The 144,179-nt window shown below is 33.9% G+C and overlaps 7 protein-coding genes and 1 pseudogene across 15 annotated transcripts; 5 read left to right on the top strand and 3 right to left on the bottom strand.

Annotated features, from left to right (window-relative positions):
* The first annotated feature begins 2,387 nt into the window (after positions 1 to 2,387).
* On the top strand, positions 2,388 to 6,020 carry LOC147395926 (protein TRANSPORT INHIBITOR RESPONSE 1-like). The gene is made up of 3 exons (XM_086450648.1): positions 2,388 to 3,139; positions 4,179 to 4,671; positions 4,765 to 6,020. The coding sequence occupies exons 1-3, from the start codon at positions 2,685 to 2,687 to the stop codon at positions 5,536 to 5,538; spliced, it is 1,722 nt and encodes a 573-aa protein (XP_086306774.1). The 5' UTR covers positions 2,388 to 2,684; the 3' UTR covers positions 5,539 to 6,020.
* Positions 6,021 to 11,888: 5,868 nt separating this feature from the next.
* On the top strand, positions 11,889 to 29,758 carry LOC147395925 (uncharacterized). 2 transcript variants are annotated; one of them, XM_086449993.1, is made up of 19 exons: positions 11,889 to 12,072; positions 13,471 to 13,580; positions 14,389 to 14,547; positions 20,994 to 21,059; positions 21,139 to 21,228; positions 21,371 to 21,679; positions 21,846 to 21,943; positions 22,546 to 22,581; positions 23,265 to 23,385; positions 23,463 to 23,699; positions 24,748 to 24,843; positions 25,019 to 25,084; positions 25,248 to 25,286; positions 25,392 to 25,526; positions 25,799 to 26,160; positions 26,548 to 26,641; positions 28,159 to 28,347; positions 28,942 to 29,060; positions 29,367 to 29,758. In XM_086449993.1, the coding sequence occupies exons 2-18, from the start codon at positions 13,482 to 13,484 to the stop codon at positions 29,038 to 29,040; spliced, it is 2,295 nt and encodes a 764-aa protein (XP_086306119.1). In that variant the 5' UTR covers positions 11,889 to 12,072; positions 13,471 to 13,481; the 3' UTR covers positions 29,041 to 29,060; positions 29,367 to 29,758. The 2 variants fall into 2 exon arrangements, with proteins under 2 accessions (XP_086306119.1, XP_086306118.1); XM_086449992.1 differs by lacking the exon at positions 11,889 to 12,072 and having other exon boundaries at positions 13,437 to 13,580.
* A 2,035-nt stretch (positions 29,759 to 31,793) lies between these two features.
* Positions 31,794 to 38,091, bottom strand: LOC147395924 (CASP-like protein 1E1 pseudogene; annotated as a pseudogene).
* A 9,113-nt stretch (positions 38,092 to 47,204) lies between these two features.
* LOC147395923 (CASP-like protein 1D1) lies at positions 47,205 to 49,782 on the top strand. Its single transcript, XM_086451964.1, has 3 exons — positions 47,205 to 47,472; positions 48,416 to 48,545; positions 49,326 to 49,782. The coding sequence occupies exons 1-3, from the start codon at positions 47,249 to 47,251 to the stop codon at positions 49,545 to 49,547; spliced, it is 576 nt and encodes a 191-aa protein (XP_086308090.1). The 5' UTR covers positions 47,205 to 47,248; the 3' UTR covers positions 49,548 to 49,782.
* Positions 49,783 to 59,243: 9,461 nt separating this feature from the next.
* LOC147395922 (CASP-like protein 1D1) lies at positions 59,244 to 62,970 on the top strand. The gene is made up of 3 exons (XM_086451558.1): positions 59,244 to 59,547; positions 61,614 to 61,743; positions 62,526 to 62,970. Exons 1-3 carry the CDS (start codon positions 59,318 to 59,320, stop codon positions 62,745 to 62,747), a joined length of 582 nt encoding a protein of 193 aa, XP_086307684.1. The 5' UTR covers positions 59,244 to 59,317; the 3' UTR covers positions 62,748 to 62,970.
* Positions 62,971 to 70,196: 7,226 nt separating this feature from the next.
* Positions 70,197 to 73,601, top strand: BMY3 (beta-amylase 3). The gene is made up of 3 exons (XM_086451369.1): positions 70,197 to 70,649; positions 71,967 to 72,449; positions 72,554 to 73,601. The coding sequence occupies exons 1-3, from the start codon at positions 70,407 to 70,409 to the stop codon at positions 73,448 to 73,450; spliced, it is 1,623 nt and encodes a 540-aa protein (XP_086307495.1). The 5' UTR covers positions 70,197 to 70,406; the 3' UTR covers positions 73,451 to 73,601.
* Positions 73,602 to 75,849: 2,248 nt separating this feature from the next.
* On the bottom strand, positions 75,850 to 81,267 carry LOC147395920 (tubby-like F-box protein 3). Its single transcript, XM_086451370.1, has 6 exons — positions 80,219 to 81,267; positions 78,870 to 78,957; positions 78,161 to 78,290; positions 77,900 to 78,079; positions 76,839 to 77,320; positions 75,850 to 76,220 (listed from the first exon to the last, which is right to left on the bottom strand). Exons 1-5 carry the CDS (start codon positions 80,564 to 80,566, stop codon positions 76,849 to 76,851), a joined length of 1,218 nt encoding a protein of 405 aa, XP_086307496.1. The 5' UTR covers positions 80,567 to 81,267; the 3' UTR covers positions 75,850 to 76,220; positions 76,839 to 76,848.
* An 11,209-nt stretch (positions 81,268 to 92,476) lies between these two features.
* LOC147395919 (uncharacterized) lies at positions 92,477 to 129,382 on the bottom strand. Of its 8 annotated transcripts, none has more exons than XM_086450810.1 (13): positions 129,109 to 129,382; positions 128,705 to 128,818; positions 127,686 to 127,790; positions 109,039 to 109,125; positions 107,965 to 108,011; positions 104,188 to 104,245; positions 99,661 to 99,774; positions 98,450 to 98,557; positions 96,486 to 96,597; positions 96,068 to 96,162; positions 94,340 to 94,560; positions 93,429 to 93,654; positions 92,477 to 92,767 (listed from the first exon to the last, which is right to left on the bottom strand). In XM_086450810.1, the coding sequence occupies exons 3-13, from the start codon at positions 127,765 to 127,767 to the stop codon at positions 92,715 to 92,717; spliced, it is 1,203 nt and encodes a 400-aa protein (XP_086306936.1). In that variant the 5' UTR covers positions 127,768 to 127,790; positions 128,705 to 128,818; positions 129,109 to 129,382; the 3' UTR covers positions 92,477 to 92,714. The 8 variants fall into 8 exon arrangements, with proteins under 8 accessions (XP_086306936.1, XP_086306935.1, XP_086306934.1 ...); XM_086450809.1 differs by having other exon boundaries at positions 98,450 to 98,566; positions 128,713 to 128,818; positions 129,109 to 129,380; XM_086450808.1 differs by having other exon boundaries at positions 98,450 to 98,566; positions 129,109 to 129,378.
* Positions 129,383 to 144,179: the final 14,797 nt, after the last annotated feature.

Here is a 144,179-nt window from a genome sequence, read left to right as displayed (position 1 = left end):
CTCAAAAAGGATTTTTGTTCGAATTTTTTCATTTTAATCTAATTTTTTTACATGGAATCTAGAAGTATGTGGTTTGGATTTCCAATTTGATAATCCATGTGGGCCTAACGACCCTTTGTAAGATTTGAAATTTACAAAGTTAATTATACTCGCTTGATTCATAAAGTAAAGATTTGTTCGATAACAAACTTGATAAAGTAAGGGATTTTTGTAATATGATTGCAACAAATAGGTCTGCTCGATAAATCTCTCTAAAATGAAGAAGATAGGTTTTGATTTACAAATAACTGTAAAATTCATTTGTATGGTTCATTAGATTTCATTAAAAATTACATTATGATTTGACTCGAACATCATAATTTTTTTTGGAGGAACGATACTATGGCTAACAATAGAGACAAAGACTAGAGTTGGATTACTTGTTGAGTATCTCAATGAATGCAAATTATTGAGAAAATCAGTTAGAGAGCCCTTATGTCATGGTCATATGGGATCGACAATGGAGGGATCGTGCAATGTAATACTTTTGGACCAATTAACATAAGGTTTTTGTGTTTGGGTACGCCTACTACCTTGTATAATACTCTGACATTCCAAGTGGCACACACGAATACAAACTATACTAAGATTTCTCGTACTCATACCATAGTGACAAAGTCAGGGTTCAAGAATAATTCGATAAGAGAAAGCTTAAAAAAATGGGCAAAAGTCGATAAAATGGGGAAAACATTAGATAAATTAAAAAGTAATTTTTTTTTTAAGTATAAAAAATGTGTATTTTATGTATTAAATGAAAATTAATACTTAAAAAATGCTAAAAACAAAAATAATCCGTAACTTTTTTTGAAAAAATATGATTCAAATCATGACTAATCGTGATATTTTGAAAAAATTGTGATTTAATCGGGTTTTTCTTAAAAAAAATAAATGATTTTTGTGACGATGACCCACACCAATGAACCTACTTGAATGTGACAATTTGCTTCAATTTCTATTGTGTGGTTAATTTCATGCAGTACTTTAAAATCAAATTGAATAATTTATATGATCATATAACAAAATTTTAGATGATCAATCGACCGTTTCTACGATTAGGGTAGTAATGCCAGGAAGCAAGATGTATTAGGATTGTCAATAGGTCATATTTGATTTATTTCATATATTTACGTACCAAGAGCTATAAATGTTTGGATGGGTATTTATATTAAAGAGGCCGGTCCATAATTGAGATAATTTTCTTGATTTTGTTAGATATCAAGGTATTTTTGCATGGCAAAATGAAAAGAGAAAATCTTTAAAAAAATAAAAATTTGACAATGTTTTTCAAGTTTTATCATTTTAGTTTTGTTCCTAAAGGATACAAAGTTTGATAATTAGGTTATATTATTTTTAGGTGATTATGATTCAAACTAAACCAATAATAAAACTACTTGATTTTGATTCCAAGCAATTATTCCAATAAAGAGAATGGTACTGTAGATGCAAATTCAACTTTTTTTCTTTTTTTTAATCTTTCCTTTTCCAAACAATCTATTTGGGCTGAGACCCATGGCTCAATTGGTTTGACACATTGCAAAGCAACCTGAGGTCCTGGGTTCAAGTCCAACTTCCACATAAATAAATAAAAAAGTGATAATTTATTTTGAAAATTTTTAAACAATCTATTAAATTAAGTAACATTATGGTCATTATTAGAGTTTATATTTTACACCAAATTAAAAAAAATCAAGTTTCCATATGCCATGTCAAGTCGTGACCTATCTCGTCCAAAGGAGAGACATATTGAGTCGATAATTAGATATTCACAATTCAATCTTCTTCAATGATAAAAGAACTTTATCAAGACTTATTGATTTCTGTCCGATTCTTGAGTTAGATTGGATGGTTGGATCTCTGAGGGGTTGGCTCAATGAAAATTTCAAATCCTATAAGAAGTGAGAGTTCGTAGGTTGTGTTCGATATCCAATATGAGAAATAACTTCTCGAGATTATCTACACATTTATTTATCTGATACGTGTGATGTGTGAGCGTTGCACGTGCCAGGACGGGCGGATAGTCACTTACCCTTCTCTTAGGTTTGTTACTTTGTCAAGACGTATTTTACCAATTTAACTCAATAAATTCCCGAAACGATATTCTAAGTTTTCTTACATTTACGGCCTACTTTTCCGTATAAACTCGTATTTTTCGCTACTGCGCTTCGTTGGCTGTTGAGACTTGCGAAAAGATAAGAACACCTGCAGCGTTAATCTAACGGCTCCTATAAAATAAAGCCACGTGTCAAAATCTCAACCGCTATTTGATTATGCTCTTTCTTAACCTAAGTAACTTAACCCTGGTTAATTTAAATCCGAACAAGACATAAAATAAACCTTATCCCCTTTGGCTCTCTCTCTCTCCCTCTCTCTCTCTCTGTTCGATCTTAGGTCGCTAATGGCGTCTCAGATCTCTTGCTCTCTCTTCTGGAAACCCTAAATCCATCTTTCGAACTTCGAAGTTCAAATCTCTACTTCTGTACTATTTGAAGTTCTGAAAAACGAAGTTTGCTTTAATGGCGTATTCGTTTCCAGAAGAACTGTAATGACGGCTCAGATCTCTTGCACTCTCTTGTTGAAACCCTAAATCCATCTTTCGAACTACGGAGTTGTAATCTCTACTTCTGTACTACATTCGAAGCTCTTTAATGGCGTATTCGTTTCCAGAAGAAGTGTTAGAGCACGTTTTCTTGTTCATTCAGTCCGATAAGGACCGAAACTCCATTTCTCTGGTTTGTAAGTCGTGGTACGCGATCGAGAGGTGGTGTCGAAGAAGGATATTTGTTGGGAACTGTTACGCTGTGAGTCCAAGAATTGCGATCAGAAGGTTTCCTGAGATTCGATCTGTGTCGTTGAAGGGGAAACCACATTTTGCAGATTTCAATCTAGTGCCGAAAGGTTGGGGAGGGTTTGTGTGTCCATGGATCGTGGCCATGGCGGAAGCTTATCCATTGTTGGAGGAACTTAGGTTGAAGCGGATGGTTGTGACGGATGAGAGCTTGGAGTTGATCTCGAAGTCGTTTAAGAATTTTAAGGTTTTGGTTCTCTCGTCTTGCGAGGGTTTCACTACTGATGGATTAGCTGCCATTGCTGCTAATTGCAGGTTTTGTTTCTTAGTTCTTTCCTCTCTTTTTTTTTTTTTTGGGGGGGGGGGGGTATGGTTGTTTCTGTTACTAATTTTCGATTTGTGGTGTTGAAACCTTAGTTTTTATGATAATTTGGGCGGAAGATGTGATTTTGTTACTCAATTTTTGGTAGATTGAGCTGAAACCCTAGTTTAGATAGTGATTTGGTAAGTTATTTTATGATTGATTCGTGAAAAGATTTGATTTTGTTCCTATTGCGATTATTTCTTGCATGTAAACTAGGAATCCATGGTTCCGAAGCTCTAGTTGTACTTGTGTTACCTTTTGTTTTTCTGATAGATTTAGTGGAGATTTGGTGTATTGAAGGGTAATGTGGAAAATCTAGTCAGGATCATTTTGTCACCTTTTCTTCGCACCTTTTGTTTTGTTATGACTAATGTGATGTGGGATTCATCTCATATTTTGGATGGATGTTCTTGGAGCAATGTGGGTTCATTCCCAGATTCGGTTCTCTTTTTCTCACTTTTGTATTATTGTAATAATTAGAATGGGTTCTGTTTATTTCTCTATTTTGTGGATTCTTTGATGCTGCACACTTTTGGGTTGTGTTTATTTTACTTTCTGGTAACCTCATTTGTTGGGTTTGAAGGGAAGTTCATATTTATAGCAAAGTTAGAATTATTTATGCTGTTTTATATCTGGGATTTTTATTTTTAGATTATTGAAATTCTGTTTAGTAGAATGGGTTTTGTTTATTTCTTCATTTTTTGGATTCTTTAATGCTGCACATTTTTTATTTTACTTTCTGGTAATTCATTTGTTGGGATTGAAGTAAAGTTCATATTTATAGCAAGTTTTGAATTATTTATGTTGTTTTAAATCTGGTATTTTGATTTTTGGATTATTGAAATTCTGTGTAGACGAGGTAGTGAGAAGCAATCCTCAGGAAAAAAAGAAATGAAAAAGAGAACTTTATTCCAATTTCTTTACTGACTTTGGAGTGAACCTGTTTTCCTTATTTTCTTTAATTCCGGGTAACATCATTTGCTAATGCAGGAATCTAAGAGAGCTAGACTTATCTGAGTGCGAAGTAGATGATCGTCGTGGACATTGGCTCAGCCATTTCCCTGAGTCTTGCACTTCTTTGGTTTCCCTCAACTTTGCTTGCCTTGATGGGGAGGTGAACTTCTCTACCCTAGAGCGCCTAGTCAGTAGGTGTACCAACCTGAGAACACTTCGGCTCAACCACACTGTACCCCTTGAGAAACTTCCCAATCTTCTCTGTCGGGCTCCTCAACTGGTCGATCTTGGTACGGGTGCATTCTCGGCAGATATCCGCCCTGAACTCTACACAAAGCTTGCCGATGCCTTCGCAGGCTGTAAGGACCTCAAGTGCTTGTCTGGATTTGGGGATGTCATCCCCGTTTATCTTCCAGCTGTTTACTCGATCTGCGCTGGGCTCAAATCTTTGAACTTGAACTATGCTGGTATCCAAAGCCCTCATCTCATCAGGCTTGTTAGCCAGTGTCAGAATCTGGAGCAGTTGTGGGTACGTGCCGTTCCATTCTCGCCCACAAAATGGTATTTTCTTTTACTTGTATGTCGTTTTACATTATTCATGGAAAGACATCTCTTTCTACAGGTACTCGATTACATTGAAGACACCGGCCTTCAAGCCGTTGCAGAATCTTGCAAGAACTTGCAAGAACTTCGAGTGTTCCCTTCTGAGCCCTATGACGAGGAACAGAATGTATCACTGTCGGAACAGGGCCTCATCTCTGTTTCTGAGGGCTGTCCTAAGCTCCATTCGGTTCTCTACTTCTGCCGCCAAATGTCCAATGCAGCACTATCTACTGTTGCAAGAAACCGTCCCAACCTGACTCGTTTCCGTCTCTGCATCATCGAGCCCCAGACCCCCGACTACCTAACTCAACAACCACTTGATACAGGCTTTGGTGCCATTGTTGAGCACTGCAAGGACCTTCAACGCCTTTCCCTTTCTGGTCTTCTCACAGATCGTGTGTTTGAGTACATTGGAACTCATGCAAAAAAGCTTGAGATGCTATCGGTAGCCTTTGCCGGGGAGAGTGACTTGGGCTTGCATCTTTTACTATCAGGGTGCAAAAGCCTTAGAAAACTGGAGATCAGAGACTGCCCATTTGGTGATAAAGCCCTTTTGGCCAATGCGGCAAAGCTGGAGACAATGCGATCCCTTTGGATGTCTTCGTGCTCAGTAAGTTTCGGAGCATGTAAGCTGCTAGGTCAGAAGATGGCAAGACTCAACGTTGAGGTTATTGATGAGAGAGGACCTCCGAGTCCAAGGCTAGATGATTGCTATGTTGAGAAGCTCTATGTTTACAGGACAGTAGCTGGACCCAGATTCGACTCACCAGACTTCGTCTGGACAAATGGATGAATACTACTCGAAAGCAGCTGGGGAGGTATGGGTTCTATAATCTTGTCCTTGATTTTAATTATTTAATATCTGCTACTAAGTATAACTTGTCAATGCTTGGAGGGGCGTGGGTGTTGTAGTAAGGATTATTAAGAGGGTGTGTAAGAGATAAGAAGCTCGGATGGGATTTCTTTTATTACTTGGCTCTTCAAGCATAAGAGATGCGAGATATGAACTAGTGGATAATAAACAGATGAGATTCCCATTGATTTAGAATTTGTAGTAAAAAAAGTAAGTTGTTTCAGCATAATCTATTCTGTATTGGATACCAAGCGAACTGTCGCCCAGTACTGCATTTGTATTTGTAACGTAACCTTGTGTCTCTTCACCTTGTTTGAATCTTGTGAACTATTTTTATTTGGTTAGTAGAAATGAGCAGATCTCAGCAAAATTGTCAAGGGTCAGGAAACAGAAATACAGAATCAGGTTTATGTTTCATTCAACTTCTTTTACATATGTTGTTTAATTTTGAGAAACTTCATGTTGGATTCAATGAGTGATGGGTTCTTGCATTCCTGCATCAACATCATCATCATCATCAAAGCCATGGCTGTTATTGAATATTTGGATTTCCAAAACTGCAATGTGTGATGATTTCTCTTTTGTAATCTCATCGAATGGTCAAGATTACAAAATCATCTTAGTGGTGCTTGGGACTTATAATTTAGTTTTGTAAAGAGAGTGAAAAGGTGAGATGGTCATGTTTCAATCACACAGTTTTCTTTTTTGAAGATTAAAAAGAATAATGGTTCACTTTCATCATGTTTATTTTTTTAGGGCCTTGGATGTTGTGTCTTTTGAAAGATTCCTTGAGGACCACAACTTTTATTTTGGATGATTTAGACTTGCCCCCTCCTGGTTTTGCTAAATAGTTGAGATACCCAAAATTTTAAACTGATTGCAGACCCCTTGATGCTAACATAAATGACCTAAGTGCCCTCATCTTCTACTCAAACCCCCCTACCTTTTCTTCCCCAAGATGGTATCAGTCACAAAATTGCTTTGACTTTTTCAAATAAGTTGTAAAATTAAGGGAATGGTGGATTAAAGTGTGCGAATTAATGATTATATTCTTACCCTTTCACACACACAAAAAAAAAAAAAAAAAAAAAAAGGAAAAACCAAGATGGAACTTATGGGGAGGTTGAAGATAATGGGTTTTGTTAAGAAACTTAATCTGTTTTGAGTTTATCGGAATTGAGCCCCCTCACAAATCGTTGTTCAACCTTCAAATCTCAAAAGTAAGATAACGGGTTTCTGGGAAGTAGACAAGATTTCTTGGTCTAAAAGAATCGAGGGTTTGTTGAAGGGCTTGAGCAAGACTACTTTTGGGGAGGAAAATTTTGGGGGCTTTTGGCTTTGATTATACATATAAGGGCAGTTAGGTCATTGTCTTCATTAGTCTTCCATAATGCACTGAGGTCGAGGGGCTATGTCTTCAGTTTGGAAACATGGACATATCTCAAAAATTCACCACAACGTGGGGGTTACGGCTAATTTTTTTATTATTTACTTTTCTGTCTCTCTACAATGATTATGATTTATGAGGACACCAGAAACGAACAGAGACGCCCAGAGACTGAGATAAAGTGGATATATATAGGTAGTAACTGATCAGTTTTCCATCATTTAAAGATGGAAGGCCACGCTTCTCTCAATTATTAGATTCTCTATTATCTTCCATATAGGTCTGTCAAATGGGTCCTACTGGTACCGGATGGTGGTTGATCTAGATCCATTTTGAAAACAGTTGGATTGGGTCTGTCTGGTTTAGGAGTTGAATTGAATTGGGTCCTTATTGGATCTAAATCCAATCCAATCCAATAAAATAAATAAAATTGATTTAATCCCATTTTATTTTTGGCAAAAGAGAGAAACTAAAGTTTCCCTCCCAAATGGATCTCTCTTTCCTTTTATTTTAACTTGAAAATGCTCCTAACCTGAGATCAATATATATGTGGTGGTTGATCTAGATCCATTTTGAAAACAGTTGGATTGGGTCTGTCTGGTTTAGGAGTTGAATTGAATTGGGTCCTTATTGGATCTAAATCCAATCCAATCCAATAAAATAAATAAAATTGATTTAATCCCATTTTATTTTTGGCAAAAGAGAGAAACTAAAGTTTCCCTCCCAAATGGATCTCTCTTTCCTTTTATTTTAACTTGAAAATGCTCCTAACCTGAGATCAATATATATGTGGTGACGGATCATCAGACATGTAAAAACAATGTAATAATATAAAAAATTCAAAATATGGGTTAGAGGTTTTGGATTGATCTGATTTTTTTGTGAGGATGATCTCTATGATATGAAGATCATCCTAGAAAAAAAAAATAATCAGTCCAATCTGAAACTTCTAAACCCCATCAAAAGTGATTTAAAATGTAGACCGTCGATTTTTTATCAATAATTTGTAAACAACTTTTGATGGACTTACAAGTTTTAGATTCAACTAATTTTTTATGAGGATAATCTTCTCATAATAGAGAACATCCTCGCAAAAAAAATTTGGAAGGGTAAATCATTAAAAAAGGTTCAATATTTTTAATATTTATAAAAAATAATTTATTTTTTCAAAAATTATCAAAAATAAATTAAGTTGTTCGGTTTGAGGTCAAATTGGAATCGAACCGACATAGGCCTGTTCCACTAAATAAGAATCACAACCTAACCAAATTCCATTAGAATCAAACCAACCCAAACCGAACTAAAGTCGGATTGATTTGGTTCGGTTATATGAGTTGTCAATATTCTATAAATTATAAGTAACATTTTTTAATGAAAAAATAAACATGAAATTTCATAAAATAAATCACTGATCTATTAATAGAAAGTCATTAGTTTATCCATAAAAGATCATTAAACTATATCCTAACTCCTAAAATAATTCATAATAATAATTTTATATATATATATATATATATATATATATATATATTATTACATAAGGGTTTGGTTTGGTTTTATACGAGCTTGATCCGAGAATCGAATCAAATTTATTGGTTCTCCATTATTGTAACTTGGAACTAAATCACAACTTGTTCCAAACCGAGTCAAATCAAACCACCCCAAAGCTATCGGTTTGGTTCAATTCTCGGTTTGAACTGGACCAAGTTGCACCCCTACTATTGAGTGTTTTAAATGGAGGTTAAATTGTTAGGGATGTTAAAGTAAGTTATTAAAACACTAGACAGTCTAGTGTTTTAATAATTTGGAGGGCATTTTTGATAAAATAATGTATTTTAATGCATTAAGATGCTGGATTATCCAACGAGTTTCTAAAATGCTGGAGTGTTCGGAGACTAAATTGTTTTTGGTAATTTTGAAAAAAATAGATTCCTTTTTGTAAATATTAAAATATTTAATCCTCTTTTAGTAATTTCCCCATTTTGAAATGGAATGGGTTTTGATGGAGATTATTATACACTCTTTGGTGAATTTTTGAGATATCCTTCTTTCTTGCTTCTGTATTCCTTGACCATGGTCTTCTTGGGAGACTAAAAGATAATGACCGAAATGCACTTGTCTTCAAGCTCTAACCCCTATATTTCTACATGATTTGATTTGATTAATTACTGGATTTTCCATATTGTTTTATCTTCTGAATCAATAAGGAGAAGGTGAGTAAAATTCTTATTTTAAATTCCTTCGACAAATAAGTCAACGTTTCAAGAAAAAAATAATCAAATATTGCCAAATAAATCGAGTTGTTTATCTTAAAGATTATAGAAGTTCTAAGGGAAAAAATATACAGGGTTTATGGTAAGAGGTTGAAGGCAAGAGTATTTGGTGATTGGTTTATCCATAGAAGACCATGGTCAAAAGGGTATGCCATAATTTTGAAAATGCAAGGGGGGTATCTCAAATATTCACCAAATCTAGAAGGGTAAGACTCATTCAAGTTGCTAGCTTACCAACCACTTAAGAGAAAAACCCCAAGATATTTTCCTCCACTATCTATCTTCATAGACAATTTGGCCTGTTTGGATTTGTTAAGAAATAGCTTTTCTTGACATATTGGTAATTATATTTGAATTTTTATTCAACTTGATTATTAACTTGGTATTTTAGAGCATCTCCAACCCACGTCTTCAAAAATTTCCATCAAATTGGCATCTTCTTCAAATTTGAAGATGGAGAACCCCTCCTAACAACTTTGAACTCCAACCTGTCCTTTAAATCATTATTCATTCCCTTAAAGTTGTGGAAAAAAAAAAGATAAAATAAAATGAAAGAAATTTAAAAAAGAAGGGGACAAAAATGATATTTAAAACATGTTTCATGAAAAAAGAAGGTTAAAGATGACTTTATGAAAAAAGGGATACAAATTAGGTATTTAGAAAAGGTGAAAGAGAGTCCCTTCAAAATTTCTCTCCCCCTCCATATTTGACGGCGTAAATAGTGTGATATCAAGGGGAATGTCTTAAAAATGAAGACCAGTTGAAGTTAGAAGACCGGTTGGAGATGCTCTTAGAAGTTTGTTGGTGGTGTTGGGATTTAAATAATTAATTAAACAAATAAGGATTTTGTGACTCGAAAAAAAAAAATCATATTAAAGTTCCATCGGATTTTGGACTGAGAGAGGGTTTGAACTGCTGACTTCTCAGAGAAATGGGAAGCATGTTTCTTGTATTTGTCAATCGATGATTTGAATAAGAAAAAGTGCTTTTCAATGCAAAAAAAAAAAAAAAGTTTAAAATTGAATAGATATCATTTGGTGGAGAAGTAAATTAAAATAAATAAATCATGGTATGATTTATTATTGTATTGATAAAGGAATTGTTCATGTGGTCAATATTGAGGGTCTTTAATAGATTAGTGATTTGGGAGCTTGACTAACCCTTACTAATTAAGGTGATTTCAACTCCATTTGAAGAAGCTTGTCCATCATAGGATTGAACCCCACCCCCTACTTCTACTATGGAAACACATATTATTCATAAAAGAGAATCCAAGGGCTCTATCAGTTCTTAAAAGGAATCACTTTAATTGGTTCTATCAAAATCTAGCCCAAGTCTGGACCATTTATTAAGTAAGCACAAGCCATGGACCACATATGTGGTGTTTCGACTATATTCGGGCCAATGCGGGACTAGTGTGCAGTGCCTTTATGTGATGGGATCACTTCACTTTTGAACCCATTCAAGGGCGGAGCCAGGATTTTGCCCATGTGAGCGCAACTAAGAGTATAATTTATTTTTTATTTTTTAAATATTTGTGGGGGTAATAGTAGAGGGTTTTTTTTTACCTATCGCTAATATTTGTTGCAATAGCTCATTAATATACATACTTTGAAAATTCTTGTGGGGGCAAGTGCACCTATTGTAAATCCGCCCCTGAACCCATTGGCTATATCTTCAATACTTGATGGTTCCAGAAATCGAGTGAATAGCGAGTCATTTATATTATTAGGCATGGCCAATCTATTAGACTATTCATGTTTGTTAAGACGACAATACCATTTTTTTTAATGATATTTATACCGAATTAAACCAATGAATTGGAACGAATCAACTGATGGGATCTATATATTTTTTATTTTATACTATGGGACAATTTCAATGGAAATGCCATTGTGCACATCAACTTTTTTCACAAAAAACAAGACATTTTAAGCAATTCCTCTCCCCTTCGATCTTTAAACAAGACGCCAACCAGTTTTTCTGCCTTATTTCACATTAGGCTGCTAACTTCAACCCCAACAAGTTATGAGTAATTAACCTAAAACCCTAAAGTGCTTTGACCAAAGCTTGGTCCATCAAGAAGCACATTAGGTTGTTCAACTTCGACCCAACAAGTTCTAATCCTAAGGAACATAAAATCCTAAAGTCCTTCGGCCCAAGATGGATCCATCGAGAAGAACGTTAGGTAGCCAAACTTCAACCCTTAAGTGCTTCGACTCAACTTCGGTCCATTGGGAAGCACATTATGTTGCTCGACTTCAACTCCAATAGGTTCCGACTCCGAGGAGCACAAAACCCTAAGATGCTTCGGCCCAAACTCGATCCATTGGAGTCCTCGAGCCATCCGATCCATTGCACGTGCTTGGCAGGTGTCAATTCCAAGTGTCTTATAAAAGAAATGCCGGTAAACAAAGGCCGTTGGATTGCGTCACATTTGTCATCAATGAACCAATAAAGTAAACGCCGGTTTAACCATAACTACTACAACTACTAGAAGACCTTAATCGAAGTGGTCACAAGGTTTCACTGCAAAAAGACGAAACTACCCTTGTGGTCACACCACAAAAAGACCAAACTACCTTTCATCGATGTCGCAAAACTAAGTCAAAATGTCTTAAAAAAAATTAAAAAAAATCGAAGCCAACTTTTTCTCCTTCACAAAACACTACAAAGCAGAGGATGTTTTCGGCTCTGTTTTCGGTCTCCTCTTCCGACCAAGCGAAGTCTACAATTTCTCTTTCTGTCTGAGAAAATTAGGGTTTTATGATTTTGGATTTGAAAACCTTAATTTCTTCTGCGTAGTTCGAGCTCGTAAGATTTTATCATGGCAGATTGTCAATTGTTTTTCTTAATGTTTGTTTGATTATATAATTTTCTGTAGTTTCTGTTTGATTTCAACTATGATGATTGAAACCCTAGTTTTTGGAATGTTTGAGTTGACTAGAAAGAGCCTTTAGTATTTGATTCTGATAAACCCTGGTTGTTTTAGATTTTTTTTTTTTTAATAGTTTTGTTTCGTTGATTCTCTCTCTTTATTCAGATTAACCTTTTAATTACTGGAAAAATCTAAACTTTGATTCTCAGTTGATTGAGAATTTGTTATCTAAGTGTTTATAGGAGCATTTCAAACTACAATCTGGTTGTAGATATGATTTTTTGACAAATTTTGCATCCAAGACGACAATCTCTATTTGGTTCAAACCAACACCCTCGATATTAAAATTGCTGACAAGAAGAAATTCTTAATACCTGATGTTATCTCGAGCCTAGTGAGATTGTATTACTCATTTAATCACAAATCAAGTAGTTTTGTAATTAGATGTCGATTACTCATTTAGTTACAAATCTAGTAATTTTGTAATCAAGTCATTGATTACTAAAGAAGGTTAATGTAAATGGCTTAATATAATGATAGATCAATAGGATTTATTTGTCTCCTTATGGGTGACCGTCTTTCTCAATGAAACTATATTAGCGAGCCAAAGCGAATGTAAAAAATGATCGTACCATAATGTGTAACAAGGACACTCCATTTTTTGTTTTTTTATTTTTTTGTTTTTGACTATTTGTTGTGTTAGATACAATTGTCATACTTGTGAAAGACATTCATCGGTCTTCTGCGAGCAAAAAAAGGTTTTGAGTGCACCCTCATTTTTAATTTGTTAAACATGATAATTACATTATTGGATACCTCTATGGAAATATTTTCTTTCACTTTTCTTGTATTTTATTCCTTTGAAAAAAAAAAAAAACTAATGGACATGTGTATAACTAAACATTATATTATAAAGTATTTGTGTCGATGTTATAAGAAAGAAAAGTTGATTGTTTTGGTGCAAGTTTCGAAGGCTCTAAAAAGGGTGAGAGGAAGGCTGAAAAATGTGTTTGGAGGTAGTTAGAGAGAACATTTAGGTCTATTGAATGGAGAAATAGCATAAGGATTCATGTTGCGAAACCCCAATCTTTGGGATAAGGATAAGATGACGACGACGATGATGATATGTATTCTTGTTTCTGCTTTTTGGTAAGGTGTTTTGTTCGATGCCTTATTATAAGTGACTGGGCTGATTTGATAGTGTATCAGCTAAGCCTAATTGGATGTGATACTATCATTTCACAAGTAGAGAACTGCAATATTTACTATACTAGTCAGCCAACTAACTAATTATAACATGACTGTTTGAGAAAATATGAAATTTTCTGTTTCAGGGTTTGCTGTGATGCATCGTGTGGCAAGTGCTGGGAACACATCCAATTCATGTCGTCCTCGCAAGGAAAAGAGGTTAACATATGTGCTTAATGATGCCGATGACTCAAAGGTGTGATGACTTTATTGTTTTTTCTAGTTACTAACCAGACATAGTGAATTGTTAGTTAACCTAGTTGATCGATCTCAAAATCTTGGGGGTGTTAATCGCGAGTCTTTGAGTATGAGTGCCTTGTGTCATTTTTGAGTGTCGTAACCTTTTTTTTTCTTAGTGGACAAGCAACCTAGCTAAGTTATTTTGTTGACTGTTATCCTAGTACAAATGAAAATAGAAATAAAACTAGAAAACGCCATTTCATTGTCTTTCCTCTTTACCACCCGCATAATCTTGTAAAAAGTCATTTTTATCTTTTCTCGACTCATATGGGCCTGCTTGACAAGTTGCAAATATTTCACTAATATTCAGATGTGAGCACCCTCCTACTATATGTATCGGGGCTTTGGATATCATTTGCCTTGGCATCACTCCCTAGGTCTTATCGTGGGTTTATCCTCTTTTGAAATCGTGGAGTCTTCCCTTGCTTTATTCCTTAGTGTTCCTGTTGTTTCATGGGTTGCATAAAAAAAAAAATCATATTTTAAATCTTTGGAGTCTTGTATGTCATTTTCCCATACTTTTATTCTAATGGGTAATGTTATTAACTCTCTTCTTGAAGTGGTATATGCTGAATTTTCTTTGTGTATGAAGTTCTTTCAGGAAACTTTGTACTTCTCTTTTTATACTTAACAAATTTAGTTATCAGAAAAAAATCTCATCCCATTTTCTAAGGTGGTATTGTAATCATGATTTTATTCTGTCAGATTAGTTTCATCTATGCATCAGCTGTTTTAATTTGCTTAGGAATGCTGTCCATTTGCAGCATTGTGCAGGCGTAAATTGCCTGGCTGTATTAAAAACATCAGCACTTGGTAACTGTGACTATCTATTTACTGGAAGTCGAGACGGGACTCTGAAGAGGTGGGCATTGGCTGAAGATGCTGCCACATGGTCTGCCACATTTGAGTCACATGTTGATTGGGTATTTCCCTTTCCATAACTTAAGCTTTTGAATTATTTAAGCTACCATACCCTTGAATATACTAGTTAATAACTGAATTATGACTCTTTGGAATCTAGTAATCTTTCAATATGGGTGGATCTTACCTATCACACACACACACACACATACATATGTGGGCGTTCGAGGGTCATATAAGAAACCAAACATTGTGCCAAACATTTTTCAATATATGGGTTAGAAGTTTCGGAATGGGCTCATTTTACAAGCTGAAGAATTGTGAACCGTCAATTATTTGTAGAAGCATTTGTGTGTGGAAGAATCTTGGACCATCAATTATATATATAAATGTGGATCTTTGGATTTGGGAAAACTACCGATCGAGTTGTTCTAGAAGTATTTTGGTAGTCTACTTTTTAGGTTATCTACAAATGATTTCTCCTCAATGAGCAGATAGAAAATGGAGTTCACCGGCATGGTGCTTTGGCACAAAAAATTATCTATAAAAAGATTTTGCACATGAAGAGGTTTGAATGTCTCTCTCTTTTTTGTAGGGTTAAGTTTCCCGTTTATGGTTGCAGTGTGATATGTAACTGTTGGGATACAAATGTGGTGGGGCAGTGAGATACATTTCAAGATGTGTAAGTTTCTGAGAAAGAGTTGCTCACTGATTTCTCTTATCTTGAATGAAAGATTACATAAAAATATATAAAGGAGTTGGCTGCAATAGGCAAGACCTAAGATTAGGAACTAATCAAACTAACAGAGGAAAGAGTCCTCTACTAATCTAGTAAATAAAATAACTGAGAGATCTGGTAATATATAGCCAGAATCTCCTTATTAAGATATTCTTAAAATATTAGATATAATCCCTAAAAGTCCTAACTAACTTTGACTGAGAATTCCACACTCCCCCTCAAGTTGGGTTGTAAATATTGTACATGCCCATCTTGTGACTCAGTTCTTCAAAGTTAGGTCTTGAAAGCGCTTTAGTAAGTATGTCTGCAGTTGGTGACCTCGTAGGAGTGTAAACCAGCTGCACTACTGCATTCTCAATTTTCTCTGAGATGAAGTGCTGATCTATCTCAATGTGTTTCGTCCTATCATGATGCACAGGGTTCTTTGCAATTCTTATGACAGCTTGATTATCGTAGAACATCTTGATGGACTTCTCAACTGCTACTCCACATTCCTTCACAAATACCAAAAGCTAAGGATCTAAATTCAGCCTCTGCACTGCTTCTTGAGATTACGGATTGCTTTTTACTTCTCCATGTCACGAGATTTCCCCAAACATAATAACAATACCTTGATGTCGATCTCCTATCTAACACATCTTCTGCCCAATCTGCATCTAAGAAGACTTCAACATCTCTCTTGTCATTCTTCTTGTATAATAAACCTCTTCCTGAAGTCATCTTAAGATACCTCAAGATCCTATTCACAGCTTTCATGTGTTCTTCTGTTGGGTTGTACATAAACTGGCTTACAACACTAACAGAGAAGCCAATATCAACTCGAGTGTGTGAGAGGTAGATAAGTCGGCCAACTAGTCTTTGATATCTCCTCCTGTTTACTTGTGCACTTTCCTTTTCAGTTCCTATCTTCTTGGTAGAATCCATTGGAGTGTCTGCAGGTTTACATCCAAGCATATCTGTTTTGTTAAGCAAATCCAGAATATATTTACGTTGGGAGACAATTATACCTTTCTTCGATCGTGCCACCTCCATGTCAAGAAAGTATCTAAGGTTTTCGAGGTCCTTGATTTCAAATTCCTTAGCTAAAAGCATATTCAATTTCAGGAGTTCTTCCTCATAGTCACCTGTTAGGATGATGTCATCAACATATACAATCAACATTGCTATTTTCCTTTTTGGAGAAAATTTCACAAATAATGTATGATCGGCCTGACATTGAGTGTACTCATGTTTAATCATTGAGTTTGCAAACCTGTTAAACCATGCTCGTGGAGATTGTTTGAGTCCGTATAGAGATTTTTTAAGTTTGCACACCTTATTGTTGTTGAAGGAAGTTTCCAGTCCAGGAGGTATCTCCATGTACACTTCTTCATCCAATTCACCATTCAGGAATGCGTACTTGACATCTATTTGATGCAAGGGCCAATCTTGGTTTGCTGCAAGGGAGAGGAAACTCTGATAGTGTTGAGTTTGGCCACTGGAGCAAATGTTTCTTAGTAATCTATTCCATAAGATTGTGTAAAGCCCTTAGCAACAAGACGGGCTTTAAATCTCTCAATACTTCCATCGGCCTTATGCTTGATTGTAAAGATCCACTTACAACCAACTAGTTTCTTCCTAGGGGGAAGTTATGAGATTACCCATGTGCCATTTTTCTCCAAAGTTCCAATTTCTTTTCTGATTGCTTTTCTCCACTCTGGGTTTTTGAGAGCTTCTTGAATAGAGTTAGGGACCTGTACGTTGTTAAGAGCAACAACAAATGCCTGATAGGAAGGTGTCAAGTCGTCATATGAAATAAATTTGCAAATAGAATGATTCGTGTATGTTCTAACACCTTTTCTCAGAGCAATTGGAAAATTTGAATCGTTAATAGTAAGAGCAACAATCTCAAGATCAGCAGTACCTTTACTTGAGTGAATTTCAATTGGTTTTGGATCCGGTTCAAAATTTTGGTGGTATGTGAGAGGTGTTGTGTGCTCTATCTCTCTTGGACTTCTTTTTCTTCCTAACATAGACACGAAGCTCATCATTTGCAATATGTGGTGATGGAAGATGACTCTCGGATTGGTGGACTGGTGACTAAGGTGTCACATTGATTTCAAGATTTGGAAGATGGTTGATTTCTGGATAAGTGATTGAAATAGGTTGTGGTGGCTGTGAGGAGTCCCCGGGTTGAAGAGTATAGTCTGGATTGATTTCAATACCATGAATAGTGTCCCAAAATTGATATTCCCTCATGTTCTGCCCCTGAATATCAGATTTGGGGTAGTAGGATTGATGTTCAAAGAATGTCACATCCATTGAATTATACATCTTTCTAGTTACAGGAGAGTAGCACTTATAACCCTTTTGATTTGGGGAGTATCCGAGAAAGATACATTTGATGGATTTATGGTCTAATTTACTACGATGTTGTTGATGTATGTGAACGAAGACTGAGCACCCGAATATTTTAGGAGGAAGTGAGGAGATGATTTTAGTATGTAGGAAGGAGTTAAGGAGAACTTGACAAGGAGTTTGGAACTTTAGAACTCTGGTGGGCATTCTATTAATAAGGTATGCAGTTGTAAGGACTGCCTCTCCCCAATATTGTTTTGGAACGTGAGTAGAGAACATGAGAGACCATGCTACTTCTAACGAACGTCTGTTTTTTCTCTCTGCAACCCCATTTTGTTGGGGAGTGGTAACACAAGAACTCAAGTGAACTATGCCCTGACTCAAGAGATAGGTACTGAGGATAGATTTGAAGTATTCTCTGGCATTATTAGTTTTTAGGACTTGGATCTTGGTTTGGAATTGAGTTTGTATTATGGAGTTGAAATTTTGAAAAATTTGGCCAACTTCAGATTTTTCTTTCATAAGAAATATCTAGGTCAATCTAGTGTGATCATCAACAAAGGATACAAACCAACGTGTTCCTGTCATATTTTTAATTCTTGAGGGGCCCCACTCATCACTATGAATTATGGAAATTGGATGAGATGGTTTATATGATAGAATATGATAATGGTTCCGTGTATGTTTGGCAAATTGACTAATTTCACAATTGAAAATTTTCGAACTTTTATTGATAAACAAAGAAGGAAATAATTTTTCAAGGTACATGAAATTTGGATGACCAAGGTGATAGTGCCATAACATAATCTCACTATCTTTATTAACACTGGAATTTAAAACTAACCGACTCTTAAAGGACACACAACTTGCATTCTGAGCTTGTCTTCTTGGAAGATAATCGTCTTTGAGAAGAAAGAGTCCAGAACACAACTCAGCATTGTCAATCGTCCTCTCCGAATCCAATTCCTGAAATTCACTCAAATTTGGGAAAAACTTAGTGATGCAGTTAAGATCATGAGTCAATTTACTGATTGAGAGCAAATTGCAGTCCAAATTAGGGACATGGAGAACAAAGTTTAGATTCAGGTCCTTTGTAACCCTGATTGAACTAGTTCCTACAACTTTGGATAGAGATCTGTCAGTTATTCGGACTGTTTGATTCTCATGGCATTGGTTGTATTCGTGAAATATTATTGCATCTCCCGTCATGTGTTTTAATGCTCCAGAGTCACTGATTCACGGTCTTGAATGCCTTTTATTAATTGTGAAGGCATTGGAAAAATTACCTTTCTGTGCTAACATGCTTGTTCCAAGGACAGAAGTGCTTGACTGGGATATTGAACTTTGGTTGAAGAGTTTCTGTAGGACTTCGAGTTGTTCTTTGGTGAAAGGGCTTGTCTCGGTAGGTGCTGGATTTTCATTTGTGGTAGCAACAACATTGGCTCGGCTTTCCCTATCATTTGTTGATTGTGATGGCTTCCAGTCTACAGGTTTGCCATGAATTTTCCAGCAATTTTCTCTGAGATATCCAGGTTTGCGGCAGTGGTCACACCAAGGTCTCCATTTTTTTTGTCGATTGTCATTATTGTTGTTCGGTTGGGTTCCACGGATTACAAGGGCAGATCCTTCGAGTGTGGGAGTTGAATTTTGAAATCCCATCATCACCTTCTTCTTACTTTCCTCACGACGAACTTATGAGAATGCCTCTTTAATACTCAACAGAGGCTTTGTCCCCATTATTTTGCCTCTGACTTTGTCCAGGTTTTTGTTGAGGCCGAGAAGAAATTTGAAGGTCCGTTTTTTCTCCACAATTTTCCTGTATAGGGCTGTGTCTTCCGAGCACTTCCATGTGTGGACTTCGAACATATCTAGATGTTGCCAGTGGCGGGTAAGAATATTAAAATATTGAGTAATCGTGAGATCCCCTTGGCGCAGATCATGCAATATGGCTTCAATTTCGAACAATTCTGAAGTACTTTCAGAACTTGAATATGTCTCTCTTGCAGTGTCCCAGATTTCCTTGGCTGTTCTGTACAGAAGGAAATTCTCTCCTATATCATTGTTCATCGAATTAATCAGCCATGACATTACCATATCATTCTTTGTTTTCCATAGCTTGAATTTATGGCCAGTTTTCTCCGGTACAATGACTTCACCGGTGAGATAATCGTCTTTTCCTTTTCCGCAAATAAACATCATCATGGATTGGGACTATTGGAGGAAATTTTGTCCGTTGAGTTTGTGACTTGTGATGAGAAGAGAAGAGTGTTCTATTCCTCCATGATTGCTTGCAGTAGGTACTGTTTCTGGATTGGAGGTCATTTCGGATGTGGAGCTTTGTCTCTCAGTCGCCATGCCGTATTTGGTCATGTGGGAGAATTAGGTTTTCAGAACCTAGCTCTGATACCATGTAAGTTTATGAGAAAGAGTTGCGTACTGATTTCTCTTATCTTGAATGAAAGATTACATAGAAATATACAGAGGAGTTGGCTGCAATAGGCAAGCCTTAAGATTAGGAATTAATCAAGCTAACAGAGGAAAGAATCCTCCACTAATCTAGGAAATAAAAAAACTGTGAGATCTGGTAACATACAACCATAATCTCCTTATTAAGATATTCCTAAAATATTAGATATAATCCCTAAAAGTCCTAACTAACTTTGATTGAGAATTTCACAAGATGAGTGACTTGACTAAACATGAAATGTCTTACTGGAATGTGTTGATTATCATCACACCAATCAAGTATGGAGCGTCATTCTTGAAGGACAGTATCTCACCCACCCAACCGTATTGGAAATTTTTAACTTTTTTACTTCATAATATTACTATTAGTAAAATCTCCTTACAATAAATATTGCAGGATTTTGTGGAAACTTGTTAATTTCTACCAATATGTCATCTTCTTTACTAATAGCCTTACAATTAACATAGAAGGAAAATACTATACTGCTATTAATTAAAACTTAGCTGTAATTAAAATTAACTATAAACTAACCTAAGTTCTTCATCTTTGGAATTTTGTGGCTTATATTGTTGTCTTGGCATATACATATTGAAGGTTGCCTTTTTTTCTGTGGCTAAAGAAACTCTTTGAAGTATTTTTTGAGGGGTGGGGTTTGGTGGTTTGTGTCTGTGCTGTGTGGGTGAGTGCTGGGTGGGGTAATCCTGTGCAGAATGATTTCTAGATGCTACAATATTTTGAATCTTTGAGATAGCAGTTGTGAAGGTTCTATTTTATATGTTATTCTGTATCTCCATTTAAGATGAATTGATGGTAGCTATACATTTCGTGATGTTGGTCTGTGCTCTCTGTGTGTGAGCCCATTGAAATTCACTTGTAATATCATATTAATTCCTAGGGCTGCATTTTAATACACTGTATGCTTATGTGTTGACTGCTTATAACATAGATCCCTTTGATTGGTGCAGGTTAATGATGCAGTGGTTGCCGGCAATAATACCCTCATTTCGTGCTCTTCAGACAGCACTCTCAAGGTTCATTTATTTTCTGTAAACTATTTATGATTTTCTAATTTATGCTTTATTTAACTGTTTTATTCTGTTGATATACCAGACATGGGATTGCTTGTCTGATGGGATTTGTACCAGAACTCTCCGTCAACACTCTGATTATGTCACTTGTCTTGCTGCAGCTGGAAAAAATGTAATTTCTTACTAAAAAATTTCTTGGTTTTTTTTATGGCTGAGTTTGGTGGGTGAGAGTTTAACTTGTATATTCTTGGAAGAATTGTTTTTGTCCTGGTTGCTTTAAGTCTCTGATCCTTTTATAGTGTCATGCATTTTAGAGCAATTTTATTGCCTCTGGTGGCCTTGGTGGAGAAGTTTTTATTTGGGACCTTGAAGCTGCTCTTGTTCCAGTTTCAAAGTCAGCTGATGCGATGGTGGATGATAGCTCAAATGGTACAATTGGTTCTAGCAACTCTGGGTTGCCTATTACAGGTCTACACTCTATTAGTTCAAGCAGCAGTATTTCTCCGCACACACCACGGCCACACGGATGTAGCACCATTGCTGCCAAAGGTCATAAAGAATCAGTATATGCGTTGGCAATGAATGATAGTAACACTTTACTTGTTTCTGGTGGAACTGAGAAGGTATAATGTGATCCTTACGTTTAGTTTCCTATGTCCAACCTTTCTATATTTGTGTATTATTATATGTATTGGTCAAACTATAATTGTTTTTATATTTAGGTTTGCTTTGCTCGACTATAGCTTTTGGTTAGAAGAGTTGTTAATGGTTTCGAAAATCACTCTGTAGGTTGTTCGTGTTTGGGATCCAAGAACTTGTTCAAAAACTATGAAGCTAAGAGGACATACAGATAACATTAGGGCTTTGCTTCTGGATTCCACTGGCAGGTTGGTTGAATCCTTAAATGTAATATGCAGTTGATTTGATTCACTTGTTGCTTCCTCCATTTTACCTAAACTTTACCATTTTGCTGCTCGATCCTCCACATAACGAGAAAACTTAGCTGCTACTTGATCTACCCTACTTTTGCATTCTATTACCATGCCAGTGGTTTACATTTTTCACTAACATCATTCTGTAATCTAGTTATTAGTGGCATGCCCAAACCTGGCCTGTGTCATATTGCTTGATGTATTGCCATAAACAGCGAGTTTTGACTGGAGAAGTGGTGGCTTCTTAATGTATCTTGGCTTATTGATGTGGAGGGAATCATTTAGAAATACTTCCCTTGTTCATTAATGAGTTAGGATATTTCCATCGTTCTGGTGCTTCTTGGTTGTGCCATAGTATGGTGCTTCATCTTGCTTTTGTGAATTATACCAACATACAATGATATCCCTAGAGTTTTTGAGTCAGTTCGCATCTTGTTGGATTATTGATCTTGGTGATTTTAATTGGACTGCTCATTTGATTTGGTGACATTTCTGAACTATGCATCTCTCAAATGTATTGTAAAAGCTAATTATCACTTCTCATTCTTTTGTTGTAGGTTTTGCTTATCAGGATCCTCTGATTCTATGATCAGGTAATGTTGGCTATTATATTTATCTTATAACCTAAAAAAGGAGAATTATTTGTAATTTATGTGAGCCATATTGTTAGTTACAAATTGTTGTGACTATAGTTAATTAGACATTTGTTACTTCAAGATTACCAGGTTTTTGAAAGTAGGCCTTATGTTTAATCATTCTAGGTGTTACATGAACAAACATTCACTCCTAGTTATATTTGTTTGCAGGTAAAAAAAAATGTTAATGGGAAAAAAGATCAAAATTTTCTGTGGTTAGAAGCATATGGAATATTTGGTCTTTCAACTTTAGTATGATATTTGGTGGTTTTTCCTCTATTTGAACTGAAACTTTAAGATGAGCTGCAGCGGCTAATACCTAACTATGCTGTGTGATTAGCTGGAAAACAATGGATGCATGATTGGTGCCACAAACCACTCTAGATTTTGTGAACTTTGAGATCAAAATTTTGATTTATGGTTGATTTCATTATTTCCTTTTTCTTTTTTGTTTGTTTTCTCTCATTTCTTTCAAGAAGGAATATCTTACTTTCTAGACTACATGTTTTGGTTGGACTTAGGAACGCTATATTGTATCTTACTTCTTGGTATTAGCCATTGAAAATGCAAAAAATGAATGTTATAGAAGAAATTTTTGTCATATTCTTCTTGTGATTGATTTCACTTTCTCACTTCCTTAGACTATGGGATCTCGGTCAGCAGCGATGCGTTCATTCCTATGCTGTACATACAGATTCTGTTTGGGCACTTGCTAGCACTCCAACATTCAGCCATGTTTATAGTGGTGGGAGGGACCTTTCTGTAAGTAACATTCTCGTCAGAACTTAACTACTACCTTTTGTTATTCGACTTACTTAATGCTTTTGTGGTTCTCTCAGTTATACCTTACAGACTTGGCCACTAGAGAGAGCCTTCTACTTTGCACAAAGGAATATCCTATTTTGCAACTTGCACTGCATGATGATAGCATATGGGTTGCAACAACAGATTCTTCTGTGCATAGGTGGCCAGCCGAAGGGCGTGACCCTCAGAAGGTTTTTCAAAAAGGTGGTTCATTCTTGGCGGGCAACTTATCATTCTCTAGAGCAAGGGCTTGCTTAGAAGGATCTGCTCTTGTAAGTCATACTCTGATACTTTTATGCTTTCCTGTTGAAGGAGGCATAGTTCTGATACAGTGGTTCTTTTCATTTCTTGATTTAAGAATGAACTTGAAATTTCCTTTAGACTTCATTCTCCACTGATTGCTAGGTAACATCTGGGACATTTTAATCTCTAGGTATTTGAATACATTTATAATATGATCTAAAATATCAGCCAAAACTTATGGATGTTCTTATTTTTGTAACACATTTTGTGTCACTTGAGTCTTGTTCAGACCTGCAATATATATATATATTTGATAAGTAATAAAACGTAATATATTTATAATCATTTGGTATCTCAATGGAGAAATCCTCTATGTACATCATGTGTTTTTTTTCCCCAGAAATTTTGAGATTTAGAATGCCTTTCCATTTTAATGTTGCGTGGATATCTGATTTAGACCCATGGCTCAGTTGGTTTGACACATTGCAAAGCAACTTGGAGGTCATGGGTTCAAATCCAGCTTAGTCTACAATTTAGCAAAACTTAGGGTGAATTTTTTATTTCCATAACAGCCCAGCCATGTATTTATGTAATGTGTTTGGTTGGTTTTCCATTTACCTTTTGTATTTTACTCTTAATTAATGCAATTGATCTCATCTGTTCTAAACTTAAAAGTAACAATTTAAAAGGTAAAAAAAGAAGAAAGAAACGAATATCTAATACTAGTCTTTGAGTATCTGATGAATTTTTTTCAAGGCAGGTTTATTTGTCAAGCCTTTTGAATTCTTGCTCGAAGGTTAGAAAGTAGAAAACATTTCAAAGTAAGGGGAATAAAATTGAAATGTTTTATGTTTTATATGTTCTTAAATTCTTCTGCTTATTGAAACCATTATTTTGGATTTGCAGTATAATTTTGATACTAGAAATCTTCTGATGAACATCCTGATTATCTGACTCTACATTTGTTTGGGTCTCTACTCAGAAATAGTTCAGTAGTCTTTGCTTTCTTGTTTCTTGTAGGTGTTCATGTAACTTCTTTTATTGTTGTGAGGTATAAACTGTTTATAATTTTCCCAGGTTCCTGCTTACAAAGAACCCTCCTTTACCATCCCTGGAACTCCAGGGATTGTGCAGCATGAAATTCTAAATAATAGAAGGCAGGTTCTGACCAAGGTGATTGATGCTTGCCCTTCCCTTTCCATGTCACAAATATCATTTGTGTCAGTATCAAATTGACAGTCCTGATTCTGAAGTGCTGGTCCTTTTGATGTTCTTGTAATTGCATTAGATGCAAAATTATGCCTTTGTTACAACCAAAATTCTTTATTTATTTATTTTTCTTTTGTAGGATACAACAGACTCAGTGAAGCTATGGGAGATTACCAGGGGCATCGTGGTTGAGGATTATGGCAAGGTTTCATGAGTAAAATTGTTCCCTTTGTTCCATCATTTACTAGTCTGTTAAATTTTGGCTGGTTATGTTATGTGAATATTCTGGAGAGCGAAAACTACTGCCACTATAATATTCAAGTTTCCTGTTATGGGAACGCTGATAACTTGTAATGGATAACTTGCAGGTTTCATTTGAAGAGAAGAAGGAAGAACTGTTTGAGATGGTATAGATGCTAAGTTTTTTAATGTGTGGTGTTGGTATACATATTTCTGTCTTGCAAAGCTTGAGTGATTGTTCCTTTATTCCTTTTTTTTTTTTACATCTCCAGGTTAGTATTCCTGCGTGGTTCACAACAGATACTAGGCTTGGAAGCCTGTCTATCCATTTGGACACCCCACAATGCTTTTCCGCTGAGATGTATTCTGTTGAACTGAACACTCTTGGGGTACCTGATGATCACAAGGTAATCTATTTGGTGATTTGGTTGTTATAGTTTAGCCTATTTTATTCTGGGCCTATTTGCCTATGTTGAACTAGCTGGTCTTAAAAATAATCTTAAAATCACATAGATGAGCTGTAAAATAGTTGCTCTTTAATGAGTGTCTATCGTTATTAGGATGCTCGATATATTGAAATCTATTGGTGTCTTGAAATCATATGCAGGGATGAAATTGTGAAAACATTTATTTATTTTTAGAATAAAAATTTCTCACTAAATTACATTCAATTCTGCAGATCAATTTAGGTGAAGAGACCCTTAAGGGTTTATTGGCTCATTGGTTGGCTAAAAGAAGGCTGAAATCGGGATTGCACATTTCAGCTAATGGTGATGTTCCATCAATGAAGGATACTTCTGTTAGGAATCATGCCCACTCAAGAGTTGAAGTTGATGATAATGCCGAAAACGTCTCTATGGTCCATCCTGCGTTTGAGTTTTCAACAGTTTCCCCACCTTCCATTATTACCGAGGGCTCTCATGGGGGCCCATTGAGGAAGAAAATCACCGACTTAGATGGCACTGAAGATGAGAAGGATATTCCTTGGTGGTGTATGGATTGTCTTTTATATAAAAGATTACCATGCAAGGACAATACAAAGTAATGTTCTGCCCTTAATGCATATATACGTACATATTTACTTTTTTACGTGTTAATATAACTAGTCATCTACATTATGACTATTACAGTTTATAAACCCGTGTGGTCTTAATTGAGAAAAAAATAAATAGGAAACTACATGGTTTATTTTATTTTATTTTTTTCAGTGTTGCTCAGTACTTCAATGTGTATTTATATTATTTTATTTTTTTCATTTTGTTACGAGATAATGTTCTCAGTTCTCATTACAAAAAACAAAGGAAACAAAAAACAGAAAAATAAAGGGACGAATTATGCTTCAACTTCGTACTGGATGCTAAGGGGGTGGTTCAATTCAATTACCTTGTTTGCTGTAGTTGGCTAAGGTGAAATAGTTTTTTCCTGCAGGTGCAGCTTCTCTCTACATCCATGTGAAGGTTCAACTGCCCAAATTCTCACACAAGGGAAACTAAGTGCACCTCGGATATTGCGAATACACAAAGTAAGTAACTAAGTGCCCAAATCAATCAAGTACTTCATCATAATTTCTTGCCTTTTGTTTGTACTGAAATAGTATCCTAGTGAATGACTTACATGGAATTGGTTTCTGGAGGTGAAAGATGCATGTAATTGTGGGATGGTTATTTTACTAAGGTATTGTTCTGGTTGTCTAAAACTAGCCACAGGAAGTTGTTTCACTCTATTAGGTTTGGTATTCTTCTAAATTCCTAACAATTTCCCCTTTTTTTCAAAGAAAAATGTCTTGAAGAATATGTTAATAGCATGCTTCACAGTCTTAGTGTACAAGATTTGGTAAAATAGTATTTAGCTATCCAAAAAGATAAAAATAAAAATAAAAATAAATCATAAACTAGTATAGGCGTTCATCTAGCTTAGAATACTGTAATGAATTAAAAAAAAAAATGCTTCATTTTATTTAACTAAATGACACTCATAGGATCATTATATTTGTTATGCAGATCGGTGTCCCAGCTATTGACAGCTGTACGATGCCTTATCCTCATGAGAATAATATGATGTTTGGTAATTTGTATGTTTGACAATATGCTGATATGGTAGCAAAATGTGTATTGTTAGTTGATGTGATATATATAGGGAAATGTTCAACACTCTAAGCTTTACCCTACACTTTAACAAACGTGTTTTGTCCTACATGGGTTAGAAGTTTTGGAATGGGGTGATTTTTGGTGAGGATGATCTCTATGGTGAGGAGATCATCCTCACCAAAAATCAGCTCATTCCAAAACTTCTAACCCCATCAAAAATGGTTTATAAAAAATGAACGGTCCATGATTTTTCAACTTGTAAACATGGGGCTAAAAATTTCGGAATGGGCTGATTTTTGGTGAAGATGATCTTCTAATCATAGAGATCATCCTCACCAAAAATCAGCCCATTCCAAAACTTCTAACCCATGTAGGACAAAACACGTTTGTTAAAGTGTAGGGTACCCTACACTTTAACAAACGTGTTTTGTCCTACATGGGTTAGAAGTTTTGGAATGGGGTGATTTTTGGTGAGGAGGATCTCTATGGTGAGGAGATCATCCTCACCAAAAATCAGCTCATTCCAAAACTTCTAACCCATGTAGGACAAAACACGTTTGTCAAAGTGTAGGGTAAAGCTTAGGGTGGGGAACGGGACCCATATATATATATATATATATATATATATATATTGGTTATCATGGGTATCTCCACCCTTCGGGTGAGACTAATCCCATGGTCACACGCACCGCCCCCTCGGAAAGTCCTATTAACATATGTATTGTCTACAATTAAATCAATTAAATAATGTAGTTCTACCATGTCATATATCAATAACATGTTGAACCAGTATACTGTATGTTATTTATGACATGGTACATGCGTTAGAGAGAAATTTTTATGCGGAATAGATTTATTTAGGCTTTATCTTACAAAATTTTCTCTTATGTGGGTTTCTTGTTAAAAGAATCTACATATCGAAGAATGACTTTTGATTGATTTGTTTGTGCAGGTTATTAACTATGTCATAGAAAAAATTGTTCTTGACAAACCATTGGATGGTGGTGGTTCCGATGGCATGTTCTCTCCTGGACTTGCAGGACAATCACAACTTTCAACTGCTTTAGGTGATGGCACTTTTCGGTCAGGCTTGAAGCTCCAAAAGCTAAAGCCTTCTTTGGAGATTTTGTGCAATAATCAGGCAAGTGGGTTGCATCTGAAATGATGGAAAATCGATAGTAATTTACAAGTCTCTTCATTAAGTGGTTCTCCAATTGTGAGTTCCAATATCTCGTGTCCAGTCTGCATGTTTCTGGGCTTAGGGACCTGTGAGTAGAACGATGGTTGAATGTTTCTGCTCTGCTGAGACTATCTTGAAAACTCACACATTGAATTTGCCAAACATCAGACACTGTTTCTACCTTATTCATCATACTCTTTCTCCTAATAGATCATGTATATAGCTAGGAAATGATCCCTAGCCTTGTCCATAATAGATAAAAGGCCTTGAAAATGTTCATGTCCTTTACAAACCTCTTTTGAATGTTACTCACCGTCGCACCGTGCTTTCATGTAAGAGGGCATGAGCGCTGACATGAATGTAGATGTTCTATTCAATTGTCTGGTGACCCACTTGCAGTAATCTATCAAGAGCAATCTAAGTGATGGGTCAGTTGCATGCTTTTAAAATGTTTTATTATGGAATACCATGTATATATTTCTCTGCTTTGTATTTTCTTCGTGTTGATGGTCTTCTTTTAACCTGGAGTTCGTGTGGATTTTTTTTTTCTTCCAGGTATTATCCCCTGAAATGAGCTTAGGCACGGTCCGAGCTTATATATGGAAGAAATCTGAGGACTTGGTCCTCAATTACAGAGTGGTTCAGGGCAGATAATTCCTTGGCACAACTTGGAGGTGAGTGCTTCCAGATTTATCTTATTTAACCCTTCATCCTGTCTTGTACGATCTCATTCTATTTGTTTTACGGCAACTGAGATAAACAAAAAACCCAGAGACTTGAATGTCATTATACTTCTAGGTTTTTTTTTTTCCCTCCATTTTGTTTAGGAAAGGCATTATACATGGTAAGATTTCTGAGTTCATTTGTCGATGTCATTGAATTTCACTATTTTTGGTAATCCATCATTCTAATCAATAATTGACTAGAAATATTTCCTAGAGAAACAGACACCAATCAATCTTGTTTCTCACTTGTTGTAGATGCTTGAGATTTGTGGTGATGGAAAGGGTCGTCCTCCGCTAGTGTAAAAACTTCAGAACTATTTATTGGTTCCTTGTAAATCTGGAAAGCCATTCAATCCATGAAAGAAAGTTGTTCTCCCATAAGTTTCCGAGAAATTTCTCAGGGACAATTTGTATGGTATGTGCAGCTTTTAAGTTTTCATTACAGGCTTGCAAGCCCGGGTGTTATTGCTGAGGATAGATGTGTTATAGGACAAGTTTAAAAAAAAAAAAAAAAAAGTTAGGACTTTGAAAGAGAAGCTTAAGGTTCATTTGTAGGAAAAGTTTGGGATGATGATGTCAAAAGCAATGTACATATGAATCTGTCGGAACCTATGCCTATGGAAATGAAGGAATTTCACTTATATTAAGTTGAATGAGTTGACGGTGCATAATTTTTATTTTCTCTCTTCATTTTGTTGCAGCATTTTCACACATTTTATGTTTAATTATAATATAATAGAGGACAGTTTTTGCCTCAAAACCCCTAGTTAATTGGCTGAATTAGCGAAGTACCCAGCATTTTCCAATACATTGAAGGTCTCATCCCTGGGTGTTAGATGTCTGACCCAGATTTTCATGGAAAGTGAGGGACTTCAAGTAGGGTTTACTTGCTATTCTTCCTTAAAAAGAGGTAAGAATCTGATTGAAGGGTCAGGCACCTCTAGAACACAGTTCACAATATGCTTGTGTCAATCCGGGATGTCACATAATCTTGGATGACCAATAGTACGAAACTGAATGAGAGTAGTTTTGTGAATTGGAGATACACAGTGCACGTGGGTTCGTGTGATTGGTCAGTACAGGAATATGTAAAATTCTGGATTGACTTTTTGTGAGCAAAAAATTTCCCTTTATAAGTAAAATGAATAATAAGGTAATGTTATTGCGTGGGTGGGTACCCCCATCAATAAATAAATAAATTGAATTATGAGTCGTGAAGATATGACTCTCTCATGACAGAACCGTAGATCATTTGCCTCGGGATACACAAGAAAAAATATATGATTATGTGTATCTCAAGGTAAATGATCTATGATTTTGTGATGGGGCGTCGTAGGTTGGTAAAAAAAAAAAAAATCTGAAAAAAAGCCTAAACCATGCGGAGCTTTTCTTCAAGTTTAAATTCAGGGAACTCTTAAGGACTTTTCCAGTCATTGATGTGTTTAGAGAAATACTTTCCTTCTGAGCTTGGTAAGATTTTAAGTATCGGTTCTCCCAAATTCAATATCTAAATTCAATGTTGAAAAATACTATTTTTGTCCTCTATTGACCTGTGGCATCGGATCATGTTTTTATGCATTCTAGAAAATGAGCTCAACAACTTTTAGTAGGAATTGAAATCTTACTAAGTTATTAAGGCTAGTAACGAGATGAAATTTTTTTTTTTTTTCATCTCTCTTATCTAGTCCGAGAGTTCATAAATCTCGTCCGAGATATCTTGTTTGTCTAACAAGACAGCATGAAGTTTGTATCACACTGATGTCCGTATCATTCACAAACAAGACCAAGATGACTGAACAAGTCATCTAGGTCGCGGACCATATCTAAAACCATGATAAAAATCGAATTAAAAGAAAATTTTATAAAATGATTAGATGATAGTAAAATCACTTATGCTTTATAAAGTTGAGGGATGGATAATACTCATATCCAAATTTTTTCCTAAGTTTTAGGTAGATAATCATACCTGATTTCTTAATCGATTCTAGGATCACCCAAATTTTTACCATCTTGTCTGAATTTTTTTACTTTAATAACAAAAATTATATAATAAAAAACTAATTCTTTACATATATTTTATATTTAGAATATGAAATTATACTTTTGTTGTCAGGTACACGGGTAATTGGGTAGGATATGATGTATATTCATATCCAATGCTACAAATTTTTTGGGTAAATGGGTAATATTACCCAAATTCTTAATCAGTAGAAAAACTTTGCCCATATCCGACTTATTCGGATCGGATGAGTCGGGTAGATATGTATTATCCGACCCATTGCAGCCCTAGTCTTGGATAGTTATGAAGTATCATTTTAATAAATTGAGTGTGGTAGAAAGATGATTTTGAGATTGAATGAATATAAATATAAATATTAGGAAAGATAAATATGTATTAAAGAATTCAAAGGAGACTTTTTTTTTCAGATTTCATAGATAAATGAGTGGGTTTGTAAATTATCATGGAATGGAGGTGCAAGAGACCTCAAATCTTGAGCAATACAGCCTTCTTTTGGGCTTCTTAATAAAGCCCATCTAGAAAAGAAATTTGATGGGTGCCCATCAAATTACATTCCAGTATGGGAAATCTCAACCGTTAATCACGTGGGCCACACTTAATGAATAAATATCCTTAAATTCCTTATATTAAGAAGGCACTTAATACATACTAAGATACCACAGTTCCACTTTGTGAATTGCATCACATAAAGAAATGAAAAGTCAATGGTCCAAACTATTTATAGAATGATCGATCGATCAGATCATATTGACTTTGATCTCTTGTGGAGGCTAAAAATGGCGAACACGATTAGAAGGATAAATCTCAAAGATCCGATCATTGAAACGATCACAGAAGCTGTATATTGACGACAATAGGTCCCAAACATGTTGCATAGTTTGTGCCATTGGACATGTGAGTTGACTAAGTAAGCAATGGCACCAACATATGTAGCAGCTCCAATGCTGGAGAAAAGCAGGCCCACCATCATCAGATCCAAGATGATGATTGTCAATTTCATGCCCTTCGATCCTCCTCGATTTGTTATCGATACGATAAATAAGAATGATGCGTAAGCGCTTGCTATGGAGTTTGACACTATGAAATACCTAACAAGACAGAAAAAAGAAATACTGTTAGTTGCTATTAGTGGCATCGTAACAAAAACTCCATTTTTTTTTTTTGAAAAAAGACTCTCGTTTAAAACACGTTTGGTAGCTCTAACAATTAACACAATAAAAAACTCAAAATTTTATATATTACAAAAAAACATGTTTTAATGTTTAAACACGACTTTTACCCTTAAACATGTTTTTTTAGTTAAATAAATTAAATTAAAAACCAAAAACCTATATTTTGCAAGTCTATGCTTAATTTCTATAGCCTTATGGCTGTTTGTATTTTGGTTCATTGTTTAATGTAATAATTGGTGATAATGGTTGATTTTATAATTTATTTATTTTTTAATAGTATTATTTTCCTCAAAATTCAAATCAATTGATGGTTATACTTTTTTTTTTTATATATTATTATTATCATAAAATGTATAATTATGTGGCAAAATATTATCGTAGATAGATATTCAATAATATTTTTTTCACTTAAAAATATATATTATAAACTTGTAATAAATGTCATATTTTTTCCCAATTTTTTTTTTCGTTTCTTTTTCATTTTGTTCGTCTTTACCGAAGTTTTCCCCTGCCATTTTAAACTTGTACTCCAACTTGGATTAGTAGTTAGCATGGTTTTTAAACTCTTCTGAGATCGAGATGTATCGTCCGAGTTAACTCGATATCGAAACTGAACAAGACCAACTCACAAAGTCATTTTTTGATCGAGATTTAGGACTCGCATTCATTTTTTTTATTTGTCTCACGAGATTTCTCAAACATATCGGAAAACTCGTCCGAGATGACTCGGTATCAAGCCTGAATGAGACGAGATGCAAAACCGAGTTTTAAAACCATGGTAGTTAGAAGTGTGGGCCCTAGAGAGCTGAATTTGAATAGGGTTACTAGGTTGGGCTGAGACGGGTCAGGCCTACTCAAAATATCAAAAGTGAAGCACCAGAGTGACCCGACCCGGATTAGCACAGCCCTCGGTAGAAGTCAGGACTCAGGAGGGGATATTTAATGTGGTCAAGTTGCTGAAGTTTAGGCATATTGGCAAAACTTCTCCAATTCTTTAAAAAAAAAAAAAAAAGGCTCAATCAACGATCTAATCCTGATTTATTCAAAAAGCTTTGGGAAATACATTTTATATTATATATTTAATATGTACCAAACCCTTTTTCTTATATTACAAATCAAATTCTGGATTCAAAGTCAAAATGGTAATAAAATAAATTGCCATAAGGATTGCTTATAAGCGTATCTCTATAAATTGTAAAAGTATCATAGATAATTCTATGTCATGGCATTTTTGAAAAAAAATAATTCCCCGATGGGTCCATTTTCGTGATGAATATAATACTTTGAACATACATGGAAAATGTTCCATGTAGGATTGGCAATGGGTTGGATAATATCTGCTTATCCGTCTCATTGTACTTGAATTATTCGGATATGAGTACAAATTTTTTATTTGATTAAGAATTCGGATAAATTTATAGGTAATTATTTTTGTCCGAATTTTTTTAGGGTTGAATATGGATATGCATCTTATCCAACCTGAATGTCCGTTTAATAAGATAAATGCATAATAAAATATATGTATAATTAGGGGTGTCAATGGGTACCCATTTACTGGAACCGAAACCGAAAACCTCGATTCCAGTTTCCTTTTTATTGGAACCGATTAGAGTCGGGTCTAATATGAAACCGAACCGATAGGAACCGGAACCATTAGGTTCTATCCAATGGGTGCTTGGAACCGATTTATTTTGTCATTTATTTTTACATTATACATGATTCAAGGTAATCCTATATTTTAAAATTAATATATGATATAAAATTTTTCAAATTTCATATAAACTAAATATTTGAGTTTAAGAAGAGTCATTACTTTTTAAATTTATTACTTGTAAAGGAAATACATTTTAATGTTTGAAAATAAAAATCATTAAATCATTATTTTAGTGGAAAAAATTATTATTAAGTTGATACTTTATAAATAATATGTTATTTTTTTAGAAGAAATTATTTACTATAATGATTTTGAAATAATTTTTCTCATTTGATTATTGAGAACCGGAACCGACGGGTACCCATGATTTTTGATGGTTCCGGTTCCAGTTCCACTTATTTTAAAATCGGAACCGGAACCGATAAAATATAAAGGTTATGGTTCCAAATATCATAAGAATCGAACCGGAGCCGACTCATTGACAACCCTATGTATAACCCAAATTTAAGGTTTTTCCATCATCTTCACAATGAGTTATATATATCCAACTTGGAAAATTTGGTACAAGTCGGATATGAATATCCTTTAAAAAAATTGATAAATAGTTGGATATGAATATCCTGAGCATAAGTCGGTAAAAAATTGGATACGAATAACTAGATATAATGTTGAATAAGGATATGGAAATAGCTTCGTCTGACCAACACTTGACTCATAGCCAGCCCTAGTTGCATGGACTGAAGTATCATGCAGAGCCTGAACTAAAATTAATCAAAAACACTTTCCTGACTAACTTAGTAGAGGGAAAAAAGGCCATATTAAGAGGCTCATCCACCGTCAAAACAAATCGTCATGAATTGTTAAGGTTCTTGATTTGTTTTCCTATTGGACGAGTCTTAGTAAGGCATTTTCTTCCCCTTACTAAGTTAGTCAGGTTAGCCCAATCCATAATTAATTGTTTTGATTAGGTTTGAATTTTTTTTTTCCATAAATGGCTGCGGAGTTCCTATATTTAAAATTGAAATCTAACCATGAAAACAAATCTTTTCCAAACTTTGCTTTTTCTATCGTTTCTAGAATTTTATGCTCTATAACCATATGGTACTTGATTGTCTATTTGAATGCTACATGTATATGCGGTCCATATAGATAGTGTAACACAAGATCTTAATCATGTACATAATTAATTCAACGATCTAAAATTATCCTTGAGATAAGTATTATCAAGATATGCATAACATCCCAACCATTAATTGGATGTTGTGCATATACAGTTGAGATCATTTGTTATTTCTCGAGTCAATGGAGTCTGACCCTAAATGCATATATAAAAATCAAATTTCTCAAAAACATATGTGGTATCTTCACTTCTTGGCTCGTTGAACTCAATGACAAAATTCAACGAATCACAATGTACGAGTTTTCAAATTGGTTGTATGTGATTCATTGTATTACACAAAACTTGTACTAATTGTATTGCAAATTGGTTCACTTTATACGGGTTCTCTACTCTAATTTATTCAAATTATATTTGCCTTTTGGAAAAAAGCACCAGAATGACTATCATAAATGAGTTTCGGTGTTCATATTTTGTATCATTGTACAAGTAGCATTTTGTTCTTTAAACTATAAAGGGTATAATAGTCATTTGACATAAATAATTTCTCTTATCTTCTCTTCTGTTATTAATGCTAACCAAACTGGAAAAACTTGATTCTTTTTCTTCTCTTCTCTTTCAATCCAATCAAGGTGGAGAGAAATTAGGTTTCTCTTCTCTCAATCCAAACATAGCCAGATAACCTTACAGAATCTCAAATATTTGCCAAAACATGGAGGGTATGTTTAAATCACGTAGAGAGAAGAGTCATAATTGTGACCCAAATTCTTGGTAGTTATTTTTTAAAACTAGAAAATTACCTTACCTTTGATTAAATGATAATAAATTGTATATTTAAAAAAGTAAAGACAACTCTAAACTTAGATAAATAATATTTTTACAACTCATTTGCTAATCCACAGCCTCTCCACTGGTCTACATTTATTTGACTTATGCAAGTTGACTCGACTCATTTTGGATGAGTCAAACCGTTGTATGAATACACAATTGAGTATATATATATATATAGAAGTTTTGAAATGGGCTGATTTTTGGTGAGGATGATCTCTACACCGTAGAGATCATCCTCACCAAATATCAGCCCATTCCAAAACCTCTAACCCATGTTTTGAAAAATGTTTTGCCAAAATGTTTGTTGCTGAACATTTCCCTATATATATATATATTCATTCTTATTTTAAGGTGAATTAGTAGATGCTTAATTACAAAATCTTATTTTTTATATAAATAATAAAAATTATTTAATATAAAAATCACAAAATTCAACTAAGATTCAACAAAAGACAAAAAAAAATCTATTATATATTTTACACCAAGCAATATTTGCAGTGTATATATATATATATATAGGGTCACGATCCGTGTACACATATATCCACTCGTGTATCTACAATGTGTTTTGTCTTATGTGGGCTAAAAGTTTCAGATTGAGTTGATTTTTGGCAAGGATGATCTCTATGACGAGGAGATCATCCTCACAAAAAATCAGCTAACTTTAAAACTTTTAACCCAATATTTATGAGTTGAAGAATTGTGGACCGTCCATTTTTTGTAAACCGTTTTTGACGAGGTTAAAAGTTTCGGATTGAACTGATACATATATATAATGTGTTTTGTCCTATGTGAACTAAAAGTTTTGGATTGAGCTTATTTTTGGTGGGGATGATCTCATCATGTGGCATATTTAATCGACTCCCCCTAATGTGACATGTGCTAGGTGCTAGAATCGTAGATCTGTACTTCTTAGGATACACAATTGCTCTTTCTATGAGGATGTGTAGTTGTGTATCCCAAGGAGTACAAATCTATGGTTCTTGCACATGTCACGTCAGGAGAGTCGATTGAGCATGTCATGTGGGGGAGTCATTTTATCATTACTCTTATGTATAAATGGGTAGTGTTTAGAGGCTTTAAATAGAGCCAAACATTTTTTCAATGTATGGGTTAGAAGTCTTGGAATGGGCTGATTTTTTGTGAGGATGATTTCTATGATGAGAAGATTATCCTTACAAAAAATTAGCCCATTTCAAAATTTCTAATCCCATCAAAAGTGATTTACAAAAATCAGATGGTCCACTATTCTTAACTTGTAAACTAGGGTTAGAAATTTTGGAATGAATTGATTCTTGGTGAGGATGGTCTTTTCACTATAGAGATCATCCTCACAAAAAATCAGCCTAATCTGAAACTTCTAACCTCTATTTAAAAAAATGTTTAGCTCTCTTCGATTAGTAAAAGCGAGATAGATAGAAGTCTGACTCTTTTAACTACCATTGAAATAAGATAAAATACTAGGTCATAGGTTGCCAACAGAGCCAAGTTGGTAAAACTTGTGAAATATGGATAATGGCACACGACCCATATTCAGAACCTGTCTTCATGTTGACCACTAGTCCTCGTTTAATTGTCTCGTCAAGATAATAAAAATAAACTCAGCCAATATTTTTTATTTATGGAACGAGTCAATGTGATGAACAATTTACATTGATCATCTTACCAGTAACAATATATCGAATTATATTGATGGAGATTTAGATATTATTAAATTAGTTAAAAATTTTGATAAGATCTAATTAAACTATAATCCGTGGAATCGAGGTTTCGACATTTTTAAAACATTTACTAACACAACCATGAATGTAGAAGAATTTAATTCAATATCGTAAATATTTTGAAAAATCTGATACTTACACGCATAGATATTTGGACTTAGCAGTGGTGACAATACTTAAAGGTGGCATGAAGGGGAAGAAGAGCTGAAGTGGAACGTTATCCGTCTCGTTAATCACCTCCATGACGGTTGCAGCAATCAAAGTAGTGACAATGGCAAGAAAACGAAGGAAGAAATAAGAAATCCTAACAGTTCTACCAATCGCACCATTATTAATCCTCTCATTAGCAAACTCCATTACTAGTAAACACGAGCAATATCGTCAAAACCCTTATATTAAAAGTCTCTCTATACTCTCTCAATACTTCTTAAACTAAGAGAAAAAAGTGATAGAGATGATGATGAAGCAAGAAGAAAAAGAAGAAGAAGAGGCCCCTTATAAAGACAGATCGAGAGAGAACCTGAAAAGGACAGTGTGATGTTTAGGTAAGAGGATTCTTAAGAAGCATTCAAACGAACAAATGATGATGGGACCTATGTTACTTGGTTCATCGGCTCGCTTAGTTCAAATTTGGGTTTGGGGTGGCCACTTTAAAATGAACCCGAGAAATATAATTCGTTAATTCGGTTCATTATGGAAGTGGGTTCGATGGATTTTAAACATCGGCCCTGGGATCAACACTAGACACCATTTACCAACATGGCTAAGTTAGCACCTTCATGTAGAAAAGATCAAATTTGCATTAAGAGGTATAATAAAATTTCTCAAAAAAAAAGAAAAACCTTCACTATTTGATTAGATGAACCAATGAAAAAATTCCATGGACCGGAATAGTTAGGTTTGCAAATTTATTAGTAAATCCTACAAACCATGTCACATACTGGTTTCTTTGGTATTGGTTCATGGTTCAGTTCGGTTCGGTCTAGTAAGAACGAATCCGATAATGGGTACAGGGGTTAGGCCATCATTAATTAATGGGATAATGTGGTTTTGTGGTTGGCATTAATGGGACATTTGGTATTGTGGTTGCATTAATGGGATTATGGTAAATCAAATCAACTCAAAAGCATTTTCCGGAACTCAATTCATACATATATGCATTATAAGTACCAACAAAAATGTAAAAAACCAAAAAGTGATCAGAAGGTGAGGCTATTCTTGATTTCTTGTTAAGGTTTTAGAACTGTAGAAGATTAATTTGTTTATCTCTTCTCACGTAGTTGAGAGAAGCAATTACTTCAAATAATATATTGGTTGGTTCACATCCTTATCCCGTTAATTTCGTACAACGACCAACTTTTGCAATCATATATATCATGAACAAAATGAAAATCAAGTTAACTTTTAGTCATCGAGACAACCAACCCAATCGGCATCTAAAAAGATTAACATCATCGAGATGTTCACCACAATATTATGAGACCTTATTAAATGGAGAGCTAACTCCCTAGTCCCTACCAAGAATTTGATTAAGAGATTTAATTATGGATTGATCATTTCCTTTGACAAGAATATTATCGACGTAGAGATCGATTGTTGAGGGTTCTTTTGATCTCTTGACTCATTATCACTCTTCACACGTCGAAAAGTTGTTTTCATGAGATTCCCCATAGCTTTTGAAAACACTTTTAGACCGTTAAAACTACTTCGTGAACATTAATTCACAAAGCCGACAACATCGTAATCATAACTAAAAAAGTGATATTGACAAAACACTTAAGTTGTACAACATGATCAAACTAATTTATGTTAAATACTAAGTGTGGCTAGACATTGAACATGGTGTTTATCAGTATCTTATTTGCTTTAACTACATTCAAGTAGGAAAGGTAGATAGATATACCATCATTCCCATAAGCTATTCTTAATTATTTTTTTATGATGAAAAATTAAAGTTATATTTAAGTGATTGAATAAATTAAAAAAATATCGACATAATTGATCATTCTACTTGGACAAAATGATAGAGTGTAAATATGAAATCCTACAATCAAGATTTATATATCGGTAGCCAACGTTGGGGAGTCAACAAGTTTGTCCTATGTGGCTTAAAAGTTTCGGATTGAGCTGATTTCTGGTGAGGATGATCTCTATGGTGAGCAGATCATCCTCATAAAAAATCAGCAGAATCTGAAGCTTCTAAGTCCATCAAAAGTGATTTAAAATTTTAAATCGTTGATGTTTCATTAAAAATTTGTAAACCACTTTTCATGGACTTTAGAAATTTCAGATTTGACTGATTTTTTATGAGGATGATCTTCTCACCATAGATATCATCCTCTAAAAAAAATCAGCTCAATCTAAAACTTTTAAGTCACATAGGACAAATACGCTACCCCCATATATATATATACCTATCACACATATCTCAAAAATACTTATCTTGAGAAAAAATCTTAATCATTAGATTTCGTGCATGTATTTTTTTCACGATTGGGATCATGTGTTTTTTTCACGAGTCATTCTTCATGAGTCACTGGATCTTTGATTATTTATATGTATGGGGAATGCTAACGTCCAAGACTTTGTGAGGATGGAGACATTAGTATTCTCTACCACGTGCATTTTTTTCAATAACACCTCTATCCATTTTTCCTTTTAGTTAAAAAGAAATGAAGGCGTTAGTATTTTTTACCACGTACATAATAAATGATTGTTTGCATTGATTGCCAAAATATTTTTTATAAACAACAAAACATTTAAATTTAGAGATTAAACGCCTTTAACATTTATTATTTAAAAGACAAGTATTTATTAGAAAAAAAAACTTTGAAGTAGGCAAGCTTCAAAATTTGGAAGGAACCCTCTTCATTTCACACATGACATTTCTAAGGAGGTGTTTCAAATTTTGGTGAAAATGTAGGGTTGTGAAATAAATTCAAAATGCCACATGTCCTGTAACGAGGAGGGTTCTTTCAAAATTCAAAGTTGGACCCTATTTAATATGTAAATAAGTATTTATTATATAAAAGATCAATATACCTTTATCTTTTTCACTAAAAGATAAAATAGATAGGGATAATATTGAAAAAAAAATGTGACAGAGAATGCTAACGTCCCCATGAGAACTTGATGGAGAATGTTTGTTTTTTATATTATAAATGTTAAGTGCATCTTAATCCTTATATTTAAATACCTTGTTTGTAGTAAATTATGCTTTGCAGTCAATGCTAACAAGCATTTATTATATAAAGAGTCGTGATGAATGCACGTGGTCTTGATACGTAGTTGGGTATGCAATTGACGTGGCAAGGGCACAAAATCATAGATCATTTTCATCGGGATACATATGAAAAAGATGTGCGATTTTGTGCCCTTGCCACATCAGCCGCGTACCAAGACCGTGTGCATTCATCATTATTCTTATGTAAAAGACAAACATACCATTGTCTTTTTCACTATATATAGTGTTCGGTTGCCAAAGTCCTTGCCCAAGTGTTTTGTCCTATATGGTCTGTGGACATGGGATTTTCATCATTTTGAAACATCCCTCCACTTTGGGGTGTTTTGGAGTCGTCACCATTCATTTTCGGAAATGGGTGTGAATGGTCACCCGAATTTGTATTTTTTTGAAAAACATGTCATTTTGACACTTTGATAACTCTCGTGTGGATAGGGTACATGATCCAACCTTTGATTCAAGGTAAGGGGGTCCATTTATGGAGTAGGGAAGGTGTTAGGCACCCTACTCCATCCACCATAAGTGGTAACCTCGGATTTGGTCTTTTAAAATAAAAGAAAAATAAAATAGAGAAGAATCGATATGTGCCCTCAAGCATGAGGGGCTTTGATGTTGATTTAATCCATTGAGGACACTCTTATTGAAAAAGGGGCCCTTGAAGGACTCTAATCATTGTGGTGTGTGCAAAAGTGTAGAGAAAGGGGTGAGTAGAGGAGGAGAGTTGAGGGGGGTGTTCCTTTTGTCAAACCCACTTTGACCTTGAGTTCCTTTGACTTTCCTTGATGAGTCTTCTTTGTGGGTTTCCTTGACTTGTTTGAGAACAAGTTGAGTGTTAAAGGTTGTGAGATGAGTTGAGAGTTGGGTGTTGAGAGTAGAGTAAGAGTAGAGAGTTGAGAGAGTTTTAGTTTTAGGAGGTGTTTTTCATAATTTTTCATTAGGGATTGAGAGTTGAGAATGAGTGGGTATTTATAAAATTTTGAGAGTTATTTTGAAGGGTAAAATTGGGTGAAATGATGAGAAGTGGTAGAATGGTGTGGGGTTTAAGAGAGGGGTATGTGTAAATTAATGGGGTTTGAAGGGTATTTGTGTAAGAAGGTTAAATGGGTGAGTTTTGACCAAAATGGTTTGGATCCTACCCAACCCATTTGAGTGGAGTGTTTGGTGAGGTGAGTTTAAGATGGTGGTTGTGATTAAATGGTATTTGGTTTAAGAAAATAGAGGATTTAAGGGGGTGGTTGTGATTAAATGGTATTAGGTTTAAGAGAATAGAGGATTTAAGGGGGTGGTTGATGATATTTTGGGAGGGTGAGGGAGATGATGACATGTGTCAAAGTGGGTGGAAATGAAGGGTGGAGATGAGTTGATAAGAAAGGATGAGTGTTTGATTTGAGAGAATAGGTGTAGGTTTAGGTTGTAGAGATGAGTTTTGTAGGGAATGATGGGAGTATATTAGGGGGAGGTGTAGGTTATAAGTATTTGATTTGAAAGAATGGATAGGATAGGTTCGGGAGGGTGTAGGTTGTAAGTGTTTGATTTGAAGGAATGTATATGATAGGTTAGGGGGGTGTAGGTTGTAAATGTGGGTAGATGATATTTAGAGAAAAGTAATGGGATAGTTAAGGTGATGGGATAGTTAAGGTGATGGGAGTTGGTGGTTGGATGAGGGAGGTGAGATGAGGTGATGACATGTGTCATATCTTGATGAGGTTGGGTCATTGGTTGTGATGTTGGGCTTGGGTAGAGAATTGGGCTTGGGTAATGGGTAGAATAAGAATGAGTTTAGGTTGAATGGGCTTGGGTTTGGTTAGAATAAGAATGGGTTTGGGCTTGCATTGGGTTGGTATTGAAGAATGTAGGAGGGTGATGAGGTGTTTGGGTCCATGAGCCATGGAGTAGTCTTGGGTCGATTATTGAAAAATAATAACAAAATTCATTAGGTTTTTGTAAGTTTGGGCCTCGGAGTCAATTCCAATTTTTGCGATTTTTGGGGCATTTTGCGTCGAGGGCCCAGTCAAATTTGTGTGTCTACATGGTCTAATTTTTTTGGAATGAGTTGATATTTTGTGAGGATGATCTCTATAATGAAGTGATCATCCTCACAAATAATTTGTCAATTTTGAAATTTCAAACCTTAATTTATACGTGGAAGAATCGGGGAACGTCAATTTTTACTGTTAATTTATAAACCACTTTTGATGGGGTTAGAAGTTTAAGGACGAACTGATTTTTTCGGAGGATGATCTCCCCCTAGAGATCACCCTCACAAAAAACCAGCTTATTAAAAAACTATTAGCTCATATAAGACAAAACTTTGGTTGTTGAACCCGACCCTGTATATATGTGGTTAGAATTGGAGGACAATCTTTATTTGACAATCATTTGTCTTATATAGTTATAAATTTTGAAATTGATTGATTTTTTTAGTAAGATGGTCTCTACAGTGAGGAGATCATCCTCTTAAAAAGTTAGCTCATTTTACAATTTTTAACCCCATAAAAAAAAATTAACAAGTTAAAGAATCATCGTCTATGTTAACTTGTAAACAACTCTTGATGGGGTTACAAGTTTTTTAATGGGCTGAATTTTTGTAAAGACGATGTTCCAAAACTTCTAACTCATATAAGATAAGGGTTGTCAACTGGATTTTCAAATAAAGCTTATCACATGACCCCAACCCTATCTATATGGTCACTCCAGTCAAACACCTTGACTTGTAGAAGTTTATCAACTTGCAATAAAATAAGTTTGGAGACCGCCCAATTTCGAACACACGACTAGAGGGAGCAAACCTTTGTTGTTAGTTTTATCCCCGAGACAACCACCTAAGGGCAACTGGGCGGGGCATTTGAATATTGGGCCATTGATCCCATTATCATTTTTACCCAACGTTTGTTGGTTGAGACCCAAAAAAATTTATGATTAATGATTTCTAAGGGCTTTGTATGATTGCATCGTAAGGGAATATGAATTCCTTACGAAAATTAATTTCATCTTTTGATTCCCTTGAAAAATAAGGAAGAGAATTGTTTTTTATTTTTTTGTTTTTTTGTTTTTTAAAGTTTTAGGGCGTGAGAATAATCATGAGAGAATAGCATTAGGAAGTGAAATAATCATTTGCTAGGCGGAGAACATTTTTCTTCCAAGGTGGAAAATTATATTGGTTGGGAAAATGAATTCGAGGAAAAATGCACAATAATACACCAAAAACATCCCATTTTTCAAGAGAAATCATTTTCCCCTCTTTCCCTTACCAACCAAACAGATCCTAACGTTAAGATTTGAATAATATTTTTCATAGCCTAGATCATGGGTAAATCCGTAAATATGTCATTTTCACTTCCTCCCTCGGTCAAATAAATGATTGTACCAACTACCAACCCCCAAATTTTCAATAATTAATCTCCTCTAAATTTTCTTTATATGGAGCCTAACTTCTTTGAATAATTACCTAAAAACCCAAAATATTAATTCTTTTTTGATTTTGATTTGTTCCTCTATGGGCGCCCCCAGTTAATATAAAAGTATACTCCCAATCAAATCATGTGGCCCCACCAAATACACACGTGGCAGCTACTAAAGACACAAGAGATCAAAACAAGGAGGAGAAATTATTTCCAATAGAAAAGTTGATAAAGTTACAAAAGGATTTGGATCAGAATGACTGGATAAGTAGTCACTTTCAGGGTTGTGTGTGTAAGAACATCTGACTTTTTTTTTTAATTTTTTAATTTTTTTAATTTTGTTTATTTCAAATTGGTGAGGTTTCTTGAAGCCGTTGTGTTTGAATTCAAAAATCATGAGAAGTTAGGTACGCTGTCAATAGATTGGATCAGACCCAAAATTCGATCCATTCTAATCCAATAACTTCGGGGTATGGATTAAGGATTTGGATTCCGATAAGGTTTTGATTGGACAAGAATCTGATTTTCATTTGATCAAAATTTTGGATCAGTTACGTTCTGCTCCAATTATGTGTTTGAAGTATATTATGAGTCATGTAGGATTGACTTTAAAATTTTGTGCACATAATACCATAGATACTTTTCACTTGTATCTCGATGAAGAGATTGGAAAATGCTCAAGTAACATTGAAATTGACATTGCTGAAGTGGATGTGTGTAGAGAACTATAGATGTTTTTCCTCGAGACACAAGTGAGAAGTTTCTATGATTTTTTGCACACCATGTGTGAAATGATGTCAATCTCAATGTTACTTAGAACCACTTGAAAGATTCTTTGATTTCCTACATATATCCCACATTAACAATGTGTGAATTGGAGTGACTTTTAAAGTCACTCCAACATTTTTCATATATAAATAAATATTTATATATATTTTTATGAGCAATGATTTTCTAACTCCCCCATGTGACATACTCAAAATACTCTCTTGATGTGGCACGTGCTAGAATCACAAATATTTACTCCTTAGGATATATAATTGCACATATTAATGGGGATGTGTATCCCAAGGTATAAAATCTATGATTCTAGCATATGCCATGCGTCCGGAGAGCATTTTGAATATGCCACGTGGGGGAGTCAGATTATCACGACTCTATTTTTATCATATCAAATCCCATTAATTTAGGAGGAATTAGGAAATATTGATTTTTTATATTTATTTATGGGATTAGATCTAGAAAAACGCGTCATGTTGATTAGGTACAGATATTAAAATGATACATCCAATTAGTTCCAAATCTAGTAAATTTTCTTATCAATTATGTACCAATCCATTCATTTACAGCCCAACAATATTGTATTAGAATTGGATTGGATCGATATCTAAGACCTTGTTTAGGTTACATAATCCTACTTTCAACCAAATTATTCTAATAAGATCAAATATGTAAGAGTTATGATTCTTACATCGATTGTTTGGTGATAATATTCAAGAAGTGCTTTATGATATATCCAAGAAAGTGTCTAAAATTAAGTTCAGACAACTTCGGCTCTTGATCCTTTTTTGACTTTTGGCTCGTGTTAGAATTCATAAGTGACAAAAGAAATTACTCTAGGCTGAACACAACCTTAGTGATCATTTCGTAAAATAGATCAACAATTGTTAATTAATGATTGTCTCTATTATATTTTTATTTTTTGAAAAAATGACTAATTTGTGTTAAAATGTTAGTTATCAACGAGCATTACTCCTACAGGTCAAAGGGTTTGTTAAGTACTGACAACCATGTATTTTCTTTAGTTGTGTGTTTGAAATTAAGTGGCCTCTTGACTTGCTCTATTGCGCATTGAAAAGTTTTTGTGGGATTATGATGTGGAATCATAGGGACGAACCCATCCTAAACAAGAGTGTGGGGAACCTTGAGATATCAAAAAGAAGAAGATGATAAAGAAGAAAATATCAATGATTTTTTGGTTCCTAGTCGTTGATTAGATGTATCGTGGGATCTACCAATCATGTCAACTACAACATTGTTTTGCATGTAAGGATATCTTTCTCATTTTCTTATAATCAAGTAGTTGTGAGCAATTTTTTGTAGAAAAATCAATCCAAGAACAATAAAGTAAAATGCAAACACACACATAACACATAGATTTTTATGTGGTTCCCTCAAGATTGAGATATGTCCACGAATCATACTGATTCCACTATGAAGAGAGTTTCACAATTACATATTACACATTTTTTTTCCAATAAAAATAGAAATATGTAATCCCAAGAAAAGTCTAACTACGATTTTATCTAGAGTCGTGATAATATAAGTCGCCAGGTGGCATACTCAATTGACTCCTTGATGTGACAACTTCGAGAATCGTAGATTTGTATACCTTGGGATACACGATTGCGCTTCCCCATAAAAAAATGTATCCCGGGTCGATTGAGTATGACACCTGGTGAGTCATATTATTAGAACTCTTTTACCTAATAAACTCCCCCTCTCCCTAACGAGCTTGACCAGTGACTTGCAAATCATACATTTTTAACAAATACTACCATAGTTACAAAATATCAATCTACGCCAATAACACTTCTACTCCATCTCATAAGATAATAGATTCCACCAATCATCCCAAACATGCCTTAGTATCCGAACCAAGTGGCAACCTAGAAAGGATTAGAAAAATGAGATCCATTATAGCACCATATATTTGAAATAAAGTAAATAAATAAATAATAAATTTGATCATATAAAATTAAAATTAAAAATCAAATCAAATCAAAAGTTGGATTCTCTCAAATAATAGAAACGCCAATCGCAATACGCTTCCATTAAAAAGTCATTTTTTTTGGGTAAAATTAGGAAACTTGTCCGCAACTCCACGAAACCTCACACCTTATCTTAATGACTTAATCTCTCTCTCTCTCTCTTTATAACCAAAAGTTGGAAATAATTAAGTTAATTATCGTCTTATGCCATGGCGTCTACCGAAAAGCCAGTAGAAGAATCAGGAAAGAGTACTGAACCGGAAGCAAAAGTATCCGGTGGCACCAACTTGTTCTCCATAGATTTGTTTCTTAGAATCTTATTGTTCGCTTCTACTGTAACTGCCGTTATCGTTATGGTTACTAGCAAGCAGAACAAACCCGTTCCGTTACTGGCTCTTAAAACTGCTAAATTCAGTCACTCACCAGCTCTCATGTAAGCTGTCTTTCCATCTATCTATACTTTGGTTTTATTGGTTGTCGTTTCGAGTTGACTCAGTAACTCGGTATATAATTTCGTTGGAGACGATTTAGAAATTTGGCCGAGTTATGTATTAATTAACACACCATCTTTTACTAACAACACACCAATCCTTTCCAAATTAGAGATATTTCCCAACAACTTATGTCAAAATTCCGGTTCCGGTTCACTGTTCATTTTAATTCCCATGGACATGTTTTTCCAGTGAATTCGTCACTTTATAATCAACGAATTTGCTTAAAAATTACGAACAAAATCGTTAATATGGTAAAATTGCTCGTATTTTATGTCGGAATTTGATGATTATAAAAAAGTGACGAATTCATTGGAAGTGGTGGTTTACGTATAGATTGGTGTGTTAATAGAAGTTCTCTATTTAAAGTTCGACTAGTTGCATATCACCTAGTACCGATTGTATTCCAATCTTCTGAGAAAAAAAAAATAGAGCTTCTACAAACACAGAAAATTATTTGTAGAACAATTTTAATTTCAAAAGGATTGGTGTGTTGTAATTAAAAGGAGGTGTTTCAGTCATTTTTTTGTTAAGGTTTGTATGATATATTGCAAAGAAAATATTTTCAAGAAAAAATGAATTCCTTGATAAAACTTAGGATTCCTTGACAAAACAAAAGTTGATTTCTAGTTTTGGGTAGGAGTACATTAAGAGATGGAAAATATTATTTTCTTAGATACGGGCATAGAAATATTTTCCGACAAAAAGGGAAAAATCACCCTGAATGGAAAATGGTTTTCTCGGGGAAATGTACTATCATGTGTGCCAAAAATTGTATAATGTGCCAAAAATGGTTTTCTCAAGTAGTTTGAAGATTGTATAATTTGTTTTAAGGCCTAATTTACATTTGAAGATCTAATTTTGAATGATAATTTTATGATGTAGATACTTCGTTGCCGCACTTTCAGTCGCAGCTTTATATAGTATTATTTCAATTCTCGCTTCCCTCTACGATATCTGGAAGCCCTGTCGTTCGAATAATAAGCTGTTACTTCATTTTGTATTCATCGACACGGTAAGTGTTTGTTTCTTTAATATCTTTGATAATTTGGAGGTAATAATCCTCATGGTTTTGCTGAAAAAATAATGTATTTTGAGATTTTCAAAGACTAATAAAATGACAAAAATGCCCCCATCATAAACCTCATCTTTGCCTTACTATTCAACCTTTAATTTTCAAATAGATGACATACACTCCTTGACCTCAGTCTTTTTTGAAAAACTAATTGAAAATGACCTAAATACCTTCATTTTCAACTTTTAGCCAAAAATTAAAATAAAATAAATAAACTTAGATTTTTCTCCCCAAAACTCATTATCTTCATCCTCTGTGGTAACATTTCTTTTACAATCGTCAACCTTAAGATTTTATCTTCTTTAACCTTCTAATCCCAAGAACAAGATAAGATTTTGGGAGGAAGTAGAAGATGATGGAATTTTGGACAATTAAAATAAATATTAGGATTTCAACAAGAAGTTGAAGGCGAGATTATATAGATAAAAATAATTACCCAAGATTTTGAATATCTTGAAGAAGGTGGATCTTTAGAAGACAATCACGGGATTTTCGACTAGAAGTTGAAGATGATGGCATTTAGGTCATTTTCATTAGCCTACTTCGGTAGATTGAACTCAAGGTGGGTATGTCAAACATTCATGTCTAAATAACCCACAAATCTTCAACAAAATTCATTTGGATACCTTAAAATCACCATTTTTTTAAATAAATAAATAATAAAAAAAACAAAAGAAGAAAAATATAACATTAAATAAACCAATTTATGATTTGGTGCAGGTGATGTTGGGTATAGTGGCTTCAGCGACGGGTGCGGCTGGTGGAGTGGCTTATATTGGCTTAAAGGGAAACTCCCATGTGGGTTGGACCAAAGTGTGCTTTCTGTATGACAAATACTGTCGATACATTGGAAGTTCGATTGCCATATCTTTGTTTGCTGCCATCCTCCTTGTTGTCCTCGTGATACTCTCCACTTTCACTCTTTATCGTCGGATCCGCTGATCTAAGTTCCTAGAATTATGATTTCTGAATCCAGATGGTTTATTCTTCATCATGTATGTGTGTGTGTGTGTGTGTGTTTGTGTGTGTGAGAGAGAGAGAGAGAGTGTTTGTTTGTGTAAATATTTTTGTTTGTTCTTTGTACTTTGATGTGTAATATTTTATTTATGATTTATGATGTATTTAAATGTAAGCTATCTTTCGTGGGACATTTTAATTTCTTAATGTTTTTTGGACCTGAATGGAAGATAAGGTTAATTTTTTTTTTTCAAATTAGTCCAATCATGATTAGAATGTGATTCAATTTGATTGGATCAAATTATATTCATAGAAATTTAAAATTTTATATGATTTTTTCCCCTAAATTATCTTTTTATTTTTATTATGTATTACTAATTAAGGTTGAAACCATTAAAAGGTATTGAAAATCCAATTCAAAACCTGATTTCAATCGTAAAAAATAATTTGAAAATAATAATCCTTGATAAAATCAATTTGGCTAAAAGGTGTGTAAACACTTTTAAAAGATAATCGTAGTCTCTCATTTGTGCAAGGAAATACGACAATACTATCTCCTGAGTTCAACCTATCTTGACTTGATCATGTTCCTCTACAAGTTTGCACTACTCGATGGGAACTTGTAGTTTACCTGTTTAAGATGCCCAAATAAATGATGAAGAACATAAATCTCACAAAAGAGTGGAGAGAAAACTAAAAGATATGTTAGATACCAAAATCAATAGGATTATGGGGTTTATAGGCTAGTGGAGATGTATTTGAGGCAATAAACATCATCAATTGATACATATATCACAAGTTCTTCCAATTTAAGTGCGTTGTACATGTATTTATTGAACGCATGTCCTAAAATGTCTTCCAACTCTGAGGTTCATCTCATCTAAAATTTATTCATCTAGAATTTATGAATGAACCTTGATCTATTTATGAACCTTGAACCATGCACTTAAGTGTATTAAATTCAATCAAGAACAATGAGCCCCTTTGGTTCATTGCTTCAAACCTTACATCCCTTTTGGAAATCCATTTAAAGTTTTTTTTTAATGTCTATAAATTTTATTATTATATCACTACAAAATTTTAGATTTTTAATAAGAATAAAAAATAATCGCAAATACCAAAAATACCACCGTTGTTATCAATAACAATGGCCAAGGGAAACACCACTATTTATGGTGTAACTAAAAGTAATATGGATCCTTATAGTGGCAGTCAAACACCGTTGCTAATTAATTTCTATTATCGTAGCTATAGATACAATTCGAGGCCTATAGTAATGGTAATAGCCGCTGCTAATAAAAAAATTTATTTTAAAATTATTTGTAATTAAATACCTATTTTTATACAACCTGTTAATTGATAGAATTCGACGATGCTCCATGTAATAGTGTTTTCAACCTTTATACAAATAACAACTGCATGTGTTCTTGTGACAGTTAGGACATACAAGCTTCCCTTTCGTATTTCAACCAGACAAGATGACATAATCTGGGAAATTACTAATGGTTCAAATCAATATCGCATACATAAAAAATATCTCATTCCTCGAGGCATCAAAAATATCTAATCCAGTTTCCCATAAATCTTTTAGTTCTTCTATTATAGGTTTTAAGTACATGTCAATGTCATTTTCAAGCCCAAAAGAACCTAGAATAAATAATGATAACATCATAGAAGACTATTTCATACACATCCAAGGTGGCACGCTATATGAAATTAGAACCATAGACCATGTGTTGTAAGCAATACTTATTGTCCAGAATAGATTGAACCCATTACTCGTCAATCCAAGTCTAATATTACAAGGTTCTAAAACAAAAGATGAGTTAATGCTATTAAAATATTTTCATGTCTTAGAGTTTACAGAATGCCTCAACATCCCATTCTTAATGCTACCATCACCATGCCATCTCATGACAGAGCAGTTTTCGATGATATGAACAACTTTTGTAGTCTTAGTTTAACGGAAAATGATGCAAAATCTTGGCAGGAGTTTTCTTTTTATCACCTAACGAGTCATCTTCCTTCCACGAAACTCCACAGATATCACAAACATCCTTATTGTTAACCTCTTCTAATACAACATACAATTGTTGAGGCATAATTGAATTTTGTTATAGTTGAGCCCTAAATTTGTAATAATTTTCTTAGTTTGGATGAAATTATTGGGCAATGTAGAACTCTCCAGGAATACACCTCTCAACAAATCAAGTAACATGGTAAATGACTATTACTCCACCCAACAAGGCATTTTATGTAAAATAATCTCAGAGGGAATGACAATTTGGTGTGTTTTCTACACCTTAGGTACAATTCCTACTCAACATCCTTTACTAGCTTGAAGAATTTATCGGCATTTGCTTTCTCACCACTCTTTGTTGTCCGTGTTGAAACGTTTATATTAATAGGTATATTGTACATACTAAACAAATCGCGTAATAAATGTCCCATTTCTCTACTCGTCACCTCGAGTCCAATATCCACCGCATGTACATCGAATGATAATTATGTTATGCCTTCTTTACGAAACAACCATCTAGTATAATTTTTATCAAAACCATCACATATCATATGATCATATATTGTTTCTTGATCCTTATAAAGCACGTTGTTGTAGTTGGGACATGGGAATTTCAACATCCCGTTGATAGTTGCTCTACGAGTAATTGCAAACTCAATAAAGCCTTTCAACTCCTTCTATGTATTCCTGACTAAGCCTTGACTTATTAATCTAACTCCTATCCATGAGGTAGATATGGGCAAATACCTAAGAGAAATAGGCTCCAAATGCATTACTTCAATATACATTGACACATCGAAAACTCAAACTATATATCTAAATTAAATAACTCAAGGATCACTATTTACATAGATCTATCATGCACATAAAATGACAAGACTGTATCAAAGGATTGGAGAATTGACTTATCGTATCACATCACACTTATTGAGCAAAATAAACAATAAACAAATAATAGTATTTAAACAGAAAAATTATCTAAGGTAAATAAAAAATTTCAAAATCATGTAGAGCTATGCAACATATTTTCATTTACACGAGTTTACAAATAAAATATCATTGTAAATCCAAATTTCTAAACAAGAACAAAGAATAAATACAAGCACAATGAAAAATAAATAAAAAAGAACATGCATTTATCTATGGAGAACAAATATGGATTAGGTTCTCAAGTATTAAAAATAAAAAATGATAATAATAAATAAAATAAAAAAAGATGATTTTGTTTATTGAAGTGGTTGTTACCAACCAAATGGGAGTGAGATTGAAAGGGCAACAAAAAACCCGAAATCCAATCCAAATTCTAGACCAAAAACCTATAATACGTCATTTAATTGCAGCCAAAGACTCCTTGCCAGAATTTGCCAAGAGTGTGAGTGATCGTTACTACATGATCTATTGGTGTGATGCATGACTTTTGAAGGATTATGTTTGGACAACCTCATTTGGCAAAAAAGTAGTCAATGATAATTAAAAAATCAAGATTTAAGGGCATCACCGAGTCAACTCATCTTTGATAATCAATTCTTTACTATTTTTGCCTTGAATCAAAGCCCATGTACATAGTCCTAAAATCATAATCAAATTTGACCACCACCAGAAAAACTGGAAAATAAAGAAAAAAATCAAATCCCAGTTGCCTAAACCAATGTTCAATTTAGTCCTTTGTTTCTGTACAAGTTCTATTTATTTTTAGAATCATCATTGGTTTATGAGCTTCACAATACCCAAAGCCTTCATTGAATCCCTATTTGCCCTAAAAAGAAACTCCATTTAACTCAAACTGAATTGCTAAGACAAACTTAATTAATCTCCTTATTTGAGTATATAAATCTTCTATGATCAAAGCTCATTTGGCACATAAAGGCCCAATAGAAGTCATAAGTAACAATCGAGCTATGATACACTCAAAACATGAGTATTCCACCTTCACATGTCGATGTTGCATCTTCCTAAAACATGGAGAGTCCATGTTGTTGTGTAAATGTTACTTATGATATGATTGTAGAAGAACAAAAATTACTACTAACAAAAAAAAATGTAGAACTAACAAAAATTAAAAATTAAAATAAATTAAAAAAATAGTTTCAGAGGAGTGAGTCTTCATCCAGAAGTTAAGAGCATTTTAGGAATGCCCTTTTGATATTATCCGACCCGATCAACCCGAATCAATTAGTTCAATCGGATTAAATCCGGATATGATCTTAGCTAGTACGATTTAGATTCAGATCCGAATATGAATTCGGATAAAAATTTTGGATATGAATATGGATACTCATATCCGCCCGTTTTAAGTCACAACAAAGAGGTCTTGAGTTCAAATCCCCCCTTAGGTGTCATCTTTAGGGATTTATCCCAAAACTTACTTGGTGCATGTGAGGGTAAGGGACTCCATGTGCCCAAGGATTTAGTCGGGTGCTCTAAGAGCTTCAGATACGTTTGCTACAACCGGAAAAAAAAAAAAGTTTTGATTGTTGAAGGATTTTTTCATTAATGAAATTATATTGTCCATCTCAAAATCTTATATTAAAAACGAATAATTTAAATAAAAAAATATTTTAAAATATTTTTATTCAATAAAAGTTGGTGGTTCTTTACAAAATTGACACTTGGATAAGACTTTAGCCCTTAATTCAAACTAATTAACAAACCCAAATTTTCTCCCCCTCTCCACATGTATTCCGTTTCTTCAGCAAGGGTTGAAGAAAAGGGTATTTCAATTATTTTTCATGAGAAGGCCATGGTCAACTTAATATATACAATGTATTATAGAATTAGGATTATTAATCGATTGGATCAAACCCTAAATCGCATAAAAAATTTATCTAATTGATTATGAATCAACCATGTCTGGATTCAATGGATCCATGTGAAAAAATGTAAAAAAAATTATATAAATTATATTATATTTAAATATATAAAATATATTTATATTTTTATATAGATTTGAATCCTAATAATGGCATTAGTTAAAAAATACGTTGTGATTATCATTAAATTGGTTCTAGGTTCAATCCAATCCCCTATTAGACCGATCCTAAATTGATCTGATACATTGCAGCCTTAGGAATGGGGATGTTAATGGGTCAGTTTTGGTTCAACTCTTATAAGAATCAAAATCATTAATTTTGTTTTGGTTCTCATCAATTCCGGATCTAAATTTTAAAGCATTGAAATTAGAATTAGAACTGTAAAAAATTTCTCTTTAAACAATTTCTATTAGTTCCTACCAATTTTGATTCTCATTCATTTCGATTCCAAGATATCTAATTCTAATCAATTCTAATAAAAAGGGTTCCAGAACCATCGTATCAAATGTGCTTAGACCCATAATGAGTTGACGAGTTCAAGTCATACTTACCTACAAAACAAAAAAACAAAAAAAAAATCCTATTAATTCAATTCTGATTAATTGGGTATCCACTGATACCCTTATCTCAGAGAGTATAAATTTTTTAAGCAAAGAACATCAATTTGCACAATGCTCTTGTATTGAAGTCATTCATAATTTACAAAAATAGCAATGTTAGGAAAGTTTTCAATACACACGGTATCCAACAATTGACCTATTAGATATTATGTAATAAGAACCTCCAAGTGCCAAACATTTCGTCTTATCTAAATTAGAAGTTTGAAAATAAAATAAATTTTTTTTTTGAAAAATCAATTTATTTCGAAACTTTTAAATCATAATAAGACGAAATATTTAGGCAAAATGTTTGGCCCTTTAGCGGTCCTTATTAGGTAATTTTTGTGTAAAATATATATATATATAAGGTCACGTTCCTACGACCCTTATTACGACTCACATTGCGACACCATTTTGATCTTATATAGGCAAAAAGGTTTGGAATGGGCTGATTTTTTGTGAGGATGATCTCTGTGATGAGGGGATCATCCATGCAAAAAATCATCCCATTCCAAAATTTCTAACCCCATCAAAATTGATATACAAAAATTGGACGGTCTAAAATTTTTCAACTTGTAAACATGGGGCTAGAAGTTTCGTAATGAGCTGATTTTTGGCAAGGATGATCTCCTCACCATAGAGATCATCCTCACAAAAAATCAGCCCATTCCAAACATTTTTGCCCATATAAGACAAAACACGGTGTCGCAATGTGAGTCATAATAAGGGTCGTAGGAACCTGACCCATATATATGTATATATGGATTAGGATCCGTATACACATAAAGCTCCTCATAAAGTTACAACATGTTTTGTCTTATACGGGCAAAATATTTGGAATGGGCTGATTTTTAGTGAGGATGATTTCTATGGTGAGGAGATCATCTTTGCCAAAAATCAGCCCATTATGAAATTTCTAGCCCCATGTTAACAAGTTGAAAAAATTTATACCGTCCAATTTTTGTAAATCACTTTTGATGAGGTTAGAAGTTTTGAAATGGAATGATTTTTTGCAAGGATGATCCCCTCATCACAGAGATCATTCTCACAAAAAATCAACCCATTCCAAACCTTTTTAACCATATAAGACAAAAGTGTTATAGCTTTATAAGTAGCTTTATGTGTCTATGGAACCCAACCATATATATATGGGTCCCGTTCAGCACCCTAAGTTTTACCACACACTTTAACAAATGTGTTTTGTCTTACATGGGTTAGAAGTTTCGGAATGAGCTGATTTTTGGTGAGGATGATCTCTATATATATAGGGAAATGCTCAGCACCCTAAGTTTTACCACACACTTTAACAAACGTTTTTTGTCCTACATGGGTTAGAAGTTTTGAAATGGGCTGATTTTTGGTGATGATGATCTCTATGATTAGAAGATCATCCTCCCCAAAAATCAGCCCATTCTGAAATGTTTAGCCCCATGTTTACACGTTGAAAAATCGTGGACCATCCATTTTTTGTAAACCATTTCTGATGGGGTTAGAAGTTTTGGAATGAGCTGATTTTTGGTGAGGATGATCTCCTCACCATAGAGATCATCCTCACCAAAAACCAGCCCATTCCAAAACTTCTAACCCATGTAGGGCAAAACACGTTTGTTAAAGTGTGTGGTAAAGCTTAGGGTGCTGAACGGGACATTTTTGGTGAGGATGATCTCTATGGTGAGGAGATCATCCTCACCAAAAATCAGCTCATTCCAAAACTTCTAACCCCATCAAAAATGGTTTACAAAAAATGGATGGTCCACAATTTTTCAACTTGTAAACATGGGGTTAAAAATTTCAGAATGGGCTACTTATTGGTGAGGATGATCTTCTAATCATAGAGATCATCCTCACCAAAAATCAGCCCATTCCAAAACTTCTAACTCATGTAGGACAAAACACGTTTGTTAAAGTGTAGGGTAAAGCTTAGGGTGTTGAACATTTCCCATAGATATATATATATATGGGCAGCGTTATTACGACCCCTATTACGACTCACATTGCGACACACCGTTTTGTCTTATATGGGCAAAAATGTTTGGAATAGGCTGATTTTTTGTGAGGATGATCTCTGTGATGAGGGGATCATCCTGGCAAAAAATCATCCCATTCCAAAACTTCTAACCCCATCAAAATTGATTTACAAAAATTGGACGGTCTAGAAGTTTCATAATGAGCTGATTTTTGGCAAAGATGATCTCCTCACCATAGAGATCATCCTCACAAAAAATCAGTCCATTCCAAACATTTTTGCCCATATAAGACAAAACGGTGTGTCGCAATGTGAGTCGTAATAGGGGTATACGGAGCGTGACCCTATATATATATATATATATATATATATTATATATATATATATATAATATATATATATATATATATATATGGGTCCCGTTCAACAACAAACATTTTGGCAAAACATGGATTAGAGGTTTTGGAATGGGCTGATTTTTGGTGAAGATGATCTCCCCGTAGAGATCATTCTCACCAAAAATCACCCTATTCCAAAACTTCTAGCCCCAGTTTATAAGTTGAAAAATCGTGGACCGTCCATTTTTTGTAAATCATTTTTGATGGGGTTAGAAGTTTTGAAATGGGCTGATTTTTGGTGATGATGATCTCCTCATCGTAAAGATCACCCTCACCAAAAATCAGCCCATTCCAAAACCTCTAACCCATGTTTTGAAAAATGTTTTGCCAAAATGTTTGTTGCTGAACATTTCCCTATATATATATATATAAGATTAGGATCCGTATACACATAAAGCTACAACGTGTTTTGTCTTATATGGGCAAAAATGTTTGGAATGGGCTGATTTTTTGCGAGGATGATCTCTATAGTGAGGAGATCATCCTTGGCAAAAATCAGCCTATTACGAAACTTCTAGCCCCATGTTTACAAGTTGAAAAGTTTTGGATCGTCCTATTTTTGTAAATCAGTTTTGATGAGGTTAGAAGTTTTGGAATGTGATGATTTTTTGCATGGATGATCCCCTCACCATAGAGATCATCCTCACAAAAAATCAGCATATTCTAAATCTTTTTAACCATATAAGACAAAAACGTTGTAGCTTTATGTGTCTACAGAACCCCACCCATATATATAGGGAACGGATCAAAGGACATATGCAAAAACAAAGTAACATTAATAAATTTTCAAAATATGGGTTAGAAGTTTGGGATTGAACTGATTTTTTGTGGGGATAATCTCTATGATGGGAAGATCATCCGGAAAAAAAAATTACTCTAATCTGAAACTTCTAACCCCATTAAAAGTGATTTAGAATGTGGACCGTCGATTTTTTGTCAATTTTTATCAATAATTTTTAAATCACTTTTGATGGATTTAGAAGTTTCAGATTGATCTGATTTTTTGTGAGGATGATCTTCTCATCATAGTGACCATCCTCGCAAAAAATCAGCTTAATCCAAAACCTCTAACCCATATTTTGAAAAATCATTGTTTTTACATATGGCCCTTGAACAGCCCCCATATATATATATATATATATATAGAGTTGTGATAATATAACTCACCAGGTGATATACTCAATCGACTCCTTAATGTGACAAGTTCGAGAACTGTAGATTTGTAAGCCTTGGGATACACGGTTACACTTCCCCATAAAAAAGTGTATTTCGAGTCAATTGAGTATAACACCTAGTGAGCCATATTATTAGAATTCTTTTACCTAATACCCTCCCCCCCACTCCCACGCCCCCACTAACGAGCTTGACGCACATGACTTGATGAACAACACCTCCTTAATGATTACTACTTAATGCTCTACAAACCATACATTTTTAACAAATACTAACCTCCAACTAATGTTCGTATAACAACACTTGTTGAATAGTTACAAAATGTCAATCTATGCCAACAACACTTCTACTCCATCTCATAAGATAATAGATTCCACCAATCATCCCAAACATATCAATATCCGAACCAAGTGGCAACCTAGAAAGGACTAGAAGAATGAGGTCCTTTATAACACCATATATTTGAAATAAAATAAATAAATAATAATAAATTTGATAATATAAAATTAAAATTAAAAATTAAATCAAATCAAAAGTTGGATTCTCTCAAATAATAGAAACGCCAATCGCAATACGCTTCCATTACAAAAGTCATTTTTTTTGGTAAAATTTGGAAATTTGTCCGCAACTCCACGAAACCACACACAGTAATGACTTAATCTCTCTCTCACACACCTTATCTTAATGACTTAATCTCTCTCTCACACACCTTATCTCTCTCTCTCTCTCTCTCTCTCTCTCTCTCTTTATAACCAAAAGTTGGAAATAAGTTAATTATCGTCTTGTGCCATGGCGTCTACCGAAAAGCCAGTAGAAGAATCAGGAAAGAGTACTGAACCGGAAGCAAAAGTATCCGGTGGCATCAACTTGTTCTCCATAGATTTGTTTCTTAGAATCTTATTGTTCGCTTCTACTGTAACTGCCGTTATCGTTATGGTTACTGGCAAGCAGACCAAACCCGTTCCGTTACCGTTTCCTGCTCTTAAAACTGCTAAATTCAGTAACTCACCAGCGCTCATGTAAGCTGTCTTTCCATCTATCTATACTTGGTTTTTATTGGTTGTCGTTTCGAGTTGACTCAGTAACTCGGTATATAATTTCGTTGGAGTCGATTTAGAAACTTGGCCGAGTTATGTATTAACACACCACCTTTTACTAACAACACACCAATCCTTTCGAAATTTGAGACATTTCTAGAAACGTGTGCAACTTATGTCAAAATTCCGGTTCCAGTACACTGTTCATTTTAATTCCCAAAACATGTTTTTCCAGTGAATTCGTCATTTTTATAATCAATAAATTTGCTTAAAAATTATGAGCGAGATCGTTAATATGGTAAAATTACTGGTATTTTATGAGGGAATTCGTTGATTATAAAAGTGACGAATTCATTGAAAAAACATGTTTTGAAAATAAAAATGAATAGTGTACCAGGCTCAGAATTTCGTCATATTCAACTTACAAAATGGAGAATCACCCTTCGAAATTAAGTGGTGGTTTACGTATAGATTGGTGTGTTATTAGAAGTTCTCTATTTAAAGTCCGATTGGTTGCAGATCACCTAGTACCAATTGTATTCCAATCTTTGAGAAAAAAAAAATAGAGCTTCTAGAAACACACCAAATTATATGTAGAACCATTTTAATTTCAAAAGGATTGGTGTGTTGTAATTAAAAGTTGGTATGCCAATAGAATCTCTCTAAAAATGCTTATTTTTTAAGTTATGGTCCTATCCCTACTTCTTGCACCCCACGGGATAATTTGTAACAAAGCTGAAGATAAATAGGTTCTGCAAATTTTACACCAAATTTGTCATTAATTAGTAGGAGTTCATGCATATTTTTACCCTACTTGTGGACATCAATATATGATGAATGTTTTAAAGCTTTGGTGCAATGGTTAATTATTTCCTCTCTAAGTTTTATTGAGAGCAGTTATATTACACTAGTAGGAATAAGGTCTTTAACGTCGGTTTATAACTGGCGTTATTGTCTTCTAACGTCAGTTAAACATCTTAAATACAAGGTTATAACGTGATTATAAACCAACGTTATATCTTAGAAATAATTACAATTTTTTATGAACCGTTGTCAAAAGTAAGTTAATAATAATATATATTATAAAATATTAATTATTATATAGTGTCGGTTTTGTAATGGAGTGCAAGTGATTTTTTTTTAGTAATGGAGTGCAATCAATAGTAGGTGATCTGCAATTAATTGGTCGTTATTTTTAAAGAAGTCATGTATGAAATGATGTAGCTTTTTTCAAATGTTACATAATAGAATTTATTACAAAAATTGTCATCTGCAATGTTATTATTGTAATTATTAACAAATAAACGTCAGTTTCGTGGAAATTTTCTTTTTGGATTTTCCCCATCCACCTCTTGCTTTCATATGATTTGATTAATTACTTTATTTTTTTTCTTTATTCTTTCATCATTAAAATCAATGAGAATAAAAGAAATATAGTTATTACCATATAAATTGGAGAGTTTGAAGGTGATGAAATTTTAAGGGAAAATGAAATAGTACTTCCTCGGGGCCACCCATGATGGTGCACCCTCACTTACCCGATGCGTGTGATGTGTAAGCATTGCACGTGCTTGGGGGAGGGACCCATATGCCTTGGCTCTGGCATCTGGCTCTTTCGATCTACTAGTCCGACGTAAGTTTGGACATCATGTCATAAAAAAAATTAAAAAAGAAGAAGAAGTTGAAGATGGAGGTGTTTCAGTCATTTTTTGTTAGGGTTTGTATGATATATTGCAAAGAAAATATTTTCAAAAGAAAATGAATTCCTTGATAAAACTTAGGATTCCTTGACAAAACCAAAGTTGATTTCTAGTTTTGAGTAGGGGTACATCAAGAGATGAAAAATATTATTTTCTTAGATATAGGCATAGAAATATTTTCGACAAAAAGGGAAAAATCACCCTAGATGGAAAATGGTTTTCTCGGGCAAATGTACTATCATGTGTGCCAAAAATGATTTTCTCAAGTAGTTTGAAGATTGTATAATGTGTTTTAATGCCTAATTTACATTTGAAAATCTAATTTTGTATGATAATTTTATGATGTAGATACTTCGTTGCCGCACTTTCAGTCGCAGCTTTATACAGTATTATTTCAATTCTCGCTTCCCTCTACGATATCTGGAAGCCCTGTCGTTCGAATAATAAGCTGTTACTCCATTTTGTATTCATCGACACGGTAAGTGTTTGTTTCTTTAATTTCTTTGATAATTGGGAGGTAATAATTCTCATGGTTTTGCTGAAAAAATAATGTATTTTGAGATTTTCAATGACTAATAAAATGACAAAAATGCCCCCATCATAAACCTCATCTTTGCCTTACTATTCAACCTTTAATTTTCAAATAGCTGACATACACTTCTTGACTTTAGTCTCTTCTAAAAAACAAATTGAAAATGACCTAAATACCTTCATTTTCAACTTTTAGCCAAAAATTAAAATAAAATAAATAAACTTAGATTTTTCTCCCCAAAACTCATTATCTTCATCCTCTGCGGTAAAATTTCTTTTACAATCATCAACCTTAAGATTTTATCTTCTTTAACCTTCTAATCCTAAGAACAAGATAGGATTTTGGGAGGAAGTAGAAGATGATGGAATTTTGGACAAATAAAATAAATATTAGGATTTCAACAAGAGGTTGAAGACGAGATTATATAGATAAAAAATAATTTACCCAAGATTTTGAATATCTTGAAGAAGGTGGATCTTTAGAAGATAATCACGGGATTTTCGACTAGAAGTTGAAGATGATGGCATTTAGGTCATTTTCATTAGCCTACTTCGGTAGATTGAACTCAAGGTGGGTATGTCAAACATTCATGTCTAAATAACCCACAAATCTTCAACAAAATTCATTTGGATACCTTAAAATCACCATTTTTTTAAATAAATAAATAATAAAAAATACAAAAGAAGAAAAATATAACATTAAATAAACCAATTTATGATTTGGTGCAGGTGATGTTGGGTATAGTGGCTTCAGCGACGGGTGCCGCTGGTGGAGTGGCTTATATTGGCTTAAAGGGAAACTCCCATGTGGGTTGGACCAAAGTGTGCTTTCTGTATGACAAATACTGTCGATACATTGGAAGTTCGATTGCCATATCTTTGTTTGCTGCCATCCTCCTTGTTGTCCTCGTGATACTCTCCACTTTCACTCTTTATCGTCGGATCCGCTGATCTAAGTTCCTAGAATTATGATTTCTGAATCCAGATGGTTCTGTCTTCATCATGTATGTGTGTGTGTGTGTGTGTGTGTGTGTGAGAGTGTTTGTTTGTGTAAATATTTTTGTTTGTTCTTTGTACTTTGATGTGTAATATTTTATTTATGATTTATGATGTATTTAAATGTAAGCTATCTTTCGTGGGACATTTTAATATCTTAATGTTTTTTGGACCTGAATGGAGGATAAGGTTAATTTTTTTTTTTCAAATTAGTCCAATCATGATTAGAATGTGATTCAATTTGATTGGATCAAATTATATTCATAGAAATTTAAAATTTTATATGATTTTTTCCCCTAAATTATCTTTTTATTTTTATTATGTATTACTAATTAAGGTTGAAACCATTAAAAGGTATTGAAAATCCAATTCAAAACCTGATTTCAATCGTAAAAAATAATTTGAAAATAATAATCCTTGATAAAATCAATTTGGCTAAGAGGTGCGTAAACATTTCTAAATGATAATCGTAGTCTCTCATTTGTGCAAGGAAATACGACAATACTATCTCCAGAATTCAACCTATCTTGACTTGATCTTGTTCCTCTACAAGTTTACACTACTTGATAGGAACTTGTAGTTTACCTGTTTAAGATGCTCAAATAAATGATGAAGAACATAAATCTCACAAAAGAGTGGAGAGAAAACTAAAAGATATGCTAGATACCAAAATTAATAGGATTATGGAGTTTATAGGCTAGTGGAGATGTATTTGAGTCAATAAACATCATCAATTGATACATATATCACAAGTTCTTTCAATTTAAGTGCATTGTACATGTATTTATTGACCGCATGTCCTAAAATGTCTTCCAACCCTGAGGTTCATCTTATCTAAAATTTATTCATCTAGAATTTATGAATGAATCTTGATCTATTTATGAACCTTGAACCATACACTTAGGTGTATTAAATTCAATCAAGAACAATGAACCCCTTTGGTTCATTGCCTCAAACCTTACATACCCCTTGAAAATTCATTTAAAGTTTTTTTTTAATGTCTATAAATTTAATTATTAGATCACTACAAAATTTTAGGTTTTTAATAGGGATAAAAAATCGTCTCAAATACCAAAAATACCACCATTGTTATCATTAACAACGGCCAAGGGAAACACCACTATTTATGATGTAACTAAAAGTAATATGAATCCTTATAGTGGCAGTCAAACACCATTGCTAATTGATTTCTATTATCGTAGCTATAGATACAATTCGAGGTGTATAGTAATGGTAATAGCCGCCGCTAATAAAAAAAATTTATTTTAAAATTATTTGTAATTAAATACCTATTTTTATACAACATGTCAATTGATAAAAATTGACGATGCTCCATGTAATAGTGTTTTCAACCTTTATACAAATAACAACTGCATGTGTTCTTATGACAGTTAGGACATGCAAGCTTCCCTTTCGTAACCAGACAAGATGACATAACCTGGGAAATCACTAATGGTTCAAATCAATATCGCATGCATAAAAAATATCTCATTCCTCGAGGCATCAAAAATATATAATCCAGTTTCCCATAAACATTTTAGTTCTTTTATTATGGATCTTAAGTACATGTCTATGTCATTTTCAAGCCCAAGAGGACTTGGAATAAATAATGACAACATCATAGAAGACTGCTTCATACACATCCAAGGTGGCAAGCTATACGAAATTAGAATCATAGGCCATGTGTTGTGAGCAATACTCATTGTCCAGAATAGATTGAACCCATTACTCGTCAATCCAAGTCTAATATTACAAGGTTCTAAAACAAAAGATGAGTTAATGCTATTAAAATATTTTCATGTCTTAGAGTTTACAGAATGCCTCAACATCCTATTCTTAATTCTACCATCACCATGCCATCTCATGACAGAGCAGTTTTCGATGACATGAACAACTTTTGTAGTCTTAGTTTAACGGAAAATGATGCAAAATCTTGGCAGGAGTTTTCTTTTTATCACCTAGCGAGTCATCTTCCTTCCATAAAACTCCACAAATATCACAAACAATCTTATTGTTAACTTCATTCTAATACAACATACAATTGTTGAGGCATACTTGAATTTTGTTGTAGTTGAGCCCTAAATCTGTAATAATTTTCTTAGTTTGGGTAAAATTATCGGGCAATGTAGAACTCTTCAGGAAGGGCAATGTAGAATTCTCCAGGAATACACCTCTCAACAAATCAAGTAACATGGTAAATGACTTATTACTCCACCCAACAAGGCATTTTATGTAAAATAATCTCACCAGGAATGACAACTTGGTGTGTTTTCTACACCTTAGGTACAATTCCTACTCAACATCCTTTACTAGCTTGAAGAATTTCTCGGCATTTGCATTCTTACCATTCTTTGTTGTCCATGTTGAAACGTTTATATTACTAGGTATGTTGTACATACTAAACAAATCGTGTAATAAATGTCCCATTTCTCTACTCGTCACCTCGAGTCCAATATCCACCGCATGTACATCGAATGATAATTATGTTATACCTTCTTTACGAGACAACCATCTAGTATAATTTTTATCAAAATCATCACATATTATATGATCGTATATTGTTTCTTGATCCTTATAAAGCACGTTGTTGTAGTTGGGACATAGGAATTTCAACATCCCGTTGATAGTTGCTCTACGTATTCCTGACTAAGCCTTGACTTATTGATCTAACTCCTATCCATGAGGTATATATGGGTAAATACCTAAGGGAAAGAGACTCCAAATGCATTACTTCAATATACATTGACACATCGGAAACTCAAACTATATATCTAAACTAAATAACTCAAGGATCACTATTTACATAGATCTATCATGCATATAAAATGAAAAGACTATATCAAGGGATTGGAGAATTGACTTATCACATCACACTTATTGAGCAAAATAAACAATAAACAAATAATAGTATTTAAACAGAAAAATTATCTAAGGTAAATAAAAAATTTCAAAATCATGTAGAGCTATGCAACATATTTTCATTTACACGAGTTTACAAATAAAATATCATTGTAAATCCAAATTTCTAAACAAGAACAAAGAATAAATACAAGCACAATGAAAAATAAATAAAAAAGAACATGCATTTATCTATGGAGAACAAATATGGATTAGGTTCTCAAGTATTAGAAAACAAAAATGATAATAATAAATAATAAAAAAAAAGATGATTTTATTTATTGAAGTGGTTGTTACCAACCAAATGGGAGTGAGTTTGAAAGGGCAACAAAAAACCCGAAATCAAATCCAAATTCTAGACCAAAAACCTATAATACGTCATTTAATTGCAGCCAAAGACTCCTTGCCAAGAGTGTGAGTGATCGTTACTACATGATCTATTGGTGTGATGCATGACTTTTGAAGGATTATGTTTGGACAACCTCATTTGGCAAAAAAGTAGTCAATGATAATTAAAAAATCAAGATTTAAGGGCATCACCGAGTCAACTCATCTTTGATAATCAATTCTTTATTATTTTTGCCTTGAATCAAAGCCCATGTACATAGTCCTAAAATCATAATTCAAATTTGACCACCACCAGAAAAACTGGAAAATAAAGAAAAAAATCAAATCCCAGTTGCCTAAACCAATGTTCAATTTAGTCCTTTGTTTCTGTACAAGTTCTATTTATTTTTAGAATCATCATTGGTTTATGAGCTTCACAATACCCAAAGCCTTCATTGAATCCCTATTTGCCCTAAAAAGAAACTCCATTTAACTCAAACTGAATGGCTAAGACAAACTTAATTAATCTCCTGATTTGAGTATATAAATCTTCTATGATCAAAGCTCATTTGGCACATAAAGGCCCAATAGAAGTCATAAGTAACAATCGAGCTATGATACACTCAAAACATGAGTATTCCACCTTCACATGTCGATGTTGCATCTTCCTAAAACATGGAGAGTCCATGTTGTTGTGTAAATGTTACTTATGATATGATTGTAGAAGAACAAAAATTACTACTAAAAAAAAAATGTAGAACTAACAAAAATTAAAATTTAAAATAAATTAAAAAAATAGTTTCAGAGGAGTGAGTCTTCATCCAGAAGATAAGAGCATTTTAGGAATGCCCTTTTGATATTATCCGACCCGATCAACCCGAATCAATTAGTTCAATCGGATTGAATCCGGATATGATCTTAGCTAGTACGATTCAGATTCAGATCCGGATATGAATTCGGATAAAAATTTTGGATATGAATATGGATACTCATATCCGCCCGTTTTAAGTCACAACAAAGAGGTCTTGAGTTCAAATCCCCCCTTAGGTGTCATCTTTAGGGATTTATCCCAAAACTTACTTGGTGCATGTGAGGGTAAGGGACTCCATGTGCCTAAGGATTTAGTCGGGTGCTCTAAGAGCTTCAGATACGTTTGCTACAACCGGAAAAAAAAAAAAAAGTTTTGATTATTGAAGGATCTTTTCATTAATGAAATTATATTGTCCATCTCAAAATCTTATATTAAAAATGAATAATTTAAATAAAAAAATATTTTAAAATATTTTTATTCAATAAAAGTTGGTGGTTCTTTAGAAAATTGATACTTGGATAAGACTTTAGCCCTTAATTCAAACTAATTAACAAGCCCAAATTTTCTCCCCCTCTCCACATGTATTCCGTTTCTTCAGCAAGGGTTGAAGAAAAGGGTATTTCAATTATTTTTCATGAGAAGGCCATGGTCAACTTAATGTATACAATGTATTATAGAATTAGGATTATTAATCGATTGGATCAAACCCTAAATCGCATAAAAAATTTATCTAATTGATTATGAATCAACCATGCCTGGATTCAATGGATCCATGTGAAAAAATGTAAAAAAAATTATATAAATTATATTATATTTAAATATATAAAATATATTTATATTTTTATATAGATTTGAATCCTAATAATGGCATTAGTTAAAAAATACGTTGTGATTATCATTAAATTGGTTCTAGGTTCAATCCAATCCCTATTAGACCGATCCTAAATTGATCTGATACATTGCAGCCTTAGGAATGGGGATGTTAATGGGTCAGTTTTGGTTCAACTCTTATAAGAATCAAAATCATTAATTTTGTTTTGGTTCTCATCAATTCCGGATCTAAATTTTAAAGCATTGAAATTAGAATTAGAACTGTAAAAAATTTCTCTTTAAACAATTTCAATTATTGATTTCTATTAGTTCCTACCAATTTTGATTCTCAATCATTTCGATTCCTAGATATCCAAAATCTAATAAATTCTAATATAAAAAAAGATTCTAAAACCATCGTATCTGATGTGCTTAGACCCATAAATGAGTTGACGAGTTCAAGTCATGCTTACCTACAACAACAGAAGGAAAAAAAAAAATTAATTCAATTCGGGTATCCACATTAATGTCAATTTGCACGACCCTCTTGTATTGAAGTCATTCATAATTTATAAAAATAATTATGTTAGGAAAGTTTTCAATACACACGGTATCCAACAATTGACTTATTAGATATTATGTAATAAGAACCTATGAGTGCCAAACATTTCGTCTTATCTAAATTAGAAGTTTGAAAATAAAATGATTTTTTTTTTTTGAAAAATCAATTTATTTCGAAACTTTTAAATCATATAAGACGAAATATGTTAAGCAAAATGTTTGGCCCTTGAGCGGTCGTTGTTAGGTAATTTTTGTGTAAAAAAATAAAATATTCCTCGTGATTGGCACTCTATAAATCAATATGTAAATTGTGTTAAAATCATAATCGTTAATAATTGATTGAGTGATTGTATGACACGTCAAACCTTATCCTGACACGATTTATGTAATAAAAAACACATATAGAGATACCGTTTGTCTCAAACCTGACACCTTAACACGGCAATCAAAAACCAACGAATTTTTGTTGTATTAATCTGACTGGGTAGTGAGTCAGGAAAACTCTATGACAGAGCCATCAACTAATTATTTATTGACACGTGTCATCTATGTTCCTCCACTTGATTGCAACTTTGACTACCCTCCCCAAATTCTCCTCTCTGAATCTTATCCATCATATTTTTATTTTTATTTTTATTTTTTCGTAAAAATGAGAAAATTAAAAATAGGGAAGAACTCAACCTTGTACTTAATTTCCACGTCAGCCTACCTATCACGTTGCTCCACATCCACGAAATATCATTTTAGGAGTTAATAAATTGCTCGAAAAATTATTCCACACCAACTTGTTGTGCTGAAAGTACCTATTTGCCCCTGTATTTATTATTATTATTATTATTATTATTATTATTTCAATTAACAGTTATTAGAATTGAGCGAGTCTAGTGTGACTTCCTAAGACATCATATTTACTATTTCTCAAGATACGAGTGAAAGCATCTATGGTTCTATGCACAACATCTCGTAAATATAGAGTTGAATGTAATATCTTAAAAAGTCACATTAGCATTTTTCATTAGAATATTAGAACTTTCTGGTGACTACTACCATATTCTGTTTGGGATTAAGCAGTAAGAGAAAGATTTAAGATTAGATAGATATTATTGAAAAATGAAGATAAGAAGATAATACAGTTACATGAATATTAATCGAAAGAACCGTGATAATCTAACTACCCCTCGTGGCACATTCTATCGCTCTCCTGACATGACAAGTTCGAGAATTGTGGATCTGGACGCCTCTGGATACAAATCTGCACTTCCCTAATCTAGGTCTTGACTCACCTGGTACCACTAATCAGACGTAAGTTTGGATACCCTCATTAAAAAAATAATAATAATAATGGATTAAAATGTTTATAAATTGCTTATAACTATATTACTTTGTGCTTTTGGAATTAATTTTAATCAAGAAGTTTTGTTCCCAATATAGTAATAATGTTGTGCAACATATCAACATTTATATATATTTGAAGGTTTTAAAATAAAATTAACTATATTGAGATCTAAAAGAATGTGAATGGAGACGGCGAAAGTTAACGTGAAATCACTTTTAGTAATAGAACATCATTAAAATCACTTCTCGTTATAAATTTGACCGAGTTATTTTACTATATATATGTATATTATTTTGTGGAGAAATTATTTTTATTTATTTTAAAATATTTCTGAAATGTTTATTTATAAAATTAACAAACTTTTATTTGACTCATTTGAGTTGATTTGTGAGTTGTCAACTTATTCCGAGTGGAGTTTTAAAACTATTACAAGCCTTACCCAAAGTCCCAAACAGAAGAAAGGATTTTTCTGTAATTTCCAGGATGAAGTCTCCAATAAATAAATTGCTTTTTTTAAATTATTCCGCGCTTTGGCCTTTAGAAATGTGACACGTGTCTATCTTAACTTTCGGCTGAGCTTTTGCCTGTAGGAATGTGATACGTGTCTCTCTAACGCTTTCAGCCTTTATTCTCTCCTATAAAGCCTACGAATCTTCTCTCGTCTCACAAAGCAAAGAAAGCATAGCCATTGTTTCTTCCCCTTGAAACTTTCTGAATTCCAGATTTACCCACTTTTCTACTTCTGTAATTTTAGTTTTCTTTGTTGCAGATTTTCTTTCTTGAATTTTTTGGTGAGATTTCAGATCTCCTTGTTCTTGTAGGTTATTAGATCTAATTTCTAGGGTTTATCTCCTTAGATCTAGTTTCTAAAATGGAGGTTTCAGTGGTGGGATGTTCTCAATCGAAGATCGCTAAGACCGATTTAGCGAATCGGGATCTAGGGTTTTGTAATTCGAACAAGCAGATCTTCTTTAAGAAGAATCGGATCTGTTTTGATCTATCGAGGAGATGGAGAAGTGTTAGGCTTCAAGTCTCTGTGAAGGCGATCCAATCGGAAGTCTCACAATCTGAGAGAATCGCAAGCGAGACAGCGATGAAGATTCGATCCAAACCAGTAAGTTTTCTCTGTTTTTTCATTTCTGTTGATCTCATCTTCTTCTTCGTTAATTTTGACCAGTGGAATACTGTCGTTCAAGCGCACGTTAGCCTTAATAATATTAATTCTTTGTTGATTTAGAAATAGGTCCCCACTTTTTGGTCAATATTTTAGATAAGTCCCTATTTTTCAGATTATGTAATGGGTTCCACTGTCGTTCAAGCGCACGTTAGCCTTAAATTTAATAATATAAATTTTTTGTTGATTTAGACATAGGTCCCCACTTTTTGGTCAATATTTTAGATAAATCCCTATGTTTTCAGACTGACGTAATGGGTTTGTTGACCTTGGTCTCTTATATTGATTAATGAAAAATGACCTAAATAACCTCATCTTCAACCTGTAATCAAAAACCCTTTTTTCAAGGTGTCCAAAAATCAAATCTTGTTCTTGAGTCTTGAGTCTTTGATTTTTCTCCAACTAAGAAATCTTCATCTTTATGAATCAAAAAGATCAAGCTGATTAAATAATCACAACCACCCAATCTATCAATCTGAATCTAATTGAGTTGATCTTTGACCTAAGCATACTAATGATAAATTGATTAAGGGTTTACTTATCAGCTTTAACTTCCAAATTTCTGTGTAGTTTGGTTTCTAATTGTTAAAATTCTCTTTTAGAGTGAAGTTTTTAATTTCAAAACTATGAAATAAGTTTCATGATGAAAGCTAGCACCCAAAGGGGGGTGTTGCACTCATGGTTTTCAATCTGGATTTTTCATCTCATGTGCGAACGACTAGTCATCTCGATCAAGATGCCCGCTTTTTACCTGATCTCTTAACTAGAAACCGTATCGATCACTAACGATAACAAGACGTCGTCACTAAAAATGGAAAAATAATAATAATCTTGAAATTGACTATTTATTTACCCTTTTAATTTAAAAAAATAAGGAAGATCGAAAATGACATGGATTGAAATAATATGAAAATATCTATTAAAAAAAATCAGATTCATGTTGTCGTCTCTTTTGTTGAGGATAGTGTAAATGATGACAATTTTGATGATTATGGTTACCATCAGCATGGTTTAAAACGTCGGTAAGTATTGGTATTGGCCAAGATCAATACAAAACATTGAATGTTTCGGGAATGTATCGGTTTGTATCGACCGATACTATATTGGGCTTTTCATTAACCGAAACATTTAATTGATATGACATTTTAAAGCATGACCATGAGTTTTTATTTTGAAACAAATGGTTTACAATTTCATTTAGTGTTATTCTGGTAATTTTAACCTAAATACAATTGTTTTTCTCCTTCATTTATGTAGAAGGATGGCGTGCAATTGTATGTTGGGCTTCCTCTGGATACAATCTCTAGCTGCAATAAGCTGAACCACGTGAGAGCAATCAAGTCCGGTTTAAAGGCCTTGAAACTCTTAGGTTTGGAAGGCGTTGAGCTTCCAGTCTGGTGGGGGATAGTTGAGAAGGAAACCATGGGAAAGTATGATTGGTCAGGTTACCTTGATCTCGCGAAGATGGTCCAAGATGTGGGTCTCAAGCTTCGCGTCTCACTTTGCTTCCATGCCTCCAAAAAACCATCAATTCCATTACCTCAATGGGTATCCCGAATTGGTGAAGCCCAACCTGATATCTTCTTCGCTGATCGATCTGGAAAGCGTTACAAGGAGTGTCTGTCACTAGGTGTCGATGATCTTCCAGTTCTTGATGGAAAGACTCCAATGCAAGTTTATCAAGAATTCTTGGAGAGCTTCAAGTCCTCGTTCTCCGCTTTCGTGGGTTCCACCATCACAGTAAGCAATCCTAATTCTCCAAAAAATTTCAAAGCAGATGATTGTTTATCTTAGTAATGAGCACTGGATTTATATAAATGGCTCCTCTTATTGAAACTTTTCAGGACATATCAGTAGGTCTTGGACCAGATGGTGAGCTTCGATACCCTTCATATCCGCCATCGAGTAGTAATCAGGTTTCAGGAATCGGGGAACTCCAATGCTATGATAAGCATATGTTGAACCATCTCCAACAACATGCCCAATCAATCGGCAATTCGAACTGGGGCCTCAGTGGTCCGCACGATGGCCCCACTTATTACGATTCACCGTACTCCAACACATTCTTGAAGGAGAATGGAGGCTCATGGGAAACTCCGTATGGCGACTTCTTCCTTTCTTGGTACTCGAACCAACTCACATCCCACGGTGACCGCCTCCTCTCCCTTGCCTCCACCACATTTGGCAACTCCCCTGTCACCGTGTCGGGCAAAGTCCCACTTGTGCACAAATGGTATAAGACAAGATCCCACCCTTCGGAGATGACTGCTGGGTTCTACAACACATATGCTAGAGACGGTTATGATGTCATAGCAGAGACGTTCGCTAGGAATTCTTGCGGGATGGTCTTGTCAGGTATGGACTTATCTGACAAACCCCAACTGCAAGGATCACTCTCTAGTCCTGAGTCACTACTTTCACAGATCACAAAAGCTTGTAGAAAGCATGGGGTACAGGTTTATGGGGAGAACTCATCGGTCTCGGGGAGGCCCGATGGTTTTGAGCAGATTAAGAAGAATCTTTCAGGGGAGAATGTGGTGGTGGATTCGTTTACGTATCAGAGGATGGGAGCGTATTTCTTCTCTCCGGAGCATTTTCCCTCTTTTACTGAGTTTGTCAGGAGTATCAACCAATCTGAATTGCTTTCGGACGACATTGCCGATGGTGGGGAAGAGGGAGACAGGATCTCCTTGTCTACTGTTTCAGAATCAACTAAGAAGGTACAGATGCAAGAAGCTTAATTAGAATATGAATCTCGTTCTTGTATATGATGAAATTATTGAATGGTAGAAATGTATAAGATTATATATATACAGATATCATGGGCTCTTAGGCATGTGAGCCATGTTGTAATGTCGCATATTGAAGGTAGTTGATGTCAATCTATTTTGTGTCAAGTATCCTTATTATGCTGTTCTTCCTTGGTTTGCATTATCGGATTTGGATTTAGGGTGTGTTTTGATTGCACGACAAACTCTAAGGAAAATAGTTTACCGATGAAAACTTCAATTTAACAATGTTTTAGTGCAACACAAATACAAAAAGGGCGGCAAATCTCTTCTCACCTCTTCCCCTGAGAAAAGGATTTACCACATGATACCAAATTTGGATCTCATAAATGATTACGTTTAAACTAGATCTAAGCAAGGTCGTTTTGGTTTTAAAAAAACAAAAAAATTGCAACCACCAGCTCTATGATCATGGTGGTTAATTTTCAAAAGTATAAAATATCCATTCTTTTATTATGTAATCTTTAAAAAATTCTTTAATCATGATTTTAAATCACAAACCAACCTTTTTTGATACATGTACCTTTTCTCATACTATCTTGTAATTTAATTGAGAAAAGAGAAATTATTTCCTTACTTAGGGTTGTTGAGCTTAAATGGATTGTCAAATTGGCAAATCCAACACCATAGCCCTCTAGCTTTTATGTAAAAACTCATATCTGTAAAAAGAAATTCAGAAAAAAAAAAAAAGGGGCTCGATCTAAGGTTTTGAAAATTTGGCAACTATTGAACTTCCACCAAACTTTCAAATTTAAAATTAAAATTTAACAGTGAAAAATAATTTTTTTTAAGTTTTTTTCCTTTTTGGAAAGGTAAGTTCATGGAATTTTATCCTCTACATTCTTGTGACTACCAATTTTTAGATGCCACAAGGTGAGCTCAATGACCCTTGTAAGATTTGAAATCTCACAAAACTAGACTTACTCAAAAAAAAAAAAATAATAATAAAAAACCTATTCGATCCAATTAAAATGAAAGAGTACAAAGAGATTTTCCACATGATTTTTCATAATGTGCTCAAACTGATGAAAAGGATTTACCAGTACATCATTTGCAAGGTAAACATTTACCCAGCAATCAAACGCGCCCAAAGATAAAGAGCATTGAAAAACCTCCTCTTCAAATTTGATCACCTCTGGGGTTGAAGAGTGAAGTCCTTTTGATAGGTCTATTTATCGATCCTATATGACGAAATGGAGTGGGAATTGTAATGTATTTTAGAAATAATAGATTGTAAATGGATTAGTTTGAAAATAAAATAGTTATTTATCGAATTATACCATACCTTTTTTACTTGAAAATTGTTTAAAATAACAAAGATTCAGAGAATTTTACACCCTTTTGATTTGGGTTAGATCAAGACTTTCGATGTTCTTAGTTCCCTAATGTTTTTTCTATTGCAAGTTATTAAATAATTGGAATTTAGGAACCATGTTAGTTAGTTTAGGACTACATGTGCTCACGTCCAACAGTGCATTCGCATTCCCCTCACAAGATTCAGCCAGGACTGACAGTATCTACCCTATAAATCATGATTTAAAATAGAGAATTGCTATTGCCGCACCATCTTTTACTAATGCCACACCAATTCTTATGTAAATGGCCAAAGAATTGCACACAATTGGTTGTGGCATTAGTAACTCTTTTTAAAATATCCTTCTGTTATTGTTAATGATAGTCCCCACTCTGTTATTTAGAAACTAATTATATATTTCTGTTATTTAGTCCATTTTACCATTCATAAAAAAAAACCTATTTAAACCCTTGGTTCTTGGGGAAAAAGAAATTCAAACTTCAATGATGGGTAGATATTTACTGTGATTTTGAGAATAATGGCCATTATTTACATTCAAATTAAAACATGGTTGTAGATTGCACTTTGCCTTCACGGGGCTTTTCACATGCTGTCAGATCCTAACTTCTACATATTTTCAAATTTTTCCAATGCTGGCGAGCCAGCATGATACTTCACACCAAGGAACTTTGCATACAAATTAATTGAGTGAGCTAAAAACTTCGATGACTCGAGTTTCAAGTTTCATTTATGTGCCCACACAAATGATTTGTTGTACTACAAATTCATTTTTGTATCGGCCGTACCACCATATTAAAATTTCAGGTAAAACTGCTATCGGCCATCAAACCCCGAAAAAGAGAAAAAATGATACTTGAATTATTCAACCCTTTCAGCAAATCCATCTTCAATATATGATGTTGAAGCCAAGCAGTTGGGCTCACTTAAGCAAATAAGTTGGACATTCGACAAAATAATTCACGAGCTTTGCAAAACATCTCATAGAAATTAGGCAAATATAACCAGAAATTAGGAAAGAAACAGTACCACAAACATGGAGAAAACAAAATGAAGAAGCTCTTATACAAACAATTCTCCTCAGTGGACTCACAAAACAAATGGACAACATTGCAATCTCCGATGCAACACCACCTTCAAAGAGAACATTAATTAGAGAAAGGTGTTGCAGGTGCAAACACACAGTGGGATTTGTATGGAAACGCCAACATGAAGGCTAGGGCACACTTCTAATATTTCCAATAGTTATTACTATTACACAAAAAAATAAAATAAAATTATACATAAAATGCAGTTAAGGGAAGTGGCTAGTCAAACCAACAGCTTCTGCCCGCCTGTCTTGGCACTAGTATCTCCTTCTCCAGCAATTTTCATAACATCCTCGCACAATAAAGACGGTTCAAAAATCCCCTGATAAAAGAACAAAATAGTGTACAGTCATTGAAACTGAAGTTTAAATGAGCATAAAAATATATCTATATTTTATTAAAAAAAATATCAGTCATCTCCTGATCAAGCCATTTGTTTAGCATTGTTGAGTAAAAAAGTGTGTCCACATTGCCAAGTTATCGAAAAAAATGTTAATTCATAGCATAAGAATGATTAAAGTCCTATGAGTTAATTAGCATAGACGAATCATTCAATTAGGATGAAACCCCAATCTGATAAACTTCAAGCAATCAATAAATAAACCTCCAGTAAAAAGTTGTTGATCATCCCAACAATCAGCCGGTTCATTGGACAGTTAGAATCATCAGTGAATTGTATATATATTGGTAACAATAGATCAGAGATGGATAGAATCATTTGGTTGGTGTTTTCCTGCCACAGTGGTTGCAGTCCAGAGAACTAACCAAATTCACCAATTGCATAGGTTGAAGTCCAATACTTAAATAGTTTAGTTGGGCAAGCGTCGTTAGATTACAAAAAGTCAACATGGAACATTAACTTAAAATGGTTTCATGTTAACCACGGGTAGCTTATAAAAAGAACTGTTGTTCTTCAAATTTTGAAGAAATAGATTGATACCTGTTGTTTGTCATTCACAAGCAATCTTGGTGTCAAAGCTGCTGAGGCAGATAGCAAATGCTTGAAAAGCAGAAATTGGATACTGGTAATCAACGGTGAACAAGTCCTTCCCCACTTTTCCAAACTGGAGAATGACCTTCTCGTGCTCCGGCCCGGCCTGCCCATTTTCTGGAGAAGCCACTAACTGAAAATTCTTCACCGAAGCAACAGTCACTCGTCCTCGAAAGTTCAGACACCAGCATTGGAGCTGTTCATGCCACCTAGGAGACTTGTTCTTTAATACCAGCATTCCTTCCTCTTGGTCAGCCAAATGTCCGGACGGAAATTTATCAATGTGGGTTGATTTAGATCGGAAAAACGGGAGCGACTGGAAGGAATCCAGGTTGCTAAGCGGAAATTCGGTCGGTGTAGGGGCCGACCCTCCTGGTTCAATTGCAGCGGCAGGGATTGCATCCATTACACACTGCATTCTCCTAGGACCCCTAGTTGCCCCACAAAATATATGGAAGGATATGTTTAGTTATTGTAGATGAAGATATGTGCACAGCAGGAAAATAAAAGTAACAACCAACAATATTTGATAATCCAGGGATTAGCACAAACTATTACATGCAAAGAAAGGCCTCATAAAGTCAATGGTTTCAAAACTCGGTTTGATGTCTCCTCTCGGACGAGATAAACTATTTAACTCGGTTTAGAATGATTTATTCATATATATTATATGAAAGTAATTATAAATATTTTTTATAAAATAAGGTAGATTCGAAGATGTTTAGTCATATAATCATGTTTTATTTACGTAGTAAATATTCAAATTCTAAAAAAATTAATTACTTTAATCAAAATATGCAAAATCCCGATTGACTTTGGCCGAGATTTTCAAAATATTGTCCAAGTCATCTCGTTTATCTCGCGAGATGGTATGCAGTTTGAGACATTGTGTAAATCCGTCTCGTTGCTGAACGATACCGAGATGACTCGAGTGAGTCATCTCGGTCTCGGTCGAGATTTAAAACCATGATTTGCTCTGAAAAATCTACTTGCATAAATAAATTTCATACCTGGATCCCAAAACATTCAATTCATAGGATATGTGCGCCACTGAATAGTTACCAGCAGGCACTCTAGGAGAGACTCTTTTAAAACCCTGGTGCCTACTAGAGCGACTTTTTGAAACTGTGGCTTCAGCATGAGGAGGCTGACTATCGTAAATCGTAAACTTGGTCCCCAAAAAGTTTGATCTGTGAAGAAAGGAAAGAGCGTGAAGCTCAGGTCGACAAGAGAATCATAAACTATTTACGTGTATGCCAGTTGGAACTTACTTCAACTTCCCAATGTAGGTCCCACTCCCTTTAGACATGTCATCAGCATCTAGAGAGATGATGTAATCTGTGCAAGTGGTGCGCCGACTCTTACGTGCAGCAAGAAGGTACTTTCCACTATCATTTAGTGCTGCAAATGAGAACAGATAAAAGTAACATCATCAATATCAACCCTTGTTTCAAAAATTTTGGGGTAGGATGAAAGGCTCTTACCCCTCCATCCAATCCTTCTCTAAACCATGTGTTCTATTAATTCTAGTGTATTCATATCCACCCTTTTTGGTGATCATCTAGCTATCTTTAGAACCTTGAACTTGTGTGTGCCTTCAAATTGTGGTTTTTCCCGATTTTCTTAGCACATAAACACCGACTTTCCCTTAGTTTATTGGTCAAGATGGCTCCATCATGTGTAAGAAAGATGGATAAAAGACCCATTTAAGGGTTTGTTCAAGTTGACTGTTTGCAATTCAACGGAGACCAGAGCAAAACCATCAATTCTTAAAAATGTTCTAAATCATGAAATTTAACACAAGAAAATCTAAATCCAACCATTCAAATTTGTTAACTGAATCAATCAAACAGAGCTATTCAAGCACAGATAGATAATGATAGTCCACAAATGGAAATTAAATCAAATCCCCCCCACCTTCTCTCTCACAAAAAGACAAATAGAAGTAATATGTAACAGCAAAGATGGCAAAATTTTCACCTTGAGTTAAGCCAAGGTAAAGACGATATGTTTGACCAGTCCGGTTCCGTTTTATGAAACATTGGAAGATGGAGTCCCTTGGGCCAGGCTGCATCAATTAGTATTTTTTGTGAATACATGCACAAAAATGTTGAAGAGATAAGATCAAAGGGAGATCATCAACTTTCTAACTCAGTTTAATGAGAATAATCTATAAATAAATTCTCCCCAACAACAAAGTAACTAAAATTTACATAACTATCCATGTCACATAAGTAATTAATAAAATGAAGGCTACCACTGTTGAGTGTTGTGTTATCCACCTCCGCTCCCGAGTATCACGTGCTCAAGTATCGTGCCCTAGTTTGATCTGTGACCCTCTTATATTCATAGTTATGCCTTCCCCATCAGATCAGTCTTTTGGGGTAAATGGTTGTTAACATGGTATCAGAGCACTAAGTTCGTATGGGTCATGGGTTTGACTCTCCTTGAGAGAATTTTCCACCCTTATGGGTGAGGGTGAGTGTTGGGTATTGTGTTATCTGCCTCTGTTCCCAAGTATCATGTGCTCACATATCGTGCCCTAATTTGACCCGTGACCCTCTTATATTCATAGTTGCGCCTTCCCCATCAGATTGGTCTTTTGGGGTAAATGGTTGGTAACAAGCGTGACAACAATGCTCAAATCAATGTCAAATAGCAGGAACATCCTACATCGAGGGAAACGATGAATAATTTACTCAAAAAGATGGAAACTAATCGAGGTCACGAGCTTTCCTGCACTCATCTGAATGTTTTGATCAAGTTTTCAAAGTTAATCTAACAATCTTGTGGACTCTACGGAAGTTGTAGTGTGATTGCAAGTAAGCTGGTCAAGTAATCTTTGAGAGTCTCGAAGGTCTTACTGGTATGAAGTCAGAAACAGATGCAAAGATCTAACTGTACACTCCGGTGCCATTCTCAACTTGAGGTTTCCACAAAAAACAGTTTTGAAGATGGGTTATCTCAATTCCATCAAACTGACACTCCACTCCATTCCCTTTCCATCTATAATTTTAAAATTGATGAATCAGAATTTAGATACCCAAGATCCACTAAGAAAGAAATCACAACTTGCAGTTGCAGCAATATTGGAATGCCAGTTATAGCTTTAAATTTCTATTTCATAATAAAAATGTGGTCAATTACAATATTTCCTTACACCTAGAAAATTAAGTTCTTGCTGAGATCATCAAAACATACAAGGAACGATGATACCAAGAAGAACAAGAAATTAGTAAAAATAAACAAATTCTATAATTAACACAAGTTGAGCAAAGAAAATCTACTAAAATAGCAAAGTTCATAAATTATGCTTTAAAATGTCAAACCTGCTTCAAAGAGATTGGAAACGTCAACTTGCCCGAAACTTCAGGGGGCTTCACTATCTCCTTAGTAATTTCTCTCCAACTCCTACAAACTCCAGCACACGCAACCACACATTTCCGTGAAGGCCACATTCCCTCAGACGCCTCTACCCTCATAATCACATCCCTCAGGAGCTCGGACGGCATGTTAGCCCAACAGCTTTGCTTTGTTAAATCAATCGGCACAAACCCATCTTGAACCACTCGATGCGACTTCGATCTCAGACCATAACCAAGCTTCACCTCAAATCCTTTCCTCGACATGCTTCCGATTTCCCCCCTCATGTCTTGAATAATGCTCTTGAAAGACATCAATTCCTTCTCAACTTTTTACAAGTTAAGATTTAAGAACACAAACTACGAGCATTATATGCCACAAAAATACTTTCTTTTGAACTTCAAATGAGAATTTTAAGTATAATTAAAAGATTACAAACTCGAATCTCCAAAGAGCAGGAGCTCAAACAGCTAAAAATCCGAACTTTGATCAAAATAACAAATTATCTCCGTAATTTTCTTCCCCAATAAGCCAGATTACGAACAGATCTTCCGATTTAAGATCCAACAACATGAATTTCCAAGAAAATAGAGACTAAACTGCACGAATTCGATCCTTCGACACTTCTCTACCAAAATACATCAAATTAACGCATCCATCTCTTAAAATTTCAAATCAAAGCTTCAACTTAAGAAAAAATTGATAGATTTACTATTTATCGCCATGGATCCGTCCCTTGAAAGCATGAACAATTCAAAACATTAAAGATAAATCAATCTCAACCATTATCAATCCTTTAGAGCTCGAAATGATGAAAACTCGACAGCACCAGCAGATTTCTCCACGAAATAACTCAAAAATCAGACAGATCGAAAGACCTTACAGTGACAGATACAGAGATCGACAATTCTACTTGTAATTTTAACAGAAAATCTCCACTAATGTTCGATATCTTTCCCAATTAGGGTTCATTTTGCTTTTCGACCAAATCTGATTTGTTTAAGCCGGCATTAGCCCGCAAGTGATATAAACGACTGGAGGAAGTATTGGAGTCAGCCAGGGTGTACAGTCATCCCAACTGTTAAACCGTTAGATTTCCTCGATTTCAGAAGTCCAGTTCATCTTTTATCGATAAATTCCAACAGGAGAGATCGTGACTATGGTTAGCACTCGCGCCAATAACTCCGCCCAAAATGTTTTTGTACAGCGTAGACGGTTGACATAACGTCCGCGGCTGGCTGATTTATGAAATATATGAGACAATGAGATTGATATAAATCTTAACCCTTAAGCAATTTACTAGTAGATTACTAGATTATGTGATTGATTGTTGGTGTTCTACACAAATATATATATATCTTATAAAAATCACCAGATGGGTGGTCGAGTGGTAGCACTTCAAGGTCAAGGCGTATGCTCCACCTGTGGTCTCAAGTTCGACTCCCACCAATTACTAATATCAATGGCCACGGACCACAAGGTTAAAAACCCTGTTTAGCAAATCTTGTTCGGGGAGGAGGGAATAGTTGGTGTGCGCAAGCTGGCCCAAATACCCTTCTTTACCGCACACAAAAATATATATTATAAATGGGTTTATTTGAATCTTAATTCTTAAGTGATTTACTAAATGATTGATTGATTGATTGATAATACAATAATTGGTTTCCTAAGCGATAATATATGAGACAATGGGATTAATTTGAATCTTAACTCTTAAGCTACTTCCTAAACGATTGCTTAATTATAGGATCATTGGTGTTTTATAACCCCAAGAGGGTGGCTCAATGAAAATTATGGATCCAATAAGCGATGAGAGTCCATAGGTTGTAAGTTCGATACCCAGTATGAGCAGTATTTATTTGTCACTTCTTGAAAGGGTGCACCCTCACTTTCCCGGTGCATGTGATGTGCAGGCATTGCACATGCCCGAGTGAGGGACCCAGATTCCTTGGCTCCGGACCTGGCTCTTCGAGTCCCCTTAGTTAGACGTAAGTTCAGATAGCCCGTCATAAAATAAAAAATCATTGGTGTTCTATAGCAAAGAGAGAGAGAGAGAGGAGAAGAAGAAGAAGAAGAAGAGAAAGAATAAATAAGTACTTGGGGTTAATAAATTTAATTATTAAGAGATTTACTTATAGATTATTTAATTATATACGAACATTAATATCCCACCCTAATGTTTACACGATATAATGTTTACACTATATAAGGGACTTAAGTTTGAATCTTAATTCTTAAGGGATTTTTGGTGTTCTATCCAAAAATAAAAATATATGATATAATTGTTTTAATTTGAATCTTAATTCCTAAGTGATTAACTAATAGATTGCTTGATTATATGAATTTAGTTCTCAAGAGATTTGATAATAGATTGCTTGATTGAGATTTATGACTCTTAAGACATAGAACAATGGGTGTTTGGTCATTGATGAAGGTATACACCAAATCAAAATACAATTTATATGTGAAAGGTGGGATTAAGTATGGGGCAAGCATGAGGAATGTCTAAGGAGGGGTTGGCCTTGTTTGGATTATATGAGGGATTATGATTCTAAGAATCACAAAAATCGAAATAATTGCAAAATTATCATTCGGTGAGAAAGTAATTAGATGTTTTGATCTTTTTGGTCATTTATTTGATAGGTTGGAATCCAAATAACTCACTAAAAAACAAGAAATCCCAATCATTAAAACCCGAAATCTGACAATCAAATAAAACAAGAAGTCCAATGATACTTCAGTCCCTAATATAATCCCAACCATTGGTTTCATGTTTAAATGGTCAAGATTTCATATTGTTCATGAGTTATTTTAAAGCATTAATGTACAAAATTTATATATGTTTCAAGTTAAATTAAATTTTCACAAATGTTGAAAGGGAAAAGCAAGTCCTGGCCAATCCTCACTTATAATCAAGTATTTATCAAATAATAATTTGATTCTGAAAAGAACTTCTAGAACACAGTGTGATAAAATCATATTGAGTCGTGATAATCTGACTGCCCCATACTCAAAACACTCTCCTAAGGTGGCATGTGCTAGAATCATGGATTTTATGCCTCGGGATACACATCTGCACATCCCCATAAATATGTGCAGTTTAGTATCTCAAAGAAAAAAGATCTATGGTTCTAACAAATGCCACATTAGGAAAGTATTTTTAGTATGCCACATGGGGGAGTCAAAAAATCATTACTCAATCATATTTCGTTATTCAACAATAAATCTATTTCTATATTAATGGCTTTGACATTATTTATATATCAACTCTATTGCTTCTTTCTCTCTCATCATGAGTGTTTGGTGTTTAACTCTATTAATAAGCCTAACTTTGACGTCCCAAAATTCTGGTCCACGATACGACTCATAACCCATGAGTTAGGATGTAAATCCGAATATTGAAAATTAGAAAATTTTAAATTATTTAAGATATATATAAAAAATATATATATGTATGATTTTATTCGATAATCAAGACACCTCGATATGGTGTGTTCTCTAAACCGTTAGATTCTCATATCAATATATTTTTCATAAAAAATACAATAGTTACAAGTTATAGAAGAAAATATAAGAAAAAATTTCAAAAAAAATTAACAAATGTGTGCATTGTAGACAGAATAGACCCATTTTAAAGAAATGGTTGATGCGGACTACACATTCAATCGGCAGGGTTGGAAATCTAACACATAAACTTAAACGTTTCATGTTTTGACTATTTTCATATATATATATATATATTTCTTAAAAAAATATCAGCCAAAACAAAACTCATTTGCAAAGACAACAGAAATTTATAATCCAATGGCTCATTTTAAAAAATATATAAAATTTAATATTCGTCTAATTCCGATGATTTTTCCCATTTTAGAAATATATTTTCGACCTCTATCAAACCACAATGGTGGAATATTCTAAAATTAATAATTTATTAGGTAAAGTATAAATAAGATTTGATTTACTCAATGTTCGAAATAAAAGAATAATCCATTATCACTTTAATTCATTGTTTAACGAATTTAATAAGACAACCCAAATATTCCTCGCGGATAATTCATTACATAGGGTCCAAAAAATATAATAAAATAAAAATAAATAAATCTCCACATGATTTATTGCTTTGCATAATTTATATCAAAATAAATCAAGATTGAAATAAGAAAAATATAAATATAAGTTTTTCTATAATTCGATGAAGACACCTCCTCGGGATGAGCATCTGAAAATTTTAAATAAACAATGTGAGAAAAATCTCTATAGGTACTCTACTATACTTACCAATGATTTAATTAAGATAATAATGATATCAAATAAATGAAGAATATTATGAATCTTCTATTGTGTAACAAATATAAAAATTAACTAAATAAATAAAATATGTCATACAAAGATGATTCATGCAAATGTCTCACCCACATAATACGGGGAATGCATATATTAGGTCATATACCCACATATCTACAAGACATTTGGGGCCTTCACTTTAAGATACTATGATTTCTTCTTGCTTAATCAGAGTTTTTATCAATCCATTATACCAATACAATAATATCATTTTTCAAAATTCATTCATCATTAATAATTCTTTTCCTTTAAATAATCTATAAAAAAAAAAACAGATAATTTTTCTTATAAAAAAAAGATATACAAGAAACTTTAGTAAAACAAGGTAACATTATTATAACGAAAAAATCGGGAAAAAAACTATAAGTGTGTACCTACCTAATATTCTGATATGATAATGAAGTATGCTCTAGATCTTGATTAGATGGAGAATTTTCGTGTTTCGTACAAGAACAAGAAAAAAATTAGTAGATAAAAATTTCAAGAGATTCTTTGGGGTTGTTTTTCTAGCAATAATGGTATGCCTCTAATTTCTCTGAAGTGGAGTGAGGTGAGAATGAATTGGAGAACCTTTAAGGGTTTTTTATAAACTTCAAAATTTTGTTTTGTTAATCCCCCAATAGTAGCATTTGACTTTGACGAAATTAATGTGGTCTCTCAATCCTATGATCAAGATTTTTCGGATCATCAGAATTTGTTTAAGTTTGTTTTTCTTTTCCAATATATCTCTTAGATTTCTATGATTTGGTTAATATGGGTTGCCACATGGCAACTCACTATTTATTAGTTTCCAAAACCTTAAACCTTTTTACCTTTATCTCTTTGAAATATGTAAGAGAAAACCGATGATTTGTTTTTTATTTTATTTTATATATACTCTAATTATTTGTTGACTTACACATACAATATTTTTTTTTCTCTTTAATCTCAACAACCATTGATTTAGACTTGATCCAATGGTAGAAAGTATTTTTAGCAAAGAGATTTAAATTTTGAAAATTTATCTCAACTATCTCTACTTTTTTAGCTATTTTTAGAGAGATTTATCACTCCTAGATTTTCTCTACCAATTCCTACGACTCACTCTTCATTATGCATGACCTAAATACTTGTTAAAACATAAATAAAATAAAATTTTCAGCCCCCATACGTCATTGACCTTGACCAAAGTCTAACGGTCTCCCAACCCTAATATGTTGAAAATAGTGACATGCTCTTATAAGAATAAGAGAACACTATTCAAGGGTATATATTATCCTAATTAATAAAATAAATAAAAATAAGTATACACATTCAATCCATGATTGAGTATATTCAATGCACTGAAAATCCTATGATATCATAAAATCTTAAAAGGGCAAAATTGTCTCTTAAAATTTAGAAAATTTGATATGTTGTGTAAAATTATATTCTAAGCATCTTTTATGTTTCGGTCAAAGTGAAATTTTGACATTTTGATGTCCGAACATGCAAATTATTCAAATCTAAATGACGATTATATCCCTAATGTAAATAGATTCTTACTTTATGACTAAATTCTAATCTTAGGGTTACTAGGGTTTGTCAAAAATCAAGTTAAAGGATAAATATCTTTGAAGGTGATATTTTCAAAGTGCCCAAATTATGGGTAAAATTACCTTCTTACCCCTAATCAAGAGAATGGTGAAAAAGAATAAATTATATACAATCTATTATGTTTAATTGAACACCCCTATATTCAAAGGTTATTATTATCATTATTATATATTTATATTTATTTTCAAGGTATTACACTAACAGTCTCATTGGTTATTAGAAATGCCTTTTGTTCTAGTTTTGGTACCCTCAATGTCTTTTATTTTTAACATTACACAAAGAATTTATTTTGCCTACTTTCTTTTTGGAATCACTTTGATTGAAAAATCTTTCTTTTCTTTGTCTTGTGCTCTTGATAGTCGTAGAATTCTGAGTTTGGAAAGGAAATATATCTTAACTTATTACTCAGCCAACTATTGATAAGTTAAGGAAGTAATGATAAAGATATGAAAGAAAATAAAACCTATGATAGAAAAATGGAAACGGGAAATGTTCAGGAACAAACATTTTGGCAAAACATTTTTCAAAACATGGGTTAGAGGTTTTGGAAGGGGCTGATTTTTGGTGAGGATGATCTCTATGGTAAGGAGATCATCATCACCAAAAATCAGCCCATTCCAAAACTTCTAACCCCATCAAAAATGGTTTACAAAAAATGGACGGTCCACAATTTTTCAACTTGTAAACTGGGGCTAGAAGTTTTGGAATTGGCTGATTTTTGGTGAGGATGATCTCCTCACCGTAGAGATCATCCTCACCAAAAATCAGCCCATTAGAAAACCTCTAACCCATGTTTTGAAAAATGTTTTGCCAAAATGTTTGTTGCTGAACGGGACCCAATGGAAACAATGAAGAAAGATATGTGGTAGGACTGTTTTCTCCCTTTCTAAGTATAACATCAACCTCAATTTCTTCCCTCCTCTTGATAATACTATTATTATTTTTCTATTTAGAGAAAAAGGAAGAAATCCATTCCCAACAAAAATAATAATTTGATTTTGAAAAGCACTTCTAAAACACAAGTTTTTTATTCAACAATGAATCCATTTCTATCTTAATGGCTTTGACATTATTTATACACCAACTCTACTACTTCTTAGTTCTTTCTCTCTAATCATAAGTGTTTGGTGTTTATATCTATTAATAAGCCTAACAAGCTAACAGTCTCATTGGTTACTAGAAATGCCTTTTTCTACTTTTCAATGTCTTTTATTTTCAACATTACATAAAGAATTTCTTTGGCTTACTTTATTTTTGGAATCAGCTTTGATCGTAAAATCTTCTTTTTTTTACTTTGTCTTATACTCTTGGTGTTCATAAAATTCCGAGTCTAGGAAGAAAATTTATCTTAACTTATTATCCGGCCGGCTAGCAATAAGTAAAGTAATGTTAAAGAAACACCACCTATCTCTATCTTTTAGAGTCGTCTTCTTCCTAGTGTTTCTTAAAAACTGTAGGAAAAAAAAAAAAACAAACATCATTAAAGAAAGCCCTCTAATGTGTCAACAAACATGATGCCAACATCATGATTTTAAAATTCGATTTCACATCTCGTCTCGTCTCGTCTAGGCTTGATACTGAGCCATCTCGAATGAGTTTTCCGATATGTTTGAGACGTCTCTTTCAAAAAATAAAAAAATTGAACATGAGGTATTAAATCTCGATAAAATAAGTGACTTGAGAGTTGGTCTTGTTCAGCTTCGATACCGAGTTAATTCGGGCAATACATTTCGATCTCAGACGAGTTTTAAAACCATGGCCAACATTGTATGATCAACCAAATCTTTTTGGTACGTCGTGTACTCAATGGTACAAAGGCCCATGAATCGATGACAAAGGCAACGCCTGCATGCCATTTACATGCCGATGCACACATCATTGGTGCAACCGAAAATAAGAACATCTCACCAATTGCAAAATTAGTAGTAATAAGATGATCATCTTGTTTATTCACTACCCCTCCATGTGTTCCATTGAACTCGAAACAAAATTGTGAGAAAGAAAAAGAGATGTGGGATATTTGGTTTCAATAAAATCGTTACATTTTGTGTTCTAAGAGAAAGAAGAAAAGGCTTAAGAGCATTAGATAAAGTAAGACGAAAGATATGTGGTAGGAATTTTTTCTTTCTTTCTAGTGTAACATCAACCTCTATTTTTTCCCTCCATTTAAATTTTGATAATGCTACAATTATTGTTCTTATTTGAGAAAGAAAAAAACAAAAAAGGACTATTATTTATATTTTGAACAAAGTATTTGATTTGGAAGATTGGTTTGTTATAAGTAAAATTTTGTGTGGGAGCAAATTCTCCAACTTTATTAAAACTTCTAACAATTTAAATCCCACCCCCTCCAATCTTTATTAGATTCATAGGACCCATTTCATCAATAGAAGGTACGGGTTTCAATTGGGTTAGCTCAGTGGTAAGACGTTGTGGAGGTTGTTCACAGGGTCTTAGGTTCAAATCCTTGAACCCCTTCTTATGCTAGTCTGATTCTGTCTTAACCTTGTTGACCTTAAAAAAAAAAAAAAAGTTACCTATAAGAATCAATAATTTTTCTCGATTCCAATTTGTATCCATTTTGGCTTCTATTCTCAAATCAATGGAACCGGAATCAGAATAATCAAAAAATTATCTTTAAATGGTTCGGTTCTAGTTTTTTTTTTTTTTTTTTTTCAATTCCTATTGATTTTGGTTTCCAACCAGTTTGATTCAGTTCCAAGAGACCTGATTCTGATTGGTTATAATAAAAAAAAGCGACTCAGAATCGTCTAATCAATATGGTTTAGTTTCCATTAAATGGGAACTCATTAACACCCCTGTTAAAAGTATTATTGGGAATGTACATTCGGTTGACTGGACCGAATCGAATCCAAATCAAAAGTATGATTCGGGTCTGAGCGAATCGGCTTTGGTTCGAATAGGGAATCCGATCCGCAGTCAAACGTTCTTTCCTAGGCATATTGAAAATACCACGTGGCGTCATAAGGAAAAGGGACGACTGTCCACCCGATTGATATTAATATTTGCCATAAACGATTTGCTGAACCAAAAGACGAGTTCTGGAAAGATCAGAGTAGGGAAGGAGATTTTATCGTGTACTTCACACTCACAATAACTGAAAGAAATGACGGTTTTGAAACGTTCCTTCATTCTCTTCAGACACCTTATGGATTGAACGGTCAGGATTCACTGATAACAGCTCGTTTTAAAAGCAAAAACTCCTCACTGGAAGGTGGCATGTGCAAAAATATATATAAAAAAAGGGTTTATTTGTAATTTAAAACATTGATTAAAGAATTTTGAAGAGTACATAGTTTAAAAAAAAAAAAAAAAGGTTATTTTTATAATTTTGAAAATCTAATAAAACGTTATTATAGAATCCCATAGTGTAATTTTGTTCGCTTTTGACCAAAATAACCTTTTGATTCATATTAAATTTAAATGTAAAGATAAGGACATTTATGAGATTAAATTGTAAAGTTTACTTACTGTCAATATATATAAGTACAAAGGGACATTTATGAAGGTTAGGACCAAAAATTTTGATTGATCACTGATAGAGAAAGTTCAAAATGGATGACTTAACTTTCGTGCGCAATGGGACCATCGACGGATCTGATTAAACCCAATATCCAATCCATTCTAATAGTTTCGTATCTGGATTAAGGATTTGGGTTCCAACAAGATTTGGATGAGAAAGTATGTAAATTGCCTTATAAATTTTGTTTAAACATACGAAATTCACTAGATCGATAAAAATAGCACTTGTTACTTATATCCAATCCGAACCAAACCCGATCTATTGACATCCATTATGTGGTGCACCAGATCATCAAAAAGGGCATCCTACAATAGTATTTAACACATTTTATTCTCTCCCTCTTTTCCTAACTTTAGTAACTTTTACCAAAAACAAGAAACATTGCTTTGTCTATAAGATATAAATACAAAAGTCTGTTATTTATTTCAAGAATAATATAATTGAAACCATGATTATGATTGATGATTGATGATAGATTCAAACACTACGGCTACCTAATTTCACTATTATATATAAAAAAATGTGGTGAAACAGTGCCCCATCTCCTCTTATCTTTTTCTCCATATCAAATCAGTGGTCCCAAACAATGGCGAAATGTTCTCTATACATGGGCTATTATCAACTTAAAACACACATTCCAACACAAGCTAACTCATAATATTAGATTCTCTGTAGGTATGGTTGTCGATGGATCGGGTTCAGATCAGATTACTACTAAATTGATGTTGATACGATGATCCATATTTGATTGGATTAAAAAGAAAAAATCGACATTTTTGGATCAGTCCTAATTTAATCTGAATTGATAAATGTAAAAAAAAAAAAAAATATATATATATATATATACATTTATTCATTTTCAAACATATTATTGGATCAGAATATGATTGATACAAAATCAATCAAAACGTTACAAATCGAGTCCTTATCAGATCGGCATCTTATTGAAATCCAAATCCTTGGTCTGGATTGGACCCAAAGTTATCGGATCAAATTCGATCCATCGATAGCCCTACATGTGCTCACAAGCTACGTGCACAGTTGCAACTACAAACCTATCTGTTGGCGTGTTGTTCCCAACCTCATTTGCTAACCACTAAACCTATACTTTTGAAAAATAGAATATAATAAAATCCCATTTATTCCACTCATTCTTATAATACAACCTACCACATTATTGCATCACCTACAACATTATTTAGGCCTATGTTTCGCCCCCTATAATTTTAAACTCCAAATTATTATACTTGCAAAGACAACTGACTACATGAGTAAAGAAGGATTCTTTCCCATCTTCCCAGAGTTTTGTGGGTCATATATGTTTAGGTAGGTGGTTTTTTGTCCCTGAAGCTAATCAAGGATTCCCTAAAAAACACAAGCCTCACATATATTTAGAATTTTTTTTATTTTTTTTTCAAACTGAGGTATCTGCGCCTCTTAAGAGCACCCAACTAATCCATGGCACACACACCAAGTAATTTATGTATTATATCCCTGAGAGTAGACCCTTAGGGGGGTGACTCGAATTCAAGACCTCCGCTTATTCCTGTGGCGTAATCTTAGCCATCTCACCAACCCTTTGTGAAAAATGACTCAAAAGATTCCCAAAAAACTAAAATCCCAATTGAAGTGTATGCCCATTTCCTCTTGAACTTTCCACACTATTTTGGTTGATACATCATCACCAAAATATGGCCCGCTTCAATTACACTCCAAATCTAGTAATGACAACCGCATACTATTCAATGAATGAATGAAAGAATGTATGGACTAACTTAGCTTATTATACCAACCCAACCCTCCACATAACATAATAGTAATAATAAATTATTAAAATTAGTTTGGTAACCTTTTATCACTAGTAGTCTTAATATATATAGTGTTGGCCATCATTTGGTGAACTAGTGGTTAAAGACCTACATGTCAACTCAGACACCCTTTCCAGCAAGTTGGATGTTTTCTTTCGAAAAAGTAGAGATATCCTAAAGGATTTTCTAGGTAAGACAGTGATTTCCACAAAGAAAACAAAAGATTTAACTGCACCCAAGCCTTGCCTGTAGCACAATCGATTTACATACTGATATTTCAACTATGAGATCATAATTTCAAAATCTTAGCTTACCAATCCTGTAAAGAAAAGTCAAAAAGAAAAGAAAGTACGGTTTGAAAAAGAAAACCAAGAAATTTAGTACTCATCAGTACAAAGAACCAATAACACTGTCTAATCCTGATCAAAGGAATGTTAACTGAACTTCTTTTTTTTTTTTTTGTGGGGGGGGGGGGGGAGTCTGCTTTTAATGAGATCAGTAACTTGATGATGGTGGGAATTGAACCCAGGTTTACGCCTTCAAAACTGAACATACCTGGGAGGCCTATAAAAGGATTTTCTGTTTTTTGTTTTTTTTATTGCCTTTTATTCCTATCTTGTTGGGTTTACGTGTGTATTTTCACATAAATTGATCCTTTACACAGGCCCTACCCCATCAACATGAGCCTAGAACTGATTTTTGGTGAAGATGATCTCCTTACTACGGGAGATCATTTTCTGGAAATATCAGTTCAATCTAAAGCTTGTAACACAACAAAAACTGGAGTACAATGTTAATGGTAAAATGGATGGCCCAATTCTTTTTTGCCGTGCACTTACGCATATGTATAGAGCAATCATGTCTGCTAAAATCATGAAGAGCAATCAGCCATCTTAATTAGTTAAACATCCGCCTATTATCAAGGGAATGTAGTTTTGAAAACTTAGCAAAGCTAAAGAAACTGGATTTATTTCCAAAAGATATAAACCAATTGATCTGCAAGGTTTAATGCAAAAATTTAGTATCACCATTTTTGGTATTTTGTTTCATATGTTCAATATGACTGGGAAAAAAAAAGTTCATCCTAAATTGGTACTCACCAAACATGAATGGCGAGGATCTAGAATTATGAATTGTAGAAGTAGTCATCGTTTCACTTGCCAAACAAAGAATATCATTGAATCTCTAATGCTATATAACAGGAACACTTCCGTTGGGCTGCTTTATGGTCCCTAAAGACGTGCCTACAAAACAAGAGATCCTCATTACTCATGTAGGAATAAATTTCAAGCGAGTCTTCCAAGAATTTCACCTTTTAACAGAAATGCATGGATGGGCATAAGCATGCACTTGAATGCAAAAAAGGGGCGTCATGCAGTAAAATGTATGCAATATGCATGTAGTACACACATCAATGACTGTATGCAATGTCCTTATATGTTTGATAATCTGAATACATGCACATCCATAGCCAGAGTGACTTTAAAATTGACATCGATTCACACTTTGCTCATGTGGATGTGTACAGAACCATAGATGCTTTTCATCGAGATACTAGTGAAAAGCATCTATGGTTCCATGCATACCTCCACATCAGCAAAGTGTGAATCGATGTCAATTTTAAAGTTACTCCAGTATTTTCCATGCAAATATTAAGTCTTGATCAGATCTCAATTAGCATGGAGTTTCAAAACAATTTGGAAAGGTTTCCTAGCATGAGATTATATTGCTTGCTAGTTTACACATACACATATGCATCCGAATATGCCCTTTAATGAATTTAAATAAGAATGGCTTACGAAAGTGTACATAGCCTTTTTTTTTCCTTCTGGTGTGATGGTTAATTATGTCCACACGTGAAGCTACTGTTAGAAGAAACTATAATGGAAATTGTTAAGAGACTACCAGAATTGCCGGGAAAAGAATAAGCTGACGGAAGATATCTATTTCTCATCATCCCCAATGGAGCAGTGTCAACAGAGAGTGCAGGTCTTGAGAAGTTATTTTCCTTGAACTGGTTAGAGAAGTTCATCACTGATTGATATCTTCCTGAGTTTCCCAAGCATTGTTCTGAGCTTTGTGCTAGAATCTGATCAGGTTTCCGTGAAGCAGGCAAAGCATGTGCATCCTTCTGTTTTCCAATCCAATAAAGAGAAAAGTTAGTTGTTTACTTACTGCAAGTGCAAATCATATTGACAACAATGACTCTTGAAAGAATATTTGTAATTAGCTATATCTAGCAAAGTTCAATAAACGGTATTACTACGTAGGGTAAACTCAATGGTGGAAAATTTGGAAAGTCGATGATTCTGGTGTGAGTGATGAGAAGGTGATGTGTAGTGCTCTGTTTGTATAATGGGGTATTGGAATTACACTATCCTCTCATCCTTGGTTTCACATTGGTGCCACTCAAGTATCTCATCTAATACTTCACATATTTCCTACTTATTGTCAAAGTGGATAGATTTCAACGGGTATATCTACCATATTATTTCTATATTCTAATGAATGTTACCAAGAAGTAAAGAAAACCAAGGCATTCGTTAAAAAAAATAGGATAGATTATAGTTATCTAGAACAGAATGCAGCAGACAAAAAAAAAAAAAAACAGAACAGTACGTCAAGAAAGCGTTATAGTTATTTTTTGTTGGTGGATTTTATCTTTCAACTCCAATTAAAAGAAGAATCAGTAAAAGCAACAAAACACAAGCAAGAAAGCGTTATAGTTATTTTTTGTTGGTGGATTTTATCATTCAACTCCAATTAAAAGAAGAATCAGTAAAAGCAACAAAACACAAGCAAATCGAACTACAAACCTTCTTTTGGACCAGGCCATCTACTTGTGACTCATTTAACAATTTCATAGGTGATGAAACATGTGATGGTAGCATCACAGTTTCCTGCAATAGTTGTTGACTGAGGGGATCACTGAGATGCTCTTTTGATGATGCTTCATGGTAAAGATGGCTGAGTGCTGACCGTAGACGATGATTTCTTTGTGAGTTATACATTTTTGTCGCAAGTGGAACTGGAAGATCTGATTCGTTTGCATCATTGATGAAAGTCAAATGCTTTGCAACCAAAGTCTAAAAATATATAGGATGATTAGTTTCGGGATCATTATCCACAATTGTATCATATATGACTAACTTAAAGTTACTGGGCATATCCGGTCATTTCTTCAAATTATATTATTTTTAGTTCATTTTCCTTCTCAAGGTGATGATTTTGGCAAGAGAAATTCACAAGCATGTTTCATTTCACGGGCATGTTACATGACTGAGCACTTGGATGAAGCCCTTTTTTGAAATGTTCAAGCACTTGCCTAGGCCTTTGACAACCAACAAATGTTCAAGCCTGGCTGAATGCAATAAGAATAAGCCAGTGGTTCACATAACGCATAATAAAAAACAATTATGAGAGAGTGCCCTTGATTTAAAACCAATATCATAAATGAATTTGAGTAGCATCAATTATTTGTAAACCACCTTTGATAGGGTCAGAAGTGCTGGAATGGGTTGATTTTGTGTGAGGATGATCTCCTCACCATAGAGATCATCCTCACAAAAAATCAGCCCATTCTGAAACTTCTAACCCATATTTCCGAAACACGACGTCAAATTTTTATCCCCCGATATACGGGTCAGGATCAGAGGACAAAAATTTGCAATCGCACTCAAGCACCCACTGCATACCCACCCATCAGCCAACACACACATGCATGATCCAAAATTTTGTGCCATTTTGGCCTAAACCAGCACGAAACATTGACCCCAAAACATTAAATGTTTCAGCCGATTATTTCGGTTTTTCTCCTGACTGAAACATTGCCTCAAAAATGAGATTTTAAACCTTGCACACATGACTGCCTGCAAATAAGTGCCCATACATGAATGCGCACAGACAGACGCAGAATAGAAGGATAAAGAAAAATAGCCTATATTACAGACTGGTATTTATGTACATATCTTAAGCACTTAAAACCAGTAACCAGCAGTGTCTGATATCCATTATCAGTACACATATAAGCATTGAAGCATTCATGATATTGAGTGTCAGCTGTGATATTTTATGTAGACTGTACTTGAACCAACCTTAGGACTCTGAATGTAGGTAACCCATCACCAACCACCAGTTAAGAAATTCAAGGAGTGTTAGTTTTGTGCGTTACGCCTAGTTGTAAGGCCATGATTTATGGTAGGGACACTTAAAGAGTGTTGTTAAATAATTGGCCAATGTGTTGCCACAATAGTTACAACCTATCTTGTAGACCTGCCCTCTTGATTTTTGGGTGGGGAAGTTTTCTATACAGTTTTCATCATTAATAATAAAAAAAAAATGTTAATTAATAATCAAGAAAATATTCAAGCATTCCTAAACTAGTTTCCATTTGCTGCAGAAGTGACATGGCTCATATTCACCAAAATCAAAACAAATTTAAGATTTGAATGGCCCTTCATGTACTAATGTTTATTAAGATGGTTGTGGTAAGGATGTTTTGGATAAAAAAGTATAAACTTGGAGAAATATAAAGTTGTCCTTACAGGTTAATGGCTCCTGACATTTTATACCAACATTTGTGGTTACACCACATGCTCTTTCTAGACCCTTTGATATTAGCAGAAGCTCGGGTGCTATCCTACACAAGGGCAAACAAAGAGACTCGCATTAACTTCTATAGAAAACTAAGAGACTAGCATTACCCTTTAAAAAGTATGGCCTCCTAGAAGCTTTTAAGCTCCAGGGCTATAACAATGACCCGACTAGAAATAAATCATTTACATCAGGAACAAAAGAGAACATGCAGCACATGTTTCTGTAGTTTGATACCATAATGAGATGAAATGACTCAACATTATAATTCACCTAAGTAACTAAAGTTACATTATCAAGGCTACAAAAGCATGCAGATTATGATTCAAAATCTCAATTGTACTTATCACAGAGGTGTAGCGAACATACAGCTTAGTGCGCTTTTCTGAAGGAGACATTAAACTTGCAGAGTAGTTTGTACTTCCAGGACTAACTACAGAACCATCCACTGGAGAGGCCCCATCTATAGAAGATGAATTTCCTGGAGGGTTGAGGTACAGAATGAGTCAGTTTCAACTAATTAATATTGATAATAAGTATTTCACTTGAACGAGAAAATTGTAACTAGAAAATAAACAAGGATCCAAATCAACAACCCTTTTTCTATCGGTATCCTAATCAACAAGCTCACAGAAAACTTTTCATTTGACATCATCAAACTGGAAGCAATGCTAAGAAACAGAAATAAGATCATGCTTAAAACTTAACAAACATTCCAGAGAATGAAAATAGTCATGTAAATAAAGCGGCAATTGACTAAACAATAGGTGTATTAAATTAGAGAATCCAATTAATGGCTAAGATAAAGAACAAGATACTAGACTGGATCCTCGACTCCGAAGAGTTCAGCTGGAAAACCTACTCCTTCAGACACATTAACAGCACATGTCCCATAGATGGTCTAAATAAGGATGCTAGCTCTTTTACCCATAAAAAAGATTTTTTACTGAAAAAGGAACAGAGAGGAAAAAATGAAATGAGGCCTAAGAGTGAGAAACACCCAAAGCAACCAAAAATAGGAAAAAGAAATACAAATACAAACTAGGGAAGTCCACCTGAAGATGAAATCATCAAATAACAGTCCTAAACTATTGGAGACTAAAAACCAGGAAAATAAATGAGGGCTTTACTTAGTAGGGACACCTGTTAATTTGTCTGAAAGAGTTGGGTTTTCAAATTGACTCCCAGGAATAGAGGATCTGCATTCAACTAGAAACTCTTAAGTTCATAAGAATGTTTGACTTAGATTCAGATACTCCTAAATGAATTTATAGATAACATTTTTTTGTCTTTCAGAAGTTCTGCGGTGAGCATACTGCAAACAATGAGTTTAAATTAGCATTAAACTAAAGTATAATTTTGCTATGGAGAAATACTAAGTTAACGCTCATGAGGTCAAGAAACATATGTGACAGACATCTTAACAATAATATATATTTTTTTAAACACATAAAAGGACAAAAAGGTTTGGTTTCAGAAAAATGTACAGAACATAAATCATTTTAGCTAAAACAAAATAAAGTAAATTTCTAAAATATATTTAAGTGTTTTAACAAACAATGAGTAATCCATTCGCATTCAATGAAAAAATAACATGAACACCTATCCCTTCATGCTCAACAGAAGGCTTATTTAAGGAATGGTAAGATTCATCAACGACAAAATATCAATAATTCATACAGCACATTCAACAAGTACAACATTGTCCAACTGACATTGTTTTCCTTATATACTGATTACAAAATCTTAGCCTAGAAGTTTGATAACAGTGTTACTTAAAACTAAAGTTACAGACCTGAGTTAGTTCGGGATAACAATAATCCAGATTACAGAAGGCAGACTTGATACAGCATGTATAACACTATGATTACCATACGCTCAAAAAAGTTTTTATGATCATTATTATGCATGCCATTTTTTCCCCACATAAATCATATCAATAGATAACAATACAAAATATAACTACAACAAATAGAACTACGAGAGAATACAGTACCAAATTGCTAAATAGCAGACAGCCCATTGGATACTTAGCGTAATTGAACAGAGAACTAAACTTTTAAAATATCATAAGAAACATTTATTCAGTATAAAGAGATTCACATTACAAATGATGTTACAACTACCAATACACAGGTAAAATTGCATGACAAGCAGAACAGCAACAGTTTTCAAGGTCATCATCTTATCCCAAAGATTTGGTGTCAGCTAAAAAATCCAAGATCCTCCATTCAATGGTTTTCAAGGGAAAGAAACAAAATAAACTGTGAAGCATGTTTTAAAAGGTTTGAATAGAGATAAGAATCCAATAATTGGCGGTAAAATGTATTTACTTTTTGCCTCTATAGCAACCAGAGGCCTTCCAGTTTGATCATTCACATTTGACTCTGAAGTAGCAGTATCATCCGCATCTATAGACTCAGACCTTTCTTGCTCTCCAACTGTTGTGGCTTGGTCAAGAGGATGTTAAGGCCAAATAGTAACCATGCAAATAACCCCATAAATAGTCATAAAGCAGAAAGGTCAAACAAACCCCAAAACTGTTGTTAGGCTTAGATCCATGGCTCCATGCAATTACGATTTAAACCGCATTGCATGATATTTGATTCAAGTAGATCCATTGAACGTTTTAGCAAATCCAGCATGAATCACATCAAAATCCCAAAAATCTATAAATCATACTGTTCATAGTGAATCGTACATTTGATCCAGACTCTATAATCCAGGGTCCATATGGAACCAAGTACAAGTATATAAAAAAAAAAAAATTGCTTATTTTTCTTCATTTAATAAGAAAAGGCATGAAATGTCAATTCAATACATGTGTTAGTCTCTGACAAATAAATGAGGTGTCTATCACAACAATTCAAAAAAAAAAATGTAGGCATGAAAATTTGTTACACTATTATTATTTAATTATTTATAATATTATTTGAAGACAATAATTGAAGTATACAAGTTATTTGACAACTACCAGACGGCAACATGAAACCTTTTTTGCTGTTCAACCCCATCTAGAGTTAATATAATATCAAGACCGAAAAGAATGTGGACTGAAGTAGTGAGAGACTGGGAATGGATATGAAAATGCTAGAGTTAACAAAGGACATGGTTTTAGATATAATTGAATAAAGGAAGAAGAATCATTCATCGGGCCACAAATTTTGGGATACAAAGAGATGGTATGGATTATAAAAATGGATACATATAAACTTGGGTGGAAATTTTTTTATTCTGATTGGTTAGAATCTCCATTTAGTGACGTGAATCCAATTTTAAATTCAACCACTTGGGATTTTACGATTAACTTCAATTTTAACAACATTGAATCCCATTAAGAAGAAGTGAGAAACTCTACAACATCCAAAGAAATGCTTCTAATCAGAGGCTGCATATCATGGGAAATGTTTCTAAACATATTCAAACTTTACTTTTAAGTAGTAAAAGAAAATCAAAATCACAAAGGCATAAAAGATAAACCAAAGAAAGCAAAACACACTAACCATCAATCCAGTTTATAAATTTAAAAAAAGGAATAGGATACTTTCATGCGTTGTTTGTAACTTTTTCCTCCCCTTCCTTGGAGGTTTCTTATGTCCTGCACCGCCATCAAGTTCCAAGAAAGTTTCTTCTCTAGAATTTAATGACCTACAACGTTCTGCAAAAATAACAAAAATTCATTTTCATGAAGCAACATATCCACTAAAAACGTGTTGAAGGTTTTGGTCTCAGAAATAAATGAATGTCAGAACTCAGAACACAAGGACAACAAATATTAATACTCCGATAACGAATTTGGATATGAACATGACAGGCCTATTACTGCCTCTGATTAAAAGAAGCAGCAGGTGGTATCTAGATATCCTTCTACAGCCAAGCACAGCAGAACACTAAAGGATCAGTGTTTAAAAAACTTACGCCTCGAAGCATAGGCTTCATGCCTCAAGGCTTAAGCCTCAATCCACTGTTAGTAAGGCTTAAGCAGCAGGGTGTATCTTTTTCTTTTTGCTTTATTTTACACAAATACCCCCCCCCCCCCAAATGTCTCTTATTTACATAACCTTACTAATAGGACTGTTTTTTGTCTTCTAAACTTAGATTATTAAGAGATCCCTCAAAATCTCTCTTTGAAACCCTAAAATCTCCCCTACATCAAGATTTCTTCCTAGAGACATCAATACTCATCCGAATTCAAATCCGTCGGTTCCTACAACTTTCTTACGAAGATTGTGATCAAATGGAACTAAGAAATTAAGGATTTGCAAAGGTTTTGATGTATGTCATTTTTCTATGTACATTCTTGAACTTTTTACCTTTTAAAAAAAAAAAACTCATGTCTCTCTTGTTTGTGTTTTTGATTCTTTAGTTTCTTGTTCTATCCTACCTATTTATGAATTATGATTGTGGTTGTGGTTGATGATGGTTGAATACTTGAATGTTGTTGAATGTTGATGGTGGTTAATGAATGATGATGGTTGACTGTTGATGATGGTTGATAGAAATGCCTAGAGGAAGTGGTAAAGAAGGGAAAAAAAGTGGGGGTAATAGAAAAGACCATGCTTGGAAGCATGGGATTGAAGTTGATGGACCTAATTCAATGATATTGTTCGAAATCTGTAACGGGTGGAGTCAAGAGGTTGAAAGATCACCTTGCGTGTACAAGAAAAAATGTTGCTCCATGCCCACGTGTACCCGAAGATGTGAAAAAGAAAAGGAAAGATTACTTAATGAAGGGGTAAGAAAAGAAGACCATGATTCAAAGACATTTTGAAAACTTGGCTAATGAAGGAGCATATTTTGGTATCCCTATAGAAGATGTTGGCTCCGCACCGGGTATTGGATGAGGTAGTAGTGTGGGGAAGGAGGGGGGGGGGGGGGGGGGGGGGGAGATTATTCGGAGTTTGGAGTTGTTTCTTCAAGAGGGGTTAGGGGACCTATGGATAGGTATGTTGTAAATGTTGACGAAGATGGTGAAAATTCTTTACTCTAAATCCGATTACAAATCAAAAAGAAATGAGAAACCAAGTTTACTTAGACATTGGGAGGTTTTTTTTTTTAAATGTCATTTCTTTCTATGTATGTAATAGTCGCTCTTTTGTCAACATGGTACGTGCAATTGGTAGTTATGGGAGGGGTTTGAAGCCACCAATTGGATATGAGATGTGTACTTGGATTTTCAAAGAAGAGGTGAAAATCGTAGATAAGACGATGGATGAATACAAAAAAACTTGGATACAATCAAGGGTTACCATTATGGCGGATGGTTAGAAGGATATTTGGAGACAACAGTTGATTAACTTCCTCATAAATAATCCTGAATGGAGTATGTTTTTAAGATCCATTGATGCATTTAATGTGGTTAAAGATGCTAATTAGATGTTCGAAGTTAGATGCGGTTGTTGAGGAGGTTAGGGAGGAGTTAGTTGTACAAGCTATTACAGATAATACTTCTAATATTAAGGCAACTGGGACAATGTTAACGGAGAAAAGAAAAAGATTGTATTGGACTCTATGCACAGCCCATTGCATCGACTTGATGCTTGAGGAAATTGGCAAGCAACCTAGACATGCTCTTGCATTAAATAATGCAAAAAATGTGGTGAATTTTATTTATGTTCATGGATGGTGTTAGCTTTGATGAGAAGCTACTCAAAAAAAGAAATTGTTCGACCTGCGATGACTCGATTCGCCATTGCTTACTTAACATTGCAGAGCGTGATGCAATGTAAACAACCACTTGAAGTCATGTTTGCATCTGAAAAGTGGACTACAAGTTCTTCGACAAAAAAGAAAGAAGGAAAAGAAGTAAAAAAATTTGTTTTGAAAGACAAAAGTTTTTTTTTTTCTGATATTGCTTTTGCAATAAAGACCACAAAGCCCTTAGTAGGTGTTTTGAGAATAGTGGATTCGGAGAAAGTGCCGGCAATGGGTTTCATTTATGGGTCCATGGATACTGCAAAATAAGACATTGCAAAAAAAATTTGGTTGGTGATGAAGACAAATACAAACCCATATGGGAGATAGTTGATCAGAGATGGGACTTTCACTTGCATTGTCATCTTCATGCCGCGGCATATTACTTGAACCACCAATACCATTATGAGCCCAACTTCTCTACCCACCATGAAATCAAATATGGATTGTATAGTTGTATGGAGAAGTTGATTGTAAATCTACCTGGAACAAATGTAGTCCTAGTAAGTTTTTAAAAAGATTTTTTTGCTTCTAAGTTCTAATTATGTCAAGCAATATATTAAGTTTTTAACATTTCAATATTTTATTGTACTTATATCTTGTTAATGTCAATTATGTCATAGCAAATTAGTGGATTGTTTATGGAGATGCAACACCAGCATTGACAAGTTTTGCTGTGAGAATCTTGAGCCTAACATGCACATCTTCAAGGTGTAAAAGAAATTGGAGTGCATTTAATCAAGTAATTTATCATACTTATATCTTGTTAATATGTTAATTATAGTGTTATTTTACTTATGTATTTTCTCCATCAATAGGTGCACACTAAGAAAAGAAATCGATTGGAGCAATCTAGGCTCAACTCCTTGCTTTATGTCATGTACAATAGGAAGTTGAGGCAAAGACAATTGAAATTAAGAGAGAAAACATATGAAGATCCATTGTTGGTGAAGCCAATTGAGTCGGATGATCAGTAGCTTGTAGACCATGGCCATGAGGATGGGGATCATGGGATTGATGACGACAAGGCCTACGAGGGTGAGGATGTCGGGGGCAAAGATGAGGACATTGAAATGATACCCTCTTCAATTCCAACATCTCAGACCACATCAACAACTTATAATAGGAAGAGAGAAGGACCAATGAGTCAGCATAAGACAAGAGGTGAGCAATTAATTAGTTTAGTCTATGTTGTTCACAATTATACTTATACAATAATTTCAAGCTTTCTTCATTCCATTCTATTTTATAGTAATTGTGACAATTTTGAATTTGTTTAGATACAAGAAAGGCAAAGGCAAAGCAACCAACCCATTATATTTGATAGATGAAAAGGATTATGAAGACATAGAGACAGATCCAGAAGATGATAGAGGAATCCGATATCATGACTATTCGTTAGAAGACCCTACTAATAAAGAAGATGGAGATGACTTTTAATTTTTAATTCTTCTCTAGTTAACAATAGGGTCTAAAACTTTATTCATAGGCCTAGAGTGGTTGTTTATTTGATATTTGATACTCTATGAGTGATGATACATTACTATTTTGCTACTATATTACATTGCTACTTCTCAACATTTTTAATGTTTAATTTTATTTGATGTTTGAAGGTTGTTTATTTGTTTTTATATTTCTTCTGAACTTATTATAACTTTTATATATTTTTCAGGATTTTTTTTTAAAATTAATTGAGGCGTACGCCTCGCCTCAAGAACCCAAAACGCCTCAAGTACGCCTTAGGTACTTTAAAACACTATATAGGATAAAATGATGCAAATATGAATACAACACTAGTGTTTGGCTGCTTTTGACATGGTAACATAGTCTATGGGGACCAAGTAAAGATTATGTGAGAGTTCCATATACTTTTTTGATCCATTAGAGTTCCATATACTTATATGCTTTATTCATTTTCTACGCCAATATTTTTTGATACGTCAAATTGCATTGAAAATGAAGGCCACTCAACCTGATCACAGAGATATACAAAACCCTAAAGCAACCCAATTAAACACAAAATATAGCAAAACTACTCTAATGTCTCATCTACCTAAGAAATCCTCAAAGAATGAACCGTTAAAGTTTTTAAGGAGTCTACACCAAAAAACCAAGAAGCCAATAATTAAGATCATGATACCTTGTACAAAATGATCCTTGCCAGCAAAAGAGAGGATTATATATTTCTCTATCGCAAAGAATGTTTTTTTTTTATTAATGAAAAGAAAGTACTCAATAAATTGCATTTATTTAAAAAAGAAATTTCACAAAAAATGATTTTAACATGATATAATCAATGGTATCAACATAAACCCAAATAATAATAATAAAAATAATAATAAGCTTTTGATAACAAAAAGGATAAAAAGGCCCTAACCTGCATGAGCTGCATATTGACTGGCCTTGACCGGTTTCTTACAACTGTTGCAACAAACCTTCATAATACACAGGAATTATCAAACAATTACATATGAAATTAGAAACCAAGATATGAATGTCAAACAATTTCTAACAATGACAACATCATTAACATCAAAGCCCCATACCAAAAATTTGGTGGGGTCGGTTGACCGAATCTTGTTACTCCAACCGATTTTGTTTAAAGCCTTGACCTCTTGTTATTTCAAGTGTATTCCTATATCAGCTCTCCTTACCTCAATCCATATCCTTTTTGACATTCGTCTATTTCTTTTAGAACCTTCAACGTTCACAATATTTATAACTAGGGTTGTTATCAATCTTTGTTGTACATGACCAAACCATACAAACGTACTTTCCCTAAGTTTATCACCTATTGAGGCTACTCTATATTTTCATGAATGAGTCAATTTATACTTTATCTTTGTTAGTCTTTCCACTCATCCATCTATGTTATGCTCAATCTATGAACATTTTGTTTTTTTGTTGCCCAAGATTCAGCTCTATAAAGCATGGCACTGCAAAAGACACCACCATTATAACCATGCAGCTCTAATTCTATGAACAGCATCCTCCCCATCCTTGTGGGTATAGATCCAACATAGCAAAAAAGGGTCGTTTAAGGGCATCTCATGGCCATCAATTTTCACTCCCCTTCTTTCCTGTGTCATTGCTAAAGTTGCACTGCGTGTGCTCTATCCTACATATCTTTTTGTGATAGACAAGCAATGAGAACATGAATTCAACGCAGATTTGTGGTATCCACGGCTCTAGTTTTGCTATGACCCTCTGATAAGGACATCATAGGCAGGGGCAGAGCTTGTGCCCCCACAGAACTTTGAGACACCCCTATATTTTCAATTAATTACATGTTCTATTTGGCCCCACTCCCTCACCTCTTTCCCCATTTACTACCACACCCTTACCTCCCTCCAATCCCCCCCCCCCTTCCCCTCCCCCTTCAATTTTTTGTTGATGACATTGCCTCTTGACCAGGCCTTCTCATATACTAATGGGAAATGACCTAAATATCCTTTTCTTCAACTTCTAATAAAAAACTTCTGAATTTCTCCCTAAAACTATTCATCTTCAAGTTCTTCAACTATACAACTAACCATAGTTTGCCCCCACTACAAGAAAATCCTCGCTCCGCCCTTGATCACAAGCATACCCTTCAGAGTGTTCCAAAGGAAAAAAACACTTAGATTCATTGTGGATGGATGGCGTATGGACGTGAAGTTTATGGACGAGCACCGTTGGAATGTTATTGGGTCATCATATGTCATGTTTTTATTTAGTTTATGTTTATGAATCTATTTTAGTGTTTAGGATGAGTATTTGAGGTTATTTTCATGTTTTATTAGCCTATGGTAATAGCATAGGTGTTTAGGGGCAATTTGATCATTTTATATTGATTTTTTAATGAATTTTCATAGGCTGAAAATTCAAGGAAAATAAAGTTACGGGATTGGGACACAGATAGTATTTCTGCTTTTATTTTATTTAAGTTGTTTTAAGTTTATTTACAACCATTCGATCTCCTTATTTTAGTTAGATGGTTGAGATTAGATTTAGGGTTTAGGGAACATTATAAATACTTGCTTCTTGCTGTAATTTTCTTCAATGATGAATAAAATTGAAATTGGAGCTTTAACCTCCATTTTAGAGTGAGTCAAAGGTAACGTTTGTTTTCTCTATCGATTTCTCAATCGAGGTGGGTATTTATTTTTGGGGAAATTATTAAAAAAACCAAAAAAAAAAAAAAGTTAATTCGTAAAATAAAACCAGATTTTAAAAAATTATAAATTTTCAACCCTTAAAGGGCCGAAAATGTGTTTTAAAAAAAAATTGGATTTTCAACCCTTTAAGGGCCGAAAATTTCTCTCATCTGTTCTCTCTCTTTCTTAATTTTCTCTCTTCCTTTAAACATTTTCGGCACTTTAAGGGTCGAAAATTTCTCTCCTACTTTTACTTCTTTTTCCTCCATTTTCCCTCGGTTTCATTCTTCTTCTTCGCTTTCATTCACTAGTTTTCTATTTTCAACTAAGGTAAAAAAAAAAATTACTTAAATTTACATTAATCTTAATTATGATCAAGATCGTGATCGTGAGAACTTGATCTTAATCATCATGATCACGATCGTGATCATGATCAAGATTGTGATCGTAATCATGTTCGTGATCGTAATCATGATCATAATCATGATGAAGATCGTGATCGTGATTGTGATCAAGATAGTGATCATAATCTCCTACGATGCGGATCACGATCACGATCTTCATCATGATTATTATCATGATTACGATCATTATAATGATTATGTTCATGATCATGATTACAATTATTATCACAATCATGATCATGATTACGATTACAATCTTGATCATGATCATGATCACATTGATTAAGATTAAGATCTCACGATCACGATCTTGATCATGATTAAGATCAAGATATTAAGATCAATGTAAATTTAAGTAAATGTAAATGTAAGTAAATTTTTTTTTAACCTTTGTTAGTTGAAAATCGAAAACCAGTGAATGGAAGTGAAGAAGAAGAAATTGTTCTGTCGGTAGAAGAAGAATGAAACCGAGGGAAAGTGGAGGGAAAAGATGTGAAAGTAGGAGAAAAAATTTTCAACCCTTAAAGGGCAGAAAATATTTAAAGGAAGAGAGAGAAAATTAAGAAAGAGTATTTTCTCTCTCCTCTTGCACATTTTCAGCCCTTAAAGGGCCGAAAATCCGATTTTTTTTTACTTATAATATTTTTTTTAAACACATTTTCGGACCCTTAAGGTCCGAAAAAAGTTCTTACTTATAATTTTTTTTAATAATTTCCCCTTTATTTTTTTACTTAACATCTTTTTTCTCGCTTTCTCTATTAAATTTCTGTCTTGAACCTCTAAAACATCCATAAACCCTACCTAATCCACTCTATAAATCAAAACCCCCTTCGACTTTCTTTTCTCCGTTGAAACTTAACCCTAACACCCATAAAAAAAACCAGACCTAACCCTTCCCTACTCGAACCACATCAATCCTTACCACTCAAAGCCCTAATCACCTTCCGTTTTTTTTAGTCTACAATCTCTCCAAATGTTGTTAACTTGCTGCCATAAATCAGCACCACTTATTTGGCTATTTTTGCATTAAAATTGAGCCTAGAAATATGTTATTAACTTCTAACAGAAATCCTAGGCTAGAGAAAGACTTGTCTTCCATTGGAACCTATTGTTAGTACTTGAATAGCTATTACTATGGGATTATGACGAACCTTAAGACTATTTTGATTATCACTTGGATTCTCTTGCATATCCATGAATGTATGAGCTAATGATTTATATTTGCATTGCTTATGTTAATTCAGTTTGATCTCAAATTTATCATCCTAGGATAACATTCACGGTCCTGCATCACCCTCTCTCTCTCTAGTCAAGCAAAGTACGTCATCTACAAATGACATACACCAAGGTACCCCCTCTTATAAAGTTTATCTCACAAAGGGCTAAATACCAATAGTCACACTCTAAAGGAGCTTCACAAAATGCACTGTTGAAGTCAGAATCTTGAAAGCACTCCAACTTCAAACCAAAGGAACTAATCTATTCCCCTTATTAAGCTCCTAAAAGACAGAATTATATGTCAAAGCATCATAAAGCATTCACATGTTTCATATGCTAAGAATATAACATGGTTGAAAGAATTAATGCATCACAACAATTCCCATTGAACATTACCAAATGCAAAGGATCTGCCATAGGTTTACAATCAAATACGTGCATATCTGCAAAGAAAAGAATATCAAAATAAGTTGAAAATATCTTGACTCCAAACAATACAAGAAATATGGTTAGAGTTATAAAGTTATCAGACATCTTGCAGATCCTACCATAAATCTGTCATAAAATGAGTGTAAACTACTTGTAAGAAGGAAAGATGCCTCAATTCATCATCATCAGCAAAGCCTTACCCTAGAAGTTTGGGGGACTTTCCACGAAAGACCTCTCAATAAACAAAGAACCATTCATGAATTATTTACCAAATTATTAACTAAAAGAATATAGCTACAAGAATTTCTTGATTGTAATCATGTTGTACATGGAAAGAAACACAAGAAGAACAATGTGAGAGAGAATGCATGCATGTGAAATGATGCCACAATTACCTCCTCTGTCTAAAGGGAGTGGGAAGAATATAATGTTGATGTTTTTACAATGGTTATTTGGCTGTTATTAAGCAAACAATTAAGATAGTGGAAAAACAGTCTACCTAGCGATTAGTATTGTCCTTTTATTTTCTTTAAATTTTTTTGTTATTTTTGGTAGACTATTGTTAATTTTTTTCTTATTTTCTTACTATTGGCATTATGTAGACCTACACAATCCTTTCGTAAATAGATGCTCAATCTACAACAATGTGTGTGTGTGGGGGGGGGGGGGGGTGTGGGAGGGTGTGTGTGTGGGTGCGTGTGTGTGTGTGTGTGAGTGAGAGAGAGAGAGATCTACACAATCCTACACTTAACAAAAAGTTAGATAAAAACTAGGAAACGTCAACATCATATACTTCCAACACCTTTTAGACAGAGGAGGTAATTGTGGCTTCAATTCACATTCATGCATTCTCCCTAGCTCGACATTTGTAATTTTGTGTAAATTTGGACTTCTCAACCTTCCATTAATAAAATATTAAATTTTGTTGATATACAAATAGAACCAACTAACTTACTACACCTGTGGAATAATAATACTACAGACATATATTTTAATAAGCATGCCAAGTAATGTGTAACTGGAGAAAAGTATTGCCTTTACCTTCTTCTTCAAGTAAATTTGCTTCATCCGCCTCACACAACTCCCTATGAATAGATTGAGCAGCTAAGTTCTCACGGTTAGCTTCCTCTGCAATGACATCAGCTAAATAAGAAACCAGAAGAATTACCCATTTACTAGTAGAGTATTTATGTTGTTCATAGCAAATACAATGCAACTCCTCAAGTAAGTGAAATTGTAAACGTTACTCTTTGCTCCAAATCAGCATTTCTTTTTAACTATAATATATAAGAGTACAAATCAGAAAACTGATAAAAAGAGGAGACTTGAGACACCAACAATCTTCCCAAAAGCAAATCCTATTGCCCTTTCCTACTCTAAAAACCACCCCTTTCCTGAACTCACTCAACCCATTTGATTCCAAATAATGATGTCAGCTTGGAAAAAGAGATCAAACAAAGAGGGGAAGCATTCAATTAATAGTTCAACACCCAATCTATTGAAGAATTATTAAACTGTTTATGCAAGATTACAGTGAATGAAAAGGTGGTCATAGGATTATCCACTCGCTCTAAATAAAGGATGCTGAGAAGATTAAATGAAATGAGTGATCAAGATTATGATAAAAGGAGCTGACATAGTGATTCATCCCAACTCCCCTTTCACACCCAAGTGTCCTTGACCAAAGAAAATTTCAAATGACGGATTCGTCTTATTAAAGAATTTACCTCTAAATCCTAAAGCTCCTTTTAAATTCAAAATCGATGCATAACACACCATCTGACCCAAACAAGAAATTCCAAATCGGCATAATATAATGATACTAATCATAATAATCATAATCATAATCATCATCATCATCATCATCATCATCATCATAATAATCATAATCATAATCATAATCATAATCATAATCATCATCATCATCATAATAATCATAATCATAATCATAATAATCATAATCATAATAATAATAATAATAATAGCCAAACCATTATTCCAAAGGTTAAGAAAAAAGACTCCAAAATGGACAACAGCCCATACAAAAGCAGTTAGACAATTAAAACTAAGATTACAGCAAATTCTTGTCTAAACATTCCAGATCCCAATTAACAAAAATAGTAGAAACTGATGCAAGTGACTTAGGATATGGAGGAATATTAAAACAAGAAAAGAACAAACAAGAACAACTAATCAGGTTTACTTCTGGAGCTTGGAACCCAACACAACAAAAATATTTAACAATAAAAAATGAAATTTTGTCAATCGTTTTATGTATTTCAAAATTCCAAGAAGATTTATTAAATCAAGAATCTCTTTTAAGAATAGATTGTAAGTCAGCAAAATTTGTTTTAGAAAAAGATGTCAAAAATATTGATTCAAAACATATTTTTGCTAGATGGCAAGCTATATTATCTATTTTTTATATCAAAAGTTCATATGCTATGACACCCTCAGTTCCTAAAGTAATCCCAGTTAATCCATTACAGTTTGGCTCACCCAGTAATCTTTCAAACAAATTCCAAGTTTTAGGTACCACCAGTCCAGTTAAATCCTATGCCCAAACAGTAACAACCTCTTCTTCCTAAAATCAGTCAGAACATGAACCTATTCCCACTTTCTCTAAAACCCCAATATATCTACAAACCTAATTTAATCCCAATTATGACATTAGAACCTGAGTTAGAAAAATCATGTCAAAAAACTTTTGCCCAATCAATTTTCATAAAACCAGATCAATTTATCTCCTCAATTCAAACAAAAACCCAAAGATTTTATGAGTTTATCCTAGTAGATTCAAACTCTACCCTTATAACTCATACTCCAGACAAAAATGATTCTAACAGGATTTCTCACTCCAAGTGTCAAATTTTAAAAGTCCTTACCCACACCACCTGGGGACAAAATCCTAACACTATGAAACGATTCTCACAACCGTTCAATCCCCAGCACTATAACTATTGGGACTACCAAAAAACATGGTTCAATACCTTTACTTTTCAAAATGACCAATATAACCATTCATGGTTCTTTTTGTTCAATGATCAAATAAAAATACAGTTTCCAAATTGGTTCGCTGAATGGTGGAACCAGTATGGACCAATCCCATCAATTCTTCCAACACCAGTTCAAGAAGGGTTTCAGTATTTCATCCAGAACTTTATGGAACCAGAATATTTTTCTCAAATACCAAATCTGTTAATCTTCTTTGTCCAATTCTCCATAGCATGGATTTCCTGTTGGGAATATTGCATAGGAACCATTTCACAATTTCATCCCATTCCTTCTTTAGCAAGAAAATTCAAGGTAAAATGGTGGGCAAACTTACGTTTTGAAAAAGCCACCAAAGCAGGTATTACAACATGGTTACATAATCACCCTCAACAGTCAAGAATCTCCACACCAAGTTCTTCAGAATTCCCATTATCCAAGTCGCAAATCCAGTCAAGATTAGCAGGAGCAACAACCAAGGCAGAAATGCGTAAACACCTCTTAGAAGCTTTATCTCAAGTTGACGAAGAAGAACCAGACAATCTTGAAGATTTCACCCCTCAATGAAGATGACTGTGAGGGAATACTTCCCCCTTGTCATTACCACAATATTTAACCAAACCAAGAAGAAATTTCAAAGTCAAGACAAGAAGAATCAAGTTAAGAAGAAGACAAAAACCAAGAAGAATCCAGAAAATTGTAATAAATTATTGTATATTATTGTATAATTATATTCTCCAAAGAATCTTTAGTGGGAAACCACCCAAAGGTAGCCACTCATGTGCTGTTAAAGATTCTCTCTCTCTCTCTCCAGAAAATTCCAAATAGTTCTTTTCTTTAGTACCTGCCAACCCATTCCAGATAATTCTCATTTCTTTTCCTTTGACCAAGCCAACTCAACAATTATCCATTTCCCTGTTATAAAAAGCCACCTGTCAATACCAAGAAAAAGAAAAATCCCTCATTCTTATCTTAATGAGGTGTCCTCAATTATCATCCCATTCTCGAAGGATCCATTCCATAAGAATCCAACCACCTGTCCTACCCTATTCAGATTTCAAAATTCTCATTTCACATCCGCCACCTTTAAATAGGAAAGAAACTTCAAGAGAAAGGCATCTGAAAATATTCTACAGAGTCTCCAGATTCTCTTTAAAAATATCCCAAAACCTTCTTCAATCTACTCAGAATCGTTAGGAAAAGTTAAAATTTGAAACCTACACGTTCTTCTTCTGTTAGAAATCTGATCTAAGGGTTCCTTTCCTCAAAACTTAATTTTGACACTTTAAAAAATTCTTCTCTGATTTCAACTAATATTTGATGATTTTCCCAATATTCTTCGTCTCTAGGTCTGTTTTGTCTTGAATACAATAATTCTTTGGCGATTAAATCAGTGAAATGTACTCTAAGCAATTGATATCTTTCTTCAATATTAAAACTATAACGAGGCATGGATAGATGCAAAACCTTGAGCTTTAATTAGAAAATATTACAGATACAGACTTGTAAATTATACAGAAATAAAATTAGAAAATTAGAAAGAGTTTTGAGAATAAGTATTACCTAAATAGTTCTTTTTTTTTTAAGGCCGGATTATTGGAAGCTTATGGATAAAGATGGGTTGATGGTTGGTTCGGAAATGAATTGAAGAAAAGGTTTTTAGGAAGATTCCTTTCAGAGAAGTTCAATATTAAAACTATAACGAAGCATGGATAGATGCAAAACCTTGAGCTTTAATTAGAAAATATTACAGATACAGACTTGTAAATTATACAGAAATAAAACTAGAAAATTAGAAAGAGTTTTGAGAATATGTATTACCTAAATAGTTCTTTTTTTTTTGAAGGCTGGATTATTGGAAGCTTATGGATAAAGATGGGTTGATGGTTGGTTCGGATATGAATTGAAGAAAAGGTTTTTAGGAAGATTCCTTTCAGAGAAGAAGGTTTTGGGATATTTTTAAAGAGAATTTGGAGGCTCTGTAGAATATTTTCAGATGCCTTCCTCTTGAAGTTTCTTTCCTATTTAAAGGTGGCGGATGTGAAATGAGAATTTTGAAATCTGAATAGGGTAGGACAGGTGGTTGGATTCTTATGGAATGGATCCTTCGAGAATGGGATGATAATTGAGGACACCTCATTAAGATAAGAATGAGGGATTTTTCTTTTTCTTGGTATTGACAGGTGGCTTTTTATAATAGGGAAATGGATAATTGTTGAGTTGGCTTGGTCAAAGGAAAAGAAATGAGAATTATCTGGAATGGGTTGGCAGGTACTAAAGAAAAGAACTATTTGGAATTTTCTGGAGAGAGAGAGAGAGAGAGAATCTTTAACAGCACATGGGTGGCTACCTTTGGGTGGTTTCCCACTAAAGATTCTTTGGAGAATATAATTATACAATAATATACAATAATTTATTACAATTTTCTAGATTCTTCTTGGTTTTTGTCTTCTTCTTGAATTGATTCTTCTTGTCTTGACTTTGAAATTTCTTCTTGGCTTGGTTAAATATTGTGGTAATGACAGGGGGGAAGTATTCCCTCACAATCATCTTCATTGAGAGGGGTGAAATCTTCTGTATAATTTAGGCTGCCTAGGAATCTTTGCAGTTGTTTTTTCTCTCTTATTTCATCTGGAAACTTATTTGCAAATTGTAAAGACCTGTCTATAGGAATTATTGTTCCATTTTCTATATTGTGTCCTAAAAATCTTATTTGGGTCTGGAATAATACAATTTTTGGAGCTGAGACTACTAGACCATGAAACTTGATTGTGTTAACAAAAATTTCTAGATGTTTCCACTGTTGTTCTATAGATTTAGAATATATTAGTACATCATCTATGTAAACTATTATAAATTTTGAAAATTGATTGAAAATATCGTTCATTATTTTTTGAAATTCACTTGGAGCATTTTTAAGTCCAAATGGCATTACATGCCACTCATAATGTCCAAATGGTACTGTGAAGGCTGTTTTATAAATTTACTTTTCTGCTACTTGAATTTGCCAAAATCCTGATTTCATATCAAAATTTGAAAATATTGTTGCTTCATATAATCTATTTAATAAATCTTTTTTATTTGGAATTGGATATCTTATCCATCTTAGAGCATCATTTAGAGGTTTATAGTTTATAACTAATCTGGGGGCTCCTCTTTCTATTTCTGAATGTTTTTGGAATGCTGAACAACTCCAAGGAGAATTACTTGGTCTTATTAGTTTTTTCTGTAATAAATCTTGTATTTCTTTTTTGCAGTATTCTAGAGTTTCTTTATTCATTTGAATTGGTCTAGCTTTGGTTTTAAAAGTTTTTTCATTAAATTCAGGTTCATAAGGAAGACTTATCTCATGTTTTTTCCTATGCCAAAAGGCATTAGGTAGATTAGAGTAGATTTCCTTTTCTAGGTTTTCTTTGAACTTTTGTATTTGGATTTTAAGGTTTGGGTTATTTAATTGTTCTCTAATTTTTAAAAAGTTTACTTCTTGTTTTAGAAATTTTAATTGTTTTTCTTTTCTGGTTACTAAGTTAACTGTATTTTTTATGGCTTTATTTTTTATTATATCTAATTCTATTTCTTGAGGCTCTTGTATAAATTTGAATTGTACTTCTTGTTCTAATAATCTGCATCTAATACCTGTAGAGTCTACCGTGAAGGGTTGTATTAATGCTAAGAATGGTGTACCTAGGATGACAAATTTCGTTAAGTTTTTTACTAGTATAAAATGAGTATTTATACATATTCCTTGGTTACAAATATGCACATCTGAAAGTTTGTATTTGATTTTTAAACTTGATCCATCAGATGTGGATATTCTTTCTATAGTTTTTTCAAAATATTTGGTCGAAATAATGCCTTCTTGTATACAATTTAGATCTGCTCCAAAATCTACTAAGGCTACAATTGTTATCATGAATTCTTTATTAACCACCAATTGAACATTAATAAATCATTTTTGGTATTGAATTTTATTTATTATTTGTACATAATTTTCTTCTTCTGGGACTTCTTTTTGTTTATGTTTATTAAAATTTAGTATATCTATCTGTTCATGTTGTCCTTTACTTATTATTTATAATCTTTTGATTTCTTCTTTTATCTGGTTTATTTCTCTCTGTAAATCCTGAATTGTTGTTTCTTTCTCCTGTTTTTTGTCAAATTTTTTGAATATTTCTTGTAAACTATAACCTTGAATGTCTTTGATTGTTGATTCTTCCTTTTTTATTGTATCTCTTAATTGTAAAAGGTATCCTTTTTGTAAATCTGGATTTTCTATTTTGTCTATATAATCAAATAGTATTCAATGTTCTTTTGTTAATACATTTATTGATTTGCATCTACAAGTGGTGTTGCAGAATTGTAGTGTTTTGTCAGTTTCCTCTTTTAATTGTATATCATCATCACTAGAGCTTTTTATTATATCTGATCTATTGTCTGTATCATCACTTGAATAATCTGAATTGATCATTAAATTGGATAATTGTGTTTTTAGTTTTTCATCTATTTCTAACTCATTTATCTTTTGTTTTACTCTACATTGATTTTTGTAATGTCCTATTTTTCCACATTTATAACATGTAGGTATTTTTCTTGTTTGTCTTTGTTGTTTTTGAGAACGTTCAAAAGGTTTTTTGTTTTTTCTTTTTATAATACTGCTTTTGAGGTGATGGTGTAATTTTGTTTTTATTGTATCGAGGATATCGGGGGCGAAAAATTTTTGAACGTTTGGAGGTTTTGGAAGGTGATGATGAAAAGGGTGGAGGTAAACCACATTGTTCACAAAATTGTCCTAATTCTTTTCGACTGGAAAAGCGATCTTGTTAAATTTATGTTGAAGTCTTAGATCGTTACAGAGTTTGAGACCTTCAGAATGAATAAAACAAATAATTTGGCCATAGGTAAGTTCTGTGTATGGAATATTTCCGTTATTAAGGGAACTTATTTTTGTTCTAACCTTTTCTGCAAATAATATGGGAAGTCCTGAAATAAATTTTTCTTTCCAAAATGGTTGGTTATAATCAGTTCTAATCATTACTTTGGTGAGAAAGACATCTTTATACCATCTGAAATCATGAAGTTTTGGACATTTTAAATTGGTTAAGAGTTCAGAAGATCTATCTCTATAATGATCTGGGTCTCTTATGAAATGTTTGATTATGCTATAAATTAAGGTGTTGACTGCATCTCCTATATCTTGACCTTGTTCATTTTTTATTGGTATTCCAGTTTCTGTTGTTTTGATTTTTGTTAGAATAAAATTTCTTTGGTCTTGTGTTAGATAATTATCCCACCATCCTTTTATCTGTCCTGTGAATCCTGAAACTATTCTTTGGGCAATTTGATGGTCAGAGGCATATGGTTGGGCTGCAGTAGAGACCATTGCCATTTCTTGTAATAAAGATAAGATGTTGTATTCTAATAATCCATCTACATTCCATTCATAAAGAGATTTTCCATCATAAATTGATTGTGTCATCATGCTTCTTTCTTCACATTGTGTATATATTGGACTTGGTCTTTTGTAATAATTGGGCATCATTGGTCTATTATACCTAGATGAATGTAGGGTTGTTGCCATATTTATTTCATATTCTTGGAACTGTTGGGTAAGTTCTTAGAGTTCTGTATCGGTCATGTTGGATAATTCTTCTTCAGAGCTTATTTCTTACTCTTGAAAGTTTAAGGGTGTTTCTGACTGATCTAGTATTGTTATTTCTTTTGCCTTTCCTATATCTAGTATGGCCAGTTTGTTACTTATTTCTTGTAACATTTCTTGTTTATCTGGGATATTCATTCTTAATTCTTTTGGTATTTCGTATGGAGTAAAAATGGGAATCTTGTTTTCTTGATAATTACTTGTTTTTGCTGTTTCTTCAAGAGTTGTAGATTTTGTACAAATATTTTCTATTCTTATTAATTGATCTCCTAAAGAGGTAAGGTATCTGTTGGTATAGTTGTTTTGTTTCATGATATTATCAACATCTTTAAGTGTAGGTTCTTTGTCTAGGTCTTTAAATCCTACTGACTTATAAGGTGAACCTATGACTGTGTCCTTGTGAACGGGGATCACTATTTCATTTATTGGAGGTGGATGGATGGATTTTATTTGTCCTACTCTAGGTATATCCCAGAGATTTGATTTTATGACATCTATCTGTTTGTTAAAAGATTTTTTAAAATATCTATAGTACCAGTCAAAGAATGGAATTTCTTTTTTTGTTTTAGTCAAATGGTCATAATAAAATTCCCAAACTTGATTTTGATAATTTTCTGATTTATCTTCAAACTCTTTTTTATGTTGTGATAAAAGATAATCTAATTTTATTTTTGGAATGTTTGGTTTAAATTCTTATTTTTCTATCATATGTATTTGAGGTAAATCATCTTGCATCTGTGATTGGGTTGGAGATGAATTGGGAGAATGTTGAGTAAAGGTCATTTTCCTAGGGTCCTGGTAATATGGAATTGGTATTGTTTCATCTTTAACTCCTTTGAGCTTTAATTCTTTACTTGTAGAGGCCCTACTGGTAGATAATCTTCCTGTGGTTATGTCATTTTGTAAGGGTATCGTAGTTACTGAGCTAGCCTCATCTGTTAATATAATTGATCTCTTGAATGTGGGGAAGTTAATTTTAACATTTCCATCTGGATATTGGATAATTAATTCAGGTTCTTTGTTTTCTGGTATTTGTGATTGACCTTCTCCTGTTAGATTCCAGGTTGCTGGTAATTGAACATCATTCCAAGAAATTCTTTTAGAAACTAATTTATTTGATTTATAAATATTACTTTGTAAGAGTAGAGTTTCTTCTTCTAAAGAGGTTTTGGTTAAAGCTCCTGGGTTTATTGTTGTTGGCATGGTTTTATAAATGATTCCTGGATCAGTTAATGCTAATGTGAAATTGGGAAAACTGTCAAAATAAATAGGTCCGTCACAAAGACTTGACTCAACTAGTCCTAACAAAGAATCTGAGAAATTTAAATGTCTTTTATCTTTTAAACATAATAATACTGAGGCTTTTAAGCCTATTCTGGTTAATGGTTTGATACCTACTTGAATCAATCCTATGTGTACGAACTTATGTTTTTATTGATGTTTTAGTATTGAATCTTTTGAGAATAATTCTACTGTTTGGTGTTCTGTAACTAGAGGGATTGTTTGTTCACAGACTTTTATTGTATAATTTGTTTTTGTAATAAAACTTCCTTTTTTGTATATGTTTTTTATAGGAACCATAGGGATATTCCAATTGTGTAGGCTGGATTCTATATCAACGATTGAGTTTTCTTCCATGTTTAAGACGTCTGGATTTTCTGGATCTGAGCTTTGTTTTTCAGAAACGAATTTAATCAAGGAATTCATTTTACACTTATATGTAAAAAAAATTCGGACTGTCAACGATTTATTCCCGTAAATCGGCTCGACTGGCCATTAAGGAGAGATACGCGACTTTGGTCAGACGAAAATTCTTTCAAATAAAGTTATTATTCTTTCCTTGAATAAATTAGTTTTGAAAAAGGTGGCTCTGATACCAATCTCACATTTGAATAATAATAATAATAATAATAATAATAAAAGAGGGGACTTCACACCAACAATCTTCCAAAAAGCGAACCTTATTGTTCTTTCCTACTCTAAAAGCCACCCCTTTCCCAAACTCACTCAACCCATTTGATTCCCTTCCCACAGTACACGGCCAAAAGATGTAACATCACCACTCTCACATTTGAAAATTCTGGACATCCATATTTTTTCAGTATAACTCTCTCCAAAGACAAATTTGTATATTCAAATGTCCAAAACCACTTTCCAAACAAAGTCATATTCACAACCTTTTAGTTGTTTTCTAGAATTTTGCTTTTTGGTTAATTCTCTTATAAAACTCCTTAGGGGCTAGAGCTGCACCTCTTCCTTCTAACCCATTATAGCAATTTCCTCCAACAACTCAATTGTTTTTCAGTCCACCCATTCATAGACCTCTTCATTCTGGACTTGAGCTTGACCTGGAATGATAACAAGCTATATTTGTATCTTAAGAATCCCACCACTTGCGTATCTATGTAGTTTGAATGACGCAAGCACATAATTTCTAACACAATGGAAGGGACGATTCAACACTTCATTATTGCCAAATGCAGTCCCACATAAGCCATGACAGCAAAGGTGAAAAATGTGTTATAGACTCACAAGCAATTGCATACGTAGTATGCTATTGCGTACTTGTCCAACAGTCAGATCTGATTGTTGTGGACTAATTTTTATGTTTTCTTTGTCAAACACATCTATAAATACCCCCATTCTAAGCATCTAAAAGGCCAACATTTTCTCTCCAATACTCTCTAAATAATACATTTATATAAAAACTCAAATGCTCACCACTTCTACTTATACTAATTTAATATACAACTTGTTTTCTCAGTTCGTATACTTCCACTTTGTATCTTCTTCTACTTCAAGACAAGAAGCAAAACAAACAAAAAGCTACTCTACAAGAAGCAAGACAAGCAAATTTAATAAACTTTACAATCAAATACAAGTCAAGCATTTTGCAACTTTGTTAGCTTCTCATAATTACCAAAGATTTCTTCTTCTTTTTTCAATTTTATGCATTCTTAAGCCCTTGCATACTTTTTTATATATATTTTTTTAAATTTAAAACAAATATTTTTTTTTTGTTATGCCATCACAAATGCAATTCAAAATACTCAAGAAGAAACAATTCAAAATAAGTAAAATCAGAACTGGTTAGAAATTCAACCGAACAAATTAGAGATTGATCGAGGCTTGTGTTGAACACAATGTTCTTAAGACAATTTTGTTCCCGCAATTTGGTGCCCACGGATCTATGAACAATTGTCTCCCAGGAAACAATGATCACACGTTTAGAAGCAGCACTTCAATCTATACATCTAGCGAACCAAATGTTAAGTTTGTACTCTCAAGGAATGCAAACAAGAAATTCAGAATGCAAGTAAAACAGGAGAAAAGAGAAAATCGAATGAATGACAATCAAAATCGAAATGACCTATTAATAGAAAAAGTAGAGATAGTATCTCTTGAAAAAGATAAGGTTTCTGAGAGACATGGTGTCTCTTGGAAAAGGTAAGATGTCTCTTAAGAGACAACCCAAAAGAGGTGTCTATTTTGAAGACAACCTTTCTGGAAGAATAGACACCATGGAAAACGAGATAGAAATTAAGGGGTGCACCCCTTCAAAAGAAAACCCGAAAATTAAATTTGGATTAAACCCAAGCCCAACACTTTAATCAGCAAAAGGGCCCGACACGCATAGCCACATGAAGCCAAATTGTCTAAATTTGCACCCCCCTGCGCGCGCATCTTGTGCACGCACACGCATTAATGATTTTTTAGACCAATGATTTAAATATTTCTTGAGCCCATGGGCGCCTTGAGCGTGCGTGAGTTACCCAAGTCTCTCTCATATATTCACTTAAGTGATATGAGAAGTTCTATATAAGAACTAGACAAATTTCTTATTCCTATCCGATGTGGGACTAAAGAGTTTCACTAACAAACTCAATAGTTTTACAAACCACATATTAACAAGCCATAGTTAGTAGGCGTTGTTTGGAGTCAATTTCTCATTCACCCCAAAGGGATTTTTGACAACTTAATAAATAAAATTATTCTTTTCAAAGAGAATAAGAAGTTTCCAAGTGATCCCACCTCAAACAAAGTGTAGGTCCCACTTAAATCATAGCTCAAAGTAACCCACTTGGTCGCAGAAATCTGCAAATTTCTGCAGATTTTTTAAACAATCTTAAGACAATTTTGTATTTAATTATTTATAATTCTATTTTCACATATTAAAATGAATCACCAAGAAAAATCAAAGAAATTTAATGGCTCAGATTTCAAGCATTGGCAACAGAAAATGTTATTCTACTTGACAACATTAAATTTAGCCAAATTCCTTCAAGAAGATGATCATGTTCTTAAAGAGAACGAATCATATAGTACAATTGTTGTTGTTGTTGAAGCATGGAAACATTCTGATTTCCTATGCAGGAACTATATCCTCAACGGATTGGATAACACCTTGTATAACGTATACAATCCAATCACCACTGCAAAAGACCTGTGGGAATTCTTAGACAAAAAATATAAGACAGAAGATGCTAGATAGAAAAAATCTGTAGTTGGCAGGTTGTTAGATTTTAAAATGTTGGATTCCAAAACAATGATAAATCAAATCCAAGAACTTCAGATTATCCTACATGAAATTCATGCAGAAGGCATATCTGTTAGTGAATCCTTTCAAGTGGCATCAGTAATTGAAAAATTACCGCCATTTGAAAAGATTTCAAAAATTATTTGAAGCACAAACGCAAAAAGATGAAGTTTGAAGACTTGATAGTGCAATTGAGGATTGAGAAAGGGCTAAAAATAACTACTTCGAGCCCAAGGCAAATATGGTAGAAGATAAAAGGCCCAAATCAAATTTTAAAAAGAGGTAATTCTCCACTCAAGGTCCTAAAGGCAAGAACTTTAAAAGATTCAAGGGAAACTGTTTTGTTTACAACAAACTTAGACATCAAGCCAAAGACTGTCGTAAACGCAAGGACCAGGATTCATCGAAGAACAAACATGTTCAAGCCCAGTTGACTGAAGTAGAGAATCTTATTGTAGTTGTTTCTAACATCAACCTCTCTGCAGTTGTCTCTAAAGTAAATTTAGTCAAAAATACTAAAGAATGGTGGGTGGACACAAAGGCTACTCACCATATATGCTCTGACAAGAATTTATTTTTAAAATATATTAATATTAGAATGGAAAAAGTTGAACTCTTTATGGGCAACTCTTCAACTTTAAGAATTGAAGGTCAAGGGAAGGTAGTGCTAAAATTTACTTAAGGGAAGAATCTTACTTTGACTGATGTGCAACACTTAACCAACACCTGGAAAAATTTTGCATCCAGACCTTTACTTAGTAAGAAGGGTTTCAGATCGGTATTTAAATCTGATGAATTTGTACTTACTAAGAATGGGATGTATGTGGGCCAAGGGTATTTGACCGATAATCTAGTTAAGATGAATGTAATGACGATTGTATTCAAAGTTTCTAATATGAATAAAGTGAATTCTTCTGTTTATATGATTGAGTCTTTCAATGTGTAGCATTATAGATTAGGTCATGTGAATTTTAATACCTTGCAAAAGTTAATAAATTTAGATTTATTGCCTAAATTTCATATCGACCAAAATCAGAAACATATATGAAAGCCAAATTGACCAAAACACTATTTCATTATATGGAAATGAACACTAAACCTCTAGAGTTAATTCATAGTGATATCTGTGATTTAAAGTTTATGCAAACAAGAGATGGGAAGAAGTATTTCATTACTTTTATTGATGATTGCAAAAAATATTGTTATGTGTATTTGCTAAAGAGTAAAGACGAAGCCTTAGAAATGTTTAAACATTACAAGAATGAAGTTGAAAATCAACTTAGTAAAAAGATAAAGGTAGTAAGAAGTAATAAAAGAGGAGAATATGAAGCATCCATTGGTGAGTTCTGTTTAGAACATGGTATTATTCACCAAACTACCGCTCCTTATTCATCACAATCTAATGGTGTTTCTAAATACAAAAAAATTGAACCTTAAAAGAAATGATGAATGCTATGTTGATAAGTTCTGGTTTACCCCAAAATTTGTGAGGGAAAGCAATCCTTTCAGCAAGTCACATTCTTAACAAGATACCTCACAAGAAATTAAACTAAACTCCATATGAGTTATGGAAAGGTCGAAGACCATCTTATAAATATTTAAAAGTGTGGGGGTGTTTGGCTAAGGTAATAGTTCTTAACCCTAAAAAGGTTAAGATAGAACCAAAAACCATTAATTGTATATTCATTGGTTATGCACATAACAATAGTGCATATCGATTCCTTGTGCACAAATCTGACATCCTTGACATTCATGTCAATACCATTATTGAGTCAAGGAATGCTTCATTTTTTTAGAATATTTTTCATTGTAAAAATGTACAAGAAATAAGTTCTCACAAAAGAACTTATAATACTGCGATTACTAGTTCACAAGCCAATAGAGACCAAAAATCTATAAAAAATGACGATGAACCTAGACGCAGTAAGAGAACTAAAGTGACTAAATCATTTGGTCCTAATTTTTTAACTTTTTTGTTAGAAAATGAACCTTAAACCTTTGAGGAAGTCATGTCTACACTTGAAGCACCTTATTGTAAAGAGGCTGTGAATAGCGAAATTGATTCAATTTTGCAAAATCACATTTGGGAATTGGTGGATCTTCCACCAAGTAGCAAGCCTATACGTTGCAAATGAATCTTCAAAGAGAAGATGAAACCCGATAATTCCATAAACAAGTACAAGGCAAGACTTGTTACCAAAGGGTTCAAACAAAAAGAAGATTTAGACTATTTTGACACATATTCACCAGTTACAAGAATAACTTTCATTCGTATGTTGATAGCTATTGCAACATTGCATAAGCTAAAATACATCAAATGGATGTTAATACAACTTTTTTAAATGGTGAATTAAATGAAGAAATTGATATGGAACAACCAGAAAGTTTTACTGTCAAAGGACAGGAAAGAAAAGTGTACAGACTTGTTAAATCACTGTATGGATTGAAACAAGCACCTAAACAATTGCATGAAAATTTTGACAGTGTAATGTTGCCAAATGGTTTCAAAATTAATGAATGAGACAAATGTGTATACCTTAAAAGCATTGAAGATACTTATATCATTGTTTGCCTTTATATTGATGATATGTTAATGGTAGGAACTAACAAAAATATCATCAAGTCAACAAGGAAAATGTTGACTAATAAGTTTGAAATGAAAGACTTAGGTGTTGTTGATGTTATACTAAAAATAAAAGTTAGTAGAACATCAACAGGACTTACATTATCTCAATCACATTATATTGAGAAAATGCTTAAGAAATTTAATCAATTTAATTGTAATCTTGTTAAAACACCAGTAAAAATTAATTTTCATTTGAAGAAAAATACTAGTGAGAATATCTTTCAATTAGAGTACTTTCGTATAATTGGCAATTTAATGTATCTCATGAACTACATAAGGCCAGACATTGCTTACTCAGTTAACAAACTGAGTAGACATACAAGTAATCCAAGATCAGATCACTAAAAGGCATTAGTCTAGATTTTAAGATACTTAAAATTTACTCTGATTATGTGTTGCACTACCCTAGGTATCCAACGGTACTTGAAGAATATTGTGATGCTAATTGAACATTAGATTTTGAAGAATCAAAATCCACATGTGGATATATATTCACACTTGGAAGTGCAGTTGTTTCTTGAAAATCTTCTAAACAGACGTGTATAGAACGATCTACCATGGAATCGAAATTTATAGCTTTAGATAAAGTGGAGAAGAAATTGAGTGGCGTCAACATTTTTTAGAGGATATTCCATAATGGTCAAAACCCATGCCCGCCATCTATGTACATTGTGATAATCAAGCAGCAATAACAAGGACACAAAATAATATGTATAATGATAAGTCTCGACATATTCGTCGTAGACACAATACTGTTAAGCAGTTGCTCTCAAATGGAGTTATTTCCATTGATTATATAAAGTTTAAAGACAACCTCGCGGATCCGTTTACTAAGGGTTTAACAAAAGAGCAAATATACTGCACATTGAGGGAAATGGGATTAAAGCCTACACAAAAGGGTCATCTCAATGACAACCCAACCTAGTTGACTGGAAATCCCAAGATCTAGGTTCAACTAGTTGTGTGTGACTCACCAGTAGCACTGAGGAGATAAACCTTACTACCCACTCCTATAATGTAACAATGCTGCCTGTAATGGTTTTTAGGGTAAACTTTGCTTTTAATGATGCCTATAACTTGATTTACAAGTGGGGTACAGCAGGGTACTCTTAATAGGAATCACCTATGTGAGTGTGAAGTTGTGCCACTTCCATGAGAATTTATAAAGGCTAAAATTCTCTATAACACTTATGAATTCAGGATTGTTCAGAGCCAAAATGAACACAACCGTGAGAACTAACTATGTCAGGAAATGAACTATGTGAATTTTATTATCTTGATTTACACTTAAGGTTGAACAGTTCAAGACATCGTGTTCACTATTTAGTTAGTAAATCCTATAGTTTTTACTAGGGAAGGTTCAAAGCCACAAATTACCTATCCCGATGTAGTATCTTTCTTATTTGTACTCTTTTTGTTTTGTTTTGTTTTGTTTTGTTTTATTGTCATTTAGTCATGGTCATTTTCATTCATGTGGGAGATTGTTGGAAAAATTTGAAGAAATTTGCAGATTTTTGTGACCAAGTGGGTCACTTTGAGCTATGATTTAAGTGGGACCCACACTTTATTTGAGGCAGGACCACTTGAAAACTTACTCTTCTCTTTGAAGAGAATCATTTCATTTATTAAGTTGTCAAAAATCTCTTTTGGATGAATGAGAAATTGACTCCAAACAACCCTTACTAGCCATGGTTTGTTGGTATGTGGTTTGTAAAACTATTGAGTTTGTTAGTGAAACTCTTTAATCCCACATCGGATAGAAATAAGAAATTTGTTTAGTTCTTATATAAAACTTCTCATATCACTTAAGTGGATATGAGAGAGAGACTTGGGTAAGTTCACGCACGTGAAGGGGCCCATGAACTCAAGAAAGATTTAAATCATTAGTCCAAAAATTCCTTAATGCGTGTGTGTGCACACGAAGCGAGCGTGGGGGGTGCAAATTTCGACAATTTGGCTTCACGTGGGTGTGCGCGACGGGCCCTTTTGTTGATTTAAGTGTTGGGCTTGGGCTTAATCCGAATCTTATTTTCGAGTTTTCTTTTGAAGGGGCACACCCCTTAATTCCTATCTCGTTTTCCATAATGTCCGTTCGTCCAGAAAGATTATCTTAAAAAAAGACACCTTTCTTGGGTTGTGGGTTGTCTTTTAAAAGACACCTTACTTTTTCCAAGAAACACCATGTCTCTAAGAAACTTTGTCTTTTTCAAAAGACAATGTGTCTCTTCTTTTTCTATAAATAGGTCATTTCAACCTTGTTTGTCATTCATTCAATTTTCTATTCTCTCATGTTTTACTTGCATTCTAAATTTCTCATCTGCATTCCTTGAGAATACAAATTTAACATTCGGTTCGCTAGACGTACAGATTGAAGTACTACCTCTGCACGTGTGATCGTTGTCTCCTAGGAGACAATTGTTCATAGATCAATGGGCACCAAATTGCGGGAACAAAATTGTCTTAAGGACATTGTGTTCAACACAAGCCTCGACCAATCTCTAATTTGTTTGTTTTGGATTTCTAACCAATTATGATTTTACTTATTTTGAATAGTTTATTGCTGATTATTTTGTGAAAACAGATTCTCAGTATCTACCAAGTAACATGAATTGCACATGTGCATGGTATATGCCTAGACGCACCCCATGGCATATGCTATTTGGCAATATTGCACTTCACCAGCTTCCAAAATTAGGGAAATAGGTCTAGAAATTGTAATTTGATACATGGACGGATGTGCTCTTCCCACTAGCTCAAAACCATATATATATGCAGCGAACACAAAGTGGGAACTTAATTGTTGGATGAGGTAAAAGTGTTCCCCATAGAGGGAGATCCATCAAGAGATTCCAACTCACAAAATCGACAAATTTTACATTGTAAGTCACACACGAACCACATTACTTCTCAAAGAAGAATCTAATCACATGGAAGTCCCTCAAGAACCAAGGCGCATTACATAATCCAGCAATGTTGTCCAACTCATCCCAAATTCACTTTTCTCCCTTTGGACATATGACCCATAAACTCCTGAAAATTCCCAGTGAACTCCTCACCTACACAATTACACAATAGAAGACTGAAAAAGCCCCCACTAAAGTTTCGATCACATTGATCACTCTCTTCTCCGACATCAACACTACACCCCACCCCCCACTCCCCACGTTGCCTATGGTCAGGAAAACACACGACCCTACAACATTAATATCCCAAAGATAAGTGACCACACTTTTATTTACGATCTCAAGTTTGGTTTCCTGAAAGTTACAATGTTTAATTTCCAAATTTGATTAGAAAGGACCGAAATTTCTTCCAACCTTATCACCAATACGGCAATACCTTTAACATTCCATGAAAAAATGCTAACCATTGTTACTTCTCCCTAAACTATGACCATCAGGGGTTTGATAGAAAAACCCCACACCCAACATCTCTAACAGATCAACTCACCCAAACAACTTCACGTTCTACAATATAAGTTGATATGACACGATCGAAAACCCATACATATCCAAAATGTGTATAATATAAGATGCCTAGATACAAATATTAATACGCACCTTAGCACCCAAAATAGGGATACAGTCCCTCTTTCCAACATCCTGAACAGAAACAGATGTGGGTAACCCATCCAGTACATTTACATCATGTGTCAAGTTAAGATGTTTAAGCTAAATATCATGTTTTAGTATTTACATTACACCAAATGTAATAAAACTTCCGTTATTGTGAATTTTCTGTACTAGAGTTATTAATGTACTTGTATGTGTATATTTTAACAAATTTTATGAGTCAACAAAATAGCAAAGAATGCAATTGTGCCAATGCTCCACTACAGGTATATTGGCAACATTCAAGTATTTAACAGCCTATAATACCTGCTGTAACTTCTGGGTTATTTCCATCAGCCAGAAGCCTGGCCATGGCTGCCATTTCACCCCTTCTACGAGTAAATACCATTGATACCAGAGAAATTCAGCAACCTACAAATTATTAGCAAATAATGATTTGCATAAGATATTCAACCCATGCAATTGAGCACAACGCTCCACATACAATCACTAAGATTTTGCTAAAAAAGTTCTCAAATTAATAACGGGATTCAAATTTTCACATATTGGAATTAGTAACCTATGATTATCTCCATATATATATAAACTGAACTTTTTCATTATTAGAAGTTCGAATGGAATTAAACCTATGACCTCATCACTATGGTTCTACTAATCAACCAGCCTAGTTGCAAAAAGAAACATGATTTTATCTTAAGTGTCAATCAAAGGTTTTGTCTTTTAAGGCATCTTCTTTGAGGACTTCATGGGGAGATGGCATTGGGTTTGTAGATTGTCTTAGCTGCTTTTGGGGTTTTCTTATTTTGCTTTCTTTGTAATCTTTCTTGTTGGTCATCTTGACCACGTTTTAATGCAAATTGCATTTAACTATCAAAGGAAAAAAGAAAGAAACGGGATTTGCTAGAAATGGTCACCAACTACGGTGACCAAATTCCATTGTAAACATTCTCCCGTTTCCAACCAACAAGAAGGTAGTGATCCAAATGATGTGTTACGTGGTTAGTTTATGCTCAGCATATATCAAGATTAGATGTGTTATGATGGATTTTACTTTAATTGTGTTTGTTTCATTCGGTTAGGAAGTGATCAAAACTGGGGATTGTGTGTAGGTGTGGTTACGAATTGTGGGTTGTTTGCTTAGGTGTAGGAGTGGTTACTAAATTTTAGGAGAAGCGTTGTGGTGCATTTAACTTCCTTATAGAATGGAAAATCTAAGTTGCATTTTCTTTGATTCAAAGACCATTGTGTCTTTCAAATTGCTAAGAAGAAGAAATCACGTAACACAATAAAACAAATGCACCCGAAATCATAAGAAATCCATTCACCTTCTTACACTATCTGAGACCAAAACCAGGCCTTCTGCTCTGGCAAGAGGAGGCAATTCGGTGCTACATGTCTGCGCCTTTTGCAAGGCTGGAAGTGATATCCAATAGCAACGCCTATGAAGATCAAGACATTCAATATTATTCGAATCTTTATAGTACAAAATGATTCAAGATTTGTGGAAATAGTAATAAAAATTCAATAGATTCTTCGATAATGTTAAATCAGAAAATTCCAATACAATAGCATCCACAACATGAAAATTACTAACAAATGCCATAACCTAAACCCTAAATCGTTACACATTTAATCAGAAAACTTCTTGAAACGAAAATAATACCTAAAAGCAGTAATTCGGAACCAAAGAAAAAAAAGAAAAGTAAATCGAAAACAAAAGGAGACTCACTTCAATCCAATCGAAGATATTCCCTTCAAAATTGCAAAAAATCTCCTCAAAAATGTGCAAGAAAGGTTGAAAAAGGAGGGAATCAGATCTAAAAGAATAATTTGAAATTATTATATTATTATAAATAGCTAGATATCGATTGAAGAGTTGAGAAACTCAGGAGACACGAAAGAACGAAGAACCCTAAAAATGGCGAATCTCTCTCTCTCTCTCTCTCTCTCGCTCGCTCTCTGAAGAGGAGAATAGCAAAGAAACCGAAAAAGGAAGAATTGGAAGACGGTTCGGCCTCGTGTTCGTTTGTGGCAAGTGGCAACTGTCCTCACATCACACGATCGCAACGCCCCCACCAAAAGAAGTTAAAACGTCTGACTGTGGATTAAGCTGGGGTTTTTATTAGATCCAGCGTCGTTTGACGCAAAGTGTCCGACGGACCAATAATATGGTAATCAAGTATATTTTCATTGAATTTAATTTCTTGTCTAAAGAAATTTTCTACTATTAAATGGAAAATGTTTTCCTACCTCACCACCAAAAATGATTTCTCTACCTTCCCATGAGTCTATTTCGACATTTTCTCATGTGCAATTTGAAAAGTGGAATTTATTTTTTGAATACATTTATTTTCTTTAAAATAATTTTTCAAGAAATTTATATTTTCTTAGAAACGAATTCCCCATGTGGATATATTTAAAAAAACTAACAAGGTAGCGACAGGTGTTTAATATTTTTAATATATAGAGAGTTCAATTGACAACTATTTCTTACAATGTTTTTTTACAACACTACTTGGATTTTGTCCATTTTTTCAATGTTTATTACAATCCTACCTGATGCCATTTGATTTGTAAAATAGACGGCATCTGTGTGTTGTAAAAAATGTTGTAACAATATATAAGAGTTACAAGGGTAAAAAATGAACATAGTAAAATAAGAGGGGTATAACTGAAAAGGGGGTGAAAAGAAAATATAATAAAGTGAGTAGAATGGCTAGATGTTACAAAATTGTAGCTAAGTGAGATGTTTATCCGCGCAGCAAAGTGAGACATTTATCCCCCTTCTACCAAACTAAGGCAATGTGGGCCCTACAATTTTTTTTATTAACATATAGACTAGAGTTCGCCAATGCCTAAGGCATGGAAGTGCTATTTAAGGTTAAAAGGGGTAAAAATAGAAAAATAATAAATTTAGAAGAATACTATTGAAAAAAATTAAAATTAAAGGGGTAAAAGAAAAAATAATAATAAAGTTGAAGAGGTGAAAATGAAAAACAATAAAATAAGTAGGGTGGAATCCACCCATTCTGATATTTATCCCCACAAAATTATAGCAAAGTGGGTCCTATTGTTATGTTTTATTATGTAAATTGCATTATTAATTAACAAAAAAAACTTTGAAATGGCCATCCCGCTTCAAAATTTTGATAGAAACCTCTCCTTTGGATTACATGTGGCATTTGATGAGGTATGCCAAATATTAATAAAAGGCATGAGCATGAAATAAATATAAAGAGACACATGTCTTGTAACAAGGAGGGTTTCTCAAAAATTTTGAAGCGGCCTAGTCGCTTCAAAGTTGGACTCTTAATCAATCAAGCACATGCAAATCATTCTATATATTTCTTTTAATTTATAATTGTAACAAATAGAAATCGAGTTTTACACAATAAAGTTTAGTAATAAATTTTTTTTCAAGTTTTTACCATTTTGTAGTGTATCAAGCAAAGCCTTTGTTTTTCCAAAGAGGTAAATCATTCCTTTAATTAGCTTATTTGTCTTGTTGCAAATATCACTATTACACTCATTGAAATTGGATGAATAGTTATGTTGGGCTCGAGCTCAATATAAAATTTGGTCGGAGAAAATTGTGAAAATTTTAATTATGTCTCTCCTTATGGGATGAAGACATTATTTGATGACTTTGCACTAAACTTGAAAAGGATGGGAGTGGACATCACTTGACGTAGAGTCTACTTGGTCATTTTGGCCATTTTCTTACCGATGCTAAAATGAACATTTACTTCTTCTTTTTTACATATATATTATTTTTAAATATGAATATTAAATAATTATAATTATAATTATATATATATTGGGCGGGGGGGGAGCGTTCGGAGGCCCTAAAGAGGACCAAACATTGTGCCTAACATTTTTCAAAATAGGGGTTAGAAGTTTCGGAATGGAATGATTTTTTTCGAAACTTCTAACCTTACTTTACAAGTTGAAGAATCATGGACTATCCGATTTTTGTAAATCACTTTTAATGGGGTTAGAAGTTTCGAAATGAACTGATTTTTTATGAGGATGATCTCCTTAACATAGAGACCATCCTCACAAAAAACATCCAATTCCAAAACTTCTAACCCGTATATTGAAAAAATGTTTGGCTCTCTTTAGGGCCTCCGAACACCATCATATATATATAATAACCGGCAAAGATTAGTCCTGGGGCACGTGTCTATGCCCGCACATCACATGCACCAGGTAAGTGAGGGTGCGTTCTGTGGGTGGCCCCTGAGGAATTAATACTCATATTGGATATCGAACTCACGACCTATACACATTAATCACTTATCGGTCAAAAATTGCCATTGAGCCAACCTCTAGGGGTTTCATATTTTGTTATTACAGTATGCATTTATATTATATATTTATTTTTGACCGGAATTAGTCGATCAAAATATCCTAACTAGCTAATCAATTATATATATATATATATATGGGAAATGTTCAGCACCAAACATTTTGGCAAAACATTTTTCAAAACATGGGTTAGAAGTTTTGGAATGGGCTGATTTGGTGAGGATGATCTCTACGGTGAGGAGATCATCATCACCAAAAATCAGCCCATTCCAAAACTTCTAACCCCATCAAAAATGATTTACAAAAAATGGACGGTTAACGATTTTTCAACTTGTAAACATGGGGCTAGAAGTTTTGGAATGGGCTGAATTTTGGTGAAGATGATCTCCCCACCGTAGAGATCATCCTCACCAAAAATCATCCCATTCCAAAACTTCTAACCCATGTAGGATAAAAATGGTTGGCAAAATGTTTGGTGCTGAACGGGACCTATATATATATATATATATTTGGATGGCTAGAAATACCTAGATCAACTGATATTATGTCAACGAAAAGAGGATTCCTACATAATTAATTTATATAATTTCTCACTTTATTAGATTGAAGCTCCATCGGATCAGGATATGATTGATTCAGAACCAATCCGATAGGTAATCAAATTGGATCCTTGATGGAGCCCAAATCCTCAATCTAGATCTGAAATCATCGGATCAGAACAACTAGGTTTTGATTCTGATCCAATCCATTGACAGCCCTGTAGAATGCTGGGTGTGGCCTAGCTACCAATATAGGTTGGGGTGATTTGATCCAATACTATCAAGGTGGGGGTGCCAGCCCAATGGATAGGGCCGGATTTTGCACCAACTCTAGCTCTAAATTATTCAACTCAAATCCGAACCCAATATCCAGTCCAAACCCAATCGACCTTGTGAATATTTATGGCACGGGTAGGTCTAGCTATGGGTCGGGATAATGTCCGCTTATCCGACTCATCCTACCCAAGTTATTTGGGTAACCGATAAAAAAAAAAGTTATTTGGGTATGGGTACAAATTTTTTATCCATTTAAGAACTCTGGTGAAATCATTTTTATCTGAATATTTTTAGGGTCAAATATGGATATGTGTCCTATCCAACTTGATTATCTGTTTATTTTAGTTTAGTAAGATAAATTCATGATAAAATATATAACCTAAAATTAAGGTGTTTCTATCATCTTCACGATAAGGTATAAATATCTTATTTAGATATCCATTTGAAATTTGAGTACAAGTCAGATACGGATATCCTTTAAAAAAGTGGATAAATAGTCAGATATGGATATCCTTAGCATAAATGGATAAAAAAAATTGAATATGGATAACCGGATATAGAACTAAATAAAGATATGGAAATAGCTTCATCCGACCCACACCTGACCAATTGCCGGCCCTATGAATGGGAGAGTTGACTCGAGCCCAAGTTGAGGTACTCCTATCCCAACCCACGCCTGATTGGGTTGGGTCAGGTTGCATTATGTCCACCAAATTATAGTAGGTTAGTTTACTAAACCCACGAAAGAAACAATTTAGTTTGTTGCAATGGGTCAACAAAGTATGACTTCTTCCTACCTATGGAGAAAAAAAAAGTGAAACACTTTCCTTACTAACATAATAAGATTCTAAGCCTTACTAAGGGTGGTTTTGCTCAATTGGATTACCACACCCCAGCCCTCTAAGTTTCATCGAAATACTTAAATAAAAAAAAAAGAAATTCAAAAAACAATTTCTTTTGAGCTTAATCCAACATTTTGAAAATTCAACACTGAAAAATAATTTTTTTGGGATTTTTTTTTTCAAAGCGTGGAGGGGTTGCAAGCATGTGATATTGTCAGTAATGGGCTGTGTTGTACTTGCATGGCTTTAAAACGCATCACAGTGGGTGAAGGCACAGCACCCATTTGTACCACGAGCCCGGTTTTCACTTGGACGATGAGGGACTAAAGAGGCATTTACACAAAATTCTTAGAATTTTGTCCTCTACAAGCTTGAAGCATCTGATCATATTATTGGATGCCAAGAGGTGATCCAAGGAGCCTTAGTAAGGCTAGTCGAACAATATCCTAGATCTTAAGGATGACAATGGACCAGGCCCAGAAATTGGGCTAAACCTGGCCCAATCTGCTTGGCCATACAGATTCAAATTCAGGCAGATGAGGGTTAAATGAACACTCATAACATCGCAATTTGAAATTATCTTGCTAAATAAATTGTTAGTTGTTCCGAGCCAAACAACAAGAAGCACTCAAGAGAAGTCGAAGCTTGATGGGTCAAAGTGCGTCAAGTTGGTTATTTAATGGCAAACAACTTACAAGGCACAATGGCATCTCCACCTTTGCACAAGTGTTGAAGTCTCGTTGAGGGTGATGGGTAATGGTCTGAATATTGTTACCTACAAGATCTAAAATATTGTTTCAATCCAATATTTCAAGGTAAATCGAAACATTCTCGAAGAACAATATTTCGGAGTCAATTTTTTATTTATATACTCTTAATATGTTTTTAAGAGTATCGTTTTATTTTTATTTGATTTGCTTAATCACATTAATTTTTGTAATTTATGGAGATTTTTCTCTATTTGATTTGTCATTTGAGATTGTTTGAAACAATTGTCAATAATTCTTTGATACTTTTAAATTATCCCTATTTTGAGACTGTAGACACCCCAATTTGAACGGGCCCATACTCGAAAGGGCCCAAAAATATCGATTTTCCAAATAAATGGGCCAACGGGCCTCAAAGGCCCGAATCACTAAAAAGTGACATTTCGATCGAATCGGGGCCCCTAAAACCTCCTAATGGATTAGGGGGCCCACCAAAAGGCTTGACCTACCTTACGTTTTCCCAATCTTCACCGCTCCGCTCTTGCATCCAAAAAAGTACCCGATTTGCAATAAAATTCTCCAACAGACCTTAAAGATTCGATTTGCCAACACGTGACATTTTGATCAAACCAATAATTTCAAAAACCTCAAAAAAATAAATAAAATTAAAAAACGAGACTTGAGACACCTACCACCTCCTATACCCTCCACCTCTCCACTTCCAAATCCGAAAAGATCTTAAGCCCACCTAAAGCCCATAAGCCATCAACTCTCCAAAATCAATCTCTCACCCCCCCTATGACCTACCCATCCTCAAAAACCCAATCCAAAATAACCTCAAACCAATTCATAAAAACCCCTAACCTTTCCTAAAACCCAAACCAAATGCCCTTAAACCCAAACCCATATCCAATCCATATATAACCCACAACCCTAACCCATAAACCACAACCCACATCAACCAATCACTCTTTTACCATCAAAAGGTGACACATGTCATCATCCCCTCTCACCTCCCTCATCAAACCAACCACCCATCAATTTTCTCTAAAAAATTAACTACCCACATCACCTTTTCTCTAAAAAATCACATCAACCCACACCCTCCTCTAACCTACCCTCATTACTCCCTATAAACATCTATTATCTCAAATCAAACACATCAACCCACACCCTCCCCTAACCTACCATCATAATTCCCTAACCCCTATTCTCTTAAATCAAACGCATCAACCCACACCTCCCATCATCACACATCCCCCTAATCTACCATCATCATTTCCTATAAACTTATCTCTACAACTTAAACCTACACTCATCCTCTCAAATCAAACACTCAATCTCTCCCATCAATTAAATATAAATCCCTAACCTTCACATAATATGTCACTTGTCAACATCTCCCTCATCCTCCCAACCACCCTTTTACACCCTCCATTCTCTTAAAATCAAATACCACTCAATCAACGAACCACCCTCTTAAACACCCATCATCTCACCTCACCAAATACTCCACCCAAATGGTTTGGATAATATCCAAACCATTTGGATTTAAACACTACCCATTTTCACTCATTACACAATTACCCCCACTTTCATTCTAAATTTCATACCCTTCACCTCTAAAATCAATGTCATCATCTATTTTTCTAACTCTTCACCCCATTATACCCCTAAAATACCTTCCCAACATCTATAAAAACCTCCCTCCTCTTCCCAAAAATGGTTCCCAATTCTCACAAAAAATCTCTTACCTTCTCACAAAAAATCACTCTATTCTCAACTCTCTACTCATCTCTTCTCTACTCTCTCACACTAATATAAAAATAGTTATACTCTCATGACTCATTAAGGACTCAACTCAAGAAGACATTGAAGAAGAAAAAGAATAAGAAAAGCAAGGGAAGAAAAGGGTGAAGCATCAAGGTGGATTCAAAGAACACCCCCCTCCTCCCTCCTTCTCTACCCTCTACATCTTCCCTCTTCTATTACCCCCTCTTCTCTTCATTTTGTTTTTAGATGGACTTTGGGTGAATGGTCCTCAAGGCAAATGATTCATTAGGGTCATCTTCTTCAATGAAATGATCCTATGATCGAGCCTAAAGTAAACCCCTACTTAGGGTACAAATGCACCCATGTGGCACTTTATTTTCTTCATTTTTTATTATAAAGTGACCGAGTTATTTGAGGTTACCGTCACTTGGCGGGGAGAAAAGGATGCCTTACACCTTCCCTTTTCTCCAACCGAGTCGCTTACCCGAATCTCAAAGTTTAATTACCCATTATCTATCGTGAGTCACTAAAATGTCAAAAATGTCATTTTTTGGAAAAATGTACATCGGGTGACCATTCACACCCACTTATAACATGAATGGTGGCAACTCCAATTTTTAGTAGATGTGACTGTCGTAATGACGAAATCCACGTATCTACAGAGACAAATAAGTCAAATTCATTTTAATGATGCTTATTTTGAGATGACACGTATCCCATTGGGGGTCCTACAATTGAACCAAATAGTAGTCATTGAACCAAATATTCACTCTACTTGTACCAAATTACGAAGGAAATGCTTTACTGCTTGCATTGGACATGGGTCCAACTAGGGGTAAAAATTGGTTCGATTTGAGGTCAAATTGGAATCTAACCAACATAGGTCGGTTCCACTAAATAAGAACTAGAATCAAATGAAATTCCATTGGAACCAAACCAAACTAAAGTCGGTTTGGTTTGGATTGATTTTACAGATTGCCAATATTCTATAAATTGTAGGTAATATTTTTTAATGAAAAAACAAACATATAATAAACATAAAATTTCATAGAATAATCACTAATCTATCCATAAAAAATGACTAGTTTGTATTCTAACTAATAAAATAATTCATAATTATTATATTTATATATATAAGGGAATGTTAACGTCCAAAACCTCATGGAACGTTAGTATTCTCCAACACTTTTTTTTTTTAATAATGCATTTATCCATCTTATCATTTAGTAAAAAAAAATAAGGGTATATTAGTCTTTTTATATAACAAATGCTTATTTATATAATTAATATATCTGTTTCTTTCATAATAAATATTAAAGGCATTTAATCTTTAAAATTAAATATCTTGTTGCAATAAATGATTTAACAATCAATGCAAACAAGCATTTATTGTGTAAAAGACTAACATATCCCTATTTATTTTCACTAAAAAATAAAATGAATAAAAATATTATTGAAAAAAATAAAGTTTTGGTCAATGCTAATGTCCCCAGAAGGTCTTGGACCTTAGTATTCCCCATTTTAGTATCCCTATTTATTTTCACTATACAAGTTTGATATGAGAATGGAACCACATTAATCGATTCTCTATTTTCGTAACTTAGAATCGAACTGCAACTTATTCCAAATCATCACAAAGCTTTCAATTTAGTTCGATTCTCGATTTGAACTGGCCCAAGTTGCACCCCCTATGTTCAAATTGAGTTGACCAGATAGTACAAAGAGAATCGTTGATTTTTTAACTTGTATCTCGAAGAAATAAATCTATAATTATCTGTGCATTACCAAGTGAACTCAATGTTGAACCCAATGTTCAATGCAGGCAATATAGTCGACTTAATTACAAATCGGTAAGAAGCGAACCAATTCATCGTATCCGAAGAAGAATCTTACACCACTAGATGAAGAGTCTACTTGATTTTTCCCATCATCTCATAAACACGTGGCATGCTTTAGATAAGTGCTAAGCATCGAAATTGTCGTTAAGATTGGGACAACTTGAGCACTACATCACTAATTCAGAAACTTATTAAAGAGTTTGAAACCCATTTCAGTGCTGTTTCTTTCATCTTTCCAACAAGGTGATCCCTTGAGAATGACATCCAAATGCTACCTTCCTTGAGGCAAAGCTGTCATGAATATGGGTCACTGAATATTCAATGTTCCCATAAAAAAATACGATACATGGCACACAACCGATGTTGTAGATCCAAATTAGTAGGGGATCGGTGTGATTGGATGAGAGTGATTGTTTGATTATGTATTTTTATCAAGGAGTTGGGATCTAACACTTTTTCAATCTCGAGGATCGGATTAAAATTCAATCTCAATGATTTGATTTGTTGATCATAACCATTGAAAGGGGTTAAAAGTTAGAGGTAGGTAGAAAATAAAAACACTCCACCACGGTTCATTAAGAAATTTTCCCTAAATTACTCCACACGTGTGGGCTCCACTAAGGTTTGTGCTCTTTAAAAGTTAAACCCACTCAAAGTTGAATAGATTATGCTGTTGGTTTCCCATCATGTAGGCCCTGTAGCAAGTTAATGTAACAGCAACATGGGCTATCAGCCTATCACATCAGTTTGAACATAAACTTTGACAAGTAATTGCTATGGTGGGCCCTTTGATTGGCCTTCTAATGATTATATATGCGATGAAGAAAGAGGACGTTACACACGTGGCTCATGTTCTCGAATATTTGAGATGCTCTTTTATTTGACTGTCTTTTCTTTATGGGCAAAAATGAAGATTACTTGAAAATCTTTGATTTTTCTTCAAACTTTTATTAATAATGGCATAGAAAATCGAGGTCTAGTTCTCTAGTGATTTAAAAATAGATGGCTTCTATTAACACACCAACTTTTACTTATAGCATGCATGAATAGAAAATAATTTGAATTATTTCCCAAAACAAACGCAACTTATGACAACATGCCGATTCTGATACGCAGTATTCATTTTAATTTCTAAAACATGTTTTTTTCAATGAATTCGTCACTCTTATAATCAATAAATTCATAGATAACTTGCAAAATCACTAATATGATAAATTGTTGATTTTTTATCAACGAATTTGTTGATTATAGAAGTAACGAAGTCACTTGAAAAATATGTTTTGAGAATTAAAATGAATAGTATACCGGACTTGAAATTTTGTTATATTAAATGCATGAAATGAAGATTTACCCAAATAATTTCAACAAGATTTGTGTGTTGCAAGAGAAAGTTGGTGTGCTAATAAAATCTCTCTAAAAATACAAGACTTCTTAAATATTCATCAAAACACGGAGTGCATATCATCATTTTTAAAACATAACCATCATGCCAGGTTTAATTATTTTAAAATGAATTCGAAGAAACATATTTTAATATCAAAATATCTACTTTGATACTAAGTATCAAGTTCGAACATTGATTTAAATATTAGTTGAATTTTAGATTTGAATTCAGATCTTATCTCAATTTTTATTTTATTTTATATCATAGACTTGGATTCAAATATTTCTATATTCAATTCAATTAATATTCGTCGAGAGCCATATTCATGTAAAGGAGAGGATTCGTCGAAAATTTCGAAGGCTGTCATCCAAGTTTGCGTGGTCATATCTTTGGAAAGCAAAAGCAATCAAAATGTCTCTGATACCCAAAGACAGACAGGCCAATTTGGTAATTTGGTGGCCAATCAAAATGTATCCGATAACCAAAGACAGATAGACCAATTTGGTAAGTTGGCCAATCAAAATGTGTCCGATACCCAAAGATAGATAGGCCAATACCCAAAGACAGACAGGCCAATTTGGTAAGTTGGCCAATCAAAATGTGTCGATACCCAAAGACAGACAGACCAAATTGGTAAATAATGTGTCCGATATCCGAGGGGGAGTTGTCTATCCAACTCCATCTTCCAAATAGTCCCTAGCAGGTGGGATAGACTTTGCTAACCTTCAATTAGGGCATAAAATGGATTAAAATTTATCCAAAATCCAACTTATCCGAATCCAAGTTCTACGGGTTTGGACCATTGGAGTGGATCTGAAGAAAAATATGGATTGATGTCTCTTGACCCTAGATAGATTCAAGTTAGATACAGATCCATACTTATATGCACCTAGATCCAAATGATACATTTTTCAAAATATCTTATGCTTATTACTTTAATATAAAATGAATTCTTATAAAACAAATGAATTATAATAGAAAATAGAATAATATAGCAAATAGAACAGAAATATGGCAACAAAAATTGAACAGTTCGAAATTATTTGATCTAAATTAAGTAATTCGGTCAGGTCAGTTCCCGATTTATTGAAAACATATATGATTCGGATATGATTTTAGCTAATAAGATTCGAGTTGATTCAAATCTGAATAAAAATTACATATCTGGATATGGATATACACATGTCCGATCCAAACTCAACCCATTTTAAGCCCTACCTTCAATGACAAAGCCAAACATGCAATTGAGGGGGGAGGGGGGAATTGCTAAGGAATAATATTTTTGAAAGATCTTATCATATTTGAAAATACCATGGGAATAATCTCCATCGTGGTTTGAGACTAGTATTTTCTACCTAGAACCATCTCCCATTTGCATACATAATTTGAAAAATTAGTATTTATGTAAAGTTAAAATTATATATTTTTATAATTAATTTGAAGGATTATTTTAGAAATTTCAAAGAAATAGTCTAGTTTTGGAATATGTAGTCATTTAATGTAACATGGCACTGGGCAGATAACCATATATATATTTTTTTTCAATAGTGATACTTGCTATTCTTTCATCTTTAAGGAGAATGTTAGTTGACTTCCTTAACATTGCGCCCAACACTGCGTTGATATGGCAGTTAGTTTAGAACAAATCTTATGATAATAAAGGTAAGAAACAACTACTTGCAGATCACAAATTGTCCCTTGCATCCAAATTTTAATATAAAAAAATCTATTTATTTAGATATTAATTAAAATCTTACAAGTTGCGCTCTATTCTCTCTATTGTTTTTTTTTTTTTTTTGGCTTATCGTAAATATCCCCACTCTTTGAGTGAGACTAATCCCAATCACATGCACTGCTCTCTTAGAAAATCCTATGTGCAACTGGTTGAGTCAAGGGTGAATTGGACCCTAGAGGGTGGCCCCAAGGAATTATAGCTTCATGGGGTTTCGAACACTTAAGCTACTCTTCTTGAAGAGCTTATCAAGACTCGATTTGCTAGTAGGACAACCCCATTTTCTCTATTGTTCGCCTAAGGATGAAGATCTCTGTGTGTGTGTGTGTGTAAGAAAGTTCAACTATTATAGTTGCACCCCTCAAGATATTGGGATGGCAAGGTGGAATTTGCCTTCTCTACACATGACTTTGCATCTACAAGGATATCAATGCCCTACTTTTGCTGCTTAATAGAACAATATATGTTTTAAGTTGGCCAAAACAAAATTCAAGTATGACTACTTTAAAAGATGCGTTCTACTATTATAATTTATCGAGAACATAAACAAATCCAACACGCAGTAAGAGGACAATTAAAAAAAATGTATAAAATAAAAATATAATTCTTTTTAGTTAGGGCAGCCAAGCATCTTATAAATCTAAGTTTGTCAATAACATAAACAAATCAAACACGCAAAAAGTGTGCCCATTAAAAATGTATATTTAATAAAAATATAAATCTTCTTAGTTTGGTGAGCGAAACATCTTATAAATCTAAGAATGTCTATATCATACAAAATGTGAATTCATCCAAGTTAGGTAAAGGTTATTTTCCAAAAATAATTTGCACTATGACCTCATGATACCATTATTTAAGATTATTTTTTAATTTATGGATATATATGCTTTTGTAAAGTAAAAAAATACTAAGGGGTCACTCGATAAACGGTGAATGCCTCTATGTCATGAGTTCGATATCTAGTATTAACATTAATTTCTCAGGGGCCAACCCGTGAGGGGCACCTTACTTACCTGGTGTGTGTGATGTGTGGGTGTTGCCCGTGCCTCGAGACTAGACCTTGGATAAGGCCATGGTTTATGGACTAGGCAAAACCTAAATACAGCCTTGGTCCACTGCCTACGTTATCAAAATAATAATAATAATGATGATGATGATGATGGGGGCTAATTGACAAGGTCATACTATCTCGAGAAGAGAATTGAGACGAGAGAGTCCCATAGAAAGCAGGGGCGGAGCTGGGATTTAATTGTAGTGGGGGCAAACTATAATTAATGGAATAATTGAAAAGCTAGAATATGAATAGTTTTGGAGAGAAAAAAAAAAGAAATTGGTTGGAAGTTAAAGAAAATGTTATTTAGGCCTTTTCTAATTCAAAAGAGAATGTCATCTTCAAAAATTGTAGGGGAAACAATTTGAGGGAGGTAGGGGGGGGGGGGGGGCAAATTAGGAGGGAGATGAGTAGGTGGGGGTAAATGAGGTATGTATTTAGTTGAAAATACATGACGGTCTCAAAGTTCTATGGGGGCAATTGCCCCCCACCAACTCCTTACTAGCTCCGCCTTGATAGGGAGTTCGTCTAAAGGGATGAGTTATTGGCCCAATCAAACTTGCATCCATGGAATCCTATGTTCTTCGAAGTCCAAGAAAAAGGTGAATCATTTAAATTACTCACTGGTCCTTCATCCTCCTCTTCTTCTTTTAATATCGCATTCGATCTATCTTCAATTTCGCCTTACTTGCACTCGGTTCCTATATAGATTTCTTCTACTTGACATGATCATTATAATTAATCGATGTCATTTTAATTTAATGAAGTTTGTGATTTTTTATTTTATTAGTTTATGTGTCATAAGTAAAAGTTGATATGTCAATATAAGTCCACTTGGAGATATCCCATTCAAAAGTTGTATACAAATTAATCATCAAGAGACATCATTGTCGATCACTCAAGTCGTATACAACTAATTAAAGTATTTGAATAAATATAAATCTTTGACCGGTTTACCAAGCTATTTATATGGAAAAGAAGCATTTTGTTTTGGGATTGATTTCGACTTTTCTGTCTGTAGTAAGGTTGATCTGACGAAAGCGCTTAGCTCTTCAACAAGTGTGCCAAAAATGGGAAGTGGTGTTGTATAATAAGAGGATACTTCCTTCTAACTTTAGGTCACCATATGAAAAAGGAGTAAATTCGACGTTCAAATCCGTCGAATTTGACTAAATCTAAGTAAATTTGAAGGACCTTGCATCGAATTTACCCTTAACCCCCCCCCCCCCCTCCCCCCCCCTTCTATTAAAATGTCTAGGGAAGGGTGAGCAATAACATACATCAATTTAGTTGATTTTATTTTTATAATTACAAAAATACATCATTTATCTTATCTTTATAACACCATGTCACACTATTAATAAATTATTGGGTGGTTTGGAAAAACTCCTCCATGTTTTCTTCAATATTTAAGATGCCCTCATTTGTTTTCAATTTTATAACTTAGCTATCTTAATCTCAAAAAAATTTATAAGACTAATAATATGTCCTAAATCCCCTAGTTTCAATGTCCTATACAAAATCCATTGATTTTCTCCCTAAAAACTCGACATCTTAAAAATAAGAATAATGATTTTCTAATTCCCTCCTCTGACATACACTCCTTGATGTGGCATGTGTTAGAACCATAGATTTCCTCAAGATAGACAATTGCACATATTTATGGGAATTACAATTGTGCATCCCGAGAAAAAATCTATGATTCTAGCCCATGCCACATCAGGGAGTGGCGTCAGAAAATCACGATTCTAAAAATAATCAACCTCTACAATAACTAACTTATTTAAATCCCATATTCAATATATTGTCTCAACGTTTATCAGAAAATCTTTATTTTTCTTCCCAAAAGTTGTCATCTTCTTCTTACTTAAAATTCAAGGATATCGAATGCTAAGGTTGAAAGAAAGGGCAAAAAAATCTCACACTAGAGATTGAAACTTTGGGTAGAAAAATTGAAGATTTTTGGTTAGGGGGTGTCAAGGTTATTTCGTAATTAGTTTATCAGAGAAGATCAAGATTAAGGTAAATTTCATCGGTTTGTGATTTTAAAATGTGGTGTCTCATCTCACCCTCCATCAATATCAAGTAGACCCATTTAAGTCATCTCATCTTAAACGAGTCAAACCCTAAACAATTTAAAATTGTCTATTAATATATACTTAGATTTAAAGAAGTATATGATTTCATATAAGTTACTTGATAGGTGCTTAGTCACAAAATCTTATTATATAATTATATAAAAAATTAAATTTTTGTATCAAAAATATAAAAATGACATTGACTTGACCAAATTTATAAAGAATAAATCGATGTCAATCTCGTGCAAGTTTTAAATTGCACATTAATTTGA

Source organism: Akebia trifoliata, chromosome 8 (assembly GCF_017979445.1).
Source record: "Akebia trifoliata isolate Shusen 1 chromosome 8, ASM1797944v1, whole genome shotgun sequence".
Lineage (NCBI taxonomy): Eukaryota > Viridiplantae > Streptophyta > Magnoliopsida > Ranunculales > Lardizabalaceae > Akebia > Akebia trifoliata.
This window is presented reverse-complemented; position numbering and strand designations above follow the sequence as displayed.

Coding starts and splice junctions, on each gene's coding strand:
- LOC147395926 (XM_086450648.1), top strand. CDS start 2,685: ATGGCGTATTCGTTTCCAGAAGAAGTGTTAGAGCACGTTTTCTTGTTC. Junction 3,140..4,178: donor GCCATTGCTGCTAATTGCAG/GTTTTGTTTCTT, acceptor TTGCTAATGCAG/GAATCTAAGAGAGCTAGACT. Junction 4,672..4,764: donor AGAATCTGGAGCAGTTGTGG/GTACGTGCCGTT, acceptor CTCTTTCTACAG/GTACTCGATTACATTGAAGA.
- LOC147395925 (XM_086449992.1), top strand. CDS start 13,452: ATGAAATTTTCTGTTTCAGGGTTTGCTGTGATGCATCGTGTGGCAAGT. Junction 21,680..21,845: donor TTTCTGGTGGAACTGAGAAG/GTATAATGTGAT, acceptor ATCACTCTGTAG/GTTGTTCGTGTTTGGGATCC. Junction 25,287..25,391: donor AGGAAGAACTGTTTGAGATG/GTATAGATGCTA, acceptor TTACATCTCCAG/GTTAGTATTCCTGCGTGGTT.
- LOC147395923 (XM_086451964.1), top strand. CDS start 47,249: ATGGCGTCTACCGAAAAGCCAGTAGAAGAATCAGGAAAGAGTACTGAA. Junction 47,473..48,415: donor AGTCACTCACCAGCTCTCAT/GTAAGCTGTCTT, acceptor TTTATGATGTAG/ATACTTCGTTGCCGCACTTT. Junction 48,546..49,325: donor ATTTTGTATTCATCGACACG/GTAAGTGTTTGT, acceptor GATTTGGTGCAG/GTGATGTTGGGTATAGTGGC.
- LOC147395922 (XM_086451558.1), top strand. CDS start 59,318: ATGGCGTCTACCGAAAAGCCAGTAGAAGAATCAGGAAAGAGTACTGAA. Junction 59,548..61,613: donor AGTAACTCACCAGCGCTCAT/GTAAGCTGTCTT, acceptor TTTATGATGTAG/ATACTTCGTTGCCGCACTTT. Junction 61,744..62,525: donor ATTTTGTATTCATCGACACG/GTAAGTGTTTGT, acceptor GATTTGGTGCAG/GTGATGTTGGGTATAGTGGC.
- BMY3 (XM_086451369.1), top strand. CDS start 70,407: ATGGAGGTTTCAGTGGTGGGATGTTCTCAATCGAAGATCGCTAAGACC. Junction 70,650..71,966: donor TGAAGATTCGATCCAAACCA/GTAAGTTTTCTC, acceptor TCATTTATGTAG/AAGGATGGCGTGCAATTGTA. Junction 72,450..72,553: donor TCGTGGGTTCCACCATCACA/GTAAGCAATCCT, acceptor GAAACTTTTCAG/GACATATCAGTAGGTCTTGG.
- LOC147395920 (XM_086451370.1), bottom strand. CDS start 80,566: ATGTCTTTCAAGAGCATTATTCAAGACATGAGGGGGGAAATCGGAAGC. Junction 78,958..80,218: donor TTCCAATCTCTTTGAAGCAG/GTTTGACATTTT, acceptor TAATTGATGCAG/CCTGGCCCAAGGGACTCCAT. Junction 78,080..78,160: donor ACCTACATTGGGAAGTTGAA/GTAAGTTCCAAC, acceptor CTTTCTTCACAG/ATCAAACTTTTTGGGGACCA.
- LOC147395919 (XM_086450809.1), bottom strand. CDS start 127,767: ATGGTATTTACTCGTAGAAGGGGTGAAATGGCAGCCATGGCCAGGCTT. Junction 99,775..104,187: donor TCAATATGCAGCTCATGCAG/GTTAGGGCCTTT, acceptor TTATTTTTGCAG/AACGTTGTAGGTCATTAAAT. Junction 94,561..96,067: donor ATGTCAGGAGCCATTAACCT/GTAAGGACAACT, acceptor CAAACGAATCAG/ATCTTCCAGTTCCACTTGCG.